Consider the following 144,179-nt stretch of genomic DNA (forward strand, 5'->3'; position numbering starts at 1 on the left):
GGCCCCTTGCATAGAGACTGAAACCCCTGAAGGACATGCCAAACTGCTGAGGAAGGGGCTTTTGTTAAGGGCAGAGTGAGGCATTAGGTTTAGGGCCACAAAGGAGGTGCAGCCTCACTGCAGGCTGATGTGAGTGGACCTTCTACCCCGGACTCCTGCAATGTTGGTTAAGTAAATGTTTAGTCAGTTACCCCTACTCCTCCCAAGCAGGCCAGAGAGAAGCAGCTTGCACTCCTGGCCTGGAAAAAAAGCACCAAATCATTCACCTGCCTTCACTGGCAACACAGGTCTCAGTCCATTCTTGATGTAAAGGACAGATTACAATACATATGCCATGTGGGGTTGTATTATTTTCTAAGCGCTGCAGATGTCCAGATAAGAGATTTTAATGTAATCAGGGAAGGCTTCAAGGAGGTGAGATTTGGGGGTGTGTGCGCTGTGTATTCGTGAAAGCAGTAGAGTAAATTGGATGAGGGGTGCCCAGCAGGTGGAAGACTCTGGGCTCCTTGTGTGCCTCTCCCCGACAACTTTCCTGCCCCAGCACTAAAGTTCTGCAAAGGATGGAAGGACAATCTCCAGAAGTCAAGCAGTTGATGGTTATGCCTCAGTCCAGAATGGAGAAAAGTCAGCGGCTATGATCTGTTCCATTAGGAAAGACTGACCTGCGCCTTAACTCTAACATCAAGCCAGTGTTAACACTGGCCTTAAACTTGACTTTGAATCTCTACCTTGACCAATTTCTATTCCAAGCAGCATTATGGCCCTCAATAACATTTCAGAATCTTAGACTTTGACCAGACCCTGGACATCTGGTTCAACCACTCCCAACTGGGATTCTCCCCGCCCGCTCCCTGACAGGCCAGAGAGGCAGCCTGCACTAACGTTTCCTCGAGGTTTATCTTGTAGCTAAAAGTCTCCTAGTTTCCCATTTCTCTCCCACAGGGGATGCATGTCTAAGTACTCTTCTCTTAGTGGTGACCAGCATAACCCCATTTACCCTTACATTACGTCACTCCCCACCTCCAAAGCTGGGAATAGGAATTATGGGCTCTTAAAAGACAGATATTAGGATTCACCACAGGTGAAATAAGGCCTGGGCTATTAGGAAAGCTACTGGGTTGAGTCTTACTTGTCCCTTCCCAAATTTTAGGATGAATTTGAAGCTGTGGACAGATTACTCCTGGGTAGGGAAATATGGCCACTTTGCCAGAAGCTCAGCATGTAGTCTGAGTCAAGAACAGGGCCTGATAGCGTTACACGTCCTTTTCTGACTCTCTTGGGTATGTGAGCTCCCAGGATGAAAGCATCATATTCCACCCTACCCCAACCCCCCTGGCCCATCCAGGTGGAGCAAGGGAGGAGACAAAGGCCGAGTGTCAGTTGCCTCTCTTACTCTGGGTTAAGACATATTTGAGAGCTGGAGGGATGGCACAGGAGGACCAGAAGCTGAAACGTTAAAAACATTGGGGCTCTGAAGCGAACCCTCCCTCTCTACCCACTAGAGCCTTTTATGGGCCACGTAGAACCAGGTGGCCACGGACAGACTATGGAATATGGCTGCTGGCACTGCTTTTCCAGGCAACCTGTTTCTATCCCAGAACACTAAAACTTTAGGGCTAATCTTGCTAGGGGCAGTGGGTAGAAGATGCTAGCACAATTACAAGGGCAAAATAAGGGAGGAGTTGATACCACAGAGAAATATGTAGCACCTCATATACAGAGGAGTCAGTTTACACAAAGTCTCCAGGCCAGATGAGGGAAAAGCGCTTACATTCAACCCTAAACAGGGCTCCCGGGAGCAACGGTGGGTCCCAGGTGACAAATGGGATGGAACTAGCCTCTGTGCCTTGCACCATGTATCCTCAAATGGGCAGGAATGGTCTGATTTTCTCTGTACAGGGTCCAGGAGTGATTGTTGAGACTGTGGTTTCTGCTGAAGGCTTCATATCTGGCATCTAGAGCTTATCATCCATCAAGTGTTCCTTTTTTTAGGGGAGGCAGGTAATTACGAGCACTGGACACAGAGGACAGGGGAAGATGGGAGAAAAGGAAAGCAATAGGCTTCAGTTTAAAGCAGGTTAAACAAGACACTGGTAACATGCCCTTGGCCATGGAATACAGGAACGTCATATTTTTTCCCCCCTGTCATCAAGGTCCACCCTTAAATGAAGAAGAAAGTTTCCAGATGCTGGTCCTGCTCTTCTTGGGCAGCTCTCTGGAAAGGATGGCCCCCACTATGTTAAGTCTACTTGGTTCCCACCCTGGACCACCTGTGTCTCAGCCTGGCCCACTCATGCAGGGCATCTCAGGATTACTAACTTCACCTTGTACCAAACTGCACTGGTCAGAAAGTGGGGTCAAATTCAGACAGGCTTAACAATACCTTGTATATTTTTCAAAGTGCTTTTGTTGCATGTTTCATTTTCTGCTGTACATGGCAATAAATATTTGTTGCTTTGGTCTGTACAAAAAGTCTGTGAGGAAGGTAAGACAGATGTTATCTAAATGGACAAACAATAAATACAGAGAAGTATCTTGTTTTGAGTCCCCCAGACAATAGCAAGAGTACCTGAAAAACTCAGGTCTTTTTGATTCATGGTCCAAAATCTATACCATATTGTCACCTTTCAAGTTGTCACTTAAATACATTAAGTACCAAGAATCAATGTTCAGGAGTCCCACGATGAGCCTGCAGGCCATAGCTCTCTAAACGAGAATGTGAAAGTCCCAGGAACTCATATATAGAAAGCTATTTATTTCCTATAGAAAACACCAAAAAAAACCCCAAAACAAAACAAAACAAAAACAAAACAGGCAAGAAAGAAAGAAGAAAAAAAAAGAAAACAAACAAACAAAAGGTGGTCTTCCCCCCAAAGGCAGGCAGTATGAAAAAGGTAGGACATCTAGTTGCTGGAGTGGAAAACAGTAACATTCAGTTAACAATGGAATATTTAAAAAAAATAGTTTTCTTTTCAAATTGTAACCTGTGGTAACACATAGAAAAATGTACTAAACAAGCTTGATATAAAACAGAGTAAAATTTTCAAATAAGCCCAGGGAGAAAGCACAATGCTGGAAAGGATGAGGTACATGGGAAGAGAAGAAAAGATCTCATACAAAACTACCTATTACAATACAGAAAAAAGTATAAAATGTTCCTATTTTGGAACTTAAGTACAAAATGACACTGGCATTGGATCATTTCACTATCTAGCCTGAGGAGCGCTCAGAGGGTGGGGAGATGCCACACAGAACAAAAGGAATAGCAGTTTTTCAATCTCAAGTTATCAGTCCAAATTCCACCCGTTTTCCAGTTGAAAATCTCGCCTCCCTCTGTAACCTCTACCCCTAAGCCAAAATTCACCCAGGAATCGAAATATTCTGTTAGGAAGTCCACAAACACCCTACACATAGGGGCTGGGATCTGTGCGTGCTGGAGCTAAATTTGGAAAATGGTAATAAACCTACAGGCTAAAATGGTGAACACATTCAGCCTTCAAAAAAAAAACAAAAACATATCCCTGTGAAATATATATATATATATATTAAATTCTCTGTGGTTAGAAAACATATTTAAACTAGCTAGCCACAGACCAAACTAGACCTGCATTCATCCAATGCTGGAATTTTATGCTAAAGACTGAGGTCCTTCTTCTTGGTCAGAAGTAGGTAGCAGTAAAAGTGGTGCCTTGTCGCTCCACTAAACCGCTCCCTGGGTGGGTCTTCCCCGTATCATGTGTTGTGAGCACATGCAAGCCTCTGCTTTTAAGGAAAGGACTGCCTGGGACTTTGGGGTCCATCCAGGGCTCACGTGTTGTGCCTCAGGAGAGGAAGAAGCTACAGATGATAAAACAGCCTTGTACAGAAGCAGACGGATTTCACAAAGGGCATATAAATAGGAAAAGTCCTGGAGGAGGGAATTACGCAGGTGCCCCAAAGTCCAGTTGACAGTCACTCTCCCAGTGACATATCTTGAAAATCCTGTGTGTATGTATGTGTGCGTGTATATGCTGGTGGTTTTCATCCCTACCTTTTTGCCCACGTCCTTTCCTACCTCTTAGTAAGGCCTAACAACAAGAGTTTACATGAAATCAAGAGTCTTTCCAAGCTGCTCTCAGGCCTCTAATTAGAGACTGAGTGAGGCTGGAGCCCTTTGAAAATAAGATGGCAGAACTGAAGAAGTGAAAAGCAGTCTCTCTCTTCAGCTTAGGGATGTCCCTCACCCCTTTCACAGCACCGAAGTTTCTTTGCAAAAATAGTATCTGAGATACAAAAGGAAAGGCAGATGTGCTTGTGAGTGCATCTCTCCAGGGCCTGGTCCAGGATCAAGGACTTTACAAGAACAGAGGGTTGGGAGCAGCTGTTTCCAAGGTCTCTGGCCGTAGACAACAAAAAGCTGGTCTCCCCCAAGTCCACGTCTGCTAATTCAGACAGTCTTCACAAGAGCTTTCGGTGGAGGATTTCCCAGACCATCCGCTTCCGGAAGTAGGGCATGTGTTGCTGTAGGGACACAGAGACACCCTTATTTTCATTTCTTGTATGCAGACCTAACACTCCTTTCTGTATTAAGGTTTTCAACTAAAATAATCTCAGCTGAATTTCTGATCTTTCAAATGGCTCATTCTTCATCACATGTGATATTTTTCTTTCTATTACTATCTTTATTGCTATTTTCCATTGTTGTAACCTTAGAAGTTTTGTTGGGCATTGCCAGGAGTCCCCAGGGTACACCCAAACGTCTCCAAGAATTTTGAGAACAGTGTCTATCAAGTCCTCTATGTTAAACTTTTAAGAGGATATGAGATCCAACCCTTGAAAATCAAAAACTCACTTTTTACGGGAGGAGTTATAGGAACTGCAAGAGTGAGCTCCACCCAAGGGCTATGGTGGAAAAATCTGGTAAAGCCATTGATTTAAACAGAAGAGTTAAGTGGAGGACACAGAATAACCCCTAATCTCTAGTCTCAATCCACTTTGGTCTCCGAAGGACCACGTGGACAGAAATAAACAATCACAAACTATAAGAAGACTGACCAGCTGCATCAAGTGAGGGGCAGGGGAGGAGGGCAGCATAACAAATTACACTAGATCAAGGTGTGGCCTGTTCCAAAACTTAACTGCTATCCAAATAAAGGGAAACTATAGGAAACTTGCTCTGGTCCCAGTTCTCTGCTTCTTACAGGATTTGAGGTAGGTGGGAGAGATGGGCGGAGAAGAAGGCTCCGCCCATACATCACAATATGTGATATATGGTAACCCAGGACGTGGCCTATCACTACCCCTTTTTCTTGTGACGTGGCACAGGCAGTAACCACCCGTGTTATGAGCCACAAGCTGAAGCAGAGCCCCCTAAGTGGAGCAAGTGGAGGGAAAAACATCTATCTGGCAGTCTGGAGACAGGGTGGTCATAGAGCTCCCTCCTGAAGGCTTGGCTCACCTGTGTGAAGTTGATTGGTCTGTCTTTGGTAATGCAGTCAGCATATTTGCAGGCAAACATGCCACAGTCGCTTCCATTCATCTGCTGTGGAATTTCCTGAAAGGCCAAAAACAATAAAAAAAAGTGACATCTTTCCAAGCTTCCTTCTTTCTTATTTGATTATAAGTAAGAGCCAAAGGATATAAATTTTACAGGTTTCCCTGAATTTTGAAGAGATGACCCTGGTCCCCCACTCAGAACAACAGAGGCTCAGAGAAAAAAATTCAGCATCTCAGTCCAGCCTGTGTATTTCATATTAATCACACAGGAGACTATCTTAGATTTCCATGACACCCAAGGGTGTAAAAGCTGGCCCCTCCCACAAGAGTCAGACAATCTGCAAACATTTCCCACAGATCAAAGTTTAGCAAAATAGCTGGGCATTTATAAAACCTAGTTCTTCGTAAGAAACATGTTACTAGTTTCCCACAGATAGCTTACTCTATCTTCCCCAAGGAACCAAATGACCAAGCTGAGGTGAGGCTAGACACTAACACAGAAGGTCTCTGGGGACCAAGCAGTAAAATCCTTTTCTTTCCAATACCCTAGTCTCAGGATTTCCATCTCATCAAGAAGAAATGTACCTGGCTTTTCTTGCTGAAGAGTTGCCAGCCATTGGTGTCAAACTCTTTCCTTTTCTTGTCAATGCTTTCTTGCTTCAGGTATTGCCTAAAGGTATTGGGAGAATGAGATGAGCTTGGGGAACACTGATGACAGCTGCCACTGCAAGAATGGGGTTGACAATCCTTAGGAAGAGTTTTCTTCTGCGCGTCTAAGGAAAACAGTATATACTACTGGGCAGGGAATCTTTGGACTGCTAAGCCTCCTTTGGAGGTCCCACAATTCAGGCCTGCCCTGTCAACCTGAGAGAAGCATGACATCTGCCTTTGATACCCAGGCTCCTTCTACCTACTGTCCATCCTGAGGAACAAGTTCTGATTCTTTTCCTTGGTTTATATGGGCCTACAGAACTCAATCTAATGGAAGAAAAATGTTTCTCCAGCAATACTGAGGTATTTATTTATTTATAGTCTTGATTCTCCTGTGTGAAAATTCAGTCCCAATCAACACTGTGTTGAGTGCACACCTCATACACAGCACCTTCTTCAGTGCAAACCGCTCACCATTCTGGAACCCAGCCCCCTCCTGGCTGCCAAAATGGTACAGTGAGGAATAGACATTTTGGAAAGAGAAACAGATGGGATATGAAGAGATCTGCATTCTGGTTCCCAGTTGAGCCACTAACTAGTAGGACCTGAGCAAATCTAAGTCACCTCTGTGGGTCTTGGTTTCTTCATCTGAAAACTTAGGAGGTTGGAGCAGATGCTTTCTAAGTAGTTTCTGTATCTATATGTATATCTCCACTCTGTATTTAGAGCACTGGGACAGTAATTATCCCCATTAGGGCGTATTTTTGGTACTATATTATTATTAAACTTTACTTACTTAGATGGAAAATATCCATTCTTACTCAAGATAAAGATTTCCTTTATTAATCACTACATTGAAGGGATCAGAGAACTGAGTTCAATAGCTGGAAAAACATAACATATACCCAACATCAAACTCATTGTCCTCAACTCCCTACTTACAAGAGGATCCTGCAGGCTTCATTGTTTATCCCACCCATGGAGTCGTAATAGGTAATATTCTTCTTTCTAAAGTCTACAACCTGGGAATTAAAAAAAAAAAATCTGTGTTTATGAAGTGAAGAAAACTGGTTTCTCAGCTTTTCCCTTCCCTGGAATTTGGAACCTTCTGCCAGATTTCCTACGATATCATGACAAGTTTGATGGATGCTTAGCATTATACCATGCCTAATCTGCAGAGGAGAGAACGGGGGATTATTTACTCAGAACTACAATGGGGGCTGATTGACTGGTGGCTCCAGTAATTGCCCTGAAACCTTTTTCTAGTATTCAGGTTCTCCATCTGCACTGTGGGTAACAGTGAAGACAGAACATGCTCTTCAGAGAACGTAAGTTGAGTGAGATAATTTCCATACATTTTCTGAAAGATGGTAAAAGAGTCTAGGTTTTGTTTCTTTACTTGGAGAATTTCCTTTTGGCTTATGCTTTTCAAATGTAATTCAAAACAGACTGTGAAATACTTTTTATACTTTTATTAATATATTAAGCTCATGTATCCATGTTCTCAGAGTCATAAAAAATATTAAATTACCAAGTATGCAAGACAAGTCATGATTAGGCAGAAAATAACAGTCATAGAATCTGAGTTGCCAGCATCATTAAGAAGTCACTTTTACTCCCCATCCTTTGCCTTTAGCCTGCTTTGACTTATAACTCCTTTTTTAAATATTTCCAGAAAAGGAAAACTCCACAGCTTTCTTCAAAGTCTAAGTATCTCCCACTCTTGACAGGGAGTTCACTGATCTATCCAATTTTTAGACAACTAAATGCTACTTTTTCTCTCAGTCATCTAGTGAAAATGTAGAACTAATATTCACTACTCTCTGTGTATTCTATAATTACATAGATTTCTTTTAAATTTTATCAGTAATAAAAGAGGCACTCACAGCAAGACACCAGTGCACTCCCAGGTGAATGGGCACCAAAAGAATGTCAACAGAAAAGACATCCACTTTCTTTGTCCAACGTTTCACTGCTTGATAACCAGCTGTTTTTAACTTAGTGAAAAAAAAGGTATTAAATGCATGCACACTTGGCAATCCCTTCTCTTTACTTCGCTCCATCAGCATATTCATGTAGAAATTGATGATCTGTGGGAAGAAAGTATATGTATTAAAATAGATACTCCAGCCTTTCAAAATAGTTGTGTTGTAAGAAGGAAACACAGTTGCTATATTGCATAGCATAGGTTAGTTTCCTAATCAATTCAATTATGACTTCAACACCCAACAGCCTCATGTCCCTATATCAAATTCTGACTAGAAGGGAGGAAGGTGTTGAGGTGGTTATATACAGTGAAAACAGAAAAAGCTGATGTGTGTGTATATATATGGTTCTGGATACATATGGGAAGATGTTGGCCGGACTTGTAGAAGACTGAAGATCAGGTTAAAAAAACTGGAAAATGAGGAGGAAGGGGTGGTACAAGGTGAGACTCAGAGAAAAGGAAAGGAAGGAGTACAAGCAGTTTAATGAGGTACACACTAGCAGTTCCTTTAATCTATCGGGACTGTGCGAGTAATTAAAATAAATCCTGAGCTCAGAGTCTACTGTTAATAAAGGTAAGATCAGTAGTTCAATCCTTCTATGTAGGTCTCCTGACTCTGCACAAAGGTAGAAAATTCTGCTGCATGACTAAGGATTGCATTTTCAGCCTAACAAGCCACCTAGCAGAAGCAAACTGTTTTGGCCTCAAGTAGAACTGAGTGACAGAATAAACCATCAACTATATTGGAAAAACATCTCTCAACTGGTAGTAGCTCAGCAATGTCACCTTTATAGAGGCAGACATGGATATAGTATAACCTACATTACATGAGACCTGAAAGTAAAATGACAAACATGAAGAGTAAAGTTCTCCCCCAGAATCTATATGGTTAGCTGCCTCATTTTTGTTGATTCCATTTATGCCTCCAATATCAAGTATAAGTGAAAGAAATTAAAATGCTTGATACAGGAGATATGTTAATGAAACAATGTGTTCTCTAACAATGACTATGTCGTCCACGGTTCCTTTAAGTCCAGGACTCCTTGGTACCAAAGCTTGAAAGTTACTGTGCCGGAAGTTACTGCATACTTACTTTATGTGGCCAGCTGAGGTCAGGCCAGTGTCTGTCAACTGCAAGGAATGAATGGGCTAACTGATCCAAAGCTTGGAAATATGACTAAGAAAACAGGCACATTTTTCAGAATGCTTTTTGGGGAATGGGAAAACACCCCGGTCCTTTGACAAATATTTACACACTAGAAGGCCAGAGCAGTGAGCTACTGCCCAATAGTAGGCAACTACATACTGGGGAGGCAGCAGGGAGCACTGCCAGGAACACACCGGAGCATATGGTCTAGACCAGAGAAAGGGCCTACAGATGAGGACGCCTAAGCAGTTGCAGGGAAACCACATTCACCATGAAGCAGAGCTCTGAGGGTGGTGGGAGGGAGAGCCAGGACTGAAGAGAGACACTGTTCTTCCCGCATCTCTGAAGACGGAACAACAGGCCCAGAGGACTCAGGTTGTGGTTAATTCTCTGCTGAGTGATGCCCAATAGGTAACTGGAGCTCAGTTATTTAAAATAATGATAATGAATTATGACACAATTAGGATCACAGATTCCTCCAATCCAGGTTTTTAATCTAACCCTGCCCCCAAAGATAATGGTGCTAAAGGATGCTTCTCGGCTTGTGAAGGCAGCCAGGAATGCAGGAGGATCTGCTCAGCAAGCACAGATTTCACAGCTATAATCTACATCCTCTAGTGAGAGAAAATCAGCAGGAAGGGACTGATTCCTCCGGCATTCTATCCCACAATATTAGCCATGCTATGAGGCTAAATAAACCCTTCAATCCAGGGGGTGAAGTGAACAGGCAGACAACCTGTCAGTCACTGTAAGCCAAACCCCCTATGGGGGCAGAAAAGTTATATATTACAACAGGCAACAAGGACTTAGGACAGAAGTAGAAGAAATCAGAGAGAGATAAGGATAGCCAAGCACATGAAAGCCCCGGAGATATATCTCCCCCAGGTGCCCATCAGAGGGGTATACCACCTTTGGGATAGTTACCCTGAAGTGAAAAGGATGACATAAATGAGTGTCATGCTACTCGTGACTATCCTCTTTTTCAGGAAGAAAGAGTGCCAGAAACCAATTAAGTTTAGCTGGACCTACACAGACTGAGTTGTTTGGCTTCTTATTTCATTTTGTTATTTTGAGAGAGTGGACCTATAAAGCTAAAGACCAAGCCAGCTGAACAGGAACAGAGACCTAGTGATCAGGACACCACACTAAGAATCCCTCTTCCACTGCTTCAGTTCTGCCTCCAACCAAGGTTTCTCCACTGAGAGGGAAATGGCTTCCTTCAAAGTCAGCTCATTAATTAGCTCTATGGAGTGGTCTGGGTTCTTTTTCATTTCTACTGTATCTCAGTAGGAGGGAGTTTAGTGGCTTCAATGTTCCCTCCCATTAACTGAGGACATGTAATCTGATATCTGAGGCAGAATTTAGATCTGAGTTTTTCTCCTCAGTTTTTCAGCTCTTACTCTATCCAAATGAGGAAAATTGCCGTAGTTCAGCCAAGACACAATCATACCAAAAAAACAAGCTAGGAGTTAGGAGAACAAAAAGAATCCTACACGTCATCTCACAGAGGGCTGAAGATAAAGGAAAAAGAAATGAGAGAAGGGATCACAGTGCTTAAGATGAAAGAGGAGCAGTGATGGTCAGAGCATTTGCTTGTATTTTGTGAAGACAAGGGTCCCTCCCCTTCCATGGTGAGAGCCTTTCTGCACACAGGACTCTCTTAGCTTCAGAAGAGCTTCAATTCCCTTTGGAATAGGGGGCTAAGAGTAATAAGTCAGCCCTGTGCCTACTGTTTGTCTTGCACTTGTCACTCTTTTGGGGCCCACACTTGCCTCTGCTTGCTGCAGCTCCTGGTGCCTGAAGAGCTGCCCTTCCTGCTGCCTTTGCAGCTTTGGCCATGAGTGCCTACTTGTCTATGCAGTCCTGTCTGGGGGTGGAATGGTTGTTTATAGTGTCTTATTCCTTTGTGATTTTATTTGAAGAGCTGCCAGGTTGAAGCTGAAAAAAGCTTCTCTTTAAAAGACTACCATGTTTTCAAACTAAGGACTCAATCCTTTTCCTGTATGTTACCACAATAACATAAATGACTGCTATTTGTATTCCCCTTCTCATGCAGTAAACCAGCCAAACTATTGTTTTCTCATGCATTTAGAAGTAAAACATTTCACAATACAATCCTGACTTTAACCCTTTCCAATTTCACACTTTGAACCCTTATAACTGACTTAGGAAATAAATGTTCTAAAAGTCCTGAGCATGACAGTGTTCCTGAGCAGAGACCAAGATAACTTTCAGAGGGAAAAAAAGCTGTTTTCCTATTTTACCCCTCCAGATTTTCCGCTCTACATACTCATTCTGAACTTTTTTTTTTTTTTTTTTACGATTTAATTGTATTTATTTTTGGCTGTGTTGGGTTTTCGTTGCTGCGCACAGGCTTTCTCTAGTTGTGGCGAGTGGGGGCTACTCTTCCTTGTGGTGCGTGGGCTACTTGTGGTAGCTTCTCTTGTTGTGGAGAACAGGCTCTAGGCGCGTGGGCTTCAGTAGTTGCGGCGCGCGGGCTCAGTAGTTGTGGCACACGGGCTTAGTTGCTCTGTGGCATGTGGGATCTTCCTGGACCAGGGCTCGAATCCGTGTCCCCTGCATTGGCAGGTGGATTCTTAGCCACTGCGCCACTGGGGAAGTCTCCCTCATTCTGATTTTTAAATTAGACTTATCCTTGTCAACCACAAAACCCAAAAGACTAACCAAGCAACAACCCCTGAATATTATGAGTCAGAAGGTCACTCACTCCTAAAAAGATCTAATCTAATAATATTATAGAAACCAAGAAGGCAGACTTCAGGTAAGCTCTATGTTACTGCATCCCTCACTGTGTCCAGGATTTTTCTCACATGCAAATTCAAGTAACAAATTATTAGAATTACTGCCAAGGTTTTAGAGAAAGAGAGGCAGGCAACATCTATCTTTATGGAGTCATGACAACTGTAATTATTCTCCCTGTGACCTCACATAAATCCCTGGTTTATCAATAGGACTAGTTCTATTAAGAAACACTTTAAAGAGGTAAACTATAATGACATGGAATCTTCCCATGGGTCATGTTAGAAACACTATAACTTCCATTCTGGTCATTTTATTCCACATGTTAGAGTGCATAGCATGTCGTAGACCCCATCATATTCACTTAACTAATTTATCTCATTTTGTCTGATTTTTTCCCCTTCTTACACAGTTTTTATTTCCTAAGGAAAACCTACTCCCTGTGCTAGGTTTGTCTAGTTGGGCTTAATGTTTAGCAAGATGTTTCCTCTCTTACCAAGCATCACTTAGATTTAACTTCTTGGAAACAGTTAATTATTGAGAGAGAGGTGGTGAAATCTTCAACAGTAATTATAAATTTGTCTATTTCCCCTTCCAATTTTCTCAGTTTTTGCTTCATCTGTTTTGAAGTTCTGTTAGGTTTGTACATATCTAGGTTGTTAACCCTCTTGATGAACTTACCCCTTTACCATTACGGAAAGTCTATCACTGGTAATATGACTTGCTCTGCAATCTACTTGGTGCGATATTAATATAGTTACTTCATCTTTCCTTTGTTTAGTGTTGGCACGGTATATTTTTCCATCCTTTTACTTTTAGCCTATATGTATCTTCATATTTAAAAGAGGTTTCCTGTAGACTATTTTTTAACCTAATCTGGCAATCTCTGCCTTTTAACAGGATGTTTACACTGTCCAATACGGTAGCTACTAGCCAAATGTGACTCTTGAGCACTTGAAATATAACGAATGCAAATTGTGTTGTAAGTGTAAAATACACACATTTTAAAGAGAAGGTAAAATATCTCATTAACAATATTTTCAGATTTATTACTTGCCAAAATAACATATTCTGGATACATTCGGTTAAATAAAATATATTATAAAATTAGTTTTACCTGTTTCTTTTTACTTTTTTTTTAATGTGACCACTAGAAAACTTAAAATTACATAGATGGCTCACATTATATTTCTATTGGGTGTGCTGGGTTAGGTCATTTACATTTAATGTGATTACTGAGATGGTTGGTTTTAAATCCACCATCATGTTCTTTTTTTACTATTTCTCCCATCTGTTCTTTGTATCCTTCCTCTTTCCCTGCCTTCCTTTGGATTGGGTATCTTTTAATTCCATTTTATCTCCATTACTGGCTTATAACGATACCTCTTTGTTTTTTGTTTTTGTTTTTCACTGGTTGCTCTAGGATTTATATGTCTTTAACTTATTGCATAGTCTACCTTCGTATAACATTATACCACTTCATGTATTGTATAGGAGCCTTAGATAAGTATGTACTTCCATTTTCCCCCTCCTTTGTGTTTATGATTGTCATATACTTCACTTCAACATGTTATAAACCCCACAGTATGTTGTTTTATTTTTGACTTGACTAGTCAATTGTCTTTCAGAGATATTAAAAACTGAGAGCATTTCCACTGCTCTTCACTCCTTGTGTAGATTGAAACATTTACCTCATATTTTCCTTCTGCCTGACAAATATCTTTTAATATTTCTTACGGTAGAAGTCTGCTGGTGATGAATTCTTTCAGCATTTGTTTGCCTAAAAAAGTATAGCCTTATTTTTTGAAAGATATATTTGCTGGTATAGAATTCAGGTTGCCAAGCTTTTTTTCTTCCTCCTTCAGTACTTTAAAGATGTAGCTATATTGTCCTCTGGCCTACATGGTTTCTGACAGATCTTTGTTCCTCTGTACATAATATGTCTCTTTTCCTGTGGTTGCTTTCATTAGTTTTCTCTTTATCAGTGGTCTTTAGCAATTTGATTATTATACATTTCACTATGGTGTTTCTTCTACTTGAGGTATGCTGAATTTCTTGGATCTGTCAGTATATTTCCAAATTTGGAAAATCTTCCACCGTTATTTCTTTTTTAAATAAATAAATAATTAATTGATTGATTGATTTTTTATTGGAGTATAATTGCTTCACAATGGTGTGTTTGTTTCTGCTTTATAACAAAGTGAATCAGTTATACATATACATCTGTTCCCATATCCCTTCCCTCTTGCGTCTCCCTCCCTCCCTATCCCACCCCTCCAGGCGGTCACAAAGCACTGATTTGATCTCCTTGTGCTATGCGGCTGCTTCTCACTAGCTATCTACCTTACGTTTGGTAGTGTATATATGTCCATGCCTCTCTCTCGCTTTGTCACAGCTCACCCTTCCCCCTCCCCATATCCTCAAGTCCAGTCTCAAGTAGGTCTGTGTCTTTATTCCTGTCTTACCCCTAGGCTCTTCATGACTTTTTTTTTCTTAAATTCCATATATATGTGTTAGCATACGGTATTTAGCATACGGTATTTGTCTTTCTCTTTCTGACTTACTTCACTCTGTATGACCACCGTTATTTCTTTAAACATTTTTTCTGATACCACTTACAGCCCACCTTCCCTTCTGGGACTTCAATTACATGCTTAGGCTTGACACTGCCCCAGAGCTCGCTAAGCTCCAGTCATCTTTTCTCAGCCTTTTTTCTATTTCATTTGAATGGTTCCTATTGCTCTATTTTCAAGTTCACTAACTGTTCCTTCCACAGTGTCTAATACGTTAATCTCATCTCATGTATTTTTCATTTCAGATACTGTATTTTTCATCTCTAGAAGTTCAATTTGGGTCTTTTATATTTTCTATTTTTCTCCTCACAAGGTCCACTTTCCTCTACTTTCCTGAACATGTGAATATGTTTATGATATCTGTTTTAATATCTTTGTTGGCTAATCCTATCATTTTTGTCTTTTCTGGGTATTTCTATAGTGACTGTTTTTTCCCTTTGTTATATTTTTCTTCTATTTGCATGCCTGGGAATTTTTAATTGGATGCTAGACATTGTGAATTTCATGTTGTTGGGTTTTGTTGTTACCAGAATTTGCTGTGTTCCTTTAAATATTGTTGGGCTTTGTTCTGTGATATACTGAAGTTAGTTGGATCAGCTTCAAGCTTTCAAGACTTGTATTTAAGCTTGTTACCATGGGTTCAGGCAGCCTTTATTCTAAGGTCACTTTGGCCCCACTCTTGAAGCAATGCCCTTTTGAGGACTCTATTCAATGCCCCACAACTTTTCTACTCTAGATGGTTGGGACATGAACTATTCTTGGCACCTGTGTTAGCTCTCAGGCTTGTTCTGATTCCTTCTTTCTGGTGGTTCTTTCCCCAGGCTCTGGTAGCTTCTTCCCATATATGTACAGATCAGTACTCAGCCAAAGATTTGAGGGGGGCCCACTGCACATCTCTGGAGCTTTCTCTTTGCTCAGCAACTTCCCCTCCAGTACTTATCTCACAAACCTTAGCCACTTTGGCCTCCCTGAACTCTGTCTCCTCCACTCACAAGACTGCCAGGCATTGCCAGGCTTTACCAGCTCTCTCCCCTCAACACACCACCCCAGTAAGCTGTGGAAATCATAGGCTCATCCTCTTCATTTCCCTTCTCTCAGGAATCACTGTTATCCAATGTCTGAAAATTCTTGCTTGATGTTTTATCTAGTTTTCTAGTTAAGCTGAAAGAGTAAATCTGATCCATTTTATTCTATCAAGACCAGAAGAAGTCAGATTCATTTACTTGTATGCCTAAATAATTTCCACGTATTTCTAAATTTATCTGATGCTTTATAAAACAACTTTTAGGCCCTCTAAGAAGCAGAATTAGCAGGCCATAAAGAGAAACACAAAGTCTAAAGTAGTCCTCTCCTCAGGATCATTAACCTAAAATCTTAGACTTGGATTCCAGAAGTTATTCAACTCAATCTCCAGGAAATAATAAATAATTTCTATTACTGACATACATTTAAAAATATTTCCTTTTGTTTAATTGTGACTTTCAATCTACTTTTGCAACTAATTCCTCCTCTCTTTAACCCTGTCTTCCTTCCCTTAATTAGAAATTTCTTTTTTTTTTTTTTTTTTTTTTTTTTTTGCTGTACGCGGGCCTCTCACCGTTGTGGCCTCTCCCACCGCGGAGCACAGGCTCCGGACGCGCAGGCCCAGCGGCCACGGCCCACGGGCCCAGCCGCTCCGCGGCACGTGGGATCCTCCCGGACCGGGGCACGGACTGGGGCATGAACCCGTGTCCCCTGCACCGGCAGGCGGACCCCCAACCACTGCGCCACCAGGGAAGCCCTAGAAATTTCTTTTAATAACTAATCACCAGACCTGATATAGAAATCCCCATCTATATGTTATTAGCTTTCCAGCCTCATTTTCCATTCTTCACAAGGCAGACACTTTCCACATTCCAATTTTGAGAAGTTTCATTTTCTTATAGTAAGGTAAAATGTTAATCCTGTCAATCATTAGTCCTTTGAAGCTGTATAGAATTTAACTATTCGCCTATATAAAAATCCATTCTTAAAAACATGTTGGGGGGTCGAGATGGCATACTAGGAGGATGCAGAATTCACGTCTCCTCATAACTAGGGCACCTACCAGGCACCAGTGGGGGACCATGGACACCTAAGGGGGCGGGAGGAACCCCCAGCAACTGGGTAGGACGTGGGTCATTGGGGGAAGGAAGGGGGAGGAGAAGTGAAGGCAGGATGGGACTGGTGCCCCGAGGGGTGGCTGAGGGAGGAGAAGGGGTAAATTGGGGAACCACTGAGAGGGTAGGGGATCAAAAGGGAGTGTGGCCAGGTTTCCACTGCCCACTTGAACCCCCAGGAACCTGCTGAGATCCCGGGCCTGATCCTCTGCCCACTGAGGCCCCCTCCAGCCACGCGGGTCCTGAGGGAGTGGGAGGGAGGGAAGGGGGAGCAAAAGTTAAGGCCGGACCTCCAGGACCAGCACCCCTGAAGGTGACTGGGGGAGGGGAAGAGTTCCTACAACCAGCGGGACCCACCCATGGTTAGGGGTCCAGCAGCGACAGGAGACCCTGGGGGAGATAGTGGGGGAGGGGCACGAAGGAATGGAAGGGAACGGGGCCAGTACTTTCCCTGTCCACTTAGGCACCGGGAAGCCTGTTGGGCTCCCAGGCCTAATCCGCTGCCCTCGGAGCCTCCCTCCTGCCGTGGAGAGCCCAAGCCCCGCCCCTACACCCCCACCCAGGGCCCCGACTCTACAGTCGGAGACCCCCTCCAACGAGCTGAGCCTAAACCCCACCCACACACCCTCACTCAGCACCCTACCTCCAAACTCTGGAACTCTACACTCCTGAGGCCCTCCTTTCCACATGCTGCCTCTCCTCTTCCCCACAGGTCCTAAGCAGAGGCCACGCCCCACACTTAAACGACACCCACCTAGGCCCAACCCCATGCTCAAACGTCACCCCCCACCCCAGCCTAAGTGCCAGCCCAGCCTAAACTCCACCCCCATGGCCAAGGCTTTTTTTTTTTTTCTTTTTTCCTCTTTTAGATTGGGGTTTTGTTTTACCTTGTTGATTCATTGTTGTTGATTCTTTTATATTTTTACTAATAAATCTTTTATTTTTCTAATTTTATTTTATTCTTTATACTTTGTTAGTGATCTCTCCTTTTGGCTTGTCCTCCACCCCCGTCTTTTCTTCCTTTTTTCTGTTGTGGTTTTATTTTGCCTTGTTGCAGTTGTTGCAATTACATTTTAACTTTTCCTAATATATTTTTTATCTTTCTACTTTTATTTTGTCTTTTATTCTTTGATATTGTACTGCTCCTTTTTTTCTTTCTTTCTTTCCTCTTCTTTTTTTTACCGTGCCCCAAACCTCGCAGGATCTTGGTTCCCAGGGTGGAGGTTGGGCCCGAGCTCACGTAGTGGGAGCTCTGAGTCCAAACCACTGGACTAACAGGAACCTCAGACCCCAGGGAATATTAATCAGAATGAGACCTCCTGGAGGTCCTCATCTCAGCACAAAGACCCAGCTCTATCCAACTGCCTGCAAACTCCAGTGCTGGATGTCTCAGGCCAAACAACCAGTGAGACAGGAATACAGCACCAACCATCAAAAAAAAAACAAAAAATGAAACGACAAAACAATATGTTATAGACGAAGGAGCAAGGTAAAACCTACAAGGCCAAATAATGAAGACAAAATAGGAAAACTACCCGAAAAAGAATTCAGAGTAATGATAGTAAAGATAATCCAAAATCTCAGAAACAGAATGGAGAAAATGCAAGAATCATTTAACAAGGATCTAGAAGAACTAAAGAGCAAACAAACAGTGATGAACAACACAATTATTGAAATTAAAAATACTCTAAAAGGAATCAATAACAGAATAACTGGGACAGAAGAACGGATAAGTGGAAGTCAAAATGGTGGAAATAACTGCCAGGGAGCAGAATAAAGAAAAAAGAATGAAAAGAATTGAAGACAGTCTCAGAGACCTCTGGGACAACATTAAACGCACCAACATTCGAATTATATGGGTCCCAGAAGAAGAAGGGAAAAAGAAAGGGTCTGAGAAAATATTTGAAGACAGTACAGTCAAAAACTTCCCTAACTTGGGAAAGGAAATAGTGAATCAAGTCCAGGAAACACAGAGAGAACCATATAGGATAAACCCAAAGAGAAACACTCTGAGACACATATTAATCAAACTATCAAAAATTAAATACAAAGAAAAAATGTTAAAAGCAGCAAGGAAAAAGCAACAAATAACATACAAGGGAATCCCCATAAGGTTAACAGCTGATTTTTCAGCAGAAACTCTGCAAGCCAGAAGGGAGTGGCAGGACATTTTTAAAGTGATGAAAGGGAAAAACCTACAGCCAAGATTACACTACCCAGCAAGGATCTCATTCAGATTCGAGGGAGAAATTAAAACCTTTACAGATAAGCAAAAGTTACGAGAATTCAGCACCACCACTCCAGCTTTACAACAAATGTGAAAGGAACTTCTCGAGGCAGGAAACACAAGAGGAGGAAAAGACTTATAAAAACAAATGCAAAACAATTAAGAAAATGGTAATAGGAACATACATATCAATAATTACCTTAAATGTAAATGGGTTAAATGTTCCAACCAAAAGACACAGACTGGCTGAATGGATACAAAAACAAGACCCGCACATATGCCGTCTACAAGAGACCCACTTCAGACCTAGGGACACATACAGACTGAAAGTGAGGGGATGGAAAAGATATTCCATGCAAATGGAAACCAAAAGAAAGCTGGAGTAGCAATTCTCATATCAGACAAAATAGACTTTAAAATAAAGACTACTACAAGAGACAAAGAAGGACACTACATAATGATCAAGGGATAAATCCAAGAAGAAGATATAACAATTGTAAATATTTATGCACCAAATATAGGAGCACCTTAATACATAAGGCAAATGCTAACAGCCATAAAATGGGAAATCAACAGTAACACAATAATAGCAGGGGACTTTAACACCCCACTTTCACCAATGGACAGATCATCCAAAATGAAAATAAATAAGAAAACACATCTTTAAATGACACATTAAACAAGATGGACTTAATTGATATTTATAGGACATTCCATCCAAAAGCAACAGAATACACTTTCTTCTCAAGTGCTCATGGAACATTCTCCAGAATAGACCATATCTTGGGACACAAATCAAGCCTTGGTAAATTTAAGAAAATTGAATCGTATCAAGTATCTTTTCTGATCACAATGCTATGAGACTAGATATCAATTACAGGAAAAAATCTGTAAAAAATACAAACACATGGAGGTTAAACAATACACTACTTAATAACCAAGAGATCACTGAAGAAATCAAAGAGGAAATCAAAAAATACCTAGAAACAAATGACAATGAAAACACGATGACCCAAAACCTATGGGATGCAGCAAAAGCCGTTCTAAAAGGGAAGTTCAGAGCAATATAATCCGACCTCGAGAAACAAGAAACATCTAAAATAAACAACCTTACCTTACACCTAAAGCAATTAGAAAAAGAAGAACAAAAAAAACCCAAAGTTAGCAGAAGGAAAGAAATCATAAAGATCAGATCAGAAATAAATGAAAAAGAAATGAAGGCAACAATAGCAAAGGTCAATAAAACTAAAAGCTGGTTCTTTGAGAAGATAAACAAAATTGATAAAACATTAGCCAGACTCATCAACAAAAAAAGGGAGAAGACTCAACTCAACAGAATTAGAAATGAAAAAGGAGAAGTAACAACCGACACTGCAGAAATACAAAGGATCATAAGAGATTACTACAAGCAACTCTATGCTAGTAAAATGGACAACCTAGAAGAAATGGACAAATTCTTAGAAAAGCACAACCTTCTGAGACTGAACCAGGAAGAAACAGAAAATATAAACAGACCAATCACAAGCACCGAAATGGAAATTGTGATTAAAAACCTTCCAGCAAACAAAAGCCCAGGACCAGATGGCTTCACAAGCAAATTCTATCAAACATTTAGAGAAGAGGTAAAACCTATCCTTCTCAAACTCTTCCAAAATATAGCAGAGGGAGGAACACTCCCAAACTCATTCTAAAAGGCTACCATCACCCTGATACCAAAACCAGACAAAGATGTCACAAAAAAAGAAAACTACAGGCCAATATCTCTGATGAACATAGATGCAAAAATCCTCAACAAAATACTAGCAAACAGAATCCAATAACACATTAAAAGGATCATACACCCTGATCCAGTAGGGTTTATCCCAGGAATGCAAGGATTCTTCAATATATGAAAATCAATCAATGTGATACACCATATTAACAAACTGAAGGAGAAAAACCATATGATCATCTCAGTAGATGCAGAAAAAGCTTTTGAAAAAATTCAACACCCATTTATGATAAAAAGCCTCCAGAAAGCAGGCACAGAGGGAACCTACCTCAACACAATAAAGGCTATATATGACAAACCCACAGCCAACATCGTTCTCAACAGTGAAAAACTGAAACCATTTCCACTAAGATCAGGAACAAGACAAGGTTGCCCACTCTCACCACTATTATTCAACAGAGTTTTGGAAGTTTTAGCCACAGCCATCAGAGAAGAAAAAGAAATAAAAGGAATCCAAATCAGAAAAGAAGAAGTAAAACTGTCACTGTTTGCAGATGACATGATACTATACATAGAGAATCCTAAAGATGCTACCAGAAAACTACTAAAGCTAATCAATGAATTTGGTAAAGTAGCAGGATACAAAATTAATGCACAGAAATCTTTTGCATTCTAATACACTAATGATGAAAAACCTGAAAGAGAAATTAAGGAAACACTCCCATTTACCATTGCAATAAAAAGAATAAAATACCTAGGAATAAACCTACCTAAGGAGACAAAAGACCTGTATGCAGAAAACTATAAGACACTGATGAAAGAAATTAAAGATGATACAAACAGATGGAGAGATATACTATGTTCTTGGATTGGAAGAATCAACATTGTGAAAATGACTATACCACCCAAAACAATCTACAGATTCAATGCAATCCCTATCAAACTACCAATGGCATTTTTCACAGAACTAGAACAAAAAATTGCACCATCTGTATGGAAACAAAAGACCCTGAATAGTCAAAGCAATCTTGAGAAAGAAAAACAGAGCTGGAGGAATCAGTCTCCTGGACTTAAGACTATACTGAAAAGCTAAAGTAATCAAGGCAGTATGGTACTGGCACAAAAACAGAAATATAGATCAGTGGAACAGGACAGAAGCCCAGAGATAAACCCACGCACATATGGTCACCTTATCTTTGATAAAGGAGGCAGGAATGTACAGTGGAGAAAGGACAGTCTCTTCAATAAGTGGTGCTGGGAAAACTGGACAGCTACGTGGAAAAGAATGAAATTAGAACACTTCCTAACACCATACACAAAAATAACTTAAAATGGATTAAAGACCTAAATGTAAGGCCAGACACTATCAAACTCTTAGAGGAAAACATAGGCAGAACATTCTATGACATAAATCACAGCAAGATCCTTTTTGACCCACCTCCTAGAGAAATGGAAACAAAACCAAACAAATGGAACCTAATGAAACTTAAAAGCTTTTGCACAGCAAAGGAAACCATAAACAAGACGAAAAGATAACCCTCAGAATGGGAGAAAATATTTGCAAACGAAGCAACTGACAAAGAATTAATCTCCAAAATATACAAGCAGCTCATGCAGCTCAATATCAAAAAAACAAACAACCCAACCCAAAAATGGGCAGAAGAACTAAACAGACATTTCTCCAAAGAAGATATACAGATTGCCAACAAACACATGAAAGGATGCTCAATATCACTAATCATTAGAGAAATGCAAATCAAAACTACAATGAGGTATCACCTCACACTGGTCAGAATGGCCATCATCAAAAACGCTACAAACAATAAATGTTGGAGAGGGTGTGGAGAAAAGGGAACCCTCTTGCCCTGTTGGTGGGAATGTAAATTGATACAGCCACTATGGAGAAGAGTATGGAGGTTCCTTAAAAAACTAAAAATAGAATTACCATATGACCCAGCAATCCCACTACTGTGCATATACCCTGAGAAAAGCATAATTCAAAAAGAGTCGTGGGGCCTTCCCTAGTGGCACAGTGGTTAAGAATCCACCTGCCAATGCAGGGGACACAGGTTCAAGCCCTCGTCTGGGAAGATCCCACATGCCACGGAGCAACTAAGCCCATGCGCCACAACTACTGAGCCTGTGCTCTAGAGCCCGTGAGCCACAACTACTGAAGCTCTTGCGCCTAGAGCCCATGCTCTGCAACAAGAGAAGCCACGATAATGAAAAGCCTGCGCACCGCAACAAACAGTAGCCTCCACTCACCACAACTAGAGAAAGCCCGAGCACAGCAACGAAGACCCAATACAGCCAAAAATAAAAACAAACAAATAAATTAAAATATTTTAAAGTAAAAAATAAAAAACAGTCATGTACCACAATGTTCATTGCAGCTCTATTTACAATAGCCAGGACATGGAAGCAACCTAAGTGTCCATCAACAGATGAATGGACAAAGAAGAAGTGGCGCATGTATACAATGGAATATTACTCAGCCATAAAAAGAAACGAAACTGAGTTATTTGTAGTGAGGTGGATGGACCTAGAGTCTGTCATACAGAGTGAAGTAAGTCAGAAAGGGAAAAACAAATACCGTATGTTAACACAGATACACAGAATCTAAAAAAAAATGGTTGTGATGAACCTAGGGGCAGGACAGGAATAAAGACACAGACGTAGAGAATGGACTGGAGGACATGGGGAGGGGGAAGGGTAAGGTGGGACGAAGTGAGAGAGTAGCATGGACATATATACACTACCAAATGTAAAACAGAGAGCTAGTGGGAAGTAGCTGCATAGCACAGGGAGATCAGTTCAGTGCTTTGCGACCACCTAGAGGGGTGGGATAAGGAGGGTGGGAGGGAGACGCAAGAGGGAGGGGATATGGGGATATACGTATGCATATAGCTGATTCACTTTGTTATACAGCAGAAACTAACACAACACTGTAAAGCAATTATACTCCAATAAAGATGTTAACAACAACAACAAAAACATGTTAGAAAGCCTGTTGTATGAACAGGCACTGTGGCCTACTCTTCTTTTACGAAAGAGAGCAGAGAAAGGGTAGCCTACTGGCTTTCTGTACATATCCCAAATACAGGACTTCTGGATTTTATTTTCCTTATAAACTAAACCTGATCCCTTTCATTTCTAGGATCTTATACTCCTTGTCTATAAAACAGTAGAAATAATGTGTCAACCACCTTCTTTTGGAGAAAATTTTAATGCAGCCTATAAAACTGACATGAGAAACAAAAAGAAAAGAAATGGTTATTAATGAAAATATCTGTTTGCGGGAAGGAGAATAGCATTGAAGAGAGAGCAAATTACTTGCAAAAGATTGAGAGTTCACAATTGAGAAATGGAATTAAGTATTTTTAAATGATTATGAATAATTAAGGATATCTACTAATTCCCCTTCAGAATGGTATTAGCTTCTCAAGGGCAGTAATTCTAAAAGCCTGAGAAATGTGGTACTTTGAAAATGGTGCTTTTTAAAATAGTTAAAATAGTTATTAAAGTACTTATTATAACAGTTCTCATCATCATCATGGACATGTGAATTTGCACCTGCTTTCAAGGTTAACATTATTCTGAACTCAGAAGACAAGTACTCCTTACAAAAGTTATGGGTAGGGCTTCCCTGGTGGCGCAGTGGTTGAGAGTCCACCTGCCGATGCAGGGGACATGGGTTCATGCCCCAGTCCGGGAAGATCCCACATGCCGCGGAGCGGCTGGGCCCGTGAGCCATGGCTGCTGAGCCTGCGCGTCCGGAGCCTGTGCCCAGCAACGGGAGAGGCCACAACAGTGAGAGGCCCGCGTACCACAAAAAAAAAAAAAAAAAAAAGTTATGGGTAGGTGTGGTAGAGATAAAGTAGGCAAGGAATCTTTCCTTTCCCTTGTCTCTTCTAAGTAATGTAATTTCCATGAACTTTGGTAAAAATCCAGCCTCTGGTGGGCCCAGGGAATGGAAAATACGTCCTGATGAATGCTGCCTCTGTAAGGGAGCTCACTGAGGTAATACCAGAATATATAGCAAGAACTCAGCTCATATCCTACTCATTGCTGCCCCCTAGAAGGTTCTGTATAATTTACAACAAACACGAGCTACAATCCCTATAGAATAACTGACTCTTCCCCATTTAGCAGTGGCAGTCAAAAAATGGTAAAAGATCACAGATTAATATCTCCATATCAAAAACACTTAATTGGTGGATACTTATGACTGTTCTTGATTTTCATTTTGCCCTTTGATTTGGTGAGCTCTTTTTTTCCCGTTATTTCACCCAATATTCTAATATCACTATTCTGAGCCACAAGAAGCAAGGGATGTTTCCCCTAAAGCAAGACAGTATCAAACCATAATTTCTTTACTATTCTTGGTCAAAGATATTATTCAGGGAGTGGTGAACTTCTGAAATTTATATCTTATAAACTCACCAATGGCAAAGACGGTAGGGTTAGTTCAGCTGGCCCCATAGAAAATCAACCTACTGGACAAGACATGGTTCTCAAATCCTATATATCTAATCCTAAAACGGGATCCAATTTAAGATTCTGAGGCAGTATGACATAATAGATAAGACCCAATGCTTGAGTCTGAATCCTGGCTCTGCTACTTACTAGTCATGTAACCTTGCAAGTTTCTTAATCTTTCTATGCCTTGTTTCTTTATTAAATGGAGATGATAAAATTACAGTATCTACCTCCAAGGGTTGTGGTGATTATGACATGAGTAGAACACATAAAACACTTAGAATAAACCATAAACAAGACGAAAGACAACCCTCAGAATGGGAGAAAATATTTGCAAATGAAGCAACTGACAAAAGATTAATCTCCAAAATATACAAGCAGCTCATGCAGCTCAATATCAAAAAAACAAACAACCAATCCAAAAATGGGCAGAAGAACTAAATAGACATTTTTCCAAAAAAGATATACAGATTGCCAACAAACACATGAAAGGACGCTCAACATCATTAATCATTAGAGAAATGCAAATCAAAACCATAATAAGGTTATCACCTCACACCGGTCAGAATGGCCATCATCAAAAACTCTACAAACAATAAATGTTGGAGAGAGTGTGGAAAAAAGGAAACCCTCTTGCACTGTTGGTGGGAATGTAAAATGATACAGTCACTATGGAGAACAGTGTGGAGGTTCCTTAAAAGACTAAAAATAGAGCTACCATATGACCCAGCAATCCCACTACTGGGCATACTCTTTTTTGTACTCTTTTTAATAGCTGACCATGTTGCAGCATGAAGGAATACTTTGGGATTTCCATATAGGAATCCATTTCTACTACCCTTTCTTTCTCTACTTAGGTCACTTATGTTATGAATGGGAAGCTTCAGAAAAAGAGTACAAAAGAAGAAAAAGAAGAAAAAGAGTACAAAAAGAGTCATGTACCACAACGTTCACTGCAGCACTATTTACAATAGCCAGGACATGGAAGCAACTTAAGTGTCCAATGGATAGAGAAGATGTGGCACATATACACAATGGAATATTACTCAGCCATAAAAAGAAACAAAATTGAGTTATTTGTAGTGATATGGGTGGACCTAGAGTCTGTCATACAGAGTGAAGTAAGTCAGAAAAACAAATACCGTATGCTAACATATATACATGGAATCTAAAAAAAATGGTTCTGATGAACCTAGGGACAGGACAGGAATAAAGATACAGATGTAGAGAATGGACTTGAGGACACGTGGAGGGGGAAGGGTAAGCTGGGACGAAGTGAGAGAGTGGCACTGACATTTACACACTACCAAATGTAAAACAGATAGGTAGTGGGAAGCAGCCGCATAGCACAGGGAGATCAGCTCGGTGCTTTGTGACCACCTAGAGGGGTGGGATAAGGAGGGTGGGAGGGAGACGCAAGAGGGAGGGGATATGGGGATGTATGTTTACATATAGCTGATTCACTTTGTTATAAAGCAGAAACTAACACACCATTGTAAAGCAATTACACTCCAATAAAGATGTTAAAAAAAAAAAGGTATTTGGGGGCTTCCCTGGCGGCGCAGTGGTTGAGAGTCGGCCTGCCGATGCAGGAACATGGGTTCGTGCCCTGGTCTGGGAAGATCCCACATGCCATGGAGCGGCTGGGCCCGTGAGCCATGGCTGCTGAGCCTGCGCGTCCGGAGCCTGTGCTCCGCAACGGGAGAGGCCACAACAGTGAGAGGCCCACGTACTGCCAAAAAAAAAAAAAAAAAAAAGTGGTATTTGAGTTCAAAAACAATACTGCATAACATGAGGTAAATGCCCAACAGACGTTGGCCAATATTAGTATTTGGAAGGTCTTAAACATACAAGGCCAGGATACAGGTACCTAGAATATCTAGTGCTTACTATATTGAGCATCTAAAAAGTATCCATAGCTATGAAGCTTGAGTACACCAAGATATCTGGCAGGAATGCTCCTAAGAAAGGAGGCAGGTACTTAGGGAAAAAATCCCAACCCAGCTCTCTTCTTTTGCTGTGAAAGTATCCTTCCTAAGCCTGTAGGCTCCTACAGGTTTAGGAATAGGACAGATCAGTTTAAAGATTCTAATGTAACTAATCTACATAAAATAATTAGAACTCTCAGGAGCTGAGGGCCATACCTTTTTTCTTTTTTAACTCAATACATCAAATATTTAATAATGTAACTTCTATGTCAGTTTAAAAAATTACAAGTATAAATGTAGGCTATTTTAGAAAGCTTCCCATTCATAACATAAGTGACCTAAGTAGAGAAAGAAAGGGTAGTAGAAATGGATTCCTATATGGAAATCCCAAAGTATTCCTTCATGCTGCAACATGGTCAGCTATTAAATATTTGCTCAATGGGCTTCCCTGGTGGCGCAGTGGTTGAGCGTCTGCCTGCCGATGCAGGGGACACAGGTTCGTGCCCCGGTCCGGGAAGATCCCACATGCCGCGGAGCGGCTGGGCCCGTGGGCCATGGCCGCTGAGCCTGCGCGTCCGGAGCCTGTGCTCCGCAACGGGAGAGGCCATGACAGTGAGAGGCCCGCGTACCGCAAAAAAAAAAAAAAAATTTGCTCAAAAGATGTGAACTGCAGGGCAGGTGGTGCCTTAAACAGAGCGAGAATACCAATAAGCGAATGTCCTCTCCCTCAGCATCCAAATCTTCAACACATAAAAAGATAAATCAGCAGTTCTCAGACATTAAGGTACATAAAAAAAACACCTGAGATGTTTGTTTAAAATACATAACTCTACCACACTGCCTCAAACTTATTCAGGAGAATGGAGAGGGCTGTGAGAGCTGATTCTGAAGCAGGTCATCCAAGGACCACATTTTGAGAAACAGTGAAATAATACCTTTCGTTTCCACTTGATGTTCACTTACTCTTTGAATATAAAAACGACTGTGAGATTACCTCATCATTGAGCCAGTTCAGATGGTTTAGAGTTTGAATATCTTTGCGTGTAATGGTCAAGCGGAATGCTTCACTCAGAACTTCATCCTGGTTCCCATTACGAAATACATTCTTTATTTCTTTCTCCATTTCCTAGGGAAACAAGAAGTGTCAGAGATCAAGCATACATGGCCTTGGACATAGCAATCTCTCACCAAGCTCCATGCAATCCCTAGACTTAAATCAACTATTTACTTCTAACATTTTGGTTTCTATTCCTTCCAGTAATCTCCCTGATTACTTCCTTCCAACCTAGCTTGTCCTCCCTTCTCTGTTTCAGTACATTTCAGACCCTTGTTTCATATTATTCCTGAAGTCTGAAATAACCTTTTGCTGTCAAATTTCCTAAGTTCATAAGAAGACCTAATTATATTTTATATCTTTGGTTCAAACAATTTCCTGAGAAATAGAATCTTTCTCAAAGGCAATAAGGGAATAAAGGTAGTGAAGTCTTTCAGAAACATTTTCCTAGAAAAATTTGTTTTACTTTTTTAATGTAAAACTGTGGAATTCATTAGAACTATAATAAATGTGTTACACTCACCAGCTATATGATAGTTTTTCAAACAGAAGAATGAATTAAGGAACAGATTTTTAAATGTATGCAGACTGTTATGTATTTTCCAAATTTTTATTCTGCGTTTTATTGATTAAAAAAAAAGGTAAGGCTCAACTTACTATTTGATATCAAAGTACCAGACACATGCATTAAGTAAAAGTGCACATGAAATGAAACACAAATTTATTAAATGCTTTTTTACTGAAGTCACTAAAAGTCACCCATAATTCTTTCCTGAATTTTCAATAATCCTTTAAAAATAAAGCCAAGATTGGTACGCAATACAAATGAAAGCAGGAGTATGCAATACAATTTAAATACCAGATTACTTTTATGTTTGAAATTTGTCCAAAGAATTCTCTCTAAACACAACACTTGCTAGTGTAGGAATTTACAGTATATAATTTACCTCTGTGATTTCAGGAAATTCATCTTCGCTCTCCGTTAATTTATGACCTTTTTTTCCTGTTTCTTGGGCGATCGTGACAGGAATCTCCTTTTCAAGAGGCACACGAAGATGCAGTTCTACTGAATCATGTACTGAATGTTCTTGTTCCTGCAGTCTCTGAAAAACAGAGCTTCAAAATAAGTGGAATAAAGAAATCTACTATTTGTCTATGTACACTAAGTAGTACTAGCTGGAGAGGCCAAGAACATAGACTACTTATCATACAATGCTATGCTACCACACTATCTTGCAGTTACAACAACTTTGATCCCAAATCCAGGTAACCTTCTAAAATTAGTTTCAACCTGGATGTGCTATTCATTTATTATCTCAAAAATATTGTTTTACCTGGTTTTGAAGCTGTAATGCCAGTGCTTTCTGCTCTTCAATCTGGCGCAATCTTTCCCGGGCTCGAGAATCATAAACACTAGTCCTTGGAAATGAAAAGGAATGTGACACAAATGCAGACCACTCTCTCAGCGTCAAGAACATTGCTGATGCACAATGAGCGTTAAATATAAAACCCTCAGAGAGAAAGTCTAAAATCCTTATACTAACTTATCACTACACTTACCTTAAGACAAAGTGAAACCACATGGTGTTACTGAAATTATCCTATTATTATTTTTTTGAAATAATGAAAATTACTAGTTTGTTGCTAAACATGAACAAGTGACTTTTGTGTTCGTAAATGTGGAGTCCTGTTTTAAAAACATGCTTCTAAGATTATGGAGAAAGTGAAGCTTCATTCTAGAAATCCAAAAATGAAACTGAATCCCAAAGAAGAGAATAATACAAGATACCATCGAGGTTTTAGTTCAAATATTGTATTTATGATCCAGAAGAAGAAATATGGGTTTTTTTCTTAAAAAAAAATCAACTAGACCGGGAGTTTGGATAACTCAAAGTGAGTCCTTGAAACTAGAGACTAAACTTTCAGTGATTTTGCAAACTCCAGAAATAAAGATTATTCAATAAATTAGTTTTATCAATGCGAAAATAAAGGCACTTACTTTCCTTTCTATATAATAGCTAACTTTGAAATATTTTTCCAATTCAGTTGAGCTTCAACAATTGTTACAGATTTAATAAACCTGAGCATAGATATGTCCCAACTCCAATAGAACCTTTAAAACCCAATAACTTAAAAGTTATTTTCTATATAGACAAACAGGGAATTTTACTGACTAAAAATAGGTAGGGTGATTGGCTAACTGATTTCTTCTAACTGAAAAGAAAGTGATAGAGAGGGATAAATGATACCAAAAATAATAACTTACAATTCTTTGATCCACAGCTCTGCCTGGAAAAAAGTAGGACTATGGGTGGGAAAAGAAAAATGTGACAAATGAGCAGGAGACGTAAAGGAAAATCAAATATTTTCATCAAGAAAACCAATTATTTAAACAGTTTATAAAAACGCTTTACAAGTATGCAATAAATAAAAGGACCTAAATTACATACAACAATTCTAACTGGGAAGTAAAGGAATACAAATATGAGTCATCTGCACACGTACAGTTAAAAAGATGACCCAACATTCAGCCGAGAAACTAAGTTTAGCATGCTCCTTACTTGGAAGAGAGACCAACACAATGTACAAGAGTACATCACTTGTCAAGGCAATATATTAAGCTAGAACGTTCCTCTTTCCAAATGGCTCAGATAGACAGATTTATTAATGGTTTAATAAAATCTTATGAGTTCTTGGACTTCTCGTAGGTCTACTTGAGTAAAAATACATTCAACCACATCACATTAGATACTGAAAATCCCCGCCCACAGAATAGCCCATATCAAATGGCTAATGAGCCAATGAACCAAAGCGGATAATCAGCAATGCAACTCCATTCCAAAGATGAAAGGCCAGTTCTACTCCATGCAGCTCTTGCTGACAACCCAAGTGAAGTGCTTAGCAGAGTCACAGGTATGTCCTCTGTTCTAGAGCCTTTTGCTCTTCTCAGACTTTCTTGTCTCCTTTCTTATCTTCTTGCCCCTAACTGAAGGAGTTCTCATAGAACCAAATTAAAGAAGAGTGAACAGTTTTCCAAAGAAAACTTTCAGATACGTAGAACAAGTAAACAGAGCATCAAGTTGGAATTTAAGAGACCAGTATCTCCTGGAGCTGCTCTGTGACCTTGAGCAAGTCACTTCCTTTCCACGGGCCTCAATTTCTGGGTTTGTAAGCATGGAGATTAGAGTCCCTTTCAGTTCTTAAATTTCTACAGTCTGTCCTGTAAAGGCAAGAATAAGGGCTCAGAGATTGTCCCCTTGCTCCTTAGCCTAACTTCTGAGAATTAGTATTCCCAATCATCCTTAGTTCTGGGGTTTGGTGATAAACATGCTGTTCTATTACCTCCCCACTGTCGGTAGCCTACCTCCTTAACACAGTGAACGACCGATATAACAGCCAAGAAAGAAAGTCACAGAGATCAGTGGAAGCACCGTGAGGAACTACTTAGTGTGGGATACTAAAAACAAATGAACGTGAGAATACATCTATTGAACAATATAATGAAGTGACAAGAATCACACAGAATTCATGGTACTGGATCATGCTATTCAAATTTGTCTGCTCCCCTTATTAGAATATAAACTTGATGAGGATAGGAATTTTTCTCTTTTGTATTTACTACTGTATCCTCTGCACCAAGAATAGTGCCTGACACATAGCAGGCAGTCAGTATTTACTGAATAAATAAATAATGTAAGGGCCAAGCACTTCTCTTTAACGGATCAAGGTATCTGCTGGCGCAGGAAAGCAAAATGCAGAGGAAAAAGCAAAATCTGTTTGCTTTTCAGAGATTATACATTACTTCTCATATAATTGAAGCAATAATACTTACAGCTACTTACTGAGCACCTACTTAGTGCTTTATGTATAAAACTCTCTTTGGGGGGGTTTTCATATTAGTTAACCTCACAATAATCCTCAAATTAATTAAGACTCAATATAATGTGTAATAAGGAAATATTACTTATACTGTACAGAAAAGGAAATTGAGTTCAAAAGAATAATTTGTTTTGGAAGAGCCAGGATCAGAAACTATTTATGTCCAATTCCAAAGACTATGTTCTTTCTATTATTATAAAGTGTCTTCTAATAAACCAAAGTATTAAGCCAAAATGGAGATGATGAGTATTTGGGCTACTCAAGAGAGTATTTCAGGCTTTCTAGGAAATTCATTTATTTAACACAGATTTATTTACTAAGTACCCATGATGTGCCATGCACTATTATGGGCACCAGGTGGTAGTGCAAAGGTACTAGTACCGAACAAAGTACAGAGATAGAAGTACTGGAAGGAAAGACTAATGTTATCAGGAGAAGCCAGAGAAACGTCCTGAGAAAAAAATAACACCTGAGTCAGATTCTGAAAAGCAAAATAAGAGTGTAACAAGTGGACAAGAAGAGAAAAGGAATTCCAGGCAGAAGGGGAAGGGCTGGAATGTACAATGGCACGAAGGCATAAAACACATGGCACATTCTGGGAAATAAGGGCAGATCTGCATTGCTGGAACTTAACGGAGTGGGAATGCCGGGAGATTAAGAATAAAGAGGCAATCAATCAACCAAGCCTTGGGAGAGCAGGCTCCAACTTTGATAAACAGCATCATCCAGTAAGCCTTACCCAAGACTACTTCTTGTCCATCTCACTCTTCAGTCATCACTAGGAGAAATTCTCCATAAAGGAAAGGCAGACTCAGTAAAGAACTGAAGAACCGAGAGCACCCATTACATGAAATCAACTTTTTCCCAAGAAAGAACACCTATTTTTGCACATACATGTAAAGCACTTTTATAAGTGTTTTATCTGTAAGTTAATCTTCACAACAATTCAATAGTAAGGTGTTAATACTCGCATTTTATTGATAAGGAAACTGAGGTTTAGAAGAGTAACTTGTCCAAAGTTACATGAAGCCTGGAAAAGGCAAGATCAGAACCCAGGTCTAACTCAAAAAAAAAAAAAGTATAAAGAATAAAGCATCTAAACTATAAAGTCTCCTTGAGAAACTATAACAACTGGAGAATTTTTTTAAATATCTAAAATTTAGAACATACAGGGGAGCTGCAAAGACACAGAGGAACTGAGATGAGAAAGAACATTTTATTATCCCTAATCTTCTCAATGGAAAACTGATACCATTATTATTCTAGCAATTGAATTGCTAAGGCCAGATATGGCAAAGACATAGCAATCTGAGTAGCAACTTATTGGATTACAGAGGAAGAAGTACTTGGTACCTCTCAGAGGGGTCAAGTTTCATATAGAAGATCACATTTGAATTGAGACTTAAAAGATAAGAAAAAGACTACTGCCAGATAGACAAGTGGAGGGGGGAGAAGGGGCGCATACCAGGCAGAAGGCACACAATGTGAAGGTAAGAAAATACCTATCATCTTATAAGTCAGCATATAATAAACACATGAAAGAATCCAGTATTTACACATGGTTCCTTCTCTCACCTCCACTGTGCTTCTCCTCAAATGTCACCTTCTCAGAAACTTGCCATGACTATCCTAGATAAATAGCACCCCCAAACCCTAGTCTATATACTACCCTGCTTTATTTTTCTTTGTAGCACTTATCACCAACAGGCATGTGTTTATTTGCTTATTTGTTCTCTATCTGTCCCCCATCCCTCCCCTTACACCCCTTACAATTAGAATGTAAACTCCTTGAGAGCAGAAACTTCATTTTGTTCACTGCTGTTACCTCCAACGTCTATACTAGTACCTGGCACCCAACAGACGATCAATAAATACTTGTTAAAGGAAAGAATGCATGATAGGAAGCAAGACTTGTGGAGGAAGGGTGTTGTATACCATACTAGGAGTTTGGGCTTGATTCTATGTCTGATAAGCCACCCTCGAGGGAGTTTAATGAATGATTAGATAAGCATTTTAGAAAGAGCACTCTGCAGAATGGAAGATGGACTGAAAAACAAGGCAAAGAATGGATTAGAAAACATGGTGGAAAATGGAATGAAGAACAAAATGGAGGCCGGAGGAAAAGAGATTAATCAGGAAGTTACTGAAATAATTCAAACAACATATAAGAGAGGTCTGAGTTGAGGCCATTTTATATTACTTAGATCTTAGTGAAGAAACGGTGATTAAATAGAGGGAGAACAATATGTTAAAAATGTCCTTTAACCAAAGTTTACCTGGGAGTTGGAGTCTGGGAATCTTTCACTTTGAGTAAAATCACAGAGTCTGATCCTAAACAATAAAACACAAGAGGATATCATTATTAACAAAATGCCACATGGCTGTACCTTCTAGATGTCTGTAGTTTAAGTTCCTATACTTTGTGATATTCTATTTCCATAAACATAACACAGTACAAGGATAAAGGTAAGATGGAAGAGAAAGAGAGGCAGGTCCATTTTCACTGAGCCATAAATAGGGCTTAGTGAAGAGCCTGCCTCACAAATAAAGCAATCACTCTAAAAGAAAGTATATATGCCCTTCAGCATCTCCTCCTGGGCTGAGCTTGCTCCCTGTGCTTCTTCTTTCTATTCCTGGGAAACAAGAATGTGCCAAGATTTTTCAAAAGTCTTTAGTTCATGAGCTACCACAAGACTGAATAAGGTGAAAGAGGGAAGGGGAAGGAGGAAGGGAAGAGAGGGGAGGGGACAAGAAGAGGAGGGAAGGCAGAAAGAAAGAGAACAACCGCTATGTGAGAAGTAGCAGACTCTAAAGAGTATAAATTCTGTCATTCGACCATTTATTTTCTATTGATAGAGGAAGAAACCATGTCCTTCTAAAGCACTATGATTAGAATCTCATTTAGAATATTTAATAAATGGTACAAGGAAAGTAATTCAACAGTTCAGTGTAGTATATTTGTTCCAGTTTAGTTGTATCTAAGCGTCTGCCACACAATGCATGCTTCTGAAATTAACAGCTTTTAATAATAATTCTCAGTAAATCACCTCACAAAACTTAAGTTTTCATGAATATGTGTAGCTATATAATGATGTCGCCAATAATTTTAATCCCCAAGTGAGAATTTTAAGAAAGTGAGGAATAGATTAAAAAAAAAATTAAATGACCTGAAGAAGGAGGGGAGAGCCTTAGAGACTGATCTAGCAAAAGATCCCTAATGTCTAACCACTTAACATAAAACTTGTTTTAAGTTACATGCCTAAATACATACCATAAATACACACATAACACACACTTAAAGAAGGGGAAAACTAAGCAAACAAAAAATAAACTACCGGAGCAAAACTTTTAATTAACTGGAATGCTAAGAGACTGAATATTTTGGTTAGCTGAAAGTAAGGTAAAAAACTTTGTTTTCCAAACTTGCCGATGACCATTCCAAAATGCATAAACCTACTATACAGGTTTTATAAGTAGTACTTGTTTAAGAACTTTTACTTCAGTTCTTAATTGATGTTCCAAAACTCCTAGAACTTCAGAGTGCTTAATTTTCATTGTAAAGTACTAGAAACAGAGACAGTACTGAAGTAATTGGGCTTAATATACTCTGACACAAGACTGCTCAGGAAGTTAATCTTTTAAATAAAATATTATAGGAAATCATTTGCATCTCCATGTAAGAAAAAAGTAAGCTACTTATTATATGCTTCATTTACTCGTGGCACAGCTAACTGAATTAAATGTATTTAAGGTATCTTGTATCTTAATTAAGTTACATGTGTATTACTACCTTGCCTATAATTCACATGGATCCAATAAACTGTTAATTGGCTATTAGGGTTCAAAATACAGTTTTACAACACAATTTTTACCTTCAGATTGTGTATTTGAAGCTGGTAAGTTATCTGGCTGATGTGAAAGAGAGTGGTGATGTTGGGGTTGATGGAGAGGATCAGAATCTTTGGATCCAAATGCAACAACATCTGGGGTATAAGATGATATGGAAAACACATTGTGGGACAATTGTTCCTGGGCAGTTAAAATGCTGGCCGATCCAGATGATGAAGCATCAGAGCCAATGATCTGGGTTGCACAAGAGTTTCCATTTTTAAACAGTGAGTCTTTCAAAGTATTCTTACTGGAACTAAGACATCGAGACCTAGCAAGAGAAGAATACAACTTCAATATCAAATAACAAAATGTAGAATTAAATTCATTTGAAAAATGTTTCCATGACTCACAAGTGTAAAGGAAAGTGTGTGGTGGGTTTGGCTACAGAAAACTGTTTCCCTGTGACCATCTGTAGAAGTTGTCTGTAAATCTCTCGTTCTTCCTCTTGAACTGTCTATAAAAGAAAAAAAAATCTTAAATACATCCAATGAGGCAAATGTTTCTTAAAGTAGTATCTAGACTCCCAGAAGCTCTGTCAAAGCTCTGTCAGCATCCTCATGATAATTAAGAATTATGGTTCATTAATAATATTCTAGAAAATTGTAAAGTATACATAAGAGGAGTTGAGTGAAGCAAATACCAGACAGTATATTTTGGAAAATTATGGGGCATATACGTAAATAGAGAAACTACAGGATATGAAAGCAGAAGGCCACTTTTGTGTCACTTATCGAGTGCCAGAAATAAAACATTTGAGGACTTCTAAATAGGACTCCAACAAATCCCTTGACTCCTAATACCTGTTAGAAAAACCACAAGGAAGTAACCAGAAGAGTCAAGTGGGATATCTTGCTAAAGTTTCCTATTCTATCCAATTTTTAAGAGTGTAAGTATTTTCCAGAGATGGTTTTCATTATTTACTTTTTTTCCCCCCTCAAGCCCCAATACTGAATTTAGGGAAAAGCACATACTCTACATCTACAACATAATTTACTTATTGACTTAAAACACCTACTATGCTCCAGTCACTAAGATACCGCACTGAATAAAATAAAGTCCATGCCCTTGTGAAGCTTACATTACAGTTGAAAGACTGACAAATAAACTAGTCAAGTAGTATGAAGAAAATGAAAGATAAGAGAATAGAAAGTGATGGAGGAGGAACAGCAAGAACAGGTAAGACCTTTCTAAAAAGGTGATATTTCAATAGAAACCTAAATCAAAGGAAGAAATCAGTCATAGAAATTTATAAACAGTGTTCCAGGTAGAGTCAGAGCAAATGCAAAGGCCCTGAGACAGAAATATGCTTGATGTGCTCAAGGAATAGTAAGGTCAGTGTGAATCAGGAGAAGAATAATAAGAAATGAGGTCACTTAGCAGAGAACCAGATTACATAAGGACTTGTAACTATAATCATGGTAAAGTATCTACTCTGCACAGATCCCCTGAAGCAATGGGCTGCATTCATTAAATAACATGCCCCAGTATTTTCAAAATCTTATAGTTTAATACAAGCACCAATCTTCACAAAATAATTTTAATACTTTGTGCCAGTGCTAGCAACATCCTACACTGTGACATTTCAATATGCACATAAGCACTTCATTCAGTTTCAAATGTTTGTTAAAAGCACAGTGAAGGGACTTCCCTGGTGGCGCAATGGTTAAGAATCCGCCTGCCAATGCTGGGGACACGGGTTCGAGCCCTGGTCCGGGAAGACCCCACATGCCGCAGAGCAACTAAGCCCATGCACCACAACTACTGAGCCTGCGCTCTAAAGCTCACGAGCCAAAACTACTGAGCCCACGTGCCACAACTACTGAAGCCTGCGTGCCTAGGACCTGTGCTCCGCAACAAGAGAAGCCACCGCAGTGAGAAGCCCGTGCACTGCAACGAAGAGTAGCCCCCGCTTGCCGCAACTAGAGAAAGCCCGTGCACAGCAACGAAGACCCAACACAGCCATAAATAAATAAATAAATAAATAAATAAAATTTAAAAAGCACAATAATGCAATTATCTATGCAAAGGTAAAGAGACACTAAATTTTTTCTTCTTGAATCTTTTTTTTGTATAGTAAATTTCAATTACATTGTCAGTATAATGTTACTGATCTAACAAGATACACCTTGTACTGTGCTGTATGACAACTCCTTATGAGAAAGAGATATCCTTAAATCTGAATAGTTGAGTGATCAGAAAAGGTAGAACTAGTTGAGCATTTGGTGGCAAAATAGACCCAAGAGAAAAAACAAATTTGCAATGTTCTGTATGAAGAAAATAAACACCATTATTTTATCCCTTAGACATTAATATTATATTCAAGATGATGGTGGTCTTTTTTAGTGTTTGTGAAGAAACTGTCTACAGTATTAAAAACCACAATTAAAATAAATGCCTCTTTATTAAAACATAAATTGGCTATTATGAAAATTCTTCAAGTAGGTAATATGAAGAATGAAGCATCATTACAGATTATTAGATTGTAAGAGAGATCTTTGCCAACCAACTCCACTGCGATCTATATACAGGAAAGCTGTGTTATCTGGCACTTTAATGACTGGAATTGTGAATACCCCTCCATGTAAATCTTGACTCCACCTTCCCACTACACCAAGTAACCTAATCCACTATACTATGGGGTTAACAGTATGTTGTTTTCAGGGGTGGTAAAATGGAAGGAGGGAAGGGAAACCGTAAGCGGAATACCACACCTGAGTCATGGATATTAACCCAATCATTTTAGTTCATTTTCACTGTCCCAACAAACTACATCTTAAAAAGCTTTGACTGTATTCTCATAACATAGGGAGCAAAGTAAAGCAGATAAACTGGTGTAGGAGGTTACTCTGCATACCAAGGGAAAATAAAAAATACGCCCATCACTTAAAGACCTCCAGAGAACACCAAGAATAATGAGGTAAGAAAGGACCTTTATTTGTGGTACCCTAAACACTTCACCCAAAAGGGGAAACATGAGGTGGGGGGAAGAATAAATCAGGAGCTTGGGATTAACGTACATATACTACTATATATAAGATAGACAACCAACAAGGACCTACTCTATAGCACAGGGAAATCTACTGAATATTCTGTGATAACCTATATGAGAAAGAATCTGAAAAAGAATAAATATATGTATAACTGAATCACTTTGCTGTAAACCTGAAACTAACACAACATTGTAAATCAACTATAATCCAATAAAATTTTTTTAAAAAAGACTTAAACCATAAAAAGTTAGAAACATTTCCCTCCTTCCTGATATCACATAGCGAAATGTTTTCTTGAAATAAATTTTTATGCTTAGGACTTCCCTGGTGGAGCAATGGTTAAGAATCCGCCTGCCAATGCAGGGGACACGGGTTTGATCTCTGGTCTGGGAAGATCCCACATGCCGCTGAGCAACTAAGCCCACATGTTGCAACTACTGAGCCCGCAGCTGCAACTACTGAAGCCCATGCGCCTAGAGCCCGTGCTCCGCAACGAGAAGCCACCCCAATGAGAAGCCCACACACTACAACGAAGAATAGCCTGCGTGCAGCAACAAAGACCCAACGCAGCCAAAAAAAAAAAAAAAATTTTTTTATACTTATAAATAAAACATGAATAAACCAAGGAGCCATTAAGCAACTCAGCTAATGCAAATTACAAGAAATCTAGATTAACTGAACGCAAAGAGTTGATTTTTAAAAATAATTTAACACACACAAAAGTCCCCCACAAATCTTTTTCCCCAATAAATATATCTTCAAAGAAAAGCTTCTGTCTGAGCCTGAACAACCTTAGTCATTAGACAACATAAAATGAACAGAAATAAATCCATATTCCAAATAATTATCTGAACTCCTTCAAATCTCATACTTTCTGTTTAAACTGATTTATGGTTTAAAAAAGAAATTACAGGGCTTCCCTGGTGGCGCAGTGGTTGAGAGTCCGCCTGCCGATGCAGGGGACACGGGTTCATGCCCCAGTCCAGGAAGATCCCACATGCCGCGGAGCGGCTGGGCCCGTGAGCCATGGCCACTGAGCCTGCGCGTCCAGAGCCTGTGCTCCGCAATGGGAGAGGCCACAACAGTGAGAGGCCCGCGTACCGAAAAAAAAAAAAAAATTACAGAAAAAAGGTTAAGAAGTTTTCACTGTTCTACATGTTTATTTGGAAGTTATAAGAATTTATGTTTTGTTTAAATGATGCAAGGCACTTTTCTTTTTGGGGCTTCATTAAACAATAAAACACTGGCTGTGTATATTACATTTTATTTAGAACCATTTTGGACAAAGAAAGAACAGTCTAAGCAACTCTCAAAAGAACACATAACATTTGGCTTTACCAAAAGCAAATGCAAGATGCAAGGAGGTAAGTCACTTGAAACTTCAAACATAATCCTTTTTTGGAGCATCTGGTAGTATAAAGTAAAAAAAAAATCTTTCTATGTATATAACTTATTAAACTATTTTCTATTGAGAAAGCAAATTAGGAAATTGAGAGGAAAGGAAGCTATAATTGGATAAAATGTTAAAGGAAGTTGGCTAACGTTATGTTTCAAACTTGATAAAGGACCAAAGAAAGTTTAGTAAGTATAAGGACAATTAATATGTTTTTCTTAAAAAAAAAAAAAGAAGAAAACCATCAGTGACATCTATAAGGCAGTCTAACATCTTAAAATGCTGCTCAATACGTAGCAGAGAAGCATGTCTGGAAGCAACATATAACTGAAAAGAAACTACTTGTTTTTACTATTTAACATTTCTATTGTCCTTAATATTTTTTTTCCTAAACAGAAACTCTCATCATCTGTAACAGTGCTAAGAGTATCTTCTGTGATAATGGAAATGATCTCTGTTTGTACTGTCCAATATGGTAGCCACTATTCATATATGGCTAATGAGTACGTGAAATGTGGCTAGTGTGACTGAGAAAGTACACTTTTATTTAATTTGAATTAACTTAAATAGTGCACGTGGCTGGTGGTAACCCTACTGCAGTGGTCCCCAACCTTTTTTGGCAACAGGGACCGGTTTCGTGGAAGACAGTTTTTCCTTGGAACGGGGGGAGGGGGGGGATGGTTTTGGGATGATTCAAGTGCATTACATTTATTGTGCACTTTATTTCTATTATTATTACACTGCAATATATAATGAAATAATTATACAAGTCACCATAATACACAATCAGTGGGAGCCCTGAGCTTGTTTTTTCACTTGCCACTCACTGACAGGGTTTTGTGAGTCTGCAAGCAATTGATTTATTAGGGTCTCTGTGCAGTCAAATCTCTCTGCTAATGACAATCTGTATTTGCAGCCTCTCCCCAGCACTAACATCACTGCCTCAGCTCCACCTCAGATCATCAGGCGTTAGATTCTCATAAGGAGCGTGCAACCTAGATCCCTCACATGCGCAGTTCACAGTAGGGTTCGTGCTCCTATGAGAATCTAATGCCGCTACTGATCTGACAGAAGGTGGAGCTCAGGCAGTAATGTGAGCGATGGGGAGTGGCTGTAAATACAGATGAAGCTTCACTTGCTCACTGCCCACCGGCCACTCACCTCCTGCTGTGCAGCCCAGTTCCTAACAGGCCAGGGACCGGTACCGGTCTGTGGCCAGTGTGTTGGGGACCCCTGCCCTATTGGGTAGTATCGTTCTTTAATGTTGCCCTTCAATCAGCCATCAGCCAAGTGGTGGTACAGCCACCACCTGCGTATTTCCAAATTCTTCTTCCTCATGTATTATCTTCAAACCCGTTGTAAGACTGAACAGCACAGTGGTGACATGTTAATTCCGCAGATAGCTTCATATTCCTGAAGGTGTTAGACAACTCCAGAAGTAAGATTCATATACAATTCTCCTTCTTTAACATAAGCAACAGATGTCTCTTGGAGATCCCAATATTTCCATGGAAAATAACTTTTCCTCCAGCTTATAAGCTCCCATCAATAATTTTAGTCCAGGGGGAAAAAGTAACATTTTAACCTGGATTATCTGTAATATCCAAGACTAAATATCTAAATCATCTGTTGAGAGTTGCATTTAATAAAGTTTGGTCCAATATTTCATCTTGTGCATATAATATGGGTTACTCCATATTCCTACACTATAGGTGACTTGCTTTTCATAGCAGATTATAGACCTAAAAACAACTGAGGCAAAATTCCCTGCATCTCTTGTTCCATAGGATAGGTTCAATCCTTAGCATCTTTTTGACACTGCAGAAGGAAAGAGGAACCAGCTTCATGTCCTCCCTTGACCCAGCCTGTGGCCTGGAAGGTGGATTGGAAGGATGAAAGTATTGGGTCAGCCCAAGTCTTCAGGCTGGAAGTGGAGGTGAAAGGAGGAGGGGCTGAGTGGTCCCAAGGACTGATTGGCTAGTGGGTGAATGGGGGGCTTACAATGAACACATTCTAAAGGGCACTGGTGATGCCAGCAGCAGCCACACGGGGCAGGGACGGGTTTGGGAGGCCTGTACCGGCTGCCATGCTGTTACCGTCTCAGCCCCCACAAGTCTCTCGGTACCCTGCTGGCTGCCTGCACTCTAGCACAAGCACAACCCCCACAGCTCCAGTAACTAAAAAAGAATTATTTATGTATGTAATAACTGATACGCAGATCGTGCTAAATTCAATGTTACAAAAGGTACAGTGAAAAATAAATCGCCCTTTCATAACTGTTGCTCAGCTCTTATCACCAAATGCAACTGGTGCCAGTTTCTTGTCTATCCTTCCCCCTGATAATTATGATTTACTAGCTCTGTCATCCTCTGCTTGAATATTTTAGATTCAATACAAATTTAAAACCAAAAAATATACAGCATTTTAAACTAACTATGTAACAAATAATCAAGTTTTGCCACCTAAGAGATCTTCACTGCCAAATTACAAAATTATTTAGCACATAATGCTATATTCTTGACTCCACGGTCTGTAAGCACCAATGGACAGGAACCACATAACCACGCTGTATAACAGAAAGCATACCTTCTAGACTCTTGTAGAAGAACTGGGCTGCAGGCTGGCCATTTATTAGTTGTGTGACCTCTGACCTTTACTTTCCAACTTTGTAAAATGTGGTTATTACCTCATCTCTACCTATTTCACAAGGTTAAAATAATTCAAAACACACTACCAAATGTGAGGTAGATAGCTAGTGGGAAGCAGCCGCATAGCACAGGGAGATCAGCTCGGTACTTTGTGACCGCCTGGAGGGGTGGGATAGGGAGGGTGGGAGGGAGACGCAAAAGGGAGGGGATATGGAAACATATGTATATGTATAACTGATTAAATTTGTTATAAAGCAAAAAAATAAAATAAAATTAAAAAAAAAAAAATCAAAACAATAATACATGTGGAAAGCACACTGGAAACTCTAATGCTATATAAGTATGAGGTCATTATTATTCATTTGTATCTCCACAGCAACCAGTCCAAACCTGACTAGATGCACAACAAATATTTAATTGAACAGGTGTAAGCACATCTCCTTATTGTATAAATTATATGTTATATATAAGGAATTGATTTTTTCCTAAGTTTACTGAATGAATATAACATAGTGTCAACACAACATCTTTCTTGTGGAGAAAGTTTATGATCTCAAAGATCTTACTCAAATGAAAGGATGTAAATTATTTAGCTGGCTTCTTGATTTTTCTTTTATACTGAGGAAAAATTATCCTAGTAAGAAGGGCAGGTATCAAATCCAGCAAGGTTAACAGCTTTGCCACATGAAACTAGAGCTTTAATAAGGGTTCAAAAGAGAACAGAGATAGTTTGATGTATGAGAAGCCACTCAGACAATACTGAAGATTAAGTGTGCTGTCCAACAGGAATAGAAGATGGTAAGAAAAATACTGAAGTCCTGCTAAGATATCTCCTTACTTTCTTTAGAAGAGATGCTGGCACTCAAAAAGAGCAATTAAGAAAGAAAAAAAAACACAGAAAGGATTAATGGAATGGTTAATAAACATCTAAGCCAGAGGGAACAAATGGCTGAATGTAGGGAGAGTCTTTTAGTAGCTTTTGTTGCAGGTTTTCCTTACCTCTTCTGCTGTACTAATGTGTCGCCTCTGAGTTTTCTTGGGGCTCAAAAGATTTCGACGACATGAACCACTCCAAGATGGACTTGGAACAGGCTTAATAGGAAAAGATTTTTCATATGCAGACAAATGACAATGATGGTTTGACTTTCCTGTAAAAGTGTTTGATAATCCACTAAAAAAAGAAAAAAGTTTGTAAGAAAAGACAAGAACAGTAAGTAAAAATCTAACCAGGTGATTATTTTCACTTTTAAGAAATAACAAAAACAAAAAATTAGCAGAATGACAGATGTACCCTGTGAGGGAAATACACAAGAAATGATACATGAGTTGCTGCATTAGGTTCTGCCACTTAGGAGGTCTTAAACTGCCAAACTATGTAATTATCAAACACATAAAATTGTATTTCTTAGCGTCTCCATCTATAAGTTCCTTTGGTCAGGAACCATAGACCTGTGTGGTATGACAAAAAGCCTATCAGATTAGACTTCTTCAGAAAACCTGAGTTCTAGGTATGCACCTGGGTTCTAGGTGTGCTAATATGCACACACTTTCTATTTACTCCCTGCAGTCCCCTCTCCCAGCCTTTTGGAGGGAATTATTTTAAGATTAAATATGCAAGGATGGATAAAGCTGAAGCTTCTCAACTGTTTTTCAATTGAATTTAAGTTTCCTAAAAGACCAACAGAGGGCTCCCATCCTCCATTAAAAAAAACTAGAAGGCTTTTTATGAGGCTGCATCACTGACTGCTCCTCCTGCCCTCACTATCTACCTCTTTTGAAGGAGAATTTTGCTTTGTTTCTTTATACCATACATGCCTCAAATAATGGGAAAAATTGGCAAGAAAAATATTTTTGTGGACTCAAAATCCAGTTTTATCTCTAAGGTTAGGTTAATAATTTAAAGTTTTTTTCTATGTGCTTTTTCAAATATCATTACCCAGCACAGTACTTGTGCTCAATATAATTAATTTTCTTTCCTTCTGCTGAGGATGAAGAGTAAAGTACATAGCTGACTAAGCTGAACTTATTGAAATGAACTCTTTAAATCAGTACATATGGTCTGATCCAAATGAAATCAGACTAGGTCTAAAGAAAATTAAAAAGTACATCTATTCCCTCTGACTCTTCAAACTCTAATGTTTCCTATGTGTGTTAGAGTGGGGAAAGGAGCAAGAACTTGGAATTTCAGAAACACGGTTCTTTTCTTAGGATGGGTAGATAATGGCTAGGAAAAAATGGCAAGGGCAATATAATTTGCTTGGTAAAGATATAATGAATTCCCCACAATGTCTTTTGTATTTATTTTTCCTAGAGTGTGTGTGTGTGTTTAATGCAAAAGATTCTTCTTCCTAAAGAAACAGTATGAGAGCACTTGCGATGCCAGAAAGCAAGGGTGCTACCAACAACTAACGAGGTTGAGTCAGGCACAGACATAAGCCTGAAGGAACTTCCACTAGCCAAAGTTGTGAGAATGTAAGCATTGAAAGAATAATGATTGTAGTCGTGGATTAAAACACACTGAATCCATGACACTGAAAAAAGAACAGAAAAATTCATTTGAACCACATGAAGGGGCGATTAAAAAAAAAACTTACTTTGAAAATTGGTAATGCAAAAGAAAGATCTAATCACATACCCTGCCGTCCCAGTAGGAAAACTATTTCAGGGTAACCAAACAGCCCTAACCAATGAGGAAAAAAGCTCTCCCTTATAGCAGACTGCCAATTAATTAGTGTAAAAGAAATGATAAAATTAGAAAAATGCTACTTCATTAACTACTAAAATTATCATCAGGTCAAAGGAGGTCAAAAGGTACAAACTAGGCTTCCCTGGTGGCGCAGTGGTTGAGAGTCCGCCTGCCGATGCAGGGGACGCGGGTTCGTGCCCCAGTCCGGGAGGATCCCACATGCCGCGGAGCGTCTGGGCCCGTGAGCCATGGCTACTGGGCCTGCGCGTCTGGAGCCTGTGCTCCACAACGGGAGAGGCCACAACAGTGAGAGGCCCGCGTACCGCAAAAAAAAAAAAAAAAAAAAAAAAAAGGTACAAACTTCCAGTGATAAAACAAGTCATGGGGATGTAATGTAGAGCATGGTGACTATAGTTAATAATACCATATTTCATATTTGAAAGTTAATGAGAAAGTAGATCTTAAAAGTTCTCATCACAAGAAAAAAAATTTTTGTAACCATGTATGGTGATGGATGTTAACTAAACTTATTGTGGTGATCAATATACAAATATTGCACCATTATGCTGCACACCCGAAACTAATATAATGTTATATGTCAATTATACCTCAATTAAAAAATTACTATCAGCTAAGGATTATCAATTGATATTAATAACTCCTAGGCTGATTTGAAACTGGTCGTTCATAAAATGCCAAAGTAACCTCATTTAGATTACATTCTAGTCACAAGGGGGAAGAAAACCTAACTGTACAATTAAGGACCAGAGCACTGTCACTCTAATCTAGAGGTCAATCCAGCATCACTAATGATAGGACTGTAGGTTTTCTAATATGATGTAACACAGCATCAGCTTTTATTAAAGTCAAAAATCTAGTTTATAAAATATACAGAGGATAGAGGACAAAATCATGATACTACGGGAAAGCAACTTGTCAAATCCAAAAGGTGGAACATTACGCAGAAAAAAGTCATGTCATAAAAAAAGGGGGTGCTGTTCAAGATTGTAAGAGACTTAAGGGTGATAAATACCAGAGGCGATTTTAAACTGCATACTGCTTTGGACAAACTAGCTGTAAAGGATACTTTGGGGTCAACTAGGAAAACTTAAATATAACTTATTCAGTGTATAAGATAAAATTTACTGAATGAAAAGGAGAAGATGATTGACTGAAAAAGATTACAAAAGAGTATATGAACAACATGAACTCATTTTTGGAAAAAAATGTGTGCAAACAGAAAAATATCTGGAAGGACATGTACTAACACATTACAAAGGTGACCTCTGGCTGGTGGGAATATGATGTTTTTATTGTTTATTTGTGCTTATCTGTATTTTCTGATTTTGTACAAAGCATGCGCACCGTTTCTGTAATAACATTATTTAAAAAAATAACAGCATGGCATTATTGAGGAAAAAAAGCAACTTGCCAAATGATGCATACAGAATATCTTTAATGAAGATAACATATTTTACATTTTATAGTATTACACAGCATATATATCATTCTATATCTAAGCAAGAGAAAGTGAAAGAGAAACAAGCATAGGAAAAGATTTGGAAGGAAACGCAGGAAGGGGAAGGGAGTAAGATTGTGAGTAGTGGTCAAGGGATCTTTGGCTTTATTGGCAATGTTTTAACTTTTACAATGTGACTGTGTTAATGAATTCTTATGTAATTTTTAAAAATATTAAGAAGTGGGGAAGACAATCCCTGGGAGTACTCACACATGTTTCCAGAGTCCATGTGCTGATAATCATAAAATAAAAACCATCTTGTTGGTTTCAATCAGCACCAGAAAGCTTAGCTTTGACTAAGCAGGAAACTGAATGATCCCACATGCCTAAAATCCATCACCAGAGTAATACTTAAGAAGTCATAAATACCATATTAAAAAAGAAATATTTACTAATATAATAAAGTACTTGAGGGAAAAGTTTCTAACCCAAACTTCATCTGCCTTTAATAATCAGTAGAAGTTTGGTGAGGGAATAAGCAGGGCTTATAAGTTAGGCTAAATATGATCAAGTTCTTTCTGAGTCTAATTTTACAATAGAAGTAGTTGACTAAGGTGTAAGGTTGCTTTGGTTTAAGTCAGGTCTCTGCTCACATGAGAGCCTACAAAATGCTGGTTTCTTTGCTACTGAAGTTGCAGAAATTGATCAATTTGCACTTTAAGGTTCAAAATAGCCATATTGATTCTGAAGGGTCCCAATACACTCATATCCACCAAGATTTCCCTCAAAACTCTCTCCCTCTAATTATAAGATTTGGCTGTCACCAAAATCCAGCACCAAATAAATTAAAAGTTGAAAGTTCAAAATGAATTTGTCCGTATCTCTATGGTTTAAAGTTCAAAAGTGGTGTTACTTTTTAAAAATGCCAATGTAACAACTATCTTATAGCCATTTTCCCTTATATTGGAGGAAGACCTTGTGAACTGAGCAGCCAGAATACTTACCTTGAGGTCTTTCGGGTTTCGAGGTAAAGACTTCGGCTGTTTCTTGATTTTTGTAAAGTTGAACCTGATGCTGGAGTGGAATTTCTCCACTGGCCATTTGCACTCTGGCCAAAGGTTCTTAGGTCTCCTGAGCCAAGAAAACTGTCTGAGGAAGGGTTGTCTAGAAGAATAAAAGTTTGAATAAATCAAACAAATACCTATACTTGTTCTCCATATGACTGCAACCATGTCCAACATTGTATTCCAAAGTAATGTGGCATATCACCATGTCTCTAATGGAAGAAAGATCCCGGTCTCAACTGCCAGTAAAGTCTTCAGTAAGGGAACTTCTACAAACTATAATTGATTCAGCCATACTAACCTGAAAATTGATGAAGGAGCTGAATCCTGCCACAGCCATGTGCCTTATCTGCATCAATGTGACTCCGTGGTGTCCACCAAAAGTCAACATTTTACCCCAACTATATCTTGCAAGCACTCCCAGGCCTGGGCCTGAAAGAAGGTAGGCCAGACCAGTAAGAAAGCAGGTGGAGGGCCAAGGAGAATTGTAATTCAAATGAACAACAGTTATTGCTTAATAAGCAGCTGGTGTCACTTTCTTGTTTTAATTACCATGTTCACGACTCAGTGGCTCTGTCTAAGAGCAGAGATAACCTAATTGCTGCTTATTCTGGCCGGCTTATGGCAGGAATGACCCATCATTATGCATTTGGTTCTGGTATGATAACCTTCAGTCACTTAATGTTATAATCATCAGACATATCAATACTCGGATGCTTGCTATTGCAATCAGACTAAGCGAGGATTAATTATTATTTGAATTTTCTGACTTGTGGCTTACAAACTGGGGTGAAAAAAATCTTTCAAAGTTTCAGCTAGGAGTAGAATAATTTTTATAGCCTCCTCTCTCCATCAGCAGGATGGGACAATTTAAAACAACACCTTCAAAATAACTTCAGATGTTAGGCTATGTAACTGAGGAGCACCAGTAGAAAGACAAAAATGTAACTCTCTACTCCCTGAATTTTGTCTAATGCCAACATCACTTTGAGGATCCTCTTTCAAAGCATTTTACTATGGAACTTTGCACAATATTACGTATTTATGTTACTTAAACTATTTAACATAGCTTTTGATACTCTATCCAAAAAGTTTGGCCGCTGACAAAAGTATCAGTTTTGTATTGTATTGGATTTTTTTTTTTAAGCTGATCAGGATTATCAGAATTTAGGCTAAATAAGATGGAAAAAAGGCAGCAGTCAGGGGTGGTATTAGTACCAGTTGATGCACCAGTGGATGACCTCATTAATAATTAAATTAAATTTACTTTCAAAATGAATTACAACCTTTTCCCTTTGTAATCAACAACTATGCTTGACATCTATTACTATTACTATAAAAATAAGAGATGTGAGGTTAATGAAAATGAGTTTCATTAAAGGACCAGAAAATCATTATCTTTAAGCAAAGTAATAACAGTTGAAATCTTCCTCTCTCATACTTTTTTTTTTGTTAAAATTTGATTAGGGAATGATCTAACTAGAGATGTCTACTTGAGGAATAAGTCTACCAAAAAATGCAAATTTGAGACGAAGGATAAACCAGAGTAGCCTGCTCAATGGCATCTGACAGAGGTCTGGGCTTTAAAATTCAAGGGAAAAGCACAGGATCAGGCAATCTGTTTCACCAGAATAAGGTGGTTCCATCCCCACTCAACGAAATCACAGAATTGTGCTCTACTGCTGATGGGATCAAGCAAAGCTAGAAAGGGACCAACAGGAGGCTGCACACATTCTTTTTTAGTTGACAGTTTAACCCAGTATTCTGTCATCATTAAGAAGTCAGATTGCAAATGTCACAAATAAGATTACTTATGTGTACATACACACACATAGAACTATAGGGAAATACACCAAAATTTTAACTTTGGCTGTGTTCCAATGATAGAATGATGGGGATTTTTCTACTTTTCTCTACAAATTTTCTACAAGGACAGGCAGTAATTTTATGGACATAATGAAAATTTATATTTAAAAAAAAGTGTGTCAGGCAATCACTTAGTATGAAAGTAACCATCAGTTGCTCCTGTTAACTTTCAGATTTATTTAGTTATTATGAATACAGGATGCTTTAATTCACCTTACCTACTAAATGCCTATTTGGCAACCTAATTTAACATATTTTCCAAAGATAAGACATTGACAATGATTCTAAGCATGAGCAAAATCATTTCTTTTCATCTTAAGCTACTTTTCTTTAAGGTTTAAAATGTTTTAATTTTCTTTTCAATTGTGCTCTTAATAAAATCAAGAGGTCTTCAAGTCTGACCAGCACTAAGTTATTAAAGTGAAAATGTTGCATTTTCTCTGCTTTCTAAATTAAAAAAAAATGTTTTTAACAGTCTAATCTTGAGATTAAAAAGCAAATATTTAAAAAGCTTGATACAGAGAGGCAGATCCAGTAAAGTATAAATGGGAAGCTCCAGACTCTAGGTTCTGAAGTTTGAGTTTTTCCTGTGTTTGTTTTCATCTTAGTGAAGGAGGATAGTAAGGTAGGAGAGGAGACAAAGACCAGTACAGTCAGAATGAGGAGACTGAGGCAGGTAAACTGGGGACCCACATCTAGTCCAATCAAGAGGTAAGTCTCAAGGTGACTGACCACAGAAATCAATGTGGAAATTATTGGAAAAGAATAGGAGATAAGAGACAATATTCTGCAGGACTTGTAATGAACAAGAATGGGTGTGGCAAAGGAACAAAGTTAAAAAAGTACACAGTAAAAAGATCTGAATTAAAGTCTTTATTATAAGAAAAAAGTATACAGACCCTTGGCATTCACAGATTGAAAGCTCTGATTGTCAGTGAGCAACCATAGGCTTGCTTGGTCAGGGGCTAAACTTGGCAGAGGCATAAATCTGAATCCTCTGCTTCAGGCTGTATTTTAGAGAATGAATCTAATAGCTCAGCAACCCCATTTCAATATGGTTTTATTATTTGCTGTTGGTATTCTCTAGTCATTATCATGTATAAAGTAACTGTTATGAATCTGTTTCTTTTCCTAAAAAAAATGGCCTTCAAGTGAGAGATAAAAACTCTGGCATAAAATTTTGATATAGGGATCAAGTTGTGGCATGAGGACAAACAGAAAAAATACAACCCTCAAGAGTCATGTAACTGAGTAGAAAGCCAGCACTCTGGTTAAATACCACCACAGTCAAGAATATAGGGACCTGAGATGATCTCAGAAATATCCTTTGTGAATATCAAGGGTCCACTGAAATTTAAAAGAAAAAAGCTAAAACAAATGATTTTAAGTCATGTTATTTATAATAGCTGAAAATGGAGAGGGTGAAGGGGACCTAAACCATAGAGAAAATGAAGGAAATGAAGATACAGGCCCATTATCCTAAATCACAGCCCCCTGGATCCAGTTGTGTTTCTACATTAAAAATTTGGGGGATTTTACAAAGATAACCTGGTATGTACTACGTAGCACTTCTAAGTATAACCTGAAGCAGCACCCTGTTATCAAACATATTGATATATCTACAGTAAAATGTGTAAATATTCATATTTACAGAGATAAATAAAAGACAAAACATAAACAGTTAAATGTCAGTTCATGTAGTTTTTGCTAAGTAATGAATTGAGCTCAGGTCAGGTTTAGATGTCAAATAAATTATGAAAATATTTTTTGGTTTTCAGAGCTTTTTGGATTTTGGAATTGCACATAAAGGATTGTGAATGTGCATATAAATTCCATGGATTATGAGAAGTCAACAGAAAAAGGTAAATAAGAATAATAACAGGTAAGCAGATGGAAAATTAAAAATATATATATTGGGCTAAAAAAATCACATATTTTGAATCATACAATGTGTACATAGATATATACTCAGATAAAAAAAACAGAGAAGACCACAGGGTTAAGAGGTGTGTTAGCCAGGAGATCTTGAGTATAATTTTCTATATGTGATTGTTTACTATTAAGCAATTACTTTAAACAAAAACCAAATATTCTGTCCAATGGTAAACCAGCATACAAAATTACAAGCAAACACAGCCTGAGTTCAAATGAAAATATTATCCACTCAACTGTCCTTCCCCTATGATCAATACTAATAAGCTATCAAGCCATATTTCAGGCTCTCTGCTCATCAGAAAGGCCTTTTCAACAATAATGATGGCAGAGTTAACTTCCTGAAAAAATTAACTGATTTTTCTATACAATTATGCACATACTATGTGGACACCATTTCCCACCCCAGAAGAGGAAATCCAGTGCCCAGGGTAAAGTACCACCCACCTAAATGATATTTAAATATAATATAAATCTAAAAGAGCATCATACTAACGTCTTTTTAGGGGAGGAGATCTCATCTTGCTGACAAAGAATCCTGAGGAAGCCAAATAACAACAATAATTATTATTTGCATTTCATATTTATTACCTCAACTTATCCTTATAAAAATCCCATTGAAACAGGTTCAATGGTATGGCTAATATTCCCATACTTGGGTCATGTGAGGAGATTAAAGCATGAGGAATGAAAAGACTTTGGAAGACCACTATAATCTTCCTGGGTCATACTGCCAGGAGACTAACCAATAAAAAACTCTTAAGTTTCCCCAAGACAGAGCCAGATCATTGGAAATCCAAACCTTAGAAAGAGGGCAGATGAAAAGTCAGGCAGGCCAGGGGCTAGGAAAAGCCTAGAGAATGCTGACTTCTGTCATGGATCACAAGTTGAAAAGGCAAGCCCTTGAATATGCAAGCATGGCTGTGGCAGGTGCTAGACAGAAACATGTAGTTAACATTTCCTGCCCTAATGGAGGGACAAGCTTGGGTAGAAATAAATTTTCAGGATTTATGATTTCAAGCAGAATACAAATAGGCTAGCTCTGTGCTTCAAATCAGTACAAGTAACCTTTACATCACATACACATATCTAAAAAAAAAAAAAAACCCAAAAGCCAAAAACAAAGCTGTATTGCTTTTAACAAGGGCATAATAGACAAGTAGGAGAATGGATTCTAAAAAAAAATCTCCCTTTAAAAAATATCTGGTTGAGACTAGATCTGTTAAGTATTATAGCAACCATACACAGAGAGCTCATTAAAATGATGTTTTAGTGGAGAAAATACCATTTTGCTTTTGACAATGTTTTCACTTTTAGAGACAGTAAACACAAACAACTTGCTAGGAAGAAGTCTGAAAGGTAGACATGCCTTGACTCCAAGTAATGTGTCATACCTGAATAATAATTTGGATAAGCTGCACTTCTTGTAGAACAAGTATAAGATCGGTCCAAATTTCCTTGCCTGGAAGGTAAAATCTAAACAAAACAAAAGTTTTTTCTTAAACCATATTTTTTACAATAAAACAAAAACATACACTAGGAAAAATATATAATTAAACAAGATTATGACATATTTCAGAATGCAATATAATTAATTATAATTATATATATTATAAATAAATTAAGCTACATACTAGTAAGAAAGGAAAACATGATGAAATGATTAAGGCTTCAAGGGGAAAAATAGGCAAAATATCTGTTATACAACTTAATTCAAAGAATGCTCATTAGAAGGTAATACGTATTTAATATATCCTGTTCTCAAAGCCAGGTGTATCACATATCAAAGCAGCTGACAAAATCAACCTGGTTTTGATTCTCTTGATAACTTTACAGGACAGTTCTTAATCAGAGGTGCTGCTGCACCCCAGTACAAATCTGGAAATGTGTAGATATATATTCAGTTATCAAAATGATTACTGGGGGCAGATGCTACAGGTATTTAGTGCCCAAGGATGCTAAACATTCCGCACACAGCAAGGAATGGTCTCATCCTAATTAGTAATGGCTTCCTACTGAGAAAGACTGCTTTATTAACAGTCCTCAAACCTTGGAGCTTTTTTAAACTGCAGATTCTGATTCAGTAGGTATGGGGTAAAGCCTCAGATTCTGCTTTTCTAATAAGGTCTCAGGTGATGCTGCTGCTGGTCCCTTGAGAAACTAAGCTTTATAGAACAGAGAAATTTCAGAGGTACTGTATATTTTCATAGTTTCCCCCCATTTAACGCTCAGCAATTTTAAGACACCAGTTTAAAAGAACGCTGATCTGTGTATTAGTAATTGTAATATTCAGAGGAATAATAAAGAGTTTCTAAAAGGTATCATTCTCCAAGAATTTATACATAGCCTGGCTCTTATTTAACTTTAATGTATCAAACAGAATTCCAAATACTAGCATTACTGACTGTAAAAAGTTTACATATATTCCTGTGCTTTTGAGTGTGGCATTTAAACTCTATCAGATGAAAACTTAAGCCAAAATAATTCATTAATTAAGGAAAGAAAATTATTACTAACCTGATGGTCAGAAAGTGAAAGCTGGTCCTCTGGAAAACCTGTTTGTGACAGGAGATGGGTTTTAAATATGGAGTTGTGGTTCACTAAAGTTACTTCTCCAGCATCCATCCTCAGCCTATCAGCAGTATCATCTGGGGAAAGAGTCCGGATTAGTTCAAGTCACATAATTCTTCAATACCTACTTTCCTATGAACCAATCTTTTCACCTAATAAAAATGATTTCCCCCAAACACCTCTACAGTCAAATAAAACCGCTCCTTCATAACTCTTGGCAAGAAATCTCAAAATGTCACTGTTAAAAAAACAGGCCCATGTGCAGAAATTGGTTAATTTGGAATCGAGATCATCTACTAAATAGTTCAAAACTTGTACAAGAATAAAAAGAGCTTAATTCAAAGTTTTAAAAATAATGAAATTTTCCCAAAAGAAAATTTTTATTTTAACTGTAGAAAAAAAAAAACAACGGGGAAAAAATTTCACCATTCAAAGCAAATACTCTTAACCCTGGTTTATTTCCTGTTTCAACTCAACAACGTACTTTAAAATTTAATCCACTTGAAAATTTTTTCTGCAAAAAGCATGATTTATTCATATAGCTCTTAACAGATATCAGCTCAGTTACTGTATACTGTGGCAGAACTGTACTTTATTACCATTTCTGAAACCTTTGTTACCATAAAGGAGTTAGAACAGGAACAAGTGAGAGTAAGGGAACTCAGTGATTTATACTGCTATCAGCAATGAGAGAAAAGGGAAACAAATGACCAGGAGAAAGAAGGTAGACTAAACAAAAGGAAAAAACAGTAGAGAGAAGACTAATGTGGACTTAAAAGGAGCATATGGGATGTTATAAGATCAAACTGTATAGATTTTTCAACCTATTCCTAAATTGACTACTAGTCTTGACCTCATACTGTTCCCTGTTATAGACATAAAGTACTATGAATAGCAGAAAATGTTCCAATCACAATTAATTCTCAATGCCACTAGCTAAATGAAATTTAAATTTTACCTTAATCAAATTATTTATCACATAGAGGGCAGTATAATAGTACTAAAGAACAAGGACCCTGGAACCAGTCCCTGAGCTTAAATCCTGGCTCTGCCAGTTATAGCTGTGTGATCCTAGGCAAGTTTCTTAACCTCTGTGTCTCAGTTTCTCAGTCAACAAAATGGAGATAATAATAGAACCTACTAGGTACTAAAGTAAGTCCCCTACATACAAACGAGTTCCGTTCCGAGGGCACGTCCATTAAGTCCAATTTGTTTGTAAGTCCAACAAAGTTAGCCTAGGTACCCAACTAACACAATTGGCTATATAGTACGGTACTATAATAGGTTTATAATACTTTTCACACAAATAATACATAAAAAACAAACACAAAAAATAAAGAAAACATTTTTAATTTTACAGTAACTTGAAAAGTACAGTAGTGCAGTGCAATAAGACGGCTGGTGATTCTTAGCAGTACCACCTACATTACTGCTGCTTTTACGCTTGCTTCCAGACATCCTGGGCTTGAAATAAAGACACCGTACTACTGTACTCTATACAGTACTGTACTGTAAAGTACACAAAAGCACAAAGACTTGTAGAGGATGCACGCAAGTGACAATGTACACCAGACACGTGAACTAACTTACGTGACTGGACACGCAAACGCACGTTCGCATCTTTGAAAAGAAAGTTCACAACTTGAAGGTTTGTATGTAGGGGACTTACTCTATTAGGTATTTTAAGTACTTAAAAAACAAGGCCTTGCACACAGAAATGCTTGCTACTGTGTATTTAGCTTTTTCAATACAATGAATGACAAAATGCTTTAAAATGTTGCTGTAAACAATATCCCAACCAAAAGAAAATGGTTTGGTATACTGTATTGCATAATAAGGATGAGATCTCCTTTAAAATTATTATTAAGCACAAAGACACAAATATTGAAAATATTATTAAGCACAAAGATGCAAATATTCTTTCACTCCAGCTTATCTAATCAGAGTAACTAAAAGGACTGAACACCACTTCATAGTCAGTCTTACCCATGTCAGGTGTTTTCACATCACTGACTTCAGCAAAGATACAAAGTCCTATAAAAGAAGACAGAAAATAGAAATGTTACATTCTGAAACATCTCTTTCATGTCATTACAGAACAGGAAGTCACTCAGAAGTGACACTTGTATTCTTAGTGGAGAAAAATATAACATGGTAAGGCAAGCTGATGGGAAGAGAACGGGAACTAAAACTAGCCTGAGGTAGTTCCAAACATTTCTGCAACATGTGTAATACTAAAGAGCAATTATGGACTACCCATAGAATCACAGATTACAGCACAAAGCAGGTTAGGAGAGCCAACCCTTTGCAGATTAATTTGCATATGATCATAAAGTTAATGACTGCACTGAAATTACAACCTAAACATTCTTCCCAATCCATTACTCTTTCTATTACCTCATGCTAAACCATTTTATTTTATTTTATTTGGACCACTGTTAAAGTCTTTATTGAATTTGTTACAATATTGCTTCTGTTTTATGTTTTGGTTTTTTGGCCCCGAGGCACATGAGATCTTAGCTCCCTGACCAGGGTTCCCCCTGCATTGGTAGGCGAAGTCTTAACCACTGGACCACTAGGGACATCCCACTAAACCATTTTATAAACAAGTGACAGATAGTGTGGTAGTCCTGTTAGGACTTCTCTTCCATATGTCTTAGCAGCCAAACAAAAAGTTATCAAGGAACACTTCGCAGTTGTACTAAGTACTTTTCCCCCCATCATTACTCAAACAGTTGCAAACCAACTGCCTACATGAAATTGTTTTTTTCCTCGATATATCTAATTTGCCCAGAAAAAGAAGTTAAAAGCCTAACTGGTGGAACTAGGTTAATAAATGTACCCTTGGACACAGGCTTCTTGGCAGATTTACAATAGGAGGAGACTAGAGATGGTACATATATATAGTCATAATCTTATCACATATTTTTAAAAAGATTGAGCACTTCACCAAATACATAGCACTATCAGAGCTTCAATCTAAGGAAACTGCATGATGATAACAGGAATTCTTTACGGCCCCAATAACGAAGTGCACACATAAAGGAAGGCTGCTTGAGCTCTTCCTGGCATAGGTACAGACTAAGCAGAGTAATCATCTGATTACCTAAGTCTTGCCAAGGAGGTTTCCCAAAGAATTTAAGCCCTAGGTTTAGGCTTCAAATATATTTCCAAATGCTCAACTTACTAAAAGGTTTCTATCTGGTAATTCTACAGATTATTCTTTCCGCTCCTTTCTTTTTTAATAAAGCCAAATTCCCTGGTTCCCCCATTAAGGGAAAAAAAAATCCTATCAACCAATAAACTAGCAGTGGCTTTTTCACATTTCACTCTTTCAGGTCATCCCATAACTGTCATTGCTAGTCTTTTTTTTTTTTTTTTTTTTTTTTAACAAACCTACCCTTTTAGTATTTATTTAAAGTTTCATAACACACCTGTTTGGCTTGGGTGGGGAGGGGTGAGGGGACATTTTTTTCAGGTTTAGTTTTAAAATATTTGCTCATTTTCTACTGTCCAATCATTTCAGCACTTCCAAAGGTTCCCTAGGACACTTTGCCTCTCTTCTCTCCCTGTCCCCCAGCCGCCCCCAGCTCTGGGGGCCCATGGGCCAGGAGTCATCACTAGTCCTTTTTGTTGTGTTAAGAAGAATGCCAATTTAAAAGCCTGGTGCCCATTAGAACAATCCCATGTTAACTTCCTTTGCATTGCTGAGATAGATGTGAAGAGGGAAGCAAGCAAATCAAAGAATGTTAGAGATTATGCCCAGACTGGTTAAGTGACTTGCCTGAAATCACAAAGATGGGGCAAAGGGAAGACAAAAATCCAGGCATCCTCACTTCCAAGCAAATGTTCTTTCAATAAACAACACAAAATTTCACATCCTTTAGCATATCCTTATTCAAGGATTCATACACATTGGCAAGATAAAAGTAATCCCTAGCTAATTCTGGGGAATCCACACTTTTTTTTATAATTTTAAGAATTAAAGCCCCACATTTACATTTTAATACAAATACATCCAGCTTCTTCAGTGTGCTACTTCCTTTCTGCTACTTTGCAAATACAATGGGAGAAGGAATATTTTACCCCAAGATTCAACATGAAATGTTGGACCTGGAACCTCAGATACCACCAAATTCTTTCAAGCATAAGAATTTTTTCCCTCTAAGAAGAGCATTCTAGTAACACATTTTCTAGTTCACTTTGTTCATTTAATTTACTAAAAGAACATAAGTAGTTACAGGTATTCAGGTGAAGTCAGGTAAGTAGCTGAACACAAGATAATAGGAAATCTGAAAGAAAGAAAAAAAGATGGCAAAGTCCTGGCAATAACAGAATGTAATGAGTATGGTAAAACATTTATAAGTTTACATACATGCAAAGAGGTGATTATAAAAGTGAATGTTTAGAGCTATGATGAAGTTTTTTGAAAGTATATATTGAGGAGAGGCATTGTACAATTAGCTTTATGCAGGACCAAGATGTAGTAAGAACAATTTATGATATGAGAAGGGCTTGGAAGTGATCATATGAACTATCGTACTATGAACTCTGGGAAATTATGTTTATGAGACAGTTTGTACTGTATCATTATGTATTTTTTTGTTGTTTTTCATATTTTTACAAGGAATCTCTCCAATTAGACTCTAACACTTTAAACACCAAAGATTCACTTTCTTTCATACACAAACATTTACTGTGCACCAATAACATACAGGGGACTGGTGATACAAAGATGAATAAGAACTGGTCCCTGCTGCTGAGAATCTCACTGTCCACGGGAGGAAACCAGATGCATCAACAGATACTTACAGCCATACAATAAAGCTAGTGCAATTGGTAGGGGGTGTAGGAGTCAGCTAAAGAAAGGGAAAAACTTCCGAAGCAGCAGTCAAGAGTTACATCACCTCAGCCTGAGGAAGAAGAACCTGTCTTTTAATCCATTTGCTCCCTCTAGATTTGTCATCAGATGGGTGATACGAAGACCATCTTTGCAGTTGGGATAATTAATTGGAATTAGGTAAGTGTGAATGAGGCTTCTCAAGATAAAAACAAATGAGGCTTCCAAAATGGGACTAGAGGGAAAAAAGGGAAACACTAAATTGGAAGGTTAAGGGATCATGCTTAAAGAGATGCTTAAGGTTTCACGGTAACTGTAATTTCAAATTCAGTGTAATCTATCTTTCACCACGAGTCCTTAACCCAAATTATCTTTATAGAGAGTAAAGATTTAGGAGATGATGCGATCTACTCCATCCAAAAACATCCAATTGGAAGAGGGACCCTAAATCAAATAGTTAGTGGCCTATAAAAGGCTTTATATAAATTTCATAAGAATCACCACCACCCCAAATGTAAGTGAACCAAACGTGAGGTGAAATGACTTAACAAGGCTGACGTGAAAGTGATAAAGGAGCAAGTTATTGCCAACAAGATAGTGGAAATACTGCAGAGGCACCGATAAACAGAAATCACCAAGCTCAAGAGAAACTGGACATATATCCAGGGAGATCACGTTAGGGGACCCCAAGAAAGAGACGGTTGAAGGGAATTACCAGAAGGCGATGAGCCAGGTAAGCAAACGGTGGTGGTTAAGGGGATTTTCATAACCTGGGCAGGAGGGTCCAGACGTTTCTCTCTGGTGGTGGCACTAGCGGTATCACATCTCGGGGAGACACCACAGAGTAAAAAGAGTTGGAGAAATGTTTACGTGAGACGCAGAAGTAGTCGAGAAATATCTTTCAGGTCTCAAGGAAGGCGGGAGGTGAAGCAGGCATAACAGAAAAGCTGAGCTTCCCGGTGTAAACAGCTTTCCCCTGAGAGAAGACCTGCTCTGGCGGGAAAGCCCCGAAATCCCAACCGGCCTTTTCCTCACACGTAGGGCTGGGTGTTGAGATGGGGCCGGCCGTGACCTTAGCGAGACAGCCTCTCCTCGACCCCGGAGAAAGAGGCCTCAAGGAACGGCCTCGGGAAACGTAACTAACGGCCACCGGCCAGATCGCGGCCGGCAGACAGCAGGGGTGAGGGGAGGTGGTCCCAGGGGGCGGGGCAGAGGAAAAAGCGCCGTCCCCACAGCCGTCCCCGCTTCCGTCCAGCCCAGCCCAGACTGCCGGGCCCGGGCCCGCACTGCCTCCCGGCCCAAGCTCCCTCCATCCTCACCCCTCCCCCAGCTTCCCGCCGCCACTCACCGAACCGGAACCGGCTGCTATGCGAAGGGGTTTCCGGCCGGGCGCGGAAAGCAAAACCCGGGAACCGCCGCGAACCGGAACCGCCTCCACAAGACCGGAAGAGCTGTTCGGTGGCAGCGGAGGAGGGGGGGTGGGGCGAGAGGTCAAAGAGCAGAATCGAGGACCCGCGCAACGCCTGCGCAGTGTGGCGAGGCCTGAGAAGCCAGGGGATCTTCTAAGGTTGTGGTTATAATTTCCTCTTTCAGTTTAGGCTTTTTCTCGTTCTCGTTGTTAGAATACTGTTAGTTTGCCCTTCGTCCTTCGCTTTTCTCTGTTCCCTCGGCCCCCTTACCTGCTGCCTTCTGGTTCCGCTCTGGCAGTTTTTGCTTACTCTCTGGTTTCCACGGCAGCTTCTTGCTGTGGCCCTCGATGTGTGGGAACCTGTGGCCACTTTGACAGATGTTGACCTGAGAGCTAAATCTAACTCAGGCTAGATTCATGTTTTATTGAGAATCACAAAACGTCAGTGCTTGTAAAGGTTATTGGCGATCATTCAGTCTGAGTTTTAGAGATGTGAAGTCTTTTCCCAAAGTTATAAAGTACATGGCAGATCTGGGCCTAGTAAACAAGTTTATTAACTTGCAGCCCTATACTCTTTGCACTACATCATGCTTGATTGGCCGTTGGGGAAAAGGGGGCAGGGAGCAGCTTGGGATTGGCTTAGGTTGGACTCTAGAAACGTGTAGAAATTTCCAGAACTCTGGAGGAGTTTGAAACACTCCTCCAGGAGGTGTGAGGAAAGCTATCCGGGGTCAAACCCAGATTTCTGCCCTATGAAGAACTAAATGGCCATGTTGTTGTTCCTGGAACCGAATTGATTAACCTTTAATCTTTATTTTTAAGAGAAAATAATGAGAAGAAATGTGTTTGTTCATTTAGACTTGTTACCAAGTCCCTCAGCTTGGCGGGCCTCAGGACCCAGGCCCTGTCTAGAAGTCTTGGAGAAATGCTTCTGAGTAAGCAGTCTAGACCCAGATGACAGCCACAGTCTGAGGTCAGACTTGGCTGAGCTGGAGGCCCCCAGCCGTTTAGCTACTCCCAGCTGCTGGAGAAGATGCTTGCTGAGTTCAGGATATCTTGCCCTGTCAAATGTATAAGAGTAGATTATAGGTATCACTTCATATGCTGACATTTTATACTGTCAGGTCCTAAGGCCTGTTAGTATTGAACATACCTGGTCCATGTCACTTTTGTCCATCTTAATCATTCCACAGATCTGTTGATTTGCATTAAACTCTGTCTCTATTTCTAGGAGACAACCATGCATAAAGAGGAATTGCATCTGAAATTTTTCATGTGTGTGATTCAGTCTCGCCTGTTAGTCAGGACTCCTCAGAGAACAGGTACCAGTGTCTCCTGATCATACTCCAGTGACAGAATGGGTTCTCTTGCAGGGAATCGCAGTACAGGATATGAGACTTACTAGTGTAGAGGCCGGCTTTAGCAGTCAACTGACCTGGTTTATTCCATCCCCACTATGATAAAATGTTTATGACTGAGTCCTGTCTTTTCCTTGTACAAGTATCAGGTGAGATTTTGGCCTGATGTGTGGGGATAGGCCCCAGGCAGCTAAGGAGGACTTGGGAGTTGAGGGAGAACAGATTTATAGCACATGAGCTGGTAGTTGATTCCTCTGTCCTTTGTGAATTATTTCAACCTTTCCAGATTCATCTGTGGGAGTCCTTGTTGCCATTGGAATTGACACTCCAAAACCTATAAGATAGAGTCCCAAAGAAAAATGACTTTCTCTTCCACCCCAGTCTTAAAGTTTCTAGTTATGTATTCTGCTTTTACCTCATTTATGTCAAAATAGTAGAACCTTTTGGAGGTAAGATAGTTGTTGATAAGAGCCATCACTTCTCTAATTTGTCACTGGATTTATGCGAAAAATGCCCTGGGAAGCTAACTGAGAGCCATAGAGAAAGTGAAAGAGAATAAAGAGCACTCCCCTCCCTGAATCCCACCTTGAGGGTGACCTAGAAATGTTGCTTCTCAGCTGGGGAAGCTTCAACTTGCAGCATGCTCATACAAAAGCCACCACCCGAGACAGACGCCTTGAAGAGTCTAGATACTATGGATGATCCAGACACCGTGGAAGGCATACCTATTTTAAAAATGGTGAGGCATGTGGTTAAACAAGGGGGAGGAATGTGGAAAGGAGTATTGGAAAGTGAAAAATTTATGAGTAGCATTTTAAATTAGGATAGACTTAACTAAATTCAAAATATGAGTTAAGACACAGGAGAGAAAGTTGTGTGTGTGTGTGTGTGAGAGAGAGAGAGAGAGAGAAATCTGTAAAACTGCAGAAAGAGGGACAGTTCCCTCTATGAAGAATAGCTTGATTTAGTCAATAGTAAGTCATTTGGCTCCCTCATAACTGTAAGCTGCTAATCTGGTTTAACCTATTATTAGGAACCTTGATACATAAAAATGTGAAACTTAAAAAAATAAATTAGGAGTTATTATATCACAAAGTGATTCCAAATATCATGAAAATATATTCACCTTCAGAATTCACTTAATAACAAATTTCTCTTTAAGTAGTGTCCAACTCTTAGGCAATTTATATGAAACTTCAGAAACACATTTCTGTGTTTTTTCTCAACTTAAATATATCTGTATTGGAGTCAGTTCACTGCAAACATTTATTGAGTTCCCATATGTACCCAATAATATGCTAGAAGTGATATAAGAGAGGTTGTAACATAGCCTTGTCATTGTCCCAGTAGTTTACAGTTTGGAAATGCCTTAGAGTTTCTTTAGTCCAACTCCTTATATTTCCAGAAGGAATTCAGGTCTAAAAAGGTTTTCCTCAAGAAGTTAACAAATTCATTGGAGTAATTACTCCCAGCACCTATGAAGTATATAACAATATTTATTCAATAATTTTTGAGCACTTACTATTTGAAGTCATTGTACTAGACTCAGTAGGAGATGAGAAAATGAACTAGATGATTTCCCTCTCCCCCAGGAGCTGACGATCAAGAAGGGAGATAATAAATTAAGAGCTTGATAACTTTGGTTCAAAAATGTTGAATTTAAAAAGAGGATGCCTTGGAGATGTAGGAAAGGGAGGGGCCAGCTGACTGCTTAGGTATTTCACTGAACTCCAGCATGTTGGCAGGGCACCATGGTCCAGGATCCAGTCCTAAGCTTTGAAATAGCATACATTCTAACTTAATTCAGTCCCCTTAGTGTACCCAGGGTTAACCAGACTCACAAGAAAATGGTTTGTATATAAGAATCCCAATTTATTAAGCTGTTGGAAGAATACATATCTATATATGGCAACTGTGTGTGGGTCTGTGTCCCTTTAATCAGACATTGCTTTGCCCATGCATAAAAAGCTGCTAGGTAAAGAAATAAGCCCAGCTGGTGGACTTGTCCTACAGTTTCCCGAATTTGTATAGATTATTTCTTATTTGCCCTCTTCTTCCCTGCTTTTCCCATTCTCATTTTGCTCTATACTTAATACTCACCTCAGACCCCCTTTGCTCTGATGACCCATTTGGAACTGCTTCTGTGGTTTGAACTCAGCATTATCCCATGGACAAAATTTTGATGTTCAACTTCTGGCTTTAAGCACTGAGGCCTCAGGTAAGAGCTACATTTAACCCTTTCAACTCTCCCGTTAAGAGACTGAGAATCAAATATCTTCCCAGTTTGCCCCACTGGGGCCTCCATTCCTCCTTTTCTGCCTTTCTCCCTGCCTACTTCCTCTCCTTCATTCCCTCCTCTTCCCTTCCTTTTTTTCCTTCCTCTCTACCCCCCTCCTTCTCTCCCTCCTTCTTTTTGTTCCTTCCAAGAAAACTTGTTGAGCACATACTATGTCAGGCACTGTACTTGGCACTGGGAATAAAGTAAGGAAAATTAGGACATTGCCTGCCTTCATGAGGTTTATGGTCTTGTGGGAGGAAGAAGTAATCACATGATCACACATGTGGCTAGATAATTAGAATGGTGCACGTACAATGAAGGAAAATAATACCACGTAATCAGAGTGTAAAACAGAGCCTATGCCTTCTGGGTCTTACCACTTGTAAGCTGTAAGAACCTGTATTCTTGCTAAAGGAAAATCAGTGGGAGCTCTGCCTCTATCAAGACTGCCTTCATCTCAACCTAGTCACCATTCAACATTGAGCTCCCAATCCCAACCTCCCAGGACCAGCTCCAAGGAACTTGTGTTTTCATGAAGCTAAAATTCTCAGGGCTTTTTATAGTGTCAACTAAATTGGAAGGATCATTGAGTGGGAAAATAGCCTTAAAGATGCTTTTCTTCCAGTCAAATATGCAAGGATACCAGTAGACCTGTGGAACACTTTTTTTCATCTTCCACTGGTTAATAGAAATGATCTTATTTATCATTTTGGACCACCCTACTCTGGGTGGCCCCCTGGTAACTGCCTCTCAGTTAACCCAGGGAAATATGTATAAGAGCCTGAAGATATATTCCTTGGACTTGCTAAACAGCTAGGCCTTTCACATTATGCTTGATGAGGTGAAGCAGAAGACCTGCAGTAGAAGACTCACTCCCGATGTTGTCTTATATAATGATTATTTGTCTTCTCTGATATCCCCCCAAACTTTCTTCTTTAAGAAAAGAAAAAGTGTATCTGGTCCAAGCTTGAGTCTTCACACCTCGGCTAAGACTTTGTTTACCTCTGCCCTTATCAAGACTTGAATGTGGTGCTTCAGCCTGCGGTAGGGGTCATCTTGTTACCTGTAACCTCTTTTTTGAGCTAGCGTTCTCAAGAAGTTGATCCTCATTGGCAGAAATGACTCCATAGGAACCACCCAGGCCTTTGAGACATGCAGATTGATTGTTCAAGTGACTGGTGTTCCTAGACCTCCACAACTTAGAACAGTGGTTCTCAAACTTCATTGTACATCTGAATCACTTGGAGGGCTTGTTAAACCACATTGCTGTGTCTCAGCCCCAGAGTTTCTGATTCAGTAGGTTCCAGGTAGGGCCCAAGAATTTTCATTTCTGACAAGGATCCAGGTGATGCTGAATCTGCTGGACTGGAATCAAGAAGCTTTGTCTTAAGCCAGTGCACTGTGTCAGAAACTTTAATATTTGTTGCTAGTAGAGGCTGCAGTGTCTCCAGGGGTCATCCTATGCCAACTAGAGCTAAAGATGACTCTCCAGCGCAGACAGACAGTGGTTTCATGCTTGTGCCCAGGGTCTGTCCTCAGGGAGCTTACATTCTAGTGGAGGCAAACACACAATGGCATATTAGTCAGGTAATGACTAGATGAGATCCAGGGGCTGTGTAGAAGTGAGAGGACCAGATATTTGTTTCAACCCAGAGAGAGACCCATACCTAATTGCTACATATGTTTCACAATACGAACCCACCAAGTCATAGTAACCCATTTACAGTTCTGATCCTAGTCCAAAGGAAATCTTGGTGATCCTCTGGTATGATACTCCTAACTTTTTCCTGCCTCAGAACCTTTGCATTTGCTACTCTCCCCATCTGAAATCTCTCCCTCCAACTGGTAGCGTGGTTTTCTCTCCTGTTTGTTCAGACTTCTTCCTAGAATGTCATTACGGCACGGCTTTTCCAGAACACCCGACTTCAGATAGCACGCTTGTTGCTCTGCTTCTTTGCCCTGCTTTATTTTTCTTCAAAGCATTTATCACTAATTGACTAATTTGTTCATTATCGGCTTTCCTCACTATTATTTAAGCTCCATAAGGATAGACAGGTTTTTTTTTTTTTCCAATCCTGGATCCCCTTGTGTCTAGAACAGTGCCTAACATGTAATAGGTGCTCAATATTTGTTGATTGAACACAAGAAACCTATAGTATGCTATTTCCTCTTCTCCTGGGTTAGAGTTACACCTGGATGACTGATACACCTACTTCTCATTCCTAAATGATGGCCCTGGTACACCATCACTAGCTTCATCAACATAATCTTTATCTTCTCATACCATCCTAGTGGTAGTGAATGGACTCATGAGTATGGCATACAACATCCTCTTTATTGCCCCTCATCTATACCAGCCTTTAGTAATCATTGTGAAAGAGATCTTCTGTCTTCATGAACTACTCAACTTCCTGGCAGTAATGTCTAATTTTATCCTAGTTTAGAGAGTCCTCTCCAAAGCTCTCTATATGTTTATTTAACTACCATTACTTAACAGGGTTAATGGGCAGAGCATATGAACCAAGTACTTTAGGATACCTCAGCTGGTTTACTCAAGTGCTCTTCCTATCTAGCTGCTGCAGAATTCTCTTTAAACATCTTCTTGTACTTCTCTCCCCCAGAATGCCTTATTTCATGATAATTATAATTTTTGCCCCTATTATTTGCCTGGACTTCATGCCAATATCCCAAATAGCTGTCTAATACCTAGAAAGCTCTGGGGAGTCTTAAGAGGACCTTCTAAATGTCTTCCTGTACTATGAGGATCTATGTAAAGAATATGTCTTTCATTGCTTCGTACCAGCCTATGACATATAAGGTGAGCTGTCGTATAAGGTAGCTCTCCTTTGTGCACATTAGCTTTACCCAATGTGCTGAAAACAAGAAGACCACCAACAGATAGTACAAGGTAGAAGAAATAGTGGACTTTAACCACAGGGCCTTCTGGGTCCAACTGACTTTCTTATGGGTTCAAGTCTTTTTTCCCCTCACTCTCTGCCAAGTCCCCTAAAGCCTGAATTCTAGCTACCAACCTCGACAACTGAAGAAAGCTGATTATATTTTGGACAAAGTTCTAGATTTCCAGCAGAACCCTAGCTAATTCCTATCACTGAGTCATTAGAATGGGCATAAACCCCTCTTGAGAAGCCTATTTGAGGACCCCAGGTTTTTTTCCAGTACAAACCCAGGACATTTTAGCTTTCTCCTCTGGAAGAGGCGTCCAGGGTGTCCTTTTTCAGCCCCATTAAACCATACCAGTAATGAAAATAATCTTGTAATAAGGGCAAATTCAGCTACTGGCTTAGTCTGGTTGCCTCAAGATTTTTTTGGGTACCATCTCTTGTTTGCCTAACTTGCTGCTTTGTTTTTGTGACTCCTGGTCCTTAACTCTGCTAAGCTGTGTGCTTTACTCCTGACAGTTTCCTTAGGCACCCTAGCTTGTATGACAATGTTTAGACCCCTTCCTCAACTTCTTCTTCCTTAGTCACCATACTATGTTTACCTGTAGGCGTCACATACCAGCACCATGCCCTGAGGGATGCTTCTCAGCCTCCCCTATTAGAGGCCCAAGGATTGGATATATACCATATTTTTTAGAACTTCCCAGATCTCAAACATTCCCTTCTGTCATCAGTCCACCATCAAATTATACATCCAAATTTTGATTCATAAGTCAACTATAGCTCACTAAAATGCCCCTTCCAAGTTGTTAAGTTTCCTGGGAAACTATATTTGAAATTTAAGTTTTTTGATAAACAGAAAATTATGAAAAAGTGAAATGTGTGGTCTTGGAGTTTAAGTTTAAAATTAAGGAGGGCTTCCCTGGTGGCGCAGTGGTTGAGAGTCTGCCTGCCGATGCAGGGGACACGGGTTTGTGCCCCGGTCCAGGAAGATCCCACATGCCACGGAGCGGCTGGGCCTGTGAGCCATGGCTGCTGGGCCTGTGCGTCCGGAGCCTGAGCTCTGCAACAGGAGAGGCCATAGCAATGAGAGGCCTGCGTACCGCAAAAAAAAAAAAAAGATTAAAATTAAGGAAAATCCATATAAGGAGCTGTCATGGTTTTATCATATCATCCATCTCTCTAATACTGGAATATGTATATCCATTGCTGTTCTTCTCTCAAACAGTACTAAATAAACACTGCCAAATTCTTACTATCCAGGTCCCATTTTTTTTCTTACTCTATTTTCCCTCAACTAATATATTTATGGCATAAGAATTTGATATATTATAATTGTTAATTGGGTTATTGACTTCTTCAATTATATCCCAGGTCCAATGAAATATAAGCTTCCTATGAACCTTTGATAGCCCCTCTAGATAAGCTTCTTGAGAACTTATACCTCAGTACCTGACACAGTGGCTGGCACATAATGAGTCCTCAATAAATATTTGTTGAATGTATGAATAAATTAATAATGAATAGGGGTTTCTCAAAATTCTTATCAGGAAGACATTTACAGCCATTTCTTAATATGATGTATTTCTTCCATTAGCTACTCTCTATTTTGGGTTGGTTTTTTACTAATTTAGCTCTCAGAGAGTAACATCTTCAAATTTGGGGATTACACCAGGATGACCATAGGCAAGGCCTAAGTACTTTCTGTGATTCCAACCTCCAACTGACCTGAAAGTTCCCTAGGTGCCTTTTGAGATGATATTTCTTTGAATTGTGCTCATATAGTTTTCTAGGAACTCCTAGGGATGATTGATCCCTGGACAGAAAAAGGGATCTAAAGGATCAAGTATCTTGGGATAAGGCTATGAGTGAGTGACATTTCCTTGTCTTTACCTAATTAAGGTAGACTCATTAATGTAGTAATTCATTAAGAACACTTTCAATGAAGATATAGGAGTCGGTAGTGGGTAGAAAGGGGAAGGGGTGGATTGATTTTTAAATTTCAGCCTTTAGATTAATTTTTGGAGTTAAAACCCCCAGAATGTACGGGGAGCTTTTCCAGCCTCTCCTTTTTCAAATTTTAAATACATATTTATTGAGATGTAATTCACATATCATAATTCACCCATTTAATATGTATAATTTGGGCTTCTATCTTCCAGTTTCCCATGTAAGGCACTTGGAAGTCACACTTCATGCTAACAGCAAGTAATAGTAAAAAGACTGAAAAACCAACAACTCTTCTTGAATCTGTAAGAGAGGGGAGGACAAAGGGCAAACTGTTGACCCCAAAATTGGAGAGACAAACAGGTGAATACAGTTTATCGCAGCTTACTGGAGCAGAGACCCAGGAGTGGAAACCTCGGGAACCAGTGAAGGGGTAGGAAAGCCTGAACTGTAATTGATAAATTGCTGGAGGCTCAGTGCACACAATTCTGGGAGTTAAAAACTATAGGGGGATCCAATCAAAGGGGGACCTCACAATATTGTGAGATTTACTTCCAGGAGTTTGACCAGATTCCCACAGTAAATAATCAGAGAAAAATCTCCTTGGGCTTCTAGCAGGGAGAGGAGAAGAGGAACCATTTTGAACTAAACCAGAGTGCTACCAAGTCCAGGCTTTACTCACGACAAGCCAGTAAATTGAGAGATGAGTTGTTGGGGCAAGGAATAGCAGCTTTATTTGGAAAGCCAGCAGACTGAGAAAATGGTAGATTAGTGTCCCGAAAAACCATCTTCCCTGAATTAGAATTCAGGCTTCTTTTATATTAAAAGGGGGATAAAGTCCTGGTTCCTACATGTGTTCATTTCTTCCTCCCTGCAGCCATTCACAGGTGGACCTGGTCAGAAGGTTTCCTGTGAGGTAAACAAAGGTATGTTAGCTTAACGTTCATTACATGGGAGGCAGGGTTCCCAGAGATGGACTATTATGTATAATTTTTTTTTTTTTCTTTGGGATATGCGGGCCTCTCACTGTTGTGGCCTCTCCTGTTGCGGAGCACAGGCTCCGGACGCGCAGGCTCAGCGGCCATGGCTCACGGGCCCAGCCATTCCGCGGCATGTGGGATCTTCCTGGACTGGGGCACGAACCCCCGTCCCCTGCATCGGCAGGCGGACTCTCAACCACTGTGCCACCAGGGAAGCCCCATTATGTATAATTTAAGCTTATAGGCAACATCCTGTTAGTGATTGACTTGTAGCAAAAGGAATAGACTACAAAGGTTAAGGTAAAAGAAATAGATCCAATATGGATTCAGATTTGTTCCTGCCTGTTACAAGAGCACTTTATTCTTCTTAACAAGGCCTGCCTTCAGGAGAAACTAGTTAACCAGAGCCTAACTTCCTAGGGTGAGTTATCAGAGTCTAACTGACCTGAGGAAGGGAAATACCCAACTCCAGCCCACTCTAGCTGTCCTATTCCACCTAAGGGGGGAGGGGAGGAAAAAAAATGCAAGAAACACTTGTGAAATTCATAGTCCAGAGGCACAGGCACTGTAAAAGACTGAAATCTAACCATAGGACTGTAGAATGCTTTCCCTCCCCCCACATTTAAGACCACATCATTAAGGCCTATTTACAGCACTTTCTTTTATCTAGTATGTCATGTCTGGCTGCCAAGAAAAAGTTATAAGGCATATAAAAATGCAAAAAAACACAGTTTGAAGAGACAGAGCAAACATCAGAACCAAATGTGGCAGCAATGTTGAAATTATCAGACCAGAAATTTTGAACACCTATGATTAATGTGCTAAGGGTTCTAATGGATAAAATAGACAGCTTGTAAGAACAGACAAGCAATGTAAGCAGAGGGATGGAAATCTTCAGAAATAGTATTATTTGAAACTTGAATTAGTTGCAAATGTATATTGCAAACTCCAGGGCAACCACTAAAAGAAGTGATAAGGTATTACTGATATGCTAAGAAAGGAGAGAAAATAGAGTCACATAAAATACTCAGGTAAAACCACAAAAGGCAGAAAAAGAGTGGAAGACAAAAATAGGAACAAAGAACAGGACAACAAATAGAAAATGGTAATGAATATGGTAGATATTAATCCAGTACTCATTTTGAATGTCAGTGGTCTAAATGTACCAATTAAAAGACAGATTGTCAGAGTTGATCTGAAAACATGACCCAACTATGTGTTATCTACAAAAAAACCCACTTTAAATATAAAGATATCTATAGATAAAAAGTAAATGGATGGAGAAAAGTATCCCATGCTAACACTAATCAAAGAAAGCAGGATAATTTTTAGACAGAGCAGACTTCAAAGAAGAGTTATCAGGGTTGAAAAAGGCCATTACATAATGATAAAGGGCTCAGTTCTCCAAGAAGATATAATAATTCTTAATGTCTATGTGCCTAACACACAGCATCAAACTACATGAGGTGAAAACTGATAGAACGAAAAGGAGAAATAGATGAATTGACTATCAGAAATGGAGACTTCAACATTTTTCAGGAGTGGACAGATGTAGCATACAGATAATAAGTATAGACGTAGTTAAACTCAACGCCATCAATGAACTGAATATTATTGACATCAGCAATTCATCCAGAGATTGGTTCAAGATGGCGGAATAGAGGACATGAACTCACTCCCTCTTACAAGACACCAGAATCACAACTAACTGCTGAACAGTAGATAGGAAGACACTGGGACTCACCAAAAAAGATACCCCACATCCAAAGACAAAGGAGAAGCCACAATGAGATGGTAGGAGGAGCACAGTCACAATAAAATCAAATCCCATAACGGCTGGGTGAGTGACTCACAAACTGGAGAACAATTATACCACAGAAGTCCACCACTGGAGTAAATGTTCTTAGCGCCACATCAGGCTTCCCAACCTGGGGGTCTGGCAACGGGAGGAGGAATTCCCAGAGAATCAGACTTTGAAACCTAGAGGGATTTGATTGCAGGACTTCAACAGGACTGGGGGAAAGAGAGACTCCATTCTTGGAGGGCACACACAAAGTAGTGTGTGCACCAGGACCCAGGGGGAAGGAGCAGTGACCCCCACAGGAGACTGAACCAGACCTACCTGGTAGTGTTGGAGGGTCTCCTGCAGAGGTGGGGGGTGGCTGTGGCTCATCGAGGGGACAGGAACACTGGCAGCAGAATTTCTGGGAAGTACTCCTTGGCATGAGCCCTCCTGGATAGCCCCACCAAAAAAGCCTATAGCCTCCAGTGCTGAGTTGCCTCAGGCCAAACAACCAACAGGGAGGGAACTCAGCCCCACCCCTTAGCAGACAAGCAGATTAAAGTTTTACTGAGCTTTGCCCACCAGAGCAACACCCAGCTCTACACACCACCAGTCCCTCCCATCAGGAGGCTTTGCACAAGCCTCTGAGATAGCCTCATCCACCAGAGGGCAGACAGCAGAAGCAAGAAGAGCTACAATCCTGCAGCCTATGGACCGAAAACCACATTCACAGAAAGACAGATAAAATGAAAAGTCAGAGGACTATGTACCAGATGAAGGAACAAGATAAAACCCCAGAAAAACAACTAAATGTAGTGGAGATAGGCAACCTTCCAGAAAAAGAATTCAGAATAATGATAGGGAAGATGATCCAGGACCTCGGAAAAAGAATGGAGGCAAAGATCGAGAAGATGCAAGAAATGTTTAACAAGGACCTAGAAGAATGAAAGAACAAACACCTAAAAGAATTAAAGAACAAACAAACAGAGATGAACAATACAATAACTGAAATGAAAAATACACTAGAAGGAATCAGTAGCAGAATAACTGAGGCAGAAGAATGGATAAGTGACCTGGAAGGCAGAATGGTGGAATTCACTGCTGCAGAACAGAATAAAAAAAAAATGAAAACAGCCAAAGAGACCTCTGGGACAACATTAAACACACCAACATTTGCATTATAGGGGTCCCAGAAAGAGAAGAGAGAGAGAAAGGACCCGAGAAAATATTTGAAGAGATTATAGTCGGAAACTCCCCTAACATGGGAAAGGAAATAGCCACCCAAGTCCAGGAAGCAAAGAGAGTCCCAGGCAGGATAAACCCAAGGAGAAACGCTCCGAGACACATAGTAATCAAATTGACAAAAATTAAAGACAAAAATTATTAAAAGCAACAAGGGAAAAATAATATACAAGGGAACTCCCATAAGGTTAACAGCTGATTTCTCAGCAGAAACTCTACAAGCCAGAAGGGAGTGGCACGATATATTTAAAGTGATGAAAGGGAAGAACCTACAACCAAGATTACCTGCAAGGGTCTCATTCAGATTTGACAGAGAAATCAAAAACTTTACAGGCAACCAAAAGCTAACAATTCAGCACCACCAAACCAGCTCTACAACAAATGCTAAAGGAACTTCTCTAAGTGGTAAACACAAGAGAAGAAAAGGACCTACAAAAACAAACCCAAAACAATTAAGAAAATGGTAATAGGAACATACATATCTATAATTACCTTAAATGTGAATGGATTAAATGCTCCAACCAAAAGACACAGGCTTACTGAATGGATACAAAAACAAGACATATATATACTGTCTACAAGAGACCCACTGCAGACCTAGGGACCCATACAGACTGAAAGTGAGGGGATGGAAAATGCAAATGGAAATCAAAAGAAATCTGGAGTAACAATACTCATATCAGATAAAATAGACTTTAAAATAAAGAATATTACAAGAGACAGAGAAGGCCACTACATAATGATCAAGGGATCAATCCAAGAAGAAGATATCAACAATTATAAATATATATGCACCGACATAGGAGCACATCAATACATAAGGCAAGGGGCTTCCCTGGTGGCGCAGCGGTTGAGAATCTGCCTGTTAATGCAGGGGACACGGGTTCGAGCCCTGGTCTGGGAAGATCCCACGTGCCGCAGAGCGACTAGGCCCGTGAGCCACAACTACTGAGCCTGCGCGTCTGGAGCCTGTGCTCCGCAACGAGAGGGGCCACGACAGTGAGAGGCCCGCGCACCGTGATGAAGAGTGGACCCCGCTTGCCACAACTGCAGAAAGCCCTCGCACAGAAACGAAGACCCAACACAGCCAAAAAAAAAAAAAAAAAAAATTAAAAGACATTAAAAAAAATACATAAGGCAAATGCTAACAGCTTTAAAAGAGGAAATTGACAGTAACACAATAATAGTGGGGGACTTTAACCAATGGACAGATCATCCAGACAGAAAATTAATAAGGAAACACAAGCTTTAAATGACAAAATAGACCAGATAGATTTAATTGATATTTATAAGACATTCCATCCGAAAACAGCAGATTACAGTTTCTTCTCAAGTGTACACGGAACATTCTCCAGGATAGATCACATCTTGGGTCACAAATCAAGCCTTGGTAAATTTAAGAAAATTGGAATCGTATCAAGCATCTTTTCCAACCACAGTGCTATGAGATTAGAAATCAATTACCAGGAAAAAAGCGTAAAAGACAATTCATCCAACAACAGCCAAATATAACTTTTTCTCAGGGACACATGATTCACCCATACATATTCATTCATACATTCATACATACATGATAACATATTTACCAAGCTAGACCACATTCTGGGCTATTAAAAACATCTTAACTAATTTAAAAGAACAGAAATTATACAATGGCTGGTCTCACACCACAGTGGAATTAAACTAGAAATCAGTAACAGGTAACTGGAAAATCCCCCAATACTTGGAGATTAAACAACATACTTCTAAATAATGCATGAGTCAAAGAAAAAATCTCAAGGAAATTTAAATATATTTTGAACTAAATGAAAAACACAACTTATTCAAATTTGTTGGATACAGAGAAAGCAATGCTTAGAGGGAAATTTATAGCCTTGAGTGTATATATCAGAAAAGAAGATGATCTAAATCTCTTATAGTTCCCTAAGTTTCCATCTTCGGAAACTATAGGTGAAGAGTAAATTAAATCCAAAGTAAGCAGGAGGAAAAAAAAAACAGAATTAGAGCACAAGTCAATAAAATTGAAAACAAGAAATCAACAGAGAAAATTAATAAAACCAAAAGATGGTTCTTTGAAAAGATCAATAACGTTAATAAATCCCTAGCTAGGGTAACTAAGAAGAAAAGAAAGAGGACACAGATTACTAATACCCAAAATGAAAGAGGGGACATCACTACAGATCCCATGAAAATTAAAAGGATAATACAGGAATACTATGAACAACTCTATGCCTACAAATTTGATAACCTATGGAAAGGACCAATCCCTTGAAAGACACAATCTGCCAAAATCCGCACAAGGAGAAACAGATGATTTGAATATGCCTATATCTATTAAAGAAATTGAATTAATCTTCAAAAAAAGAAAGTGTCTTTTCATGTCCTTATTGGCTATTTGTGTATTTTCTTTAGATAAATGTCTTTTCAAACCCTTGCCCATTTTTTCAATATCACAATTTTATTTGATATTTCATTGACCAGAATATATTTTTGAAATTAATAGACTTTATTTGTTAGAGAAGTCTTAGGCTTACAGAAAATTGAGCAGATTGCACAGAGAGTTTCCATATAGCCTCTCTGTTTTCTGCTCAGTTTCCCCTATTATTAACATCTTGCAGTGGTGTGGTATATTTGTTACAATTGTTGAACCAATATTGATACATTATAATTGACTAAAGTCCATAGTTTACACTAGGGTTTACTCTTTGTGTTGTACAGTTCTGTAACTTTTGACAAACACATAATGTCATGTATCCTCCATTAGAGCATCACACAGAATAGTTTCACTGCCCTAAAAATCCCCTGTGTTCTGCCTATCTATTGCTCCATCTCTACTCCGAGCCCTTGGCAACCATTGATCTTTTCACTGTCTTTATAGTTTCACTTTTTCCAGAATGTCATATAGTTGGAATCATACATACGTAGCCTTTTCAGACTGGCTTCTTTCACTAAGCGATTTGTATTTAAGCTTCCTCCATGTCTTTTCTTGGCTTGATGGGTCATTTTTTTTTTTAATTGCAATATTCCACTGTATGGATATACCACAGTTTGATTATCCATTCACCTTTTGAGGGGCATTTTTGTCGCTTCCAGTTTCTGGCAATTATGAATAAAGCTGCTATAAACACTCATGTGCAAGTTTTTGTATGGATGTAGTTTTCAACTCATTTGTGTAAATATTTAGGAATGTGATTGCTGGGTCATACGGTAATACTGTATTTACCTTTGTAAGAAACTGCCAAACTATCTTTTAAAGTGACTGTACCATTTTGCATTTGCACCAACAGAGAATGAGGGTTCTTGTTGCTCCACATTCTTGTCAGTATTTGGTATTGTCAGTTTGGTTTTTTTTTTTTTTTTCATTCTAATAGATTGTAGTGGTATCTCTGTTTTAATTTGTGGTTCCTAATGACATATGATGTTGAGCATCATTTTCTATGCTTATTTGCCATCTTCTGTCTTCTTTGGTGAGGTATCTGTTCAGATCTTTTGTCCATTTTTAAATTCGGTTATCTTTTTATTGTTGGGTTGCCAGAGTTACATATTCTCGATACCTGGTCCTTTATCAGATATATGATTTGCAAATATTTTCTCCCATTCCATGGGTTGTCTTTTCACTTTCTTGATGGTATCATTTGCAGTACAAAAGTTAATTTTGTGTAGTCACATGGTTTTATCTCCTAGTCACTTGCATTCTTATTGTTTGTAGAATGTGCAGGTGCAGAGACGAAAGAAAGCAAGAGGAAGGGCAGTAGAGACAGCAAGGAGATGAGAGATGACTGTGGAGAGGCATTGAAACAAGGCACGGGTGGAGCAGTGGAAAGAGTAAAGAGGGTCTGAGTAAAGGTTGCCCCTCTTGCTGTGGTAGTACCGGACCTATGTTCCCAGAATGGATTCCGTGTGCTTTGTAGCCCAACAGATACGCTTGCTTCACTATCAGAATCCTGCGCCCGCTTCTAGTGCAGTCTTGAGAATGAGGCTATCAGGGCAGGGGCCTTGCCTCTGAGTACTCTTATTCCTAGGTAGCTTCTCCGTATTTTCTCTGAGAAAGGTACGTAAATGTAAAAGGAGTTTTTGAAGTCCCTCCATAGAAAATACCAGTGATCAATGTTCCTCAAGGACAGGGATTCTGTTTCACTTGTCTTTTCATCTCTCAGAACCTCATAGAAAACCTGGCACACAGACTTCCAATAAATGTTTGTTCAAAGAGTGATAGAGGTGGGAGACAATGGATAGGGCCAGAGAGGGAGGCTTATTATTGGTTGCGGAGGATGTTTGAATGCAAGGAGTCTCAGGCAGCCCCCGCTCGGAAAAAAAAGTGTCTCTGATGACAACAAGGGAAGCAACTAAATAAATTCTGATTCCCACTGTACACAGGAGCTGATGGCTCCCGAGATAGATGCGGGGACTCCAGAACCCTCTGCGGAGTGAAGAGACTAAGCCGTGTCACATTTGAGCTGTGTTCTTAGCGGGAGGGGCAAGGGGAGGAGAAAAGCAACCAGGAGGAGGCGGAGCCTCCGCGCCAGCATCAGCTTAGTGGAGGCTGGAAAGGCTCTCCTCTTTCCCCTCCCCTGTTGCCTCCACCTGGCTCCTCCCCGTGTTCGCCAAGCTCCCCTCCCCCCTTCCCCAAGGACAATCTGCAAGGAAGACCGGGCGGAGGAGAGCCAAGACTGTAAGGCAAGAGGGGCCCTTGGGTAAAGAGCGAGGGGGAAAGCTGAGAGCGAGGTGGGAATGAACGTGCTGGGAGGAGGCGGTGGGGAGAACAGAAAGGAGCAGAAGGGAAAAAAAGAGGTGGCATGGCATCAGAAGCAGGAGCTGAGGCGGGGGATGGGTGAAGAATCCTAGCCCCTTCGCCCGGCTTGCACGCACTGCCCCTTTGCCTGGAAATCACGGATGGGTGGGTGGTGTTCGGACCTAGTGGCCCTCGGCTGCCCGACTCCTACCCTGGCACTCATCCAGTTCAAATCAGTGCACCTAGAATGCTGCCTCTCCAGTATTTCTCCCTCCCGCCTGCTTATCTCCGCACCTGTGATTTTATATATAGGTTTTAACATATCTGTTTCTACGTGTGTGTCACTGTTGATCTGTTTATTCATGAATCTGCTTGCATATCTGTGACTGGTGCCTCTATAACAATTTTAGAGATGCAGAAGAAGAATTTGAGCTGTATTTCGCCGGTCAGCACTCCTAACCTTCCCCGTTTATGATGAATTCTCTCCCTCACTGAAGCCTCTGTGGGTGGAAGATCCCTGTATGGGTTTCTGCCAGTGATGAGCTCCCAGAGTGACTGAGAAGAAAAAAACTCAGGGAAAAAGGGATCAGCATAGTACTCACATGTTTTGTTCTTTTCTTTCCAAAATTTTGCCTTCCTATTTGCAACCACTTAGTCTTTCTTTTTTTTTTGAGAACTGCAGAAATTTGCACAGGAACACTCTGGTTAAATAGGAGAGTGTTTCTATCTATGTGTGTTTGTATTCCTCTCACTGTTTGTCACTATCTGTTAAGTCCTATTTGTATCTGTATGTGTTAGAAGTAGAGGGAATATAGAGGTACATCTGTATCCAAGCATATTTTTAAAATTTTCTATATTTGTGTGCATTTCTTGTTGTTTGTCAGTTCACTAATGCTTTCGGTAAGAGTTTATTGAACTCCTGTTGTTATGTGCATAGACTTCTTTAGGCTTTGGTAGGCCGTGGGAGAGTTTAAAAAATGAACATGATCCACCCCCAAGGAGTTTTCAGTCTAGTTGGGGAAATGACTTTAGCAATCATTAGTCCAGGTGTCTGCAAACTTTTTCTGTTAAAGGCCAGATAGTAAATGTTTTAGGCTTTGCAGGCTATCGGGTCTCTGTCACAATAATCTCTTCCGCACAAAAGCAGCCATAGATAATATGCAAAAGAATGTGAGTGGTATGAGCACTGAAATCTGGATTTCATATAATTTACACATGTCATGGAATTGTTTTATCAACCACTTAAAATGGAAAAACTTTTCTTAGTTTGCTGCCATACAAAAACGTTAGAAGGGCTTGATTTGGCCCGTGAGCTGTAGTTTGCTGACTCCTTATCTAGTCCAACCTTTTCAGTAAGTAAGAAGCAATTAAACTATCACATAAAGTAGTAATTAAGGGCTAAGTGAATGATCTGGTTTCAGACAATATGTGATTAGAGGAGGTCCAGAAAGAAGCCCTTCTTGACCTGTGGTAATCAGCGAGGGCTTAATAGGTTTAACAGGGATGTGACTAGGACGGGCCTTAAATAATGGAGTAGGATACTGATCTGTGGAAAGAACCAGGGTGGCCTTCCGGACAAGTGATGCAGTGTGCACAGGCACAGAAGTGGGGAGGAACAAAGAAATGTTCAGGTGATAATGGAGCAGAGAATTCATGGGAGCAAAGGTTGAAACTCTAGGCAAGAGTTAGATCTTGGAAGTTTGAATGCCAGCCCCCCAAATCTGGGCTCATCTGTCAGCACTGATTATATGTAGCATGTCTGTGCATCTGTGTTTGTTAACAGCACTATGTGTGTTTCTGTATGTTTTTCTTCATGAGTGTCTCATTGCATGTATTTTATTGGCATGTGTGTGGATCTGTATGTGGATGTGGCCTATGTCTTTATCAGCAGCTACCCTGATTGCCCTGGGTTCACAGCAGAAACATGAGCTGTATTTAAAGGTCATCAGCTCCTGTTCATGTGAATGAATCCTCCCTCCACCGAGGCCTCAGGGGCCTATGACCTTCCCATGGAGGTTTATTTTGTGTCTCAAATAGAGTGGAGAAGGGAAGCACAAGCAGAGGGAGACCAGCTATTGTAGTAAGCAATTCAGGTGGAAGGAGGCAATGAGGACAGAAAGGAAGAGAAGGATAAGGGAAGATAATAAAAAGGAAGAATAATAGGGTTTGGTAACCTATTGATTCTGAGAGTAAAGAGGAGATAAATTTAAAAAATAACAGATTGTAGCCCAGATAACTGGGAGAGTGATGATTCCATTGGCATTTTTCTGGATACAAAAGTATGTCTTTTGTTTCCCTTTGAGAGAGATAAGCCCTAAAGACAAAAATATGAAGGTGTTCACATGTCATTTGTACGTATCTGTGTATATGTGGCAGTGATTTTGTGTTACTCTTCCCATTTGATAGTATTTAGTGTGAGGAACAAGGCCTGAAGATAAAGGATCAAGAGATGCTCAGGAGGCAGAGACCCTGAGAGGGATGGGAAAAGCTAGAGAAAGTCCCTAACCATTCCTGAGCCTGAACCATTATTTTGCCCAAGCTCCAATGTGCCTCTATGACCTCAAACTCCTGTTCTAACTTAGCCCAATTCCATCACACCCAACCCTAATCTTCACCATAACCCCCCCTACCCTTGCTTTTCTGCTTCCACTTTGCTAGTTTTCAGTGCCCCAAGCCTCATCTGATTCCTATCCTCTGCAACAGCCCTTCCCTTCATTAAAAGGGAGGAATCTTTGAGGCTAACTTAACTTGTTCCTATCTCATTTCTGTTCAGTCACCCACCCTTCTCCTTGACCTTAGCTCATTCTCCAAATAGGCTCCAATTGGGGTGGGAGGGATTAGCGAGGATTTTTGCAGTCTTGGGCTTGATTTCTGTGACATTTCAGCTTGTCACTCTGTGGGGTGTGGCTCTCTTCTGGAGGAAGTCCAAAGATCCTAGGCTGCAAAGCTTAGACTCAGTGCAGTGGGAGAGCCTGACTGAGGTGGCTGTAGCCAGTCTAACAGAGCCACCCCCCGAGCTCATAGCACCTTGATCCTGCTGTGTCTTAACTGGCCATTCTCTTGAATTCTAGAGTGGATCATGACCCATGAAGATCACCATGCAGCCAAAACCCTGGGGGTTGGCAAAGCCATCGCCGTGTTAACCTCCGGTGGCGATGCCCAAGGTAAGGAGGAGGCCCCAGCTTGGGGGGAGACAAAAGCCGTGGCTTGGAGGCTGCCTTGCATGTCCTCACTTCCGTAGCCTGTAGAACAGAACTATCCTCCTTAAGATCCTCCTGCTGTAGATTCACACTGGAATCTTGGGCTTCCCTAAAACTCTGTTAGGTCTAAGTCCACAAGTGCTTTTGGATTTCATTTGCTCTACTTTTATTTACTTAAGTCTCCATAAATCTTCTTTCCAAGTTTCTCTGAAGATTTGGGACCATTTGGTCCTTTGGTACCTAGAAAACTGGTGTTTTCTCAAGCAACATTGGAAAGAAATAGACTAAAGAGATAAAATTGTTGAGGGGGCAGTAGATGGATTCACTTCAAGTACGTTGGAAAGGATGGGGAAAGGAGGAGATTTGGCATTGGTATTTGGTGGGCCCTAGTGAATCTTCAGGTACCAGTTCTGATGTCTGCAGAGCTCCTGCACTGACCAGGGTCAGGTGCCTCACTCTTACAGCACAGTTCCTTCTACTAGGCACACTTCTGCATCATTCTGTCATTCTCTGGCCTTTCCTCCCCTTCCATTCCTTTAACCCTTGAACAGACGGGAACAGCAGCAGTTAATCAGTACATATCCAAGGGGGTGAGGCAGAAAGCAAAGCCAGAGAGAACCCGTCTCTGGGTTGAGTCCAAGAAACCTAGGAGCCAGAAATATCAGGTATATGGAAAGATGAAGTGGCAGATAGGGGATGTGGTGTTTTTTTCTCAATTATTTATTTATTTATACTGTTTTCCCTCTTTGATGTACGTTCTTGTATATCGTAATTTGTGATCTGTTGAAGAGAGGCAGAATTTCTTTGAAAGGGATACTAGGACATGGAGACTGTGATGAGGAAAAGAGAGAAAGAAGGGGATCTCAGCTAGCCTCCCCTTCCCTCTGCACCACTCTCCCTAGGCTTTCCTAGACTTTGTGTCAAGCACCCACTTTGTATAGTGCCCTGTCCTGTGTGTTGTGGAGAAGTTGATTTCCTTTGGGAACTTTAATGAGGAAAGATATCATACATTACTAGAATTCTTACATAAGGCACATAAATAAAAATAATCAAGTGTGTCTTAACCAAGTAGAATCCACTTACGTAATGAAATGATAGGCGTTGGTTGGATTAACCAGGGAAAACTTCATGAAAAAGATAGATTTCAAGAAACTGAACTCTTCATTTAAGTAAAGTGCTTAGAATAGTGCACGATGCAATAAATGCATTGCTAATTAAATAAAAGGTGAATTGTTGAGCATCTGCTGTGTGCCAAACAGGATGGTAGGCAGTAAGGCTACATCAGTGGAAAAGTCACACATCGTCTCTGCTCTTATGATCCTTCTTATTAGTATATTAGTTAAGCTAGAGTTTAAGTATATTTTAAACTAATGTTTATAATTGTGATATGTATTATGAACAGGAGAACGCTATAATGAGGAAACAGAGGAAGGAGGGCACAGAGGCCTGAGTTTAGGAATAGTAACCAGATTAGGAATGCAGAGCCCTCCTTGAGGCTGTAGAGACTGCTGACCTGGTTTCTGTTGCTTCTCTCTCCTCTCCTGGAAAGGATCCCATGCCAGTAATGAGTTCTTCAACAGGAACTCTGAGTGTTGATCCTAAAACCTTGGTAGGATGGCCTGTGGAATTGGATTGTCAGAGTAGGGGAAGTGAGAGCCTGCTAAAAAATCCAGATGAAGCACACAGAGTTATGCATTTATGAAAAAGTAGAGCTTCCTGGAGAGGGAAAGAGGTTAAAAAAAAAAAAAAAGGTCTAAGATTTAACGTGGGTCCAAGAGCAGCAGAGCCCTCCCAACTTCTGATCCTGAGCAGAGAGACCCTCTTATTCTAGAGATGCCCATCACCCACTTTAAGGGAAGGGTCATCTTCTGTGGAGGCAGGGGCTATTGATAAGCTCATTTCTGGAGGGCCCAACTGGACCAACGCCTATGGGATTCTGTGACAGGCACAGTGCACCCAGGGAAACACCCCACTGTGAATCCCCATAACATCACAGGTGCATGTCAGTAGGGACTGAGAGTGGTAGAGGATGGAATTCTAGGGAGGAAGGAAGCAAAACAGAGAACTCAAAGTAGAGCTGAGAGGTCCCAACTGAAAGAGCAGCTCAAATGCAGACGTGACCTTCCTGGAGATAGGTTTGAGGGGCCCTAGTTCTCACAGGGAAAGGGCACAGAAAGGTTTTTCCCTAGAGGCTGTGGGCCACATGGGAAAGTGAGTTTGGGCTCTGTAAGATCAAGAGGTGCCTCAGCTCTGTCATTCCCTGAACTTAGCAAGGCTAGTAACCTCTTAAAGTAGAAGAGTGGCCAGGAATCAGACATCCTGAACTCAGAAACTGGGCTGATTAGATACCAAATCCTAACTCCCTTTCCAGCCCAGAAGTGGTCCCAGTCCTCTTAAAACCATGCTACATTTGGCCTTATGAAGTCGGCATATTCTGCTGGAGAGGACCTCAGTCATCTACTCTATCCCTCTGTCTTCAGACAGGCAGTCCATTCCAAATGCATGTTTATCCTAGTTTTAAAGGTTTATAGGAACAGGATTCTATTCCCTCTCTGGATTGCTGTTGTAGGATTTACAATTTTAAATTGCATATCCACCAGAAAGTATAATTCACATCTAACAAACATTTGCTCCTCATGTCCTTTATTTTTTATTTAATGTTCAGTTAGGGTAGAAAGAAACTTTTCAGCAAAAAGGTAGTGACCAAGTCATACATTGTTTCTTCTTCTGTCTCATGTCGTAGAGACCCATCACCCATAGTTCTCCCTAAAGCCTCTTCCCAACAGACTGTAATTGGAGACTCCAAAGTATGTGCGTCTGATGCTCTCCAGAGCCCCTCCTGGCTGTACCCAGAGTACCCACTGGATGGTGCCTGTAATCTTATCCTTCATCTTGCTTCTAATAAGTCAGACAGCTGCTCATAGAGGGTTATTTAGGGCAACATGGAGCAGCCAAAGACTGGCCTGGGACCAGAAGAGGCCAGTGATGTTAAGTAGGAGAGCCCAAAGAATTGCTGGGGGGCTTCCCTGGTGGCGCAGTGGTTGAGAGTCCACCTGCCGATGCAGGGGACACGGGTTCATGCCCCTGTCCGGGAAGATCCCACATGCCGCGGAGCGGCTGGGCCCCTGAGCCATGGCCGCTGAGCCTGCGCGTCCAGAGCCTGTGCTCCGCAATGGGAGAGGCCACAGCAGTGAGAGACCCGCGTACCGCAAAAAAAAAAAAAAAAAAAAAAGAATTGCTGGGACTTTCTAGTGTAAGCTATCTATACAGCCCAGTCTGTGATTTCTAGGGAACTAGGGGTTTGAGACACAGGCACAGAGGCACAAAAGGGGTCCTAAAACTCCATTTCTAGGGAAACACTCAGATATCCAATTCAGAGGCAGAAAGGATGACCTCTGGAGGTTGATAGGTTGAAGTGAGAAGGCAGAGGGAGGAGGAGAAAAGAGAATCTTCTTATGGGATTTTTCTTCTGCCCGATGGATTTGGATATTTCCTGTCCACCATCTGTTGTTTGCTTTACACTTAAAACCTTTTAAGTGATTTGTTTTCCTTGAATGTTTTCTCCCCTACTCTTGCTCACCTCCGGAGCAGGAAACAGCATTCCAGCCTATATGTTTCAGAAGGTTTTTTCCTTACTTCTTAAGATTACAGATTTATACTCCGGGACTCCAGGTATCCAAAAGAGAATTCCATAGGCCTTGTGAAAGTCTGGAAAATAAATAAACAAACAATAGTTTCATATCTGTTCTGATCTTTTTAAGTTGAGTTTATTCATCTTTCCTAAAGCACTGATGGCTTTGTGTTGACTCTAACCTTTTCATATACACAGGCTTTTCCTAAAGCTTCTGAGAAGCCCCCTTCCTTTACAGATTTTTGTTTTGATTCGTTTACATCCTTCAGTTAGACTTCTAGACTTCATGGGGCTTTGCCCTAGTGATGTCATAAGTTTTCTTTTTTTTTTTAAACATCTTTATTGGAGTATAATTGCTTTACAATGGTGTGTTAGTTTCTGCTTTATAACAAAGTGAATCAGCTGTACATATACATATATCCCCATGTCTTCTCCCTCTTGCATCTCCCTCCCACCCTCCCTATCCCACACCACTAGGTGGTCCCAAGGACCAAGCTGATCTCCCTGTGCTATGTGGCTGCTTCCCACTAGCTATCGATTTTACGTTTGGTAGTGTATATATGTCCATGCCACTCTCTCACTTCATCCCAGCTTACCCTTCCCCCTCCCCATGTCCTCAAGTCCACTCTCTACGTCTGCATCTTTCCTGTCCTGCTCCTAGGTTCTTCAGAACCTTCTTTTTTTCTTTTTTAAGATTCCATATATATGTGCTAGCATACGGTATCTGTTTTTCTCTTTCTGACTTATTTCACTTTGTATGAGGTAAGTAAGTTTTGACATCAGTGCTCACCAATGACCTCTTGTTGGCAAGCCCAACCTTCTAGTCCTCACCTTAGATCAATTATCAGAAGCATTTGGCAATGTTCCCGCTTCTTGAAACTGCCTCCTTTGGCTTCCAAGACAGAGGTAAGTCCTGGTTCTCCTCTTGCCTTTCTTGCTGGTTAGTTTTCATCATGTTAGTTTTCGTTTTAGTTTAGTGTTAGTTGGTGTTAGTGTTAGTTTTCATCATGGAACTCCTCTTTCTCTGCCCATTCCTTCAATGTTGGTTTTCCTCAGCGTTCCATTCCTTGCCCTTTTCCCTTCTAATTTTACGTATTTTCTTGAGACAGTCTCTTCCAAGTCCACATCGATGTTCCACAAGAACTTCAAACTCAACAGATCCAAATATAAATATATCACCCCCACCCCTACCTTCCTGAACCAAAGCCTGCCTCTGCTCAGTTAACTGTACCACCGTTTTCCCCGTGGCCTAAGCCAGTCACGGGACATCTCCTCCTTCCTCTCCAACACCTTGAAATCTAATCACATGGCCGATTAGATGGAAGTCCTGTTGCTTCTGTTTCCTAGGCGTCTCTTGTCCAGTATCTCTGTTTTGTCCTAAATGCCACTCTCCCAGTCTAGGCCCTCATCGTTTTTGTCTAGGCTACCATCTAACCCTAGTGTCACCTCTTTCAGTCTGTCTTTCACGTTGCTGCCAGAGTGATCTTTCTGATACGTAAATCTCATGTCCCACCGCTCTCAAAGTTCTTCAAAGATTCTCTGTTGCTTGCAACTTTTTTTTTAAGGTTACAGACCCCTTTAGGAATCAAGTAAGGGACTTCCCTGGTGGTCCAGTGGTTAAGACTCCATGCTTCTACTGCAGGGGCTGCAGGTTTGATCCCAGGTCCGGCGGGGAACTAGGATCCCGCATGCTGTGCGATGCGGCCAAAAAAAAAAATCAAATGAAAGTTGTGGACCTTCTCCCAGAAGAAATGCCCGTGCCCACAAAGCTTTTCATATAGTTTCATGGGGTTCATGGATTCCCTGAAACTATCACCCATGGATCCCCAGTCAAGCCCTGGCCTTCAGAATAAAAGCCAGACTTCCTCACTGGGCACACAGGTGCCTGCCCATCTGTGTAGCTTCATCTCGCCATCATTTTACATTTTATTCTTTATAATACTGAATTTCCTAAGGTTATTTCTTGACCCTCACCTTTATTTGTGCTATTCCTCCTGTCTATAACACTCTTCCCAAATTCATCCACCTAGCAAAAAGATTTGAAAGGAAATTATCCTTTAGGCCTCAGCACAAATGCTGTCTTTTCTGTATCACCTTCCCTGGCTTCCTCCTGGCAGCGTAGATGTTCCTTTTCCTTGTCCCCCCTGCACTTTGTACAAATCCCCTCCATATGAATCCAATTTGGAATAACACTATAATTCTTCCCAAGTCTTGAGGACCATTCCTGAGTCCTTTATCTTTGTATCCCCAGACTCTCTATCATTCCATGATGCATACCCAGTGCCTACATAGTGTCAGGAACATGAGAGGTATTTAATAAATATTTGTTCAGTAAGTGAATGAACCTTCAATTTAATTTGGAGCTTGTCGCCATGTAATATCAACCTTTGTCAGCCTGCAAACAAACAAACCCAAAAAACAGACTTTCTGGTCTTTTTGATTCTATTTCATTCCAGATAGCTTTGGATAATGCAATAGTTTGTTATGGATTTTAGTCTGCTGCTGTAGATTTTTCCAGTTACTGACTTCTCTAGTGCTCACTGGTATATGATATTTCCCCAGGCAGGGTTAAGGACCATATGAATAGATTTTAGAGTGAAACAAAAATGTGTAATGTATACAGGGGTATCTGAGGGAGGGTGATTAAAGTGGTTTACAAGAAGCTGATCCATCACAGCATCACCTCCTCACATTACAAGGTAAGACAGGGTTACCAGGATCAAGACCCAGGAATGTCTCACCAGTGAGGCTGTGCTGAGCACAGTAAGCAGTGGCATTTTTTCTACTGTGGAGGTCTTCACAACCATGTGTTGTGTGTTGAGACAGGTCAGCTCCTTCCCATACTCTTGGGGGAGAGTTCTTGTCATTGAGTAGCTACTAGGAGAAGGATAGTACTCACATGGGAAAAGGAGGAAAGGCTCTCCTCTCTGTTTCAGCCCTAATTGTTTCTCCCAGTGGAAACAGAATAATTGGCAGCGTGATTTGTAAGTTCCTCATACACATGTTACACACAGGGTCACAGGAGAAGATCAGTGCGGGAGAAGGAGAGCATAGAGTCTCCACGGATTCTGTCTGCACACTTGGTCACAACCTCTTCTGGTAGTTTGGGAGCCAGAGAACCTCAGTGTGTGGTGCACACTGGAACATACACCAACTCAATGACACTAAAAAGCTGTGTGTGTATTTGGAGACTGGGAGAATCCGCCAGCCAGTAATTGTTGTGCTCAAGAACAGCTTGTGAATGGTCAGGTCACTAAGCCCCAGCGAGCCATGTCTTTGTCCTGAAAAACCTATACAAGCTGGATGCCTAGATTCAATGCAGAAGGCAAGGAAAAGCCTCGTACAGCCATTGGGATTAGCATGGAGGTCAGCAGTGTTGGTTGAGACATTTAGGATTTGGATTAAAAGCTGAGCTCATCCTAGCTCTGTGACCTCGACCTCTTTGAACTTCAGTTTCCAAATCTGTAAAATGGAGGCAACTCCAGAGCTGTGGATAGGATTAAATGAGTTTGCGATTGACAAGCATCTAGCAGCATCTAACCGCACAATAAGCATTCAAGATTATTATTCCCCAGATTGCCCTGGCAAGGAAAGGTCTTAGGAAAGATGGGGTTTTGGGGGGAGGGGAGAGGAATGGAGGTAACTTGTGCTATATTAACATTGAATGAAGTAATTCAGTGTTAGTGGGGAGGCCAGGAGAATTGGATGAGAGGTTTGTAGATTCAGAGAAAAGCCTTAGAAAAGGACTGTCTCAGATCTTAGGGTCCAGGGCCGCTTTTCTTAGGATAACCTCTCTCTGACTCTTTCCTCCTTGCAGGTATGAATGCTGCTGTCAGGGCTGTGGTTCGAGTTGGCATCTATACTGGTGCCCGTGTCTTCTTTGTCCATGAGGTTGGTTCTCTGCTCTGCTCCCCATTATTCTTTCTCTGGTTTCTCCTCCCCCTCCCCACCCTCTTTCCTTACCTCCCAGTTACGTTGCTGTGTCTGGTTAGTCTTGGTTCCCTGTCTTCACGAGTCACCCCTCCCCACTCGGGGCTCCAGTAATGACAGTGGGTCCCAGGGATCTGCAGGCTGGGTCCTCGTGTTGCCTGTTTGATTTAAATTAAGAAGTAGCTCTGTCCTCCCTTTACTTCCCCCAAGAGAAGAGAAGGTGAAATGAGTTAGTATTTCACAGCAAATTCAATACGTCCAGAGACGGAGCCCTAGGAGGGACAGAGCCCTAGAGTCCCACTGTGTTTCTGCAGTTTGCCTTACTTTCTGAGGTTCTACGTCCTCTTTGGTTCCCTCCTCTCCTTTTCCTCTCATCCTTTATCCACTCTTCTTTCCATAAGGTCTGTCTGCCTTTCTCCTCTCAAACGTTATAGTCTCTTATCTTTTCAAGTCACATTTATCTCCCTTGCTCCTTCCAACATACCCTTCTTTTCTTCCTCCATTGTTGGTTATCAAAACCATCTGTCATCTAGTTCCCCTGGGAGGAAATGGGATGAACCAAAAATAAGAGGAATCAAGATCAAATATTAGGAAGGGCATTCTGATGTTTAGAGAATGAGAGAAACTAGAAGAGGGTATTGAAAAAGCTGACGTCTCCTTCCTTGGACTGTGTTATTCTCAGGAGCACCTAGGCGTCATTAATGGGAGGTGGGATGGGTGACTTGATTCTCAGAGAACCTCTTCCCAGGGACTCTGTCTTAATCCTGGGAGTTTGGGGGAAGCCTAGCAGAGGCTGAATGGGTGTAATGTACCCCACAGGGTTATCAAGGCCTGGTGGATGGTGGAGATAACATCAGGGAAGCCACCTGGGAGAGTGTTTCGATGATGCTTCAGCTGGTATGTTCCAGAGGACTCCTGTCCCGTATTTGTCCTGTCCTTGTCTCACCCTCACTTGGACTGGGGCTCGTGGTTTCCTGAATTCCCTGCCATGTGGTTTGATGAGAAGGGATTCTGTGACCAGAGAGGGGCTATGTTTGTCCTTTACTTTTTACATTTGAAAACATCACCCTGGTTTCCTGGGGCGGGATGGAGGATTGAGGGTGTGATCACAGGACACTTTGCTCTTTATAGAAAGGTCAGAGGCAAGACTTGAGGAACTGGCACATAACAGGTCCTGCTCTGGGGTCACAGGGGAGGTCAGGCCCTGAAAATAACCTCACCAGAGGACTGGAGCCAGAGCCAGAGTAGAGCTGAAGTTTGCTAGTCCTCATGTGATGACGGTGAGGTGACCTGATACCAGACCTTTTAAGGAAGGAAGGAACCGAGAGAGCGTTTTAGAGTTTAAAGAAGAATCTAAGATGATTTTGATTGTATCCACAGCCCTTTTTGCTATGTTCTCTACGTCATTCTATACTCATCTTCTGATTTACTGAAAAATCTGCACATTACATTTGTATCCTCATTCTTTACCTCAATCCCCTTAAAAAAAATCCATGGGAAGAAATTTAATGAGGAGCACTTTGTGAAGGCTTTATACAGGCCGTGGTGCCCCATAAAGTGGTCTGAGAATGAGCCAGAATTCTCCATCAATACCCCCGAAATCATGGATGCCAGGAGTTCATAAGATTTATGAAAACCCTAAGTGTACTTTCCTCTCTTCGGGTATCTACAAGCTCCTGGGGATTTAGGGCTTTCCATATTCAGAGCTGTTTTTCCTGTGAATGGCTGGGTCTTGTGGCTCCTCCCACTAGCACACAGATCCCCAGGCGCAAAGGGAAAAGGATTAGCGGTGCCTTGTCCCTGTTGAAGTCACTGCTGCTGCTTCTTCTAAGATGAGAAAGATGGAGATAATTTCAGAAGCCTACAGATATGTGTGTATTCCTAGTTCTCTTTAGGACAGTCACAGTGACAAAGCCTTCAGTGGAATGGGCCCATCTTAGCAGTCTTCTAAGAAGTGTAGCAGAACATGGGAATGACCCTGTGATACTTCAGCCAGCACCATCTCACCTTCCTTTAGAAGGGGCCAGAAACAAAACAAAACAAAACAAAACAAAAACCAACTCAGTGAACTACAAGGAGGTTAAAAACAGGGAAAGCTATGGGTAGGCCCATGCAAACCAAGCTGAAAATTAAGATAAAGTGAACAATCTTGAATGCAGTCAAAGGAGATAGGCAAATGAAATAGAAACGTGTCTAAGGCAATCAAGACTCGCATGTCTTCTATTAATGGCTAAGCTTGTACAATTATGTACCCTCAGACAACAGAGTTAGACATCAGTATTCGTGACTCCGGAATTTGAAATTCATGTGAACTTCATTAATCCTTTTCATGAAGAATAAAACTTTAAAACCAGACACACACAAAAGAAGGGGCCAGTGACTCTTCAGGATGTCAGGGAACTTCCTAGGGAGCCACGTGATGATGCCAGCCCATCACCGTGTTGGGATAGGGCAGTCTTAGCATGTTGAGCCCAAATTTGGCCGTGTCACCTGGGGAGCTGACTCCCACCTCTTCCCCAAAGGGAGGCACGGTGATTGGAAGCGCCCGGTGCAAGGACTTTCGGGAACGAGAGGGCCGGCTCCGAGCTGCCCACAACCTGGTGAAGCGCGGGATCACCAACCTGTGCGTCATTGGGGGTGATGGCAGCCTCACCGGGGCCGACACCTTCCGCTCTGAGTGGAGTGACTTGTTGAGCGACCTCCAGAAATCAGGTGAGACGTTGCTCTCGTGAGTGTGGTTTCTGCGTATGGGCGCACACACCCGCCTTTCCCTCCCATGGAGGAAAATTGTTGCCCAGACACAGAGGGCCGTCTTTGCTCTCTTTTATCTGCCATTGGCTGCAGCCCCTTCCCTCTCCAGTCACCTGCTCCCTAGCATGCCAGGGACCTCACCCAGTGCCTCCTGCTTTGCTTCCCCTTGTCAGGTAAGATCACAGTGGAGGAGGCTGCCAAGTCCAGGTTCCTGAACATTGTGGGTCTGGTTGGCTCAATTGACAACGACTTTTGCGGCACTGACATGACCATCGGCACTGACTCTGCCCTGCACCGGATCACAGAGATTGTAGATGCCATCACCACTACCGCTCAGAGGTGAGGGCCCAGTGGGAGGGGGCGTGGGAGGATGGCGCTGGGACAGACCAACCAGCTGGGGACTAGAGAAGATGAAAGTGCTTGAGCTATGGTGACTACAGTGACCAGTTTTCTGGGACTAGAACATTGTTTTTAATTAAAATTATCCCTAGAGCACTGAATTGCACTGCTCTATAAATGCCATAAGACTTGCCTCTGGCCACTATCTACCACTGTCCAAATGTGTTGCTCTCAGGTCTTTACTACCTGTGGGGTCTCCTAAATGATTAAAAATGATTTGTCTAAATGATTTGTCTGCAGACTGAGACAAATCCAGGGAGCCCCAAACCTTTCCAACCATGTCACAGAGATAGTAGCGGCCATTACGCCACTGCTCAGAAGGGCAGGGACTCGGGGAGCAGTGCAGGAGAATGGGAGGGCGGGGGCGGGTGACAGTCTCCTGCAGGTTGATCCTGGAGGATTCGAGGTTAGTGGAGTCCTCCCTCCGCTGCTTTTCCCTTCGCTCCTTCCCTTCCCAGGCCCCCTCCTTCCCAGCAGGCACAGAGCCTCAGTACTGACACCTTTTTCTGTGGTGTTTTCTCAGGCCTGGGACACCCTGTGTCTAAAGTGTTTACCCTGGGTCTTCCAGGTGTCTCAGGAGACCTGCTAGAAAGCCCACAGCATAAATGCATCTCGCCGAGAGTTTCCTTGGCCTCAGTGTGGGTGGGGGCTTGGTCCTGGCCATAGGGCCACTGGGACTGTGCAAGCCCTATGTCTGTCTCTTACAGCCACCAGAGGACGTTTGTGTTAGAAGTGATGGGCCGGCACTGTGGGTAAGATCCCCCATCTTGACTTGTCTATGCCGTGGACCAGGCAATAGCCCTTTCCTCTTCCCCGGGGAGTCCAGGGAGGCCTCCTAGTGGTGGCAGATTGGAGGTGTACACACTCCTCTTGGGGTGGCTGCCTTTCCCCGGCTCCACCCAACCTCCCTTACATCCCACACATACACCTGTGAAAGAGCAGACAGCGCTCTGAGATGGGGAGCCGCTGTGGCAGGTGAGCGTGGATAGAAGGGCCTCTTCAGGGACAGAATCTCGCTGATTAGCGGAACCAGTGGGGCTCTTCCCCTCGCCCCAAGAATGAAACGGCGGCTCCTCAGACCTTTCAGCAGCTATGGGACTAGGGCCTTGTCAGGAATGGGAGAGGCTGTTGGTGGAGCGTAGCTCCTGGCGCAACGCTTCTGGCTCTTGTCTCAGATACCTGGCCCTTGTCACCTCTCTGTCCTGTGGGGCCGACTGGGTGTTTATTCCTGAGTGTCCACCAGATGATGACTGGGAGGAGCACCTGTGTCGCCGGCTCAGCGAGGTACTGGCGCCTTATTTCGCCCTTTGAAAACCCTCGCCCTGCTCTGCTGATCTCTTTCCTGTCCAGCAGTTTCTTAACACTGACCATTTTTTCCTTTGTTCTTGACCAGACAAGGAACCGTGGTTCTCGTCTCAACATCATCATTGTGGCTGAGGGTGCGATTGACAGGAACGGGAAACCAATCAGCTCAGAAGACATCAAAAATGTTAGTATGAATGGAGCCAAAGAGGCCTTGACGCCTTACCCACCCTGGCCCCACTGCCTGGTGGTTTCTGAGCCTCCCCTGAGTCCTGCACATGTCTCCTCAGGTTTCCTGCCCCCTGGTTTCCTCCCACCTAGGAATCATTACAAGATAAGAGGCTAAGTCATCCTTGGTTTATCTAGGTCCCTGCTTGTTTAGGGACCTTGACTTTAAGTCTAGGTCCTTGACTCTGTATCTCTCTCTGTCCCTCTCTTGATCCCTTCAGCTGGTGGTCAAGCGTCTGGGGTATGATACCCGGGTCACCGTCTTGGGGCATGTGCAGCGGGGTGGGACACCGTCGGCCTTCGACAGAATCCTGGTAAGTCGCGGGGCTCTGGGGCCCTCACACCGTGGAACCCTCAACCTGCTGTCCTTTCCCAGCAGGACAGTGCTTGACCAGCACAGGGGCTTCAACCATTGCTCATGCCACCCTGCCACCAGACTCTGGACTGCAGTGGCCCTTTACCCATTCCCATCTGCTCAAGAGTTCTCTTTTGTTGCAGAAAATGATGGGAAACAATATGCTCCCCTAAGGTCTGATATCTTAGAGCTTTGAGCATGAGTGAAAGTATTAAGATCTAACCTCAGATACTCAGTTTGTACCCTCTTATCCTACTTTCATCAGGAAGGGAATATTATTCAGCCCCGGTTATCCCCTTGATTACTATAGTGGATATGTTTCTCTGGAACCAGGTAGAGTCCTTGGGGTTCTAGTGGCAAAAGGATGAACAGTCATCAAGCTTTGGACAAAATCTGGGTCGGGAGGTAAAGCCCAGTGAGTTCTTGGCCACAGTCCTTAAATGCAGAACCCAACTCGTGATTTGGAAAGGGCCTTGAATGCCCAGGTTCTCTAGGCCAAGACTAGATGGGGAGGCTTGAACCAGACTGTCTCTGCTCCCTGCAGGGCAGCAGGATGGGTGTGGAAGCAGTGATGGCACTTTTGGAGGGGACCCCGGACACCCCAGCCTGTGTGGTGAGCCTCTCTGGTAACCAGGCTGTGCGCCTGCCCCTCATGGAGTGTGTCCAGGTGGTGAGTACTGACCCCACCCTGCCTTCCTGCCAGCCCCAAACCCATCTCTGAGCTAGAGCTAATGGGGAGAGAGAGCAGCTGCCGAGGCTACCAGGGCGGGGGCAGGTGGAGAGGTGGTGCAGCACAGGAAGAGGCGCGTGGGGAAGGCACACGATGGGCTTTGTGCAGGAGCTGTCACCTCTCTAACTAAGCCTCAGTTTTCCCATCCACCAGATGTTGCTAAAGAAGATGCGAAACTCTGCATCCTACCTAGTAATGAGACCCATGCAATCTCTCTCCAAACTTATTAAAAGCAGGGGAATACTATTAAGGTCTGGCTGGGTAGCTTATCCCTCTCTCTGATCTCTCCCTTGAACATGTTTCTCTGAACCAATATGAGGTTACTAAGAAACACTCACCTCGAGGGTGAGTATATGGACTGGAGAGAAGACATGTAAATGGTCTGGAAGATGCTGAGTGCTCAGGAAGTGGTGGCTCTAGTTACGGAGGAATCGCTCCTCTGATACCACAGGGCAGACGCTGCGGCTGGGAGCTCAGGTGTCCGGGTGATTCTCAGGGCTGGCTCTCCACCTCCTGGTTGCTTCTCTCTGAGACTTGGGAGTCCTAATGACCTACAGCCCAGACAAGCTCCAGCCTTGCCTGGAACCGTATCTCTAAAAGCCCCAGGCTGAAGCTGTGGCTCGCAGAGCAGAAAGCAGTAGTTGGGAAGCACATGGCAGGGATCAGCCTTTCCTCCTAACTGGTTATCTGCAGGATCGTCTTCATTTAGTCATTAGTTTAGAGGCTACTCTGAGGCTGGGGCCCTGGGTGTGGAATGGAGGAGGATGCTATCTTATCTGTGTGTACTCCTCCACTCTGCCCATCTTCGAATAAATAGAGCATAGAATCAGCCCTTTTCTTTTGCTGCTCATTACTCAGAAAATTAAGGAAAAACAAAGGTACTTCTTCTATGAAAGTTTGGGGGGCATAGAAAAGGTGGGGTACAGGATGGGCAGGATCCAATCACAAGCCCAGAGATGGGCAGGGTCTCAGTGTGGGATGGGAACCCAGCGCTGCAGAACTCTGCCCTGGAGTCTGACTGTTGCCGTGCTCCTCCCTCAGACCAAAGACGTGACCAAGGCCATGGATGAGAGGAGATTTGATGAAGCCGTGAAGCTGAGAGGCCGGTGAGGAAATGACCAGGAGCTCACTAGCTACAGAAATCAGATGCCAGAATGAAGCCAAAAATCGACTTAGCTCCAGATCCAAAATAGGAGCTTCTGCTTTTTCCTCTTCTTATTGTTTCTGCAACAGTTTCTTCTGATAATTAGTTGTGAGATGACCCAAGAGAGAGTTAGTTGTGAGATGACCAGGTGGCTCAGTTCACCCCAGGGATTCTCTCCCTGGCCTTAGCCTTTCATAGTCTGTTATTTCTATATGTGGACCCAGCTAGATCATAAGTTTCTCTAGGCGAGGGGGGAAGAGTGCTCAGGGAGTGTTTGGTGAGTTAGTGGCCTCTTTGCAGCCCTGCCCAATCCCTGCTCGGCCCCAGTTATGTCCTTAGAGGTTTGCCCTGTGGAACTTCACGCTGGGAGCAAAACTTCAGACCAGATCCCCTTGGCTGCTGGCCTTGGGGGATGGCCTGGAGACACCGCCCCTCTCTCTCTCTCTCTCTCTGTCTCTCTCTCTCTTTCTCTCTCTCTGTACTTTTTTAGGAGCTTCATGAACAACTGGGAGGTATACAAGCTTCTGGCTCATGTCAGAGCCCCAGTATCTAAGGTACTGGCAAGTTGCTCTCTCCCCTTATTCTCCCATTATGAAGTGCTACCCTTAATCCACACAGCCTACTTCTTTGCCTGCCTGTAATCTTCAGTGCTGAATCCTAGACCCCACTAAGATAATTTTCTCTCAGTCACCCCAGATATAAGCCCATGTTCTTAGAGTGTCCTGAAGGTCTCTAAGCCAAGACCCACATCCAGTTTAAGGCTGACAAGATAGCATGCAAGGAATGGGAAAGAAGCCTCATGTATTATTTTCTCTGGGCAAATCTGGAATAATCACACCTAAGCGCATTTGAGCCACCTCTTCCATTGGCGTAGTGGTTCTTAATATTTACCGTATACCAGAATTATCTGGGTTGCTTATTAAACATGCATATTCCCCTCCCTCAGAGGGGATGCAGATCAGGGGTAGGGTCAGGAATATGCAGATTTAACAAGCTCCCTGGGTGGATCTGATACAGCAGGTGGTCCAAGGATCTCACTTTGGGAAACACTGCTCTGGAGGGTCTCCTATTCATTTTGCAGTGATACCTGGGATCAGGGAGCACAGCTTTATTTATTGATCTGTGATGAAGACTTTTGCTTCCCTCGTGTGGGGGAGGGGACAGACTGTGCTGGCGTTCCCTGAGGGACGGGTGTGCTGTCAGGACCATAAGGGACTCAGAGTGTAGCTCCCCTCACTGACCTGTCCCCCCACCGCACTGCTGTCCCCTCTTTCCCCTTTCCCCCTCTGCTTCCTTCTCCAGAGCGGCTGTTACACAGTGGCCGTGATGAACGTGGGGGCCCCGGCCGCAGGCATGAATGCCGCTGTCCGCTCCACCGTGAGAATCGGTCTCATCCAGGGCAACCGAGTGCTGGTTGTACACGACGGCTTCGAGGGCCTGGCCAAGGGTCAGGTACAGGGATACAAGGAAGGAGGGTGCTTACTTTGGGGCCAAGGAGCAGTGGTGCAGAGGATAAGTGTAGTGGCTGACCTGCCTGTTCTCTTACCTTCCCCCATCCCTCACTGCCTTTTTCTCCTCTTGGGGTTCAAGCAGAAGTAGATACAGTAGTCCCCCCTTATCTGCTGGGGGCACATCCCCAGTGGATGCCTGAAACCACTATAGCACCAAACCCTAGGTACAGCTGATCCTGGAACAGCTCGGGTTTGAACTGCATGGGCCCACTTACATGCAGAATTTTTCATATTTTGGTGGGGGGGCATGCTGCACGGCTTGTGTGATCTTAGTTCCCTGACTTGAACCTGGGCCCACGGCAGTGACAGCACCAAGTCCTAACCACTGGACCGCCAGGGAAGTCCCCAGAACTTCTCAGTGGCAAATACTGCAGTACTCTATGATCGGGGGTTGGTTGGATCCATGAGTGCAGAGCGGTGGATGTGAGAGCTGACTGTCAAGTTACACGTGTACTTTTGACTATGCAGAGGGTTGGCACCCGACCCCCATGCTGTTCGGGGTCAGCTGTATACTATGTGTTTTTTCTGTACTAACGGGTGGGTGGTGTATACATTGTGGACACACCGGGCAAAGGGATGACCCACGTCTTGGGTGGGATGGTGCAAGATTTCATCACACCACTCAGAACAGCATGCAATTTAAAACCTGTGAATTGTTTATTTCTGGAATTTTCCATTTAATATTTTTGGACTGAGATTGACCACAGGTAACTGAAAGCTTGGCAAGTGGAATCACAGATAAAGGGGGACTACTGTATTTAATTTTAGGGCAGTGGGAACAGGCAGGAGCCGCTGAAATGAACCCTTTGCAAACAACGCGTCTTATTTAATTCTCTGTCCCAGAGTTCAGCACAGGGCCTGGCGTAATCTAAGGCGCTTAAGATTTGTGAACGAGCAGAAAGGGGAGGAAGTTGAGTGAGGTGGGAAAAGCTGGTGCCTGGCGTTCCTCTGTCCGGGCAGGTGGGTGTCGGGGCAGGGTCAGAGCTGAAGGAGTTGTGTCGCCACCATGCGGACCTGTGCGACCTTTCCCTACAGATCGAGGAGGCTGGCTGGAGCTATGTTGGGGGCTGGACTGGCCAAGGTGGTTCCAAACTTGGAACTAAAAGGTCAGTGCATTACAGGAGTGCCTCCTCCTCGTCGCCCTGAAAGGCGGGCCTTGGCCCGCGGGCGTCAGTTCATCCAGTCAGGCTCTGCCTGACCAGTGCTGTCTCTGGGTCCGCTCCCCGCAAGCTCACAGTTGCCTCATGAGGGCAGACGAGCCAATCCAGACATCTCTTAGCAGCTCTGGCAACTCAGCGCCCCAGCGTGTATCCTCAGACGGGGATGGGGGCACAAGTTAAGAAACTATAAACAAAGTGCCTTCTAACTCTAGCGTTTCTCTCCTTCAATTTTGCTGTCTCTTCCCCAAATTCTGTTCCCCAATCAACTAGAACTCTACCCAAGAAGAGCTTCGAACAGATCAGTGCCAACATCACCAAGTTCAACATTCAGGGCCTTGTCATCATCGGGGGCTTTGAGGTGAGTGCCCCCACCCCCATTTCTTCCTCCCCCCCCGCCCCCGCCCCCACCTTCCCTCTCCCCTCATTCCCACCCCCGCTGCTCTCATCTTCTCAGGCTTACACGGGGGGCCTAGAGCTGATGGAGGGCAGGAAGCACTATGACGAGCTCTGCATCCCGTTTGTGGTCATCCCTGCCACGGTCTCCAACAACGTGCCCGGCTCGGACTTCAGTGTGGGGGCCGACACGGCTCTCAACACCATCTGCATGGTGAGGGCCACCACTGCTTCCCAGCCTCTGGCCAGGACTGTAATCCCTGGAGCGAGTCTGGGCCTAGAAAGTGAGCCACTTGTTTTGTACCGACCAAGTGGCAGTGTTAGAAGCATGCTTCTTCAAGGCCCGGCATTTACCCACACTGCCGTTAACCGTACATACGGTGTCCATCCTCCACGCATTGTGAGTCCTCTCACCTAGAAAGGCGTCTGTGCTCTGCATATCAAATGATTTTTCCTTTCTGAGGTCCTACAGCCTAGTTCCCCTACTCCGAGCAACAGGAGGGCTAGGGACAGCTTCCTTCCAGGGGAGGAGTTCCACACTGTGCTTAGCAGACGTGCCTGCTGTCCCGGAAGGCAAGCACTCGATGAGGCGTAGGGGCCCCGCTGGCCTGGGGAGGATGTCACTCCAGAGTTGGGTGATGGAAGGGGCCAGCAAAGTGACAAGAATCACACCCCTGACCATGTCTTTCTATGACCTGTTGTCTTTGCAGACCTGTGACCGCATCAAGCAGTCAGCGGCAGGCACCAAGCGCCGGGTGTTTATCATTGAAACTATGGGTGGCTATTGCGGCTACCTGGCCACCATGGCGGGCCTGGCAGCCGGGGCCGATGCTGCCTATATCTTTGAGGAGCCCTTCACCATTCGAGACCTGCAGGTAGACGGCTACCCAGAGCCCCTCTCCCCGCCCCCGTCTCTCCCCACTGTCCCTACAGCGACCTAAGCTGTGAGAGCCCAAGGCGAGGACAGAGCTGATGTGTGGTCTGTGTGTGGAGTCCTAGAAGGAGCACCGGGCGGGCACTCTCTGGTGTAACCTCCTGTACGTGGCCGCCGCTCCTGTTGCTGGAGCATTTGTTTGAAGGGTGGTATGCAGCTAAGCACTTTACGTGCTTTTGCATTTTATTTTCATAGCAGACATGCAAGGGAGATAGTATCTCCATATTATAGATCAGAAAGGTTTAGTGAGGTTACAAAACCTTTCTAAACTTTGAGTAGGTGGTTTAACTGATTGAGAAAGTCACACACCCACCCCCACCCCTGCCAGATTTCCCTTGCTACCAAACTGGAGTCCTCATTCCATTTTTTGAGGGGATACCTTTATGATCCTCGTTTTCCAAGATCCCCGTTCACTGGAGGGAAAAAGAGCCACAAAGTGGAGGGAACTTTGTGAGGGAAACTTTGTGAGCCACAAAGTGAGGGAACTCCCTAATCCAAGGGCCCAGCCAACCCCTGCCTGCAGTGGAGGGTGACCTTTTCCCTCCTTCACCCCCAACTTAAAGCCCAATGAAGCGACTGCTGCTGGGTGAATCACTGCTGTACACGGACGGATGCAACCCAGACGCAGCCCATTTAGAGACCTACAAGGAGAGCAGGGTCAGCCCTCTGAGGGAGGGAGAACTGGAAACCCCTGAAGGAGCTGAAAACTGACAGTTGCCACGCTTTGTCCAACTTTCCCTCTGCCTGTTTTGCCTGTCGCATCTGGAGTCTTAATTTCAGTCTGCACTGACCTTCTTAAGGGGCTTAGGCACGGTTCAGGCCCTGGGCTGTAAATAGCCCTCTTCATGTCCCTCTCCCTCCTGCAGACGCCTGGCAGGGAGGAAGGGAACTATGAGCCTGCCCAGCCGGATCCACTCTCAGCCGGGCTTTGGATTTTCTGTTTCATTTTCAGGTGAATGTGGAACATCTGGTACAAAAGATGAAAACAACTGTGAAGAGGGGACTGGTGTTAAGGTACCTCATCCCCGGTTTGCTCCTAAGTGAAGAGAAGCAATAGTCAGCCTTTGGCCCTAGTCAGACTGCATCCGTGGCTGGGACACCCTGAGGAGTCTGGATACAAATGGAGAGCGCCTGGACCGCGGTGGGAGATGGAACCGGGAGGGGCAAAGCTGACCAAGGCAGAAGGCGGGTGGAGGGAGGGGAACAATGCCCGGCACAGGCTTCGGTCTCTCCTGCAGGAATGAGAAGTGCAATGAGAACTATACCACTGACTTCATCTTCAACTTGTACTCTGAGGAGGGCAAGGGCATCTTCGACAGCAGGAAGAATGTGCTTGGCCACATGCAGCAGGTGCGGAAGACACGCCATGCCCGTCACCAGACAGCCATAAATAACCCCCAACAGTCACTGAATCTCCCACTAGCCTCCGACCCGCTGGAGGCTGTCGTGGCTGCCACAGAGCGTGGGCCTGCAGGCTTTTACAGTCACAGAATCAGAAATCTTTACCTTGGAAATGGCCTTAGACATTCTGTGGTTCATCCTCTTTATTTAGGGCAGGGTTTCTCAACCTTGGCACTCTTACCATTTTGAGCTGGAAAATTCTTTGTGGTTGTTCTGTGTGGTGTAGGATTGCTTACTTAGCAGCATCCCTGTACTCTTACTCACTAGATGCCAGTAGCACATCCTCCCCACTTGTACGACTGAAAAAATGTCTCTAGACATTTCCCCTGGGGGCCGAATCGTCTCCAGTTGAGAACCACTGCTTCAGATGAAGGAAATGAGGCTCACAGAGGAGAAATGCTTTTTCCAGGGCCACTAGTCAAGCTGGAATGAGGTCAAAATGAGCTGGTCCAGTGCTTTCGCCACCACAGCATGCTGCCTTTTGTGGGGAACCTGTGAGATGAGTACAGGCACCTTGCTAGGGTTGGGCTCCATCTCTACTAACTGGAGTTTCAAGGGGAAAGGAATCCCTTTCTGTCACCCACATTCAATCCCCACCCAAGGCAGGCCTCACTCACAAATGATACTAGTGGTCTGAGGCCTACCCCATCCCAAATGTCCCCGCAGATGCCTCTTAAGCATTGACCTTTGACCTTTCTATACCCACAGATGAATTCACATTATCTCAGTTTGAATGGGCTTAGCAGCTCCTGCAGGAATGGGGTACTATTGGATAAAGTATGATGACCTATTTTCTGTTTTTCCTTCCTTCCCATTTTCCCACTTCTGCTTTGTTCAGAGAAACTCTGCACCATGTTTTATATTATTCTGAGGTGCTACCAAGAGCACCCAAATTGGGTCACAAGGAACACTTGTGTCATTGATGATGGTGACTGATAGAAGCTGCTAAGCTAATGAGGGGCAGGGAATTGACGGAATGGCCAGTAAGACTAGAAGGAAATGAACAGGGTCATGCAGCTACAGAGCTGGAAGAGGCGACTGTGAGACCAGTCATCCCCTTGTACTAATTAGTTACTCTGAAGTCTGATACACTAGGCCAGCTTGCCTTGGTTCCCGGCCCTGTTTCAGGATTTCCTTTCATAGTTAGACTTCTGGATTCCTATTTCTGGTTATAAACTTTTCTCTGTGTATTCCCATATCTTTGCCACTTCATTAGAGTCCTTCCCCGTGTAATTTTTATGATTCTTTTTCCAGGGTGGGAGCCCAACTCCATTTGACAGGAATTTTGCCACTAAGATGGGTGCAAAGGCTATGAACTGGATGTCTGGGAAAATCAAAGAGAGTTACCGTAATGGTAGGTGGGGTAAGAGGGTGAGCCCCCTTCCTAGAAGCTGGTTCCCAGTATAGAAGCTGACTGACTATCCCTGTTGCAGGGCGGATCTTTGCCAATACCCCAGACTCAGGCTGTGTCCTGGGGATGCGTAAGAGGGCCCTGGTCTTTCAAGCCGTGACTGAGCTGAAGGAACAGACGGATTTTGAGTGAGTACCTCTACCTCCTGCGGTGGTTCTCTCCCCGGTAGTTTCGAGATCTACCCTTCCCAAGCTGCTCACCCTCTGCAGTCCTTTTCTTTTAGGAGTAACACCTGTAGTCGTACCTACTTCAGATCTGATGCCCAGGCCCCAAATCCAGCCTCTTCTGCTCAGCTTCTTCCCATAGCCTTTGATAGAAGTTGATTGGGGTGCTAAAGATTAAATCATCATCTACCTCGTTCCTCTGTAGGCACCGCATCCCCAAGGAACAGTGGTGGCTGAAGCTGAGGCCCATCCTCAAAATCCTAGCCAAGTATGAGATTGACTTGGATACCTCAGAGCACGCCCACTTTGAGCACGTCAGTCGGAAGCGGTCCGGAGAAGCTACCGCCTAAACCTCTTTGCAGTGAGAGGAACGGATCGTCTGATCATGGTCAGCTCACCCTGATCGATCCAAGTCCATGCATTCTCAAGTGTTTCAGCTCAGCTCACTTTCAATTAGGTTTCCTTTTACTCTGTAACTGCAGCCATGGTCAGCTCTGGCCAGGGAGCTGGGGCAGGGGGCAGTAAGCGTACGTTCCTCGTAGGTAGAATTTATCCTGACTTCTACCCCAGCTTCATGTGTCACACAAGGCTGGGCTCCTCTAGTACTACTGCTCGATTTCAGTTACTCGGTTAGAATCTTCCTAAAAATAAGCTTTATTTATTTCTTGGTGATAACAAAGTCTTGGTTCCTCTACTACATTTACGACAGTGACAAACCACAACTACACTAATAAATGCCAACTGGTCACTGTGCTTTTGGTTCTCCTATTATCATCTTCACAGGTGCATTCCTGTCAGCCTCAAGCACCAGACTCTGCCCAGTGGACACCTAGGAAAATGCAGCCCATGCGCTAACCCCATGTACTTCTCTCTGTTCTTGGACATCTCTTGACTCTGTACACAGGGTCCTAAAACATAGGACACTGTCCCTATCCTCATCCCGCAACTAATCCCTCCTGCATCCTCTGCAGCCGACAGGATGCTCCCGTCTTCCTTAAGCATGAAGTTGTGTTTCACCTCTTGATCATCTACCCATTACCCAGCATTGCTATTTTCCAGCCATCCCCCAATCTCTACTCTTCCTCTGACAATCCAGGGTTCTTCCTTCTCAACTTTTCCCCTGTGCTCCTTCCTCGATGAAAGCCAGACACCATCGGTGGGGAGACATGTACATTTTGAATGCCTGGGAAATAGAGACACCCAGTCCTGGACCTAGTTTGGTGGGTTGGTTGAAATACTGCTTAGGAAAATTGTCAGTTCTTTTCAGCTCAATTTGTTTTCTGTCCCATACTTCCTCATTAGCAAGTATCCATGTAATACAGTTGGTTCTTAGGATTGGGACTACAGACTGTTCCCCCAGTTGATAGGATGCTGCCCTGTCAATGCCAGGCTTGAGATTAGTCTCCAATAATCAGATCCTGGCTCTTGGCACAAGCGTACATATTCCTCCCAACCTACACAGTTTCCTCGCTTGCTTGCTGAAGCAGGATGGAGGTTTGAGGTTTTACAAGGGATGGAGGAAAGGATTATCTGTAGTACTTCACTTTTGCTGGCTGTGCAAAGTATAACTGCTATATCCTAAAAACAGTTCTAAAAAATGACTGAGGGTTTCCCTGGTGGCACAGTGGTTAAGAACCTGCCTGCCAATGCAGGGGACATGGGTTCGAGCCCTGGTCCAGGAAGATACCACATGCCCCAGAGCAACTAAGCCCATGGGCCACAACTACTGAGCCCGCGTGCCACAACTACTAAAGCCCACGCGCCTAGAGCCCGTGCTCCGCAATAAGAGAAGCCACTGCAATGAGAAGCCTGTGCACTGCAATGAAGAGTAGCCCCCACTCGCCACAACTAGAGAAAGCCCACGCGCAGCAACGAAGACCCAACGCAGCCAAAAATAAATAAAATAAATTTATAAAATAAAAAGAAAATGATCGAGAAGTCTTGTCAGAGCCCAGCATTAAAGCAGCCAAATGCTCTTTGTACAGTTCTTTAAGGGGAAGAAAAATTAATAAATATCAAGCACTGTTATCACTGATTCTTCAAAACAGCCAATGCAGGTGGTGGTGACAGCCCCATTTCAGAGATGAGGACACTGAGGCTCACGGTAATTAAATAATGTACAGAAAAGTAGGAACAGTAGAAATTGCCAAACTTGCTTTTAGAACTGTTTATTTCTTTTTTTTTTTAAGTGAGCAAAAAACACCAACAGCAAAAGGACAAAAGCGGACAAACTTTTTCAAATTAGCTGTGTCAGCAGATTCTGTTCATTTTTATTTATAGTTCCCAATCAGTTAAAAAAAAAAGTTTTTCACATTTGCATAAGGTCATCTAGGATCAATAACACCTTGATCTAGTTTAGGAACATGAAAAGAGAGAGTACTGTAGACTAAGTATTGTTCACTAAAACAGATCTTTTTTGGGTAAGTGGGTCATCTCAGAGGAAGCTCTTATAATGCTCCTCCCCCACTCTTCAACTCTCCACCCCCTCCACCAATGTCTAGTACAGATCAGTAAAAAGTAAAGTTTCCAAAACACCTGAAAACAAAAGTGAAAACATTCACTTAGCAGAGTGAATGAAGAAGACCAGAGAGAAAAGGCAGCCCAGCCCATGTCCTCCTGTGCTAGAGCAAACACCTTTGCCTACGGTGCAGGAAGTGCCTGTCAAGCCCACTACAGAAAACTGGCTGTCAGGAGGAGAAAGAACTGTGTTAGAAGAAAAGTTCTGAGGACTGTTAGTTCTTAGGACTGCTTAGAACCTCCTATCCCTTCTACTATATGGAAAGCAGCAAGACAGTCTTTCTAAAGTAACATTGCTGAACTACTGTAACCCTTGGGCACACCCATGAAGAAGAAGCAAAGGCTGCCCTTCCCTTCGATGGTGAGAAAGGGGGCCAGTCCCTTCTGAATGCCCCAGGATGATTCTAGGGATATCATCCAGCCCAATTCTGAACTGCACACCATTTGAGGTTGTAGTATCTTCCTTTGGGGGCTGCCATTGTTAGCTGGAATTTTCTTAAACTTCTTCACAGATCAATTAAAATGTTTCTAAGAGGGATTCTTCAGAAAACGTTAATCAGGTCCCCTAAGGAAAACCAAACACATGTCCTATAAATATGCTTCATCTTCTGAGACAAACTGAGTCTCGCTGTTGACTTCTTCCCTAAAGCGAGGATCGGGGAGACCTCTTCCTTTTCCGGGTGCAATATGAAAAGCCAGGTAAGCAAGAAACAGAAACAAAAGTGAGGGACGTTTTTGGTTGCTTGGTTTGGGGAGGGGAGGTGATGTGGAGGTTACTGTTGTGACATGTTGCCTTGAAACAGAAACCACAGAGCAGGAACAACTGCTTTCCCTGTTTTCCAAGACAGAGACAGTGCTGCAGGGCAAAACCTCACCCAGAGTTGCCTGCCTGACGGTGCACTCATCTCCTCTGGGCTATTCTACGAGTAACAGGTATTCCTTCAGAGAAGCTGGCAGTGGAAGGCCCTTCACCGCATCTGGCAGATACTGGAGTCCCAGGCTCCGGCGCACAGCATAGCGAGAGAGGGTTTTGAGGGTCCCTGGGGCTGAGCACAGAACCGTCAGTTTTTCACATAGCTGCTGGTCTTTGGCCACTTCTCGTGGCATGGTGCCATTTTTCCTTAATTCAAAGTGTCCCACAGCTCTGTGGAGGAGCTCGAAGCAAGAGTCCTCTTTCTCTGTTCCAAGTCCCCTGACTAGCAGAGCCACTAGGCGGGAGATGGGCGTCTGGCCTTTTAGGTTGATGACTCTGACCTCTGCACCATAATCAAGAAGGATGCTGACGCTCTCAAGATTTCCCTTCATGGCAGCCCAGCTGAGCGGGGTGTCATTGTTGTAATCCAGGGCGTTGACAGAGGCCCCGCTCTCTAGGAGGGCCCGCACACACTCGGCATTGTTCTTAAAGGCTGCCCAATGAAGTGGGGTGTCTCGGTTGCCGTCCAGTGCGTTGGGGTTTGCACCATATTCCAACAGGACCTCCACACAAGCCTCATCTTTCTCGGCTGCATAGTGGAGGGCTGTTCGGTTATAACCATCCAGGGCATTCACCTGTAAAGCGGGAGCAACTACATTACAGTGTATAGACAACTGAGAGGACGACAGGCTGGCAAAGACGCTTGCATGTGTCTATCCACTACCTTTGCTATGTAACGTTCTGAACATGAGGGTCAACAAGCAATTCCCAGGGAGTCATGGTGATCAGGATGGAGCTATGACAGGAGCTGAGGAGCAAATAGGAAAACAACTGTCCAGACAACCGACACTGATGTCCGCCAATTAGCTGGCCTGCATTATCTAGGGTTTTGCTTCCATGTTCTTATTTACTATTCACTAGGACCTCTACCAGTAAGGGGAAAGAAAGAGAAGATGAAGTCTAAGTCCTCGTAACTACTCTGAAAGACGTTTATTGGAAAGCGGCTTGAACATACTGGCCAGAGAAAAGGTTTTGGATTATTTTACTTAATCCTGACTCACTCTGTATCCCGTGGCTAACGGCAACCAGACCGAAAAATAATGAGGTCAAGATTCTGCCCATGTAGCTCTGCTGTGTCCTTTAACCATCCAGAGAAGCTCAGATTGTTCATCCAAGTCAGCCCCCTGCAAACATATGCTGTGAGGTCACAAAAGAGCCTGGAGGAAAGCATGTGGAGGAAAGAACACAGATCTTCCAGTGCTGGAAGAGCAGCTGGCTTGCTAAAACTCAGCATCACCTATAATTTTTGAAGGCTACAAAGACTTCAGACCCCAGGTTTAAATAGTGAATTATCTTCTCCCACGAAAGGCACTAAAAAAAAAACCCCTGCGATATTTAACTGAGTTCAACCTTCTACTTAGCTAAAAACTGCCTCCCCCACTGCCCCCCGGGGTAGTTTCACTTTTATCATTGACATTAATCACTGGCTTTCACTTCAGGGTCACTCATAAAAGTTACGGGATAGTTAATGACAAGTAGAGAACAACACGGCGGTGTGGAGGTGAGGATGCCGGGGGCTGAAGCAGGCTTACTGACCAGTGTGTCTGGGGCCTGCACACCAGCTTCATGGCATGTCTGATTCAAATGAGTGCCGCAGCGTGTGCACCTTGAAGATGCCTCAAAAGCTGTCAAAACTGCTGATTTATTTATTTAATAGGCACTTACTTAGTAATTACTACATGCCAGTGCTCTAAACAGTTTACAACCTTATGAAGAAGACACCACTATCATCATCCTTTTACAGATGGGGAAACTAAGGCAAAGAAAGGTTAAGTAACTTGTTCAAGGTCACACAGCTGGAAGTGACAGAGCTGGAATTCAAATTCATGAAGTATGTTTCCAGACTCTGTTCTTTTAATCATTCATTATACTATGCTGCTTCTTGCTAATGCCAATAAAAAGTAATCTATGTTTTTTTATGTTAAGATACATTCGAAAGAAAATAGGAACAAGATATGCTAAGACAGAAAAAAACCAGTGGGCAGAAAGAGCACAAGTAGCTCAATCCTGGGGAAGGGACTGCCTAGTGATCTATTTTCCAGTGACAGAGGTATTAGAAGTGTACATCCAGTAGCAGGTCTCAAGTGGTTTACGTTGAATCAGGGTTGAGGGGCCTGGATAGTCAACAGGCAATGAGAGGATTAAATGGAAATATAAACAACCCTAGAAGGAAGGCTGAGAGATTAAGGGGAGATAAAAATTCCCTCTTCCTGGGGTCATGGACAGTGTAAGAAAGAAAGGCAAAGGAATGAAATGCTTCGGATGATTCAGCGTTACATTTTGTTTTAATATTGGCCATGCCAATGTTACCAGGAGCTAGAAGGTAGGAAGAAATGGGAGAAGAGACAAGAAATTGTCAGAAAGTGTGAAGCTCAAGTTTAGTGCATCACTGATGTGACAGCGTTAGAAACCTTACCTCAGCTCCCTTCTCCAGCAGTAATTCCACACAGTCAGCATCGGACACCATGCATGCACAGTGCAGGGGCTTCAGCGTGCCGTGGGTACAGTTCACATCTGCTCCCTGTGGGCGGAAGGAAACTTCGATCGGTGTGTTCAGCTCTGGCTCACCACGCAGGACAAGACTCAGAACAAGGTCCGGGGGGAAAAGGGTTCTAACTCTGTACTGTAAACATACTACCAGCCCCAGTTTCTCTTCCTGTTCATTAAATGATATTATAATGCCAATATCCAAACCAAGAGAATACACTGAAGATGAACGAAAGGAACTGTCGATCCCTTAGATCAAGTCATTAAGTTTCTCCACAAGCTAGACTGCCAGATGGTCATTTGGACATCACTGAGGACATAACCTTATATGTAAAAGCAGCGGAACCTTATCATCAGGCAGGAAGGTTGGAAAAGCAATCCACTTTCTATGGCTACCATGCTCTGAAAAAGTCAGGAAAGGGAGTCTTTCAGACTGAAGCCAGGAGAACTGGCATGCTCTTTTGCCACCTGACAGATGACCATCACTAATAGCAAGGTCATCTTAATGTTATCTCTTTGTTTATAAACATCTTCAAAGTAGACTATTAGTATCAGCATCCTCTGCCACCTAGCCCCCACTGGTACTTCTATTTCAAATCTGGTAAAGAAGATGAAGATACCACAGCAGACCAAAGTCACAGAATGACTCAGCAGCAGAGCTAGAATTAGAACGTGACAAAGTTTCTACTGCTGAGTCTTCTGATACCACTTTTGCCGAGAACAAGCTAATGCTGTATGACTTTTTCTTCTCACAGCTGTGCCACACAACTCTGAAGCAGCTACAGGGCTCTAGGCTATAAATAAGGACTCTAAAGTTGTTAAAAAGAATGTACAGAAGTAACCATCTGGATGCATTCTCTAGTGACCAAAAAAATGACCCTGTAACTTCTCTTCAACAGGAATAATACACAGAAAAAGGCATCAAAGCCCTTCTAGGATACTAGTCATTCAGCAGAATTACTGAATAGTAGTGGTTAGACATCAGATAGTTAAGGAGTTTTCTTAAGTCAAAAATTACCATGCATTTTAGGGGTTGATCTTCTCTGTGGAACTGTAAGTGGTGGCTGTTGGTAAGACAGAAGGCCAATGATATCTCTCCATGTAATTATTACAAAACACAAGGATTTGAAAGCCGCTTATGCTTTGCTTGCCTCCTTCCTCCCTTAGTACAGCATGTGTTGAAGACTTTGAGCTTGCTGGGTCCCATATGCACCATATGCAGACGGAGATTTTATAGAGAACAAGGGACTAGGTTTATCTAGAACATAATTCCTGAAGAAAAATATCATAGGCGCAAAGTGAAAGGCAGAAGGGAAGAGAAGCAAAACATAAGCTAAATATATTTTAATGGTCAAGTTAATACATTTTAGAAGACTGTAAAAACTCCCTGTGATCTTGTGCTGAGTCAGAGCTGCAAATCTGTCATCCATTAGGATTCCCCGGGAGCTTTCCCACTTCACCTCCCCAAGGACTCTTGCATCAACACAGCACACTCACCCCTCTGATGAGGTCCTCTACATTGTCATGTGGGAAGGAACGAATGGCAGCGATTGTTCGGATTAAGCGCTCTGAGAGAGAGTATTTGCTCTGAATGCTCTGCATAATATACCACATACTGGAACTCATCAAGGCTCAGAGTACGTTCACATGCTCCAAACTGCCTGAAACAAAGATGTTTTAGGCATACACAGTCTCACTGAGCACACCTGTCCTTAGCGTTAGAGGTTCTCTGAGGCCTTCCCACTACTAAAACCAGATTTCAAATAGATCAATGATTCATTCATTAATATCATTTTTTCTTAATCATAAGAAATAGATTATAATAGTTGCTGAAGGAGCTGGGTAAACCTGGATGCAGATGTTCTGACCCTTGAAATCTCAGTTCTACTCTCTGACCTAGCCTAGCACAAGATTTCCCCAAGAGGCTCTAAGCTCCCCATGGAGCTCTGTGTGGTTTAAAAAAGACTAGGCAAGGAAGGGGATTCTTTTAAAGGCTAAAGATGCCACAAAACATTCTTTTCCTCCTCTGAATTATGTGGTCTTTATTATCAGCACCCCCTTTAGGTTACTTGTTGCATTTGGCCTTGCAGTATAGTTATGGCCATACTGTCTTTCCATCTAAACTGTAATCAACTGGAAGGCAAGGTCCTTGTCTTCTACTTTTTTGGCCCATATAAGGCCAGCCACAGAGTCTTACAAAAAGTAGGTATTTAATAAATACTGGTTGATTGACTGACTAAAGGGTATGGGAGTGATTGCTACTTGTGAGAAGAGATGGAACAAATACAAGTGACAAGGCATCTGTGAAACAGTTTAAAATGTCTTCAGCAAAGAAAAAAATAGGAAGTTTTTGAGGTAATATTCTAAAATAAGGAAGGAACGCCAAAGTATAATTACCCTGGGGTCATCTATATAAAATTAGAAAAAAATTTCAAAGTTCACACCAATGACGTATGCTTGCAGTTGTACAAAAACAAGCACATTTAAGAGTGAAAAATGAATTTAAAAACTGGCCATTTGTGACAACTGTGAAGCAGACTTGAGTTCGGTGTTGGAAGAAGAAAATAATGCAATATACTTAAATTCAACTATGATAAGTTTCAGCTGTATAAGAGCCATGTATCAGTTGGGGAACATTTAAGGTTACAGAGAAGAAGGTGGAGCATTTCTATGAAAAAGCATATATCAAACTAGAGAAAGCATGGTATGCTGTACAGCTCCCTAGGTATAACTGTTTAGGAATCCATGTTCTCATCAAACTATAAGCTCCTTGGCGGTAAATATAGTGTTATTTTTAATAGTGCCTGGCACATGGCAGGTTCTCAATAAATATCTCTTGAACCAGTGTAAAGCTTATTACTTTGGATCCTAAAAAAATCCAAGACTTGCAGTAATTAAACATCTTATGCATATGATGACTACTAAGGGAAAAATCCAAAAATTATTTTAGTCATTTCATACTATGTAACTTTTGCCTTTTGTGAAGGACTATCCCCTTATACATTATGTAATATACTATAAACTCTAATAGTTTCCATTTTGCTAATCAGTAGCCATTTATCTGTTTAAAATATATACAGTACTAATTAATGGAATGCAAGTTAAAAATATTCAATTCATAGGTATCAATGATTCAAACTGGGTATTCTCCCCTACTTTATTAAGAATAAGTAAGCTTACGCACTTGTTTATATGCCTACCTGAAATTTTCTAGATAGCTTAGACTTGGCATACGTTTTAATCTCTCCAACAGCCACGAAACTCCTCAGAGACAAAGGGTCTGTATCTTACACTTCTTTGTTGCAAGGAAAAAGGGGGGAAAGGCATAGCTGCATTTGAGTCAGCGATTTCAAGAACGGGGGCAGAAAACAGAGCGTCCAAAGTGGAAGGCTTACACCGAAGTGGCTCTGTTAACCATTTCTGGGTCATGATAATCTGAAAAAACTAGACCCTGCAGTCATTTTCGGAGCGCCCTTGGGCTCCAGGCTAAGAACTCCTAACTCGGAATATGACCACTGGTCCTCGGCTGCTGCCGCCTCGAAGCTCGTGCTGAAGTGTGAAACTTCGGGGCACATAGACAACACTCACTGTCAGGGAGGGTCAACGAAATCTAAACTCGGCGTATCTCCGGGCAGCAGCCTATGCACGGTTTGACCCCAAGTCTCCCCTTTCCTCTGCTGGTGCTGAAAGTCCTCTCCCGTTTTCTCTCACTTCGGATCCAGAGACAACCCCAAGGGTTTTTTGGGGGTTTTGTTTGTTTGTTTGTTTTTAATTGCGAAGCTAGAAGCAAGGTAGGAGAGAGGTGACGTTCAAGAGCTCTGGTGCTAGTGAGGCCAGGCTTCCGCCCGCCCCACTGCACCTGCTTGGGGGAGGAGTCGCGGCAGCTTGGTCTCGCCGAATCTAGGGGGGCGGTGGACAACTGCACGAAATGCGAAGACATGTGGTGTCACTTTCCGCACGGGCTCCTCAGAGACCGCAGCAATTCCAGCAGGTCTCCCGGGGCCGGTATTGAAACGGGGTCGTGAAATCTGCCAGGGGAGCCCCTGAGGCGGACCAACCCCTGCCCCGATCTCCCCAAGGCCCGGAACGAGGTCCCAGCCTCGAGGGCTGGCGGACCCCGAGCTGGGAGTGGAGGAAGCGTTACTGGGCGTGGTGCCCCGGGTTAGTGAACCAGGCTGCAGACATTTCTGCAGCGGAGCAACACTCACCGAACTGCAGGGCTGACCTGGGTGGTGAAAGCCGCTGTCAAGACGTGACCCGGAAGCAGAAGTTGCCTCCCGCGGGCCCCTCTGTTTACAGGGTAGGTAACTAGAATGGGCGCCTGCGCAGCGACCAGTGTCCGAAGGCGGAACGCGCCTGCGCAGACTTGTGACGCCGCCTTGGTCCAACCAAGGCTTAGTTAACTGCTTTGCTATCTAGCCCCGCCACAGGGTTTGCGCAGGCGCAATGGGGCGCTGTCGGCTGCTGGCCGGGCGCTGGGTCTGTGGCGGTGGTGGGCAAAGAGCTCACTCCCCGCTGGCTGTTCGACCAACTCCGTGGGGCTGTGCCTGCGTGGAGCAGGCCTGCAATGAGTTCATCCGAGCCCTCCGCTGCCTCCCACTGTCTCCATCTGATACCGGACCTGAACAGCCAATTCCCAGATTATTCCCAAACTCGCGACACCGATGCGGGTCGTTAGGAGAATAAACTGTTAGTAAGAAGCGTCTTTGGCAAATAAAAGAGACTTCCAGCACTTTTCATAACATTGGAACGCATCGATGCTCCTCGGAACCCTTCTGGATATTGTCCACCCTTCCTCAAAGGAAACTATTGATATATCAAAGATAAACAAGCACTCATGAGGGGTACTAGCCCAAATGTTGAGGGCTGAAAAAATACGTACATGCTGACATTAACCTTTCCCAACCAGAGAGATGCTGACACCTCCGAGTGATGATTTTTCCATGCAAAGCACAAACATTTCGAAGCCAGCAGCACGTAGTGGTGCATGCAAAGAGTAAAGCAGCCCACACAGGCAGACTGTTAAGAGCCGTGATCTACCCCGCAGCCCGTTTAACCAAGAGTTCCCCAGCACCCCTTCCCCAAAGCTTGCTCTGAGCAACAGAATTTAACCATTTTGAGAGTAAAGCAGGGCCCAGATAGTTCTTGTATGTCAGTGAGGGAATGGCGAACTGGAAAAGTTCAGTGAGCCTCCTCCCAGCATCTTATAAATTAAGGATGCTTAGTACATTTCCTTATTATTAAGGATTGGGAGACAGATTTGCAAACAGTCAATTGCAGTTAAAGATCACTATTTCAACAACATTTTACTGTACAAAGCTGATGTTGAAGAACAGTTCTACCTCATGGTGAGATCAAGAAAGTGTAGAGAGAAAGGGTCTGTGAAGAGGTTTCTTGTGGAGAAATGTGTTTTGTTGAGATCCCGCTCCCTTCCCACCCAGAGAGAGAGGCAGTGCTGGCGCTGCATTCTTCTCAAGCTTAAAGCGGGGCTCTGTGGGGCCAGAGAGCTTGGAAATTGTTTCCCATAGTTGTAAACCACAGAGGACTGCACTGACTCTTGCATATAAATAAAAGAAGGCAGTGGCCATAAAACAGAGGTGGCTGCATTGGGATCCACCAGCGCACCCAGACTTGGTGGGGATGACAAGTGTGAAACGGTTTCCTGGACCCAATGTGGGCCACATAGAGGACAGTCAGCATGAGGTTGCCTTTGGTCTATTCAAAAGACTTGTCTAGAGGGGTAGAGGGACCCAGTGACCAGGAGCTAGAGATGAATGCAGGAATCCTAGAACCCAGAGAGGCTGTTGCAGGCAACCACCTGTGTCTGTCTAGGCCAAAGGGACTCAAGTGAGAGGTCTCTGATGATGGGAATCTCCCAAGAACCTCTAAAAGCACCTTACAAGAAAAAGAGTAACCATGTACCAGAGCCAGGTAGTACAGACCCATCCTATCAAAACAGAACCGCCCTATCCCCTTGGCTGTCCTGCCTCCTCCCACTTTTACACAGCAGATCAAACAGCAGTTAGCTAGTGGTAAGCTGAAGAGAAACCTGAAGGCAGCAGCCACCAGCCACCAGCCACAGGAGGCAGCCACTAGCCTTCCCCTCATGGGGGAGGGGAGGAGAGGGCTTAGACTAGCACCTTAGAATGAAGCCTGAAGTATTTGATTACCATCTTGGACTGGAAACATTCTAATTACTAAATCAAGACTCTTTTTTTGACTTAAAATGACTGTTACTTAAAATACTGTCCATTATCAAAGAATAAACCAAAAGTCAGAGAATCTGCCCAATTTTCCATTCAGGGGCATGAATTATCCCCTCCTAATAAATATTTTTAAAAGGTGATAAAAGCCAAAAAGTAAAGTGGTATTTTGATCATATCCCATGAATCTTCCATTCAATATCCCAACACCATCTCTATATATTTCAGCTTATTTATGATCTTCATGCTTTGATTACAAGTGATTCCCTGAGTTTGGGTTTTTTTTTAATATGTTGTGTCTCTCATAAGACTTTTATTTTTTCTTCTCTCCCTTGCTAGTTCTAATTCTGTTTTGAAGAACTGTTCATGAGATGGTGTTGATTGACAGTACAACTAGTGTTCCTATTTTCAGACCTTGGCATAAACTGGAACTAGAAATCTGATAATAAGGTTTTGCTTGTAATGAATGCTGCTATCACTGTTCAACATATATTAGTATCCAGTCTCCATGGATAGATGCCATCGAGCTGTCCCAGGTTACAGATCTGGGTGTCTTTCTTCTTGAGTGTTGCAGCAACCTAACAGCCGTGGGCTTTTGTACAAATCCTTTTTGGAGTGAAAAACCCCTTTTTTCACCAGTTGGCTCCACACCGTTTCCTGATTTTGGGTGCCGTCCTCTGGAATGACGATTCCTGGAGGAGAGCACTTCTGCCCTGCAACCTCTCTTAAGTGGTAACACGAAGCACAGGTGTCCTGGCTTCCGTCTGGAACTCATCAATTACTCTTCTGGCTAAAAGTCCTCGTCCTTCTTCAGGTGCTGCTTGACTAATGTTGATGAAAAAGTTTTCCTCACACCTTTCCTAGAGAAAGGTGACTTAAGTAAAAAGAAGTGATTCCTTCCAAAGAAGCTCTTCCCCCATCACCAAAGAAAATGAAAAGAACCAAAAGGAAGTTTGAGATACCCTAAGAGTGAAGGAAAGCTGTCAAAATTAACAACGTAGAGTGAAAAGATAAGTGTCAGACTGGTTGGGAAAAATAGCTTTCTTTCATTAGTATAATGGTGCATTTTCTCTTTCCATTTTGAATTTCTTTAAGTTTTAGGATTATCACTTGTAGTGTATTCCTTAATTTAGAAACAATGAAATATCCATGAAAACAACATAGGCACCAAGGTTCCAGTTCTGATAGTAGCTCTAGTTACCTTACTTGTCTAAGCAAGTTACATTATCTTAGTTTACGGATGACTTTACAACAGGATGAGAGTAGCAACACCTACCCCCAACAGTTAATTTCACAAAACTTAGATCATATTTGTGAAAAGTGGTTTTCTAAACTATATAAAGGTTGGTTCTTATATATGTCATCTATGTATTTGTTCAAGGAGGTTACCAAATGTCTGGGCCTCTCAGTTACACTGCAAGCTAAGGCAGGCATTTAGATTTCCTGCACTCACCTCTCCCCATAGCACAGTCCCAAACACACAGTAGGTATTAGATAAATGCGAAATGAATTGAACTATGGTGAACTGACTTCTCAAAGACAGGGATAGCAGAATGCCTCTATGTACTGGTTCCTGATATTGAGAAAAAAGTCAGTGGCACATTTACAAGGAAAGTTGAAAGAGGGCTTTGGAAACAGAGCAAAGGAAAAGAAAAAAAAAAGTTCAGGGAAATATAATGTAAACCTCATGACATTTTTATACACTTAAACCTTGTCCTAGAGAAAGTAGTTCAGTGAAGAAAAGAACAGTATTAATGTGCAGCAGGGGTAGTCTCCCAAGACATGTTATCAAGATTAAACAAGCATTTCTTTCAGAATTGCTCAGAGGCAGACATGCTCTCAGTATTCAAACTCTGCTCTTTTTCCCTTTAAATTTCCCCAAGGCTTGGGGAAATTTATGAATCATTGTTTTTTTTCAGTTAGCTTTTCATCAGTATTTTATTTTTTTTTTTTTGGCCCTACAGGTTACCAGTATTTTCTACTATCAGAATAATTTTGCTAATTTTTAGACTTTATAAAGAAAGACTGTCTGAGGGAGTTTGAAAAAAAAGCTACAGTAAAAATACAAATAACAATGTTAATGATAATATTTAAATTACATATACATGATACTATTTTTTTCAAGATTGTGGGCAGTTATTTCCTAGCAATCCAAGACTGGAGTAGACAAACTCTAGCAGGAGAGTTCTTAAGATTGTTCAGGGGAGGGAAATTAACAGAGGAAATGCCCACTTGCCTGGTTTCAGTGGGTGGTTCAGACTGATCTGGAGAGTCCTACTAGCAAGGAAATGATTGGATCCTTTGGATCAATTTTAGGGGCTTGAGAAGCAAGTTTTGGTTGATCTCATAATTTTGGGCTCTCCTAGGCCTGTGCTACTTCTAGTAGGAGTATGTCTCCCCCTGGAGGGAAAATGGAGCATTTGTTCCTTCAGGTTTCTTGCTCAGAGTTCAATAATTAGGTTTTTTTCCCTTCCTTCCTTCATTCATCCATTCATTCAACAAATACTTATTTAATCCTATTATTTTGCTGTTTGTTATGATCCAGCTGAAAATAAGATCAGCAAGGTCCCTGTCTCCAGGGAAATTATAGGTTAGTGTGAGAAATGAACATTAAAGAATCACCTGAATGCCTAAATAATCACAATAGTGATAAGTTACATAAAGGAAAAGTGTGGAGGATAATATGACCTTTCAAAGAAGACCTCAATCGGACTGGGAGTTCAGGGAAAACTTCCCTGAGACCTGGAAGATACATGGATATAGCCAGATCAAAGGTATGGAGGAAGTGAAGGGAGTGGGTCTTCAAGCAAATGGAAAAGAGTATTCAAAGACTTCAAGAAGGAAAGAGCTTAGGAAGTGGAAGAAGAGAAAGAGGTTAGAATAAGGAGGCTGGGGCACAAGTTGAGGCCAGAAAGGTAAGGATGCTCCATATCAGGCAGTGTCTTGGGGGCCATGTGAAGGATTCTAAACTTTATCCCAAAAGAATAGGAAGCTATCGATAGGTTTTATGCAAGTGACATGATCACAGCTGTGTTTTTCAAGGATTACTTTGACTTTCTGTTGAAGAATGGATTATAGAAGGGGCGGAGTAAGGATACCATTAATAGATTACTTCAATATAATGTAGCTATGCAAGAATGAACAATGGCCAGGAGAAGCCCAGAAAAGAGGCAGCTTAGCACAACCTGGGGGTTTCAGAGACTTTTCAGAGGAGATGATAACTGAACAAAGTCTTGAAAGATTAGAAGGAGTAAATAAGGTAAAGAAAGGTGGGAGTTTTTCCTCAGGAAAAGAAGTAATAACTTATTTAGACCAGTCATTCTTCTGAAAACAATTAAAATATTGGATAGAATATTTTTTTTAAATCTCCCTAAAAATACCCAAGGTGGTTTCAAATGGGATTCTTTAAAGACCTATAATCTATTTTATTTTATTTCAAATTGAAGAATAGTTGATTTACAATATTATATGAGTTTCAGGTGTACAACATAGTGATTCAGTATTTTCATAGATTATACTCCATTTAAATTGATTATAAAATATTGGCTATATTCCCTGTGCCGTACAATATATCTTTGTAGCTTATTTATTTTATGCATAGTAGTTTATGCCTTTTGATCTCTTACTCCTATCTTGTCTCTGCCCCCTTCCCTCTCCTCATTGATTTGTTTTCTGTATCTTTGAGTTAAAGACTTACAATCTCAATTCTATTCCAAAACACAGAAGAAAGACAACTTCAAAACTTCTTTAAAGAAATAAATATAACACTGGAATTGGATAAAGATTGCACAAAAGGGAACACTACAGACCAATCTCATGTATGAATATCAATGCAAATATCTTAAATAAAACATTAGCAAATGGAATCAAACAGCATGAAATGTCATGACCAAGTGTCAACTGCTTCAGAAATACAAAGATGGTTCAATGTTAGAATATACATTAATATATTTAATTATGTTATTATATATAAGAAGAAAAGATCTTGCAATTATCTCCATAGTGCTGGAAAAATATTTGAGAAAATTCAAGATGTATTCCTAGTAAAAATAACTTTCAAAAGAGGAATAAAAAACTATTTTCTTAATGTCACAAAGAATCTTGCTTACCAACATCTATCTTACTATTTTCATGGGAAAGCACCTGCAGCATCCCTACTAATATCTAAAACAAAACGAGGCTATCCACTACTACTGTAACATCTAACACATTGTTGGATGTATTTGCCACAGCATTGTTACAAAGAAAGAATTAAATGTATGAGAATTGTAGATAATCTGATGGTGAGTCTAGAAAATGAAAGTAAATCAATGGAAAAACTACTGCATACAAAAAGATGATTCAGTAAGGCAGCAGGATATAAAAGCAATTTGCAGAAGTCAGTAGGCTTCATAGAAACAAGGAAGAACCAGTGAGAAGATAACATAGAGAACACCTACATCCCATTTAATAGCAACCATAATCACAAAATTCCTAGGAATAAAGTTAAGAAGAAATATGTAAAAATCTATGAGAAAAATTTTATAATATTACCCAAAGACACAAAAGTGGACTTGAACAAATGAAAGACATACCTTAAGTGAATTTGTAAATTTAATATAATTCCAATAAAAATTTCAACAAGATTTTTGTTTGTTTTTTAGTTAGACAAATTGATTCTTATGCTCATATGGAAAAAATAAACAAGAACTTCCAGGGAAACCCCAAAAAGAAGAGCAATGAGGAGGGGTCAGTCTTACTAGACATTTAAAGTACTATAAAGCCTTCATAATTAAAATGGTGTAGAATTGGTACATGAATAGGCAGACACTAGTAGAACATAATAAAAAGTCAATCCAATACATGAAGAAATTTATTAATGATAAGGACATTTCAAAATAATGAAAAAATGGACTCAAATAAATGCTGTTGAGACAACTAGGCATCATTTGGAAAAAGATAAACTTGTATCTATAGCTTATACTGCACACCAATATAAACTCCAAATGGATCAGTTAATTAAACATAACAAAAATGGAAACCATACAAGTTATAGAAAAAAACATGCGTAGATTTCTGTATAGTATTCCCATGGGGGTGGTGGGGAAAGCATTTTTTTTTTTTTTTTTTTTTTATATTCTAATTTTATTTTATTTTATTTTTTTGCTTTATAACAAATTTAATCAGTTATACATATACATATGTTTCCATATCCCCTCCCTTTTGCGTCTCCCTCCCACCCTCCCTATCCCACCCCTCCAGGCGGTCACAAAGCACCGAGCTGATCTCCCTGTGCTATGCGGCTGCTTCCCACTAGCTATTTACCTCACGTTTGGTAGTGTATATATGTCCATGCCGCTCTTTCACTTTGTCACAGCTTACCCTTCCCCCTCCCCATATCCTCAAGTCCATTCTCTAGTAGGTCTGTGTCTTTATTCCTGTCTTACCCCTATGTTCTTCATGACATTTTTTTTCCTTAAATTCCATATATATGTGTTAGCATACAGTATTTGTCTTTCTCTTTCTGACTTACTTCACTCTGTATGACAGACTCTAAGTCTATCCACCTCATTACAAATAGCTCAATTTCATTTCTTTTTATGGCTGAGTAATATTCCATTGTATATATGTGCCACATCTTCTTTATCCATTCATCCGATGATGGACACTTAGGTTGTTTCCATCTCCGGGCTATTGTAAATAGGGCTGCTATGAACATTTTGGTACATGTCTCTTTTTGAATTATGGTTTTCTCAGGGTATATGCCCAGTAGTGGGATTGCTGGGTCATATGGTAGTTCTATTTGTAGTTTTTTAAGGAACCTCCATACCGTTCTCCATAGCGGCTGTACCAATTGACATTCCCACCAGCAGTGCAAGAGTGTTCCCTTTTTTCCACACCCTCTCCAGCATTTATTGTTTCTAGATTTTTTGATGATGGCCATTCTGACTGGTGTGAGATGATATCTCATTGTAGTTTTGATTTGCATTTCTCTAATGAGTAAAGATGTTGAGCATTCTTTCATGTGTTTGTTGGCAGTCTGTATATCTTCTGTGGAGAAATGTCTATTGAGGTCTTCTGCCCATTTTGGGATTGGGTTGTTTGTTTTTTTGTTATTGAGCTGCATGAGCTGCTTATAAATTTTGGAGATTAATCCTTTGTCAGTTGCTTCATTGGCAAATATTTTCTCCCATTCTGAGGGTTGTCTTTTGGTCTTGTTTATGGTTTCCTTTGCTGTGCAAAAGCTTTTAAGTTTCATTAGGTCCCATGTGTTTATTTTTGTCTTTATTTCCATTTCTCTAGGAGGTGGGTCAAAAAGGATCTTGCTGTGATTTATGTCATAGAGTGTTCTGCCTATGTTTTCCTCTAAGAGTTTGATAGTGTCTGGTCTTACATTTAGGTCTTTAATCCATTTTGAGCTTATTTTTGTGTATGGTGTTAGGGAATGATCTAATCTCATAGTTTTACATGTCCCTATCCAGTTTTCCCAGCACCACTTATTGAAGAGGCTGTCCTTTCTCCACTGTACATTCCTGCCTCCTTTATCAAAGATAAGGTGACCATATGTCCGTGGGTTTAACTCTGGGCTTTCTATCCTGTTCCATTGATCTATCTTTCTGTTTTTGTGCCAGTACCATACTGTCTTGATTACTGTAGCTTTGTAGTATAGTCTGAAGTCAGGGAGCCTGATTCCTCCAGCTCCATTTTTCGTTCTCAAGATTGCTTTGGCTATTCGGGGTCTTTTGTGTTTCCATACAAATTGTGAAATTTTTTGTTCTAGTTCTGTGAAAAATGCCAGTGGTAGTTTGATAGGGATTGCATTGAACCTGTAGATCGCTTTGGGTAGTAGAGTCATTTTCACAATGTTGATTCTTCCAATCCAAGAACATGGTACATCTCTCCATCTATTTGTATCATCTTTAATTTCTTTCATCAGTGTCTTATAATTTTCTGCATACAGGTCTTTTGTCTCCTTAGGTAGGTTTATTCCTAGATATTTTATTCTTTTTGTTGCAATGGTAAATGGGAGTGTTTCCTTGATTTCTCTTTCAGATTTTTCATCATCAGTATATAGGAATGCCAGAGATTTCTGTGCATTAATTTTGTATCCTGCAACTTTACCAAATTCATTGATTAACTCTAGTAGTTTTCTGGTAGCATCTTTAGGATTCTCTATGTATAGTATCATGTCATCTGCAAACAGTGACAGCTTTACTTCTTCTTTTCCAATTTGGATTCCTTTTATTTCCTTTTCTTCTCTGATTGCTGTGGCTAAAACTTCCAAAACTAGGTTGAATAAGAGTGGTGAAAGTGGGCAACCTTGTCTAGTTCCTGATCTTAGTGGAAATGGTTTCAGTTTTTCACCATTGAGGACGATGCTGGCTGTGGGTTTGTCATATATGGCCTTTATTATGTTGAGGAAAGTTCCCTCTATGCCTACTTTCTGCAGGGTTTTTATCATAAATGGGTGTTGAATTTTGTCGAAAGCTTTCTCTGCATCTATTGAGATGATCATATGGTTTTTCTCCTTCAGTTTGTTAATATGGTGTATCACGTTGATTGATTTGCGTATATTGAAGAATCCTTGCATTCCTGGAATAAACCCCACTTGATCATGGTGTATGATCCTTTTAATGTGCTGTTGGATTCTGTTTGCTAGGATTTTGTTGAGGATTTTTGCATCTATGTTCATCAGTGATATTGGCCTGTAGTTTTCTTTCTTTGTGACATCCTTGCCTGGTTTTGGTATCAAGGTGATGGTGGCCTCGTAGAATGAGTTTGGGAGTGTTCCTCCCTCTGCTATATTTTGGAAGAGTTTCAGAAGGACAGGTGTTAGCTCTTCTCTAAATGCTTGATAGAATTCGCCTGTGAAGCCATCTGGTCCTGGGCTTTTGTTTGTTGGAAGATTTTTTATCGCAGTTTCAATTTCAGTGCTTGTGATTGGTCTGTTCATATTTTCTATTTCTTCCTGATTCAGTCTCGGCAGGTTGTGCATTTCTAAGAATTTGTCCATTTCTTCCAGGTTGTCCATTTTATTGGCATAGAGTTGCTTATAGTAATCTCTCATGATCTTTTGTATTTCTGTAGTGTCAGTTGTTACTTCTCCTTTTTCATTTCTAATTCTATTGATTTGAGTCTTCTCCCTTTTTTTCTTGATGAGTCTGGCTAATGGTTTATCAATTTTGTTTATCTTCTCAAAGAACCAGCTTTTAGTTTTATTGATCTTTGCTATCGTTTCCTTCATTTCTTTTTCATTTATTTCTGATCTGATTTTTATGATTTCTTTCCTTCTGCTAACTTTGGGATGTTTTTGTTCTTCTTTCTCTAATTGCTTTAGGTGCAAGGTTAGGTTGTTTATTCGAGATGTTTCCTGTTTCTTAAGGTGGGATTGTATTGCTATAAACTTCCCTCTTAGAACTGCTTTTGCTGCATCCCATAGGTTTTGGGTCGTCGTGTCTCCATTGTCATTTGTTTCTAGGTATTTTTTAATTTCCTCTTTGATTTCTTCAGTGATCACTTCGTTATTAAGTAGTGTATTGTTTAGCCTCCATGTGTTTGTATTTTTTACAGCTCTTTTCCTGTAATTGATATCTAGTCTCATAGCATTGTGGTCGGAAAAGATACTTGATACAATTTCAATTTTCTTAAATTTACCAAGGCTTGATTTGTGACCCAAGATATGATCTATCCTGGAGAATGTTCCATGAGCACTTGAGAAAAATGTGTATTCTGTTGTTTTTGGATGGAATGTCCTATAAATATCAATTAAGTCCATCTTGTTTAATGTATCATTTAAAGCTTGTGTTTCCTTATTTATTTTCATTTTGGATGATCTGTCCATTGGTGAAAGTGGGGTGTTAAAGTCCCCTACTATGAGTGTGTTACTGTCGATTTCTCCTTTTATGGCTGTTAGTATTTGCCTTATGTATTGAGGTGCTCCTATGTTGGGTGCATAAATATTTACAATTGTTATATCTTCTTCTTGGATCGATCCCTTGATCATTATGTAGTGTCCTTCTTTGTCTCTTCTAGTAGTCCTTATTTTAAAGTCTATTTTGTCTGATATGAGAATTGCTACTCCAGCTTTCTTTTGGTTTCCATTTGCATGGAATATCTTTTTCCATCCCCTTACTTTCAGTCTGTATGTGTCTCTAGGTCTGAAGTGGGTCTCTTGTAGACAGCATATAGATGGGTCTTGTTTTTGTATCCATTCAGCCACTCTGTGTCTTTTGGTGGGAGCATTTAGTCCATTTACATTTAAGGTAATTATCGATATGTATGTTCCTATTCCCATTTTCTTAATTGTTTTGGGTTCATTATTGTAGGTCTTTTCCTTCTGTTGTGTTTCTTGCCTAGAGAAGTTCCTTTAGCATTTGTTGTAAAGCTGGTTTGGTGGTGCTGAACTCTCTCAGCTTTTGCTTGTCTGTAAACGTTTTAATTTCTCCATCAAATCTGAATGAGATCCTTGCTGGGTAGAGTAATCTTGGTTGCAGGTTTTTCTCCTTCATCACTTTAAGTATGTCCTGCCACTCCCTTCTGGCTTGTAGAGTTTCTGCTGAGAGATCAGCTGTTATCCTGATGGGGATTCCCTTGTGTGTTATTTGTTGTTTTTGCCTTGCTGCTTTTAATATGATTTCTTTGTGTTTAATTTTTGACAGTTTGATTAATATGTGTCTTGGCGTATTTCTCCTTGGATTTATTCTGTATGGGACTCTCTGTGCCTCCTGGACTTGATTAACTATTTCCTTTCCCATATTAGGGAAGTTTTCAACTATAATCTCTTCAAATATTTTCTCAGTCCCTTTCTTTTTCTCTTCTTCTTCTGGAACCCCTATAATTCGAATGTTGGTGCGTTTAATGTTGTCCCAGAGGTCTCTGAGACTGTCCTCTGTTCTTTTCATTCTTTTTTCTTTATTTTGCTCTGCAGCAGTTATTTCCACTATTTTATCTTCCACCTCACTTATCCGTTCTTCTGCCTCAGTTATTCTGCTATTGATCCCATCTAGAGTATTTTTTATTTCATGTATTGTGTTTTTAATCGATGCTTGATTCATCTTTAGTTCTTCTAGGTCCTTGTTAACTGTTTCTTGCATTTTGTCTATTCTATTTCCAAGATTTTGTATCTGGGAAATAGAATCTTGGATCATCTTTACCATCATTATTCTGAATTCTTTTTCAGGTAGAGTGCCTATTACCTCTTCATTTGTTAGGTCTGGTGGGTTTTTATCTTGCTCCTTCTCCTGCTGTGTGTTTTTCTGTCTTCTCATTTTGCTTATGTTACTGTGTTTGGGGTCTCCTTTTTGCAGGCTGCAGGTTCGTAGTTCCTGTTGTTTTTGGTGTCTGTCCCCAGTGGCTAAGGTTGGTTTAGTGGGTTGTGTAGGCTTCCTGGTGGAGGGGACTAGTGCCTGTGTTCTGGTGGATGAGGCTGGATCTTGTCTTTCTGGTGGGCAGGTCCACGTCTGGTGGTGTGTTTTGGGGTGTCTGTGGACTTTTTATGATTTTAGGCCACCTCTCTGCTAATGGGTGGCGTTGTGTTCCTGTCTTGCTAGTTGTTTGGCTTAGGGTGTCCAGCACTGTAGCCTGCTGGTCGTTGAGTGAAGCTGGGTGCTGGTGTTGAGATGGAGATCTCTGGAAGATTTTTGCCGTTTGATATTATGTGGAGCTGGGAGGTCTCTTGTGGACCAGTGTCCTGAAGTTGGCTCTCCCACCTCAGAGGCACAGCACTGACTCCTGGCTCCTCAATTTGGGATGATGTGTTGTCTATTCATGTATTCCACAGATGCAGGGTACATCAAGTTGATTGTGGAGCTTTAATCCGCTGCTTCTGAGGCTGCTGGGAGAGGTTTCCCTTTCTCTTCTTTGTTCTCACAGCTCCTGGGTCTCAGCTTTGGATTTGGCCCCGCCTCTGCGTGTAGGTCGCCGGAGGGCGTCTGTTCTTCGCTCAGACAGGACAGGGTTAAAGGAGCAGCCGCTTCGGGGACTCTGGCTCACTCAGGCCGGGAGGGAGGGAGGGGCACGGAGTGCGGGGCAAGCCTGCAGCGGCAGAGGTCGGCGTGACGTTGCACCAGCCCGAGGCGCGCCGTGCGTTCTCCCAGGGAAGCCGCCCCTGGATCCCGGGACTCCGGCAGTGGCGGGCTGCACAGGCTCCCGGAAGGGCGGTGTGGGCAGTGACCTGCGCTCGCACACAGGCTTCTTGGCGGCGGCAGCAGCAGCCCCAGCGTCCCACGCCTGTCACTGGGCTCCGCGCTTTCAGTCGCGACTCGCGCCCGTCCGTGGAGCCCCTTTAAGCAGCGCTCTTAATCCCCTCTCCTCGCGCACCAGGAAACCAAGAGGGAAGAAAAAGTCTCTTGCCTCTTCGGCAGCTCTAGAGTTTTCCCGGACTCCCTCCCGGCTAGCTGTGGCACATTAGCCCCCTTCAGGCTGAGTTCTCGCCACCAGCCCCAGTCCTCTCCCTGCGCTCTGACCGAAGCCCGAGCCTCAGCTTCCAGCACTGCGTGCCCCGGCGGGCGAGCAGACAAGCCTCTCGGGCTGGTGAGTGCCGCTCGGCACCGATCCTCTGTGCGGGAATCTCTCCGCTTTGCCCTACCCAGGTATGTGGGGAGTTTCTTGCCTTTTGGGAGGTCTGGGGTCTTCTGCCAGCGTTCAGTAGGTGTTCTGTAGGAGTTGTTCCACGTGTAGCTGTATTTCTGGTGTATCCGTGGGGAGGAAGGTGATCTCCGCGTCTTACTCTTCCGCCATCTTACCCGGAAGTCTCCGGGGAAAGCATTTATATGATTCAAAATATAGAATCAATAAAAGACTGATAAATTCTATTACATACAATTTTTTAAAATTACATGGCCCAAATACTGTAAGACCAAAGACAAATAATTCACTTGACAAAATATTAACAACTCTATCACAGGAAAAAGTTAATCTCCCTAATATATAAAGATCTTCTAGGGCTTCCCTGGTGGCGCAGTGGTTGAGAGTTCGCCTGCTGATGCAGGGGACATGGGTTCGTGCCCCGGTCCGGGAAGATCCCACATGCTGCGGAGCGGCTGGGCCCGTGAGCCATGGCCGCTGAGCCTGCGCGTCCGGAGCCTGTGCTCCGCAACGGGAGAAGCCACAGCAGTGAGAGGCCCGCGTACCGCAAAAAAAAAAAAGATCTTCTAGAAATAAAAAGATGTAAGCCCAGTAGAAAAATGAGCACAAGACATGGACAGATAGTTTAAAAAGATTCACGCAAGTGACCCTTAAAGTAGTGAAACACACTCAACTCACTCAAAAAAGAAAAGCAAATTACATTACACTGAGATAGAATTTCTTGCTGTGTTGGCAAAAATCCAGTAGTTTGAGAGAACAATTTGTTGCCAAAGCTCTAGGGAAAGAGACATTGATATGCTACTGGTGGAAGTGTAGAATGATACAGCCCTTAAGGAGGGGAATTTTGTATTTTTTGAATTAATTTTTTTATTGGAGTATAGTTGAGTTACAATGTTGTGTTAGTTTCTGCTGTATAGCAAAGTGAATCAGTTCTACATATACATATGTCCACTCTTTTTTTGTTCAAATTCTTTTCCATATAGGTCATTACAGAGTACTGAGTAGAGTTCCCTGTACTATACAGTAGGTCCTTATTAGTTACCTATTTTATAGGGAATTTTGTATTATCTAGCAAAATTACAAATAGATGCATTCACCCTTTAACCCAGCAATCACATTTTCTAGAAATCTATACTCAAAGTACACTGCACAAACTTGAAATAATATGTGCACAAGGTTAGTCATTGTGGCATTATTTTTTTTAACATCTTTATTGGAGTATAATTGCTCTACAATGGTGCGTCAGCTTCCGCTCTACAACAAAGTGAATCAGTTATACATATATATATGTCCCCATATCTCTTCCTTCTTGCATCTCCCTCCCTCCCACCCTCCCTATCCCACCCCTCTAGGTAGTCACAAAGCACCGAGCTGATCTCCCTGTGCTATGCGGCTGCTTCCCACTAGCTATCTATTTTACGTTTGGTAGTGTATATATGTCCATGCCACTCTCTCACGTTGTCCCAGCTTAGCCTTCCCCTCCCCGTATCCTCAAGTCCATTCTCTAGTAGGTCTGTGTCTTTATTCCCATCTTGCCCCTAGGTTCTTCATGACTTTTTTTTTTTAAGATTCCATATATATGTGTTAGCATACGTTGTTTGTTTTTCTCTTTCTGATTTACTTCACTCTGTATGACAGACTCTAGGTCCATCCACCTCACTACAAATAACTCAATTCCATTTCTTTTTATGGCTGAGTAATATTCCATTGTATATATGTGGGTGGCATTAATTTAATGGCAAAAAAACCTAGAAATGTCCCAAATACTATCAACAGTGGGGAGTTGAATAGTTAAACTATGGCACATAATGGAATACTATGAAGCTGTAAACATAACGAAGAATATTTTTATATGTTGCTATAGAATAATTGTCACATTGTGTGAGGAAAGGTGCAGAACAAGTTATATGATAGTTACCCTTTGAACAAAATGAAGCATTAGAAAGATAATCCAGAAACTAATGAAAATGGTTATTTATAGAAGGTGAGGAGGAGGAACTGGGATTGGGGGGTAGGAGTGGAAGGGAGACTCCTCTGAGTTTATTTTTGACTTTAGAATCAAGTAATTATTTTACATATTCCAAAAATAAATTAAACCAAAAAGAAAAAAAAGGACAAGCCCTAAAATTGAAAACAAACAAAATAAACCTAAATGTGTATGATATCAGTAACATAACCAAAAAGAAAGACTTATTTCAAATGACATTTGAACACAGGATTTTGTCCTTCTTTAGTGGGATACATTCTAAGAACAAAACAAACTGCAAAGTGCTCTTAAATCTTCATTCTGTAGTTTTATTGTAGTACTAATACTGGTATTGTGAAACTGTTTTGTGTATGTTATAGGATAAAGTAAATAAGTTCAGTGTAAGAAGTAATAAAAATGTAAAATTAAAAAATAAAATGTAAATATAAAAAATAAAAATGTAAAATTAAATGTTAAAAATTTAGTGTTTTAATTAAGTTTAAATCAAATCCACAAGATACAGGTATTCTGAAGAAGCCAATAAGCTCACTGAAGAATATGAACAAGCTCAGTGACATGGAGTTTGGAAAGACTTTCTAAATGAGGAAACACAGAAGACTGTTCTTCAGTGGGCCAAGTATGATAATTTCTTAGACAACCTCTGTGAAGCTGATGACATATAGTACCCTGGCACTGAATATGTAGATTGTTCTTAATCCTAAGCATTACATAGTTAGAATGGACCAGATGCTTGGAACATAGGGAATATCATTATCTATGAAGAAAATTATTTCAAGTCACAGACAATAAAAGACATTTAAATATTTTGGCTTCTAGTCAAGGGAAATGTGAAGAGAACACTTTTCACAGATGGCTAGAAGGTCTCTTTGTAAAAGAAGTGACATACTACAGACATATCTGGATTATAAGCAAGCAATAATGTGTGTTTGAGTGTGAGGGAGCTTTTACAAGATACCTGTTTGGAAAAGAAAGGGGACACACATTACAGAATTTCACCAGTGGGTTTGATGGAATTTTGACTGAAGGGGAATATCCAAGAAGGCCTAAGAACACGTATTTTCTCTACTTAAAAGAATTAAGGACTTTATCTCAAGTGCTACCATTCTCTGGGCACCCAAATTTCCAACCATTCACTGAAAATGAAGTTTAAGGTTCACAAAAGAAGATTCAAAAATTACTCTTGGAAATATTTCATAAAGTCAAATTTGTTTCTTTTGCATTTTTATGGAGTTCTTTTTTTCCCCTTAGGATTAAAAAAAACAGGCACACTTTAGGCTGCATTATAGAAATGTTCCCAAAATTATGGATTATGTTGGTTGTTTTAAATGTCAACTGTGGAAAATATTCAGACTCAGGGTTTGGGCACTGCTGTGAAGGTCTTGTTTTCAGAGAAATTGATAGCAAATAAACCAGAAAGTGGGTCCACATATGAAATCCATCCAAACAGGCAAGAAATAGTATCATTGTTTAATGTATTTGAAATAATTTATACAAATATGAAAGAATTGGAAAAATTCAGAAACTTGTTGCAAAATATCCATTAAAGAAATGAGTTGAAATGTGCCTGTTTCTGGACAATGGAGACCAAAGAGTGAAATAGCAATGAAAGTTTGAAGTCAAACCTTTTATTTAAAGCTATTTTTATTAGAGGAGAACTATATTGTTTAAGTAAACAACTTTATTTTGTAATTGTGCTGAGTTTAAATATGTATAATATTATTGTGAGTCAAAGTAAGGCTTTGACAATTTGGCACAAATTTTAAAGTTTAATATTGAATAAAATGAGGATTATCAAAATTTAAAAATGAATAAAAATTAAAAATTTCACAGGGGAAATATAGCAAATTATAGACTATAGAAGAAAAGATTAGAGAGCTTGAAGACATAGAGATAGAAACTATTCAAAATGAAGCAGAGGAAAAAAAGACTGAAAAAGAAAGGATCAGAGTAAAAGTGACCTGTCAGACCTATCAAGCAGTTTAACATACATGTAACTGAAGTTTCAGAAGAGCTGGGGGCTATACGAATATTCAAAGAAATAATGGCTAAAAATTCCAAGTTTGAAAGCTCAATGAAATCCAGGCATAATAAGCTTAAAGAAAACCATGCCAAGGCACATAATAATCAAACTGCTAAAAACCAAGGATAAAGAAAATATTCTAAAAGCAGCCAGATAAAAAAGACAAGTTACATATAGAGCAGGGATTGGCAAACTATGGCCATGGGTCAAATCTGGCTCACCTCTTGTTTCTGTAACTAAAGTTTAGTTGGAATACAGCGCATGCATTCATTTATGTATTTGCTATGGCTGCTTCTGTGCCACCTTGGCAGAGTTGAATAGTTTCAATGGAGACTATATGCCTTGAGAAACCTAAAAGACTACCTGAACCTTTACAGGAAAGTTTGCCATCCCCCACTACAGAAAAACAAAGAAAATAATGACAGCTCATTTCTTATAACAGCTAAGCAAGGCAGAAAACAAGGTTGGCCTAGAATTTTTTATGCAGCAAAAATACCTGTCACACATAAAGAGGAAATAAAGACCATTTTTTTCTGCACAAAGTGTATTTTTTTCTATTATGTGTAACATAGGCAAAATTATTTGTCAATAAATTTTTAAGGAATTTCACATGTTCTGATTCTTTCCACTGCAAATCACCTTAGTTCCTCCAAACTCATAATCTTCAAGATAAAATAGCCCTTTCAAAAAGAAGTTGTCGGGCTTCCCTGGTGGCGCAGTGGTAGAGAGTCCGCCTGCCGATGCAGGGGACACGGGTTCGTGGCCCCGTCCGAGAAGATCCCGCATGCCGCGGAGCGGCTGGGCCCGTGAGCCATGGCCACTGAGCCTGGGCGTCCGGAGCCTGTGCTCCACGATGAGAGGCTGCGATAGTGAGAGGCCCGCACACTGCGATGAAGAGTGGCCCCCACTTACAACTAGAGAAAGCCCTCGCACAGAAATGAAGATGCAACACAGCAAAAATAAATAAAGTAATTAATAAATTCCTACCCCCAACATCAAGAAAAAAAAAAAAAAGTCCAGGACCAGATGGCTTCAGAGGTGAATTCTATCAAACATTTAGAGAAGAGCTAACATCCATCCTTCTCAAACTCTTCCAAAATATTGTGGAGGAAGGAACACTCCCAAACTCATTCTATAAGGCCACCATCACCCTGATAACAAAACCAGACAAAGATACTACAAAAAAAGAAAATTACAGACCAATATCACTGATGAATATAGATGCAAAAATCCTCAACAAAATACTAGCAAACAGAGTCCAACAACACATTGAAAGGATCACACACCATAATCAAGTGGGATTTATCCCAGGGATGCAAGGATTCTTCAATATATGCAAATCAATGAATGTGATACACCATATTAACAAATTGAAGAATAAAAACCATATGATCATCTCAATAGATGCAGAAAAAGCTTTTGACAAAATTCAATACCCATTTATGATAAAAACTCTCCAGAAAGTGGGCATAGAGGGAACATACCTCAACATAATAAAGGTCATATATGACAACCCCACAGCAAACGTCATTCTCAATGGTGAAAAACTGAAAGAATTTCCTCTAAGATCAGGAACAAGACAAGGATGTCCACACTCACCACTATTATTCAACATAGTTTTGGAAGTCCTAGCCACGGCAATCAGGGAAGAAAAAGAAATAAAAGGAATACAAATTGGAAAAGAAGAAGTAAAACTGTCACTGTTTGCAGATGACATGATACTATACATAGAGAATCTTAAAGATGCCACCAGAAAACTACTAGAGCTAATCAATGAATTTGGTAAAGTATCAGGATACAAAATTAATGCACAGAAATCTCTTGCATTCCTATACACTAATGATGAAAAATGTTAAAGAGAAATTATGGAAACACTCCCATTTACCATCACAACAAAAAGAATAAAATACCTAGGAATAAACCTACCTAGGGAGACAAAAGACCTGTATGCAGAAAACTATAAGACACTGATGAAAGAAATTAAAGATGATACCAACAGATGGAGAGGTATACCATGTTCTTGGATTGGAAGAATCAATATTGTGAAAATGACTATACCACCCAAAGCAATCTACAGATTCAATGCAATCCGTATCAAATTACCAATGGCATTTTTTAGACAACTAGAACAAAAAATCTTAAAATTTCTATGGAGACACAAAAGACCCCGAATAGTCAAAGCAGTCTTGAGGGAAAAAAACGGAGCTGGAGGAATCAGACTCCCTGACTTCAGACTATATTACAAAGCTACAGTAATCAAGACAATATGGTACTGGCACAAAAACAGAAACATAAATCAATGGAACAAGATAGAAAGCCCAGAGATAAACCCACGCACCTATGGTCAACTAATCTATGACAAAGGAGGCAAGGATATACAATGGAGAAAAGACAGTCTCTTCAATAAGTGATGCTGGGAAAATGGACAGCTACATGTAAAAGAATGAAATTAGAACACTCCCTAACACCATACACAAAAATAAACTCAAAATGCATTAGAGACCTAAATGTAAGACCGGACACTATAAAACTCTTAGGGGAAAACATAGGAAGAACACTTTTTGACATAAATCACAGCAAGATCTTTTTTGATCCACCTCCTAGAGTAATGGCAATAAAAACAAAAATAAACAAATGGGACCTAATGAAACTTAAAAGCTTTTGCACAGCAAAGGAAACTATAAACAAGATGAAAAGACAACCCTCAGATGGGAGAAAATATCTGCAAATGAATCAACGGACAAAGGATTACTCCCCAAAATATATAAACAGCTCATGCAGCTCAATATTAAAAAAACAAACAACCCAATCAAAAAATGGGCAGAAGACCTAAATAGACATTTCTCCAAAGAAGACATACAGATGGGCAAGAAGTACATGAAAAGCTGCTCAACATCACTAATTATTAGAGAAATGCAAATCAAAACTACAATGAGGTATCACTTCATGTCAGTTAGAATGGGCATCATCAGAAAATCTACAGACAACAAACGCTGGAGAGGGTGTGGAGAAAAGGGAACCCTCTTGCACTGTTGGTGGGAATGTAAATTGATACAGCCACTATGGAGAACAGTATGGAGGTTCCTTAAAAAACTAAAAATAGAATTACCATATGACCCAGCAATCCCACTACTGGGCATATACCCAGAGAAAACCATAATTCGAAAAGACACATGCACCCCAATGTTCATTGCAGCACTGTTTACAATAGCCAGGTCATGGAAGCAACCTAAATGCCTATCGACAGACGAATGGATAAAGAAGATGTGGTACATGTATGTAATGGAATATTACTCAGCCATAAAAAGGAACAAATTGGGTCGCTTGTTGAGACGTGGATGGATCTAGAGACAGTCATACAGAGTGAAGTCAGAAAGAGAAAAACAAATATCGTATATTAACGTATATATGTGGAACTGAGAAAATTGGTACAGATGAACTGGTTTGCAGGGCACAAATTGAGACACAGATGTAGAGAACAAACGTATGGACACCAAGGGGGGAAAGCCGCGGGGTGGTGGTGGTGGTGGTGGTGTGGTGAACTGGGCGATTGGGATTGACATGTATACACTGATGTGTATAAAATTGGTGACTAATAAGAACCTGCTGTATAAAAAAATAAATAAAATGAAATTTAAAAATTAAAAGAAAAAATCATTATTCATATTTATTTTGGTATGTAGTTATTGAAACTTTATAAATAAATATATTTTTAAAAAGAAAAGGAAAGGGAGAAAAAGGTGAGAAAACAGAGAACAGCATGAATAAAGGTGGGGAGGCTGGGTGTATGTGCATCTAGAAGGCAAACAGTGAGGCAGAAAGCGGTGGGAAAAAAAGAAGCTGGAAGCTATGGGAAACCTTTGGAATATTTTAAGCTGGGTTGTGAGAAGGCTCAAATGTGAATTTTAAGTAGATTCTTTTTTTTAAATTTATTTATTTATTTTTGGCCGTGTTGGGTCCTGTCTCTGCGTGAGGGCTCTCTCCAGTTGCGGAGAGCAGGGGCCACTCCTCATCGCAGTGCGCGGGCCTCTCACTATCACGGTCCCTCCCATTGCGGAGCACAGCCTCCAGACGCGCGGGCCCAGTAGCTGTGGCTCACGGACCCAGTTGCTCCGCGGCATGTGGGACCCTCCCAGACCAGGGCTCGAACCCGCATGCCCTCCATCGGCAGGCAGACTCCCAACCACTGCGCCACCAGGGAAGCCCAAGTAGATTCTTTTAAATGCTGTGAGGAGAGGGATTTACAGGGAGGAGAGAGGGGAGGGGCAGAGGAAAGGCTGAAAGTGGAACTGTCCAAATCCTCCAGGCATGAGATAACCAGGGCCTCAACTCAGACAAGTAAGACTCTCGCAGTTTTCAAGTCCTCCTGGAAAGGAAAGGCAAGCTCCTTCCTCTCAGGGATCCAGCACTCTCAAGAAGTCCTTTAAGAAATCTTACCGAGGGCTTCCCTGGTGGCGCAGTGGTTGGGAGTCGGCTTGCCAATGCTGGGGATACGGGTTCGTGCCCCGACCCGGGAAGATCCCATATGCCGCTCTGGACCCGCCGCTGAGCCTGCGCGTCCAGAGACTGTGTTTCTCAGCGGGAGAGGCCACAACAGTGAGAGGCCCGCGTACCGGGGTGGGGGGAAATTCTTACTTAAATGCTTTATCCTGCCTCTTGTCCTCATAGTGGAATCAGGGTATGATGCTGCCCTCTATCCTCTGTGCTGGTTTGTTTCAGAGTTTAAAATCTATGGAGAATCTCCTTCTAGCTTTTCCTTCTCTCTCACCTCTGTTGATTATTTCTTTTCTTCCCTTAGACTTTAGACTCAGATTACAGCCCTGGTATCATCTCCATGCTCCATCTCCATCTGCACTGAACCTGTCTCCTTAATCACTCTTTTTTATGAAAAGAATATCCCCAAAACACTAATAAAAATTCACAAGTATGAAGCAGAGAGGTCTTATGTCCCAGATATCTCATTACAATTGAAACACCAGTGATTTCGATGTTCTAGTAATGTAAAATTGTGAGCAGTTTATTGTCTTTCACACATGCAAGTGTCTTGGAAGGTACTCATTGTTCTGCCGAGCAGCAAAAGCCACTAATGTCCTTGGAAAGAGGGAATTGAGTTTTAATAATACATGAAGTAACTGGAAGGGTGTGTGATATGGTGATGGATGAGCTAGGATGAATAGGAGATTGGGTATGTGACTCAGGATCACCCTCTGAGGGGAACTGAGTCCCAGTTTAATGCATTTTATCTGGGCAATTACCAGTGAAATTGCCCTCTGCTTCTTGGAGAACCAGATAACACGGCTGAGAATAGCAAGTTCTTATTGAAATTGTCCTACTAGGTTTGTTTAAAACTAACCTCAATTCCTGGAATACTGTTTTTCTGATCCAGGTTTGATGTTTGGTTTTTAATTTGATTTTACTATCCTGGAAAAACTGATCTTTATATCTCCTTTGTTATATATTTGATCATTGTGGAGAGTTTTTGTTTGTTTATTTGGGTTTGGTCATAGAACAGAAGTAGGGAAGGCATAAGCAGAGGACAAAAAGGCCTCAGTTTTATTATAGTATAAAGTACCCTGGGCTAACATTATACTAAATTACTAGCTTATCAGCTCAGGAACTCAAAGGGAAGAGAAACCCTAGCTTTACAGCACAGTAACCTTTCTCTTCATGATATCCCTTCTCAGTTAGCTGCCAATCTTTTTTTTTTTTTTTTTTTTTTGCGGTACACGGGCCTCTCACTGCTGTGGCCTCTCCCGTTGCGGAGCACAGGCTCCGGACGCGCAGGCTCAGCAGCCATGGCTCATGGGCCCAGCCGCTCCGCGGCATGTGGGATCTTCCTGGACCGGGGCACGAACCCGTGTCCCCTGCACCAGCAGGCGGACTCTCAACCACTGCGCCACCAGGGAAGCCCAGCTACCAATCTTATAACCAGTAGCAGGGTACTTTTTCTGAGCCTGTCTCTAGTAGAATAAGAGTATAAATCAGTTCTTCTCTGTGACATACAGGATGCGGATACAGGCTTGGCATCATCCCATTCTCAAACATTTGGGGGGAGAGGAAAGCATGCAGTCCTCTGACCTTGAAGTTGGACTAAAACTTGGCCCCATTCTTTGACACTTTGATGGGGGTAGTGGTGGAATATGCTGCTGGGGGTTCCAGTGGGTGGCTAGGTGATAATTCTTATTTCAAAGCTACAAGCACTTTTTTATCTTGCAGGAGGTGGGGACTTCCATGTGTCTTACAGTAAGTATTCCTTTGTACAAGGAAAGCCAGTAAAAGGGCCATTTAACTGTGTGAACATAAGCCATAGATCATCAAAGTAGATGGCTAAAACCAAAGATAACCTGCTCTCTAAGATAAGGCAGAGTTGGAGCTCTGCAGGCTATGTGTCCTTAAGGGAGATGTTTCTTTTTCTAAGTATGGATTCAGGCTTCATTCATTCATTTATTCAACATGTATTTATTGAGCATCTCCCAGGTGCCAGGCACTATTCTAGCGCTGGAGATATTGCAGTGAACAAAACCAAACCTCTGCCCTAATGGACCTTACACCTAGTTGGAGGTGAAAGACAATAAATAAATACATAACTGAATAAACAAAGATGTTAATGGCTGTGGAGATGTATAAAGCAACGTAGAGGGGCTAGAGCATTCCAGAGCAAAGGGGATCCTAGTGCCTTAAAACAAATACAGCAGGCATTGTGTCTATAAACTGTGAATGTGTAGCTGATCACAGAAGATGGAGCTGCTTTCATGTAAGACTTCTTAAAACAGGGGCTTCAGGATCTAGGTGAAAAAGTTGGAGAATGGGCCCTGCTCCTCACTTCTGCCTAAGATGCAGCACCTTTGCAGTCCTTTGGAGAAGTGGATTACTTTGGGGGACCCTGTTCAGGACATAGTCGTGAATACCAGTGTAATTGTGTGTGTTGAATAGAACCGTAGTGCACCCTCACAGTGGGCGCTCTACTAGCGCAGCTGACGGCGCCTTGCTGGCCCTTGGAATACCACCTCACAGCAAAAGGGGAGCGGTAGGAACCACTTTTGATAGTATCGCTAGGGCCTTGAGAAGTCTGGAGAGCGCGTAGATAGAGGCATTAGTACGAGTGAGACCTGAAAAAATTGTATATATTGTCCACAGACTTCCTTAAGATATGACAGGTGAGAAGGGGCCTAGAAACTTGCGTAAGTCAGTATTAAGGAACTAAATTTCTAAAAATTCTTTTAAATGGAAGAGAAGTCTGAGGCAGACATACCACAGTCCATACCATGCCCAGATACTTGGACATAATTTCCTCCAAATCTCACTGATACTCTGGGAGAGGCAATTTGCCAAGCAAAATTGCCCCATGGCACCAGAAATGGTGGAGGTTCTCAGGTGGTACAGCATTATCCATGCCTAATGAGTATCCTCACTTGGGGACAAACCAGGCCCTGAGCTATTGGCAACTTTCTGGGGGCAGAAAAATATATGGAGAGGATGCATGAGGAGGGTGCACCAGGCCCTGCACCAGAGGTCATGGGTGGCTCCAGAGCTTGGAATGTCTGTGTCTATGACTAACTGCCCAGCGACACTTGGACTGGAACTAGTCCAGAGTGGTACAGGATAAATGACTAAACATGCACTGAAAGGGGAAAAACGCTTTGCAAGTGTTGATACAAGAAAAGCTGTTGCAGTGGGCAATGAAGAAAGGGGAAGTAGTGTAAAAACAAGTAAAGCAGGTTTAATTGAAATGACAGGTTATTTTCAGTGGAAGTGCAGACTGCATGAGAAGTCGGAAGGTCCCCTGGTATTCTTGCTCTGAGTAAAGTTAATATGAGTGAAAAAGAAATGGGGAGGGGTGGCCTTTAGGATTCCTAAAATTAGGTTGAAGGCACAAAGCAAGCAACTGATAGCCCAGCTCTGGGCTTAAGTGAGGGATGTGTGTGTGTGTGTGTGTGTGTGTGTGTGTGTCTTACCTCATGACCATATCTGTGACAGTAGAGACTCCTGAGTGTGTGAACAGTTGGACCCCCTCTCCAGTCAGAGGCTCATATGGATTTCGGATCTTTACAAACGACCGCGCTCATTTCTCTGTACAAGTGTGGAGGAGATGAGCAAAGCAGGTTGGTTGTAACACCAGGCCACCCACCCACTCATGATGGGAAAATTTAGTCTATGTGACAGACAAAATCCACAATAATGTGATTATTCTCAGCCTCTCAGTCTTTCTTACCCTCTTGGAAGGAGACCCCTGTCACTGACAGCTGGGGCTCCTGGTACCTGTGCAGATCAGGGAACTGAGGGACAGAATCAAAGGAGCTGAAACAAGGACAAGGAGTTTCTTCTTGCGGAAGAGAAAAAGAAAACACTCGAAGTAAAGGGGGGGCTTCCCTGGTGGCGCAGTTGTTGAGAGTCCGCCTGCCGATGCAGGGGACACGGGTTCGTGCCCCGATCTGGGAAGATCCCACATGCCGCGGAGCGGCTGGGCCCGTGAGCCATGGCCGCTGAGCCTGCACGTCCGGAGTCTGTGCTCCGCAATGGGAGAGGCCACAATGGTGAGAGGCCCGCGCACCGCAAAAAAAAAAAAAAAAAAAAAGGTAAAGGGGGTGGGGGAGTGAAGAAGCAAGGGCCAGCCTTGAGAGAACGTTTGGGGGTGTTGGGGAAGAGGGGAGAGAGAAAGGTAGCAACAGCTATGGTCACATGAGCGAGATGAATAGAGAAGGAGAGAAGAGAAGTTTAAGATGTTTTGCTCTGTGCTAAGAATGTAAAACCCTTTAGAGTTTTTCCAGAGACATAATAAAAATCTCAATTGCTTTTTAATTCTTTTTTGTTATTAGATGTGTTTCTTTTGAATGTGATATCATGCTGAGATGGGCCACAAGGCAGCTCAGCTTCATAAAATTTACATTTGGGGAGTACTGTCTGGGATTGCGGACCTATGGTGCAGCAGTCAGCTGTTCCTTGATTTTGACCATCATTCTAGATCTGAGTCAAGCGAGCATCTTTATTACAGTTGCTGGATTTATAGTGCAAAAAGTACACCAGCTATATAAAATAGACACTGGAGATAAACTAGACACGAGACAGAGGAAAATGGCAGAGACTATTAAGAATCACAATTTTAGTGAAATTTGAAGTTTGGAACTAGGTGTACCTGACGGAGACCTTTATCTATGCAGCATTGAGTCTATTCCCCCCATGAGCTGATGAGATTGGGATGAAGGAATAGAACAGCTAAGGTGATTCCCAGAGGAAAAGAAAAAGGCAGGAAGCAGAAGAGGAGTGCATAGGGCTTATTTTTTCTTGCTGTGTCTGAATACTCTAGTGATATGGCCAGAGTACCTATCCATTCAGCTTGGGGATGGACCCAATTAACAAACCCCAGGGCCCTGGCTTCCAGAGGGCCCAGCACTGTAACCCAAACAGCTGACTGAGGTTCTGCTCCACTCTCTGCATCTGTCCCCCTTACTTTTCTGAGACTAGACCTCTCCTATTTCCCCTTGTCTCAATTTCACACAGAATTCCTGAAATTATCTGGTTCTGAATCTGAGGCGCCAATTGTCTCCTTGTATTTTCAAGTCTTGCTACTAGTCCACACCCCCAGATCCCACCTACCCTTGGCTCTCCAATGTCTGACTTGGAACTTGACTGGATCAGCCACACCCCTTGATCTCTGCACTGTTTCCCATATTCTTTCATGCTTCTCCAATAACTTCCCCTCCCTCTAGGCTCAGACCCCCTGTACTCTCAGCAGACCTCATGCCAGCGTCTCTGGGGAGCACGATGTAATCTTATGCTGAAAGCCTTGACATACATGGTGTCCGCAACAACAGTGGCAAAGGGCCTTGTATGATGGCATAACCCAGCTCCTACTGTATGGGGGCTAGGTTTAATGTAAGGTTAAGGCTAAGATGGGAGGCCCTGTGCTGGGGACAGGGTCAGTTCTTATAGGTAGAAGGCAGGGGCCTATCTGAAGAGTGAGGGAGCTGGCAAGGTGAAATCATCCATGTGAAGTGCTGGTCAAGAGATGTGAAGTAACAGACCCAGGCAAAAAGTCTGAAAATCATGCCAGTCTTTTCTGACTATAGCAAAAGTCTCCAGGGAAAGACGAACAGCAGGGTTGAGTCCATAAGCCCTAAGACTATGCTTGCTATAAACTTATACTGTGTAAGCTCAGCTGTTTTGGGTGTGTCTTGTCTGTTTCTAGTTTTCCTACAGCTCCTTTTTGGTAAAGTCTTTTCCTGAATATCAGCGCTCTTTGGTTGTGCTTAGGCAAACCAAGGAAAAGCATTTCTGTCTTCTCCTGAGCTTTAGGAATAACCTGTGGGACACATGGTGGAGGTGGGAGTGATAACTGAGGTGAGAGTCACAGGTCTGTGGAACGGAGGAAGGATGGAATGAGCAAGCAAATGGGATTGAATCATAGAAGATACAATAGGTTTTTTAATTTTCTCCATATATTTGTTTTGGGAAATCAAATTTCTAATGGCTGCATAATACTTTATTATATCAACACTGCCTTTGATTAAACATTTTGCTGTTTAGGATATTTCCCCACTTGTTTCTATTTTATAGCAGTAAGACAAGGAATAAGCCAAAGAGTTTTTTAGTGCCAGAAAAGTTTCTCTGGGCCAGCCCCACCCCTCACCACTAGAGTATGCACGCAGGGAAACCTCACGGTAACACATTTGCTATCACTGAACCACTAGTGTACGAAACGCTCACCCATACCTGCTCTTCCCAATCGTGAAATGATACAGCTTTTCTCTTCCCCAGATTTACTTTTTCTTGTGAGCTTCATTTTTGGTTTCTGAACACTTGGCTTCTCCAATTTACTAAGGTCATATTATTAGTTAATAAGCTGCTGCCCAGGTATTGTTTGCTTTGCAATCTGAAGTCATCTGTAAATGTATTAAATTCAACTTTTCTTCCTCCTCCTCCTTTCCCACTCCGCTCCTCAAAAAGGGAAAGGCATTGTCACAAAGGTTGAGACACTCCGTGTATGTCTGTACATGGGTGGTGGGCCTGCTGAGGGGGAATTACCCTTACATAACCCTTCCTCCCCATCCCTTCCACACATTGTCGACAGTTCGCCCTTTCAACTGTGAGCTGATGCAGTGTTATTCAGAGTTAGAAATAATATTACCCAATATTACCCAGTCCAATCCCCTAACAGATCAGGAAAATGATTTATTCAGGGTCTCTGAACTAATAAATGGAAGAAACAAAACTGAATTCAGGTCTCCTAAAATCCACTGCCTGTGAGCTGGAGAGTAATGGATGAGGGAATGGGACGCAGTGGTTCTTATTAAATTATTCATTCAACAAACGTACTGAGCATTTACTTACTACGCGCCAGGTTCTATTTTGGGTGCTGGGGATTCCGTGCTGGAGGACACGGAGGAGACAAGTATCTCTGTTCTTACGGAGCTTTCTTTCTCAAAACTGAAGCGCTTTGCCTCACCGTGCTGGAAGAACCCCCAGTGCCCTGAGTAGAAGCGGTTCGGTCTCATATGGGAAGGAATCCCATCTTTTCTCGGCTCCTGTACTATCTTATCTACAGCGAGGGCTGATTTACTGCAGAAGCAGAAGGGAGTGGCGGAAACCTCCGTAGTGCCCTCCCGCGCCTCTGCACCTCTAAGGCCGGGCGGGGCCGGCTCCAGGGCGCCGTCGCGCCCCAGCTCTACTCTGGGTCATAGGGTCGGCCTCGCTACCCGCTCTGCTTCCCTGCTGGAGGACAGAGAAGCAGGACGCGGCTCTAACGTCCTCCTCAGAGAAAGGATTTCGGGCGGGTGAAAATCCTTCCAAGGCTGTCGCGCTCAGTGTCTACCACCCAGGCTAGGGGAGGGACGATGTCTCCCCGACCTAGGGATTTATGCAGCAAACTGCTCTCTCATGCTTCTCTATTAAACATTGCAGCCACACGCTCTTTCAGCCTCAGCTGAGGCCACTGCAGCGTCCCCTCCCCTCCCGCTCCGCCCGCTAGCTCAGACTCCAGAGCCCCACTGCAGCTTCCCAACCATCCTCCCTTTCCCTCTCCACTTCCTGGTTGCCATGGAGACACACGTCATTTAAGTGCCGTGCGTCGCCTTGGAAACAGAGGAGCATCCGCGGCTCGGCTGGGAGACCCACCCGTGTCACTTCCAACCACACTCGCGGGCGCTGCCCGTTAATGGCCGAGGGGAGTCCCGAGCTCGACCCGCTGCTGGCCTCTACCTCGACCTGAGCCCCTGTGCGAGCGCTTCCGTGACCCAGGGAACCCGCAGGCACTTGCCGCTCTTAGCGCCCAGAGGGCGGAGCTGACACGGGTGTAATTCAGGAGGCTAGGTAGAGCAGGGCGCTTTCGCCCAGTGGCGAGCCGGAGAGACGCCGGCCCTGGGACTGTAGCGCGATCCTCGTCCCGCAGGCTCTTCCCGGCCTCCCCGATCCCGCCCGCACCCTCCGCCTGAGACTCACCTCCTCACGTCGGCTCCCTGCCCCTCTCGGGAGCATCCTCTTCCCAGCCCCTCCGGGCACCTCTCCCCATCCCCGTACCTTCCCCCCACCTCGAGGCCGGGCTGGACCGGACCCGGAGCCGCCACCGCCCGCTTCTGCCATTCAATGGAGGACGGTCTGCTAGAGATCATGACCAAGGACGGTGGCGACATGCCGGCACCTCTGGAGGTGTCCACAGTGCCGGCCGTGGGGGACGTGATCTCCGGGGAGTACAACGGCGGCATGAAGGAGCTGATGGAGCACCTGAAGGCCCAGCTGCAGGCCCTGTTTGAGGACGTGAGGGCCATGCGGGGGGCCCTGGACGAGCAGGCCTCGCACATCCAGGTGCTCTCGGACGACGTGTGCGCCAACCAGCGAGCCATCGTCTCCATGTGCCGGATTATGACCACCGCGCCCCGCCAGGGTGGCCTGGGCGTGGTCGGTGGCAAGGGGAGCTTCCCGGGCGCCCCTCAAGAGCCGGAGACCCCTTCGCTTGGGATCGGGGACAGCGGTTTGCTGGGTCGCGATCCTGAGGACGAGGAGGACGACGATTCAGAAGAGAAGGAGATGCCCAGCTCCGCCACACCCACTAGTCACTGTGAGCGCCCCGAGAGCCCCTGTGCTGGCCTCCTTGGGGGGGACGGGCCACTTGTGGAGCCCCTCGACCTGCCCGACATTACCCTGCTGCAGCTGGAGGGAGAGGCCTCTCTGTGAGGGGACTCCGAGGGGGCACTACTTTCCCGGGCTGGCTTTGGGTTTCCGAGCGCGTGACGCGAGAGGACTGAACCGCGCGGTGCAGCAGGCTTCACTCTGACCGCTACTCTTGCGGGTCAGGCGGAAGAGACTCCCTCGAGGAAGCATTTATAGGGTGAAGGACTCTGGGAGCATCAAGAATTCTTTCTGCCTGACCAAGCGAGACGTAGCAAACTGCGGAAAGGTGAGGTTGCGGGAGAGGAAGCGCCCATCTCTGGACTCCCATCCAACCCCCTACCCTGCCCTTTCCCCCTCTCCAGCCAACAGGAGAACCCCTGAATTGTGTAAATAAAATTCTGCCTTTTCTATTCTGAAAAAGGACTTATCTAGGACTCTGGCAAATAATCTCTAACGATTTACCTAGAAATTAAGGAGTTGGGGGTATTCTGTTCTGGCAACAGAAAATTTACCCTTCTGATGAAATCCAAGCTATTCAGCGTTCTGCAGAAGCCTCTCCCCCTCACAGATCTCTGCGGCTGCTGATTGGTAAAAGAAGCTTGAGGAGGGAACTGCAGCCCTAGGAGTCTGGGTGAATGGGGTTCCAAGGGCCTCTGGGCTGGGAGGAGCTGGCTATCAATGTGCATGAAGACATAATAGCTC

At 41.9% G+C, this 144,179-nt stretch overlaps 4 protein-coding genes across 18 annotated transcripts; 2 read left to right on the forward strand and 2 right to left on the reverse strand.

The window, feature by feature from the left end:
- Positions 1-2,128: 2,128 nt before the first annotated feature.
- Positions 2,129-60,745, reverse strand: SENP1 (SUMO specific peptidase 1). Of its 4 annotated transcripts, XM_082636778.1 has the most exons (20): positions 60,698-60,745; positions 60,065-60,174; positions 56,496-56,543; positions 54,456-54,586; positions 53,333-53,414; positions 52,435-52,476; positions 48,081-48,240; positions 43,931-44,102; positions 36,251-36,354; positions 35,882-36,168; positions 34,286-34,340; positions 30,397-30,435; positions 29,465-29,549; positions 29,078-29,233; positions 28,071-28,202; positions 8,013-8,216; positions 7,069-7,148; positions 6,061-6,145; positions 5,438-5,533; positions 2,129-4,500 (listed from the first exon to the last, which is right to left on the reverse strand). In XM_082636778.1, exons 2-20 carry the CDS (start codon positions 60,114-60,116, stop codon positions 4,438-4,440), a joined length of 2,073 nt encoding a protein of 690 aa, XP_082492904.1. In that variant the 5' UTR covers positions 60,117-60,174; positions 60,698-60,745; the 3' UTR covers positions 2,129-4,437. The 4 variants fall into 4 exon arrangements, with proteins under 4 accessions (XP_082492904.1, XP_082492906.1, XP_082492903.1 ...); XM_082636780.1 differs by lacking the exon at positions 60,065-60,174 and having other exon boundaries at positions 60,698-60,726; XM_082636777.1 differs by lacking the exon at positions 60,698-60,745 and having other exon boundaries at positions 60,065-60,684.
- PFKM (phosphofructokinase, muscle) lies at positions 60,063-103,374 on the forward strand. Of its 7 annotated transcripts, XM_082636768.1 has the most exons (24): positions 60,861-60,916; positions 61,989-62,079; positions 81,049-81,141; positions 88,626-88,699; positions 89,558-89,635; positions 91,261-91,450; positions 91,663-91,828; positions 92,596-92,640; positions 93,064-93,172; positions 93,282-93,377; positions 93,640-93,732; positions 94,318-94,443; positions 95,545-95,609; positions 96,138-96,201; positions 96,950-97,099; positions 98,194-98,264; positions 98,589-98,676; positions 98,773-98,925; positions 99,422-99,586; positions 100,598-100,659; positions 100,884-100,995; positions 102,301-102,400; positions 102,480-102,585; positions 102,827-103,374. In XM_082636768.1, the coding sequence occupies exons 2-24, from the start codon at positions 61,998-62,000 to the stop codon at positions 102,969-102,971; spliced, it is 2,433 nt and encodes an 810-aa protein (XP_082492894.1). In that variant the 5' UTR covers positions 60,861-60,916; positions 61,989-61,997; the 3' UTR covers positions 102,972-103,374. The 7 variants fall into 7 exon arrangements, with proteins under 7 accessions (XP_082492900.1, XP_082492899.1, XP_082492894.1 ...); XM_082636774.1 differs by lacking the exons at positions 60,861-60,916; positions 61,989-62,079 and adding an exon at positions 60,063-60,082; XM_082636773.1 differs by lacking the exon at positions 61,989-62,079 and having other exon boundaries at positions 60,832-60,916.
- Positions 103,375-104,777: 1,403 nt separating this feature from the next.
- On the reverse strand, positions 104,778-112,910 carry ASB8 (ankyrin repeat and SOCS box containing 8). Of its 6 annotated transcripts, none has more exons than XM_082636782.1 (4): positions 112,807-112,910; positions 110,096-110,255; positions 108,528-108,632; positions 104,778-106,686 (listed from the first exon to the last, which is right to left on the reverse strand). In XM_082636782.1, the coding sequence occupies exons 2-4, from the start codon at positions 110,222-110,224 to the stop codon at positions 106,054-106,056; spliced, it is 867 nt and encodes a 288-aa protein (XP_082492908.1). In that variant the 5' UTR covers positions 110,225-110,255; positions 112,807-112,910; the 3' UTR covers positions 104,778-106,053. The 6 variants fall into 6 exon arrangements, with proteins under 6 accessions (XP_082492908.1, XP_082492907.1, XP_082492911.1 ...); XM_082636781.1 differs by having other exon boundaries at positions 110,096-110,259; positions 112,807-112,908; XM_082636785.1 differs by lacking the exon at positions 110,096-110,255 and adding an exon at positions 109,617-109,662 and having other exon boundaries at positions 112,807-112,907.
- A 29,973-nt stretch (positions 112,911-142,883) lies between these two features.
- Positions 142,884-143,540, forward strand: CCDC184 (coiled-coil domain containing 184; the record flags this gene model as incomplete). Its single annotated transcript, XM_082636267.1, has 1 exon — positions 142,884-143,540. The coding sequence occupies exon 1, from the start codon at positions 142,953-142,955 to the stop codon at positions 143,538-143,540; it is 588 nt and encodes a 195-aa protein (XP_082492393.1). The 5' UTR covers positions 142,884-142,952.
- Between the last annotated feature and the right edge of the window lie 639 nt (positions 143,541-144,179).

This window comes from Mesoplodon mirus, assembly GCF_964341445.2.
Source record: "Mesoplodon mirus genome assembly, chromosome: 11".
NCBI classification, from domain to species: domain Eukaryota; kingdom Metazoa; phylum Chordata; class Mammalia; order Artiodactyla; family Ziphiidae; genus Mesoplodon; species Mesoplodon mirus.

Coding starts and splice junctions, on each gene's coding strand:
- SENP1 (XM_082636778.1), bottom strand. CDS start 60,116: ATGAAAATCCCCTTAACCACCACCGTTTGCTTACCTGGCTCATCGCCT. Junction 8,217..28,070: donor TGAACTGGCTCAATGATGAG/GTAATCTCACAG, acceptor TTCTTCCCACAG/ATCATCAATTTCTACATGAA. Junction 4,501..5,437: donor GACCAATCAACTTCACACAG/GTGAGCCAAGCC, acceptor GTGTCCCTACAG/CAACACATGCCCTACTTCCG.
- PFKM (XM_082636768.1), top strand. CDS start 61,998: ATGCATAAAGAGGAATTGCATCTGAAATTTTTCATGTGTGTGATTCAG. Junction 93,733..94,317: donor CGGCCTTCGACAGAATCCTG/GTAAGTCGCGGG, acceptor TGCTCCCTGCAG/GGCAGCAGGATGGGTGTGGA. Junction 98,677..98,772: donor TCATCATCGGGGGCTTTGAG/GTGAGTGCCCCC, acceptor TCATCTTCTCAG/GCTTACACGGGGGGCCTAGA.
- ASB8 (XM_082636782.1), bottom strand. CDS start 110,224: ATGAGTTCCAGTATGTGGTATATTATGCAGAGCATTCAGAGCAAATAC. Junction 108,633..110,095: donor TAGAGGACCTCATCAGAGGG/GTGAGTGTGCTG, acceptor TTCCGCCCACAG/GGAGCAGATGTGAACTGTAC. Junction 106,687..108,527: donor TGCTGGAGAAGGGAGCTGAG/GTAAGGTTTCTA, acceptor CCCGCTTTACAG/GTGAATGCCCTGGATGGTTA.